Source organism: Bubalus kerabau, chromosome 10, assembly GCF_029407905.1.
Source record: "Bubalus kerabau isolate K-KA32 ecotype Philippines breed swamp buffalo chromosome 10, PCC_UOA_SB_1v2, whole genome shotgun sequence".
In the NCBI taxonomy this organism is placed as follows: Eukaryota; Metazoa; Chordata; class Mammalia; order Artiodactyla; family Bovidae; genus Bubalus; species Bubalus kerabau.
This window is the reverse complement of record NC_073633.1, coordinates 68862325-69006503: the sequence shown is the minus strand read 5'-3', so window position 1 is coordinate 69006503 and position 144179 is coordinate 68862325. Positions and strand designations below refer to the sequence as shown.

The 144179-nt window shown below is 38.7% G+C and overlaps 1 pseudogene; it reads left to right on the top strand.

Annotated features, from left to right (window-relative positions):
- Window positions 1-63615: 63615 nt before the first annotated feature.
- LOC129620609 (gem-associated protein 2-like) lies at window positions 63616-64484 on the top strand (annotated as a pseudogene).
- Window positions 64485-144179: the final 79695 nt, after the last annotated feature.

The following is a 144179-nucleotide window of genomic DNA, read 5'->3' as shown; positions in this document are numbered from 1 at the left end:
CAATGGCAGTGACTGAGATCCAAGTGGAATGTGAATCGGCTGACCTCTGAATTGGAACTGGGTTCTTGTTAGGTGAAAATTAGCTAATACATCTGCCAAGCTACCCACAATCCAGATTTCTTAGTAGCTTTTACAACAGCAGCCTCAGGGCTGAAGGGGCTCTGCTGAGCAGGTGGATCTGAGGAAGTTCTTAGATTCTCGCCTTCCGGTAGCTGTGCCCTTGCTGAATTGAATGGCATGCCCGTCAGTCCGTGGATAATAACATGAGATGTGCTTATTATAGCAGTTTATTATTTTTTTAAAAGCCACATTTTAGCAAACTAAAATTATAATTAAAAGAAAAAAGGAAGAAAGCCTCTGCATAAATGGGACCGAAATTTCAAGGGACCAATCCTTAGAGGACAAAGACATCAGAATTCAAATTTGATGAGTAATTTTCCTAGGCCACACGGCACCAAATATATCATCTGACACAGATTTTCCTTTGATTTCCACTTAGGTTTAATGGTTGAATAATCATGGCTCATAAGTTTATCTTTAATAACAGTCACAGCAGACAGTTTATTAGCAGATTCCGCAGGCTGCAGGGTTGTCATTTGCTGTTATAGTGATTGTCTGTTTTAAATATCACAGCTGTTGGTGTTTTTATTTATTTATTCATGATTTGATTCCTGCCTCTCCCACATCTCTGATGCTCAAAGGCAGGCTATTTTCCCTTTCTCTTTGAATTGTGAAAGGCCGCTGTGACAGCCCCTAGCCTGGGCCGTGGAGTGCCACACAGGGTCCTATGGTGTTGAACAAAAAGCCACGTCTTCCTGAATCTGGCAGAGCTCTTTATGAGAGCCCAGCCTTCTTGTGGGGGGATTTCTCTGTCAGTGAGTGGCGGGCATGAATGGAATCCTATCAGGGGCTCTGGGCCAGTGAAGACCCTTCTTCATGTGTTTCTTGGCCAGGAGAGTGGGACCACTGGGGGAAATGCAAATATCCAGGCCTTCACTTTCCTATGCAAAATGAGATACCACTGTGAATAAACATAGGAAGTACTGTATGCTGCAGAAGAGAAAGTGTGGTCATAATACATAGCATCTTTCATTGAGTTGTGAGGGGACAGGCTTGTATTGAACAGATGATGTTACTTCATTTGTCTTCAGAAAAGCCCTGTGAGGCAGAGAGTGTATAGAGTGGTACAATTTTGTAAAGAGAAAGACCAGGACCTCGCATTCTCAGCATGACCTGGAATTAGGTATGAAATTAGAGGGGCTGCTGCTGCTATGCAGCTGATTTGGGGAATCTGAACATGCCCCAAATATCGATATCTTTCTTCTCTTCCCTGAGGAAATATACCATGCTCCCTACCCCCACCCCCTGTAAATAAAACAATGTCCCCACCTGATGGACGGGAGGTGGGCAAAGTCTGATATTCTTCAACTTAACATGTATCCACTGGACAGAGGGCAGATGAGATGTACATAACTAATTTCAGTTAATTTCCTGTGAGCAAGCTTGGATCCCTGGGAGGCCAGTGAAAGCAGAGAGAAGACTTAAGAAAGGAAGAATGAGAAAGGAAAATAGGATTGATCTTTGGAGAAGTATGTTCTGCCCTCCACATACTCTAGAAGATATCTACCAGTTTCTTGCCAAGTTCAGCAAAAAGGAGACTCAGATCTCTGTGCCCCTTGCTTTGGGAAAGGGGAAGGTGCAGTCTGCAAAGAGATAACCATCCTCCTCTTCACTGCCAGCAGCAGATATTTTTTTCCCTTTTTGGCTTCCTTGCCTTTCAGTAAGTGCTTTTGTAAAGTGACAGTAAAAGCAAACGTGCAATAATATTTCAGAAGTTAATGGTGGCTGCTGAGGTTATGGAGTACTTTAATTTTACTGTTGCTCTGCTAATATCTTTATCAAAATAATGAGCACCAGAAAGTGATATCGATTGGTAAGCAGAGTAAGAACTAGGACTCGGTATCATGAGCCTTCTTGCCTGCTGGCTCCAGAAGCACTCCCCAATGTCAGGTCGAAATCAGAGAGTGGTGTTCCTTTGAATAGGTGAGATGCCCCTCATGACACCTGGGAAAAAGCAGTTTCAATATCAGCATCTTCAGATCGGATCAGTCGCTCAGTTGTGTCCGACTCTTTGCGACCCCATGAATCGCAGCATGCCAGGCCTCCCTGTCCATCACCAACTCCTGGAGTTCACTCAGACTCATGCCCATCGAGTCAGCAATGCCATCCAGCCATCTCATCCTCTGTCGTCCCTTTCTCCTCTTGCCCCCAATCCCTCCCAGCATCAGAGTCTTTTCCAATGAGTCAACTCTTCGCATGAGGTGGCCAAAGTACTGGAGTTTCAGCTTTAGCATCATTCCTTCCAAAGAAATCCCAGGGCTGATCTCCTTCGGAACGGACTGGTTGGATCTCCTTGCAGTCCAAGGACTCTCAAGAGTCTTCTCCAACACCACAGTTCAAAAGCATCAATTCTTCGGTGCTCAGCCTTCTTCATAGTCCAACTCTCACATCCATACATGACCACAGGAAAAACCATAGCCTTGACTAGACGAACCTTTGTTGGCAAAGTAATGTCTCTGCTTTTGAATATGCTATCTAGGTTGGTCATAACTTTCCTTCCAAGGAGTAAGCGTCTTTTAATTTCATGGCTGCAGTCACCATCTGTAGTGATTTTGGAGCCCAGAAAAATAAAGTCTGACACTGTTTCCACTGTTTCCCCATCTATTTCCCATGAAGTGATGGGACCGGATGCCATGATCTTCATTTTCTGAATGTTGAGCTTTAAGCCAACTTTTTTACTCTCCACTTTCACTTTCATCAAGAGGCATCTTAGTTCCTCAAATTTGGACAGCTGAGTGGTTCTCAAACTCTGTCTCTAAATAAAAACCCGGGAGTCTGCAAGCCGGTTGCCAATGTTCTAAGGCTGAAGTCCCAAAATTAGTCATTCTTGACAAAATAGAAATGTAATAGACATAATGTTAATGTAGCAGATATGGTCTTTGTTTTATTTTGAGTTTCTTTGCCCATGAATGTTTTTAAAGCCTTTGGCAGTTGGTGATGTTTACTAAGGAATGTTGGCCAATCTTTATTTAAACTATTTGTTGACTCTATGATAAAATCCTGTTGATTTTACTTTACCATACCCAGCATTCAACTAATCCTCATCATGGACATACTTACTCCTTTTGTCTGAGCCACCAAAGTTATGTATGACTCACCTCCTAAAAGATCTTTTTGCTCCTGCCTTAGTTACTACATAATCTATTCCCCACACAGCAGCCAAAGTGAACCTTTGAAAATGTAGGTCTGATGATATGACACTTGCTCAAAACTCAGCAATTGTTCCCATTTTATTGCAGAGGAAAACACAGGTCTTTATACTGTCCTACAAGGCCTTTCATGGCCTGACTTTCCCTCCCTCCTTCTTTTCCCTCACCTTGCTCCAGGTACTTTGGCCTCCTGGCTCCTCTTTGAACATGCCAGGTAAATATGTGCCATAGAGTCAGTGCCCTATTTTTCTACCTCAAATGCTTTGCCCCTAGATATCTGCTTGCCTGAAACCACTATTTCCTTCTAACTTTTGTTCAAATCTCACCTTCTCAATGCAACCACCCTGCTTAATATTCCCACTTGTTTCCCTTTCCAATTCCAATTCCTCTTAACCTGCTCTACTTTTCTTCCTCTATGCCTACTGCTGCTGCTAAGTCGCTTCAGTCGTGTCCAACTCTGTGCGACCCCATAGACAGCAGCCCACCAGGCTCCCCCGTCCCTGGGAATCTCCAGGCAAGAGCACTGGAGTGGGGTGCCATTGCCTTCTCCATCTACGCCTACTACCTTTAAGCATTTTAACCCATTAGAATATCATTACCATGAGAACAGAATACTTGGACTTTTTCTGTATTTCACATCTTCTGGTAAATGCTCCAGAAATATTTGTTGAATTAAAACTGTCTATTATGTGCTGAACTCTGTAATATTCTGATATTACAAGCATTAACAAGTTATAGGTACTTATTTATAGTTCAGAGGAGAAAATATAAAACTTACAAGCAGATACAAGAAATAGAAATGCAAAGTAACATGAATAATAATGGAAGAAATCATCAAGAAACATTGAGCTGAGTTTAATAGTTTTGTGTGTGTGTGTGTGTGTGTTGTATGTACTTACAGTTGTGATCTCATTCTACATTACATTGTATGTTTCCTGCCATTAAAACGGGCCCTCCAATGTGATGTAACACATCGGTATTCACTGTGATCACCAGGGAGCACTAGGACTTGCAGATGCTCCACACCGGAAGCAATTTAAGCAGGGCTATTTGATTGTGTGATAATTTTTAAAGGGTGTTCACATATATTTGTTTTATTTAATCTCTCAGAACCTTCAAAATTCAGGTCTCTTGTGTTATCTTCTTGAATGTATTCTCCTTGTTTTGACTTTCAAAACTTTAAGCAAAGAAATTTAAGGTAATTTTGTAAACTAAAATGCCCACAGGTCCAATGAGATTTGTATATGTTGCTGCAAATGTGATGGCTGAAATTGTTCATTTTTTTCCTCTTTTTTTCAATTTCAGTCCACCATTATGGGTCTTTCTCTCATAATAAGACTAAAGTCTGCAATAACTGCTGGGAGTGGGAAAAGAAAACTTAACAGAAACTTTTTCTTACCATAAAATCAGCTGGGCCCTGGACTTCAGATCCTCTTCTCTTTCAGCTCCATGGACCCTTATCATGTAGTGATTGTGTAAAAGGCATAGTTTAAGTAGTTGTAGGAAATACAAGGATGAATTAAACAGTATCACTGTTTCAAGTGATTGTACTCAAGGAGGGGTGTCAATGGTGTCAGCAGCAGTGAAAAACACTGTTCATGCATATGCCTGTATGCATACAATTTTAAAATTAACGTTTCATTTTAGGGTAGATTTAGACGTACATGGAAGAAAGTAGGGAAAATCACTAGACCATTCAGGTATGACCTAAATCAAATCCCTTACAATTATACAGTGGAAGTGACAAATAGATTCAAGGGATTGGACAGGAGGCAGTGATCAAGACTATCCCCAATAAAAAGAAATGCAAAAAGGCAAAATGGTTGTCTGAGGAGGCTTTACAAATAGCTGTGAAAAGAAGAGAAGCAAAAGGCAAAGGAGAAAAGGAAAGATATGCCCATTTGAATGCAGAGTTCCAAAGAATAGCAAGGAGAAATAAGAAAGCCTTCCTCAGTGATCAGTGCAATAAATAGAGGAAAACAATAGGATGGGAAAGACTAGATATCTCTTCAAGAAAATTATAGATACCAAGGGAATATTTCATTCAAAGATGGATACAATAAAGGACAGAAATGGTATGGACCTAACATAAGCAGAAAATATTAAGAAGAGGTGGCAACAATACACAGAAGAACTGTACAAAAAAGATCATCATGACCCAGATAATCACGATGGTGTGACCACTCACCTAGAGCCAGACATCCTGGAATGTGAAGTCAAGTGGGCCTTAGAAAGCATCACTACGAACAAAGCTAGTGGAGGTGATGGAATTCCAGTGGAGCTCTTTCAAATCCTGAAAGATGATACTGTGAAAGTGCTGCACTCAATATGCCAGCAAATTTGGAAACTCAGCAGTGGCCACAGAACTGGAAAAGGTCATTTTTCATTCCAGTCCCAAAGAAAGGCAATGGCAAAGAATGCTCAAGCTACTGCACAATTGCATTCATATCACAGGCTATCAAAGTAATGCTCAAAATTCTCCAAGCCAGGCTTCAACAGTATGTGAACCATGAAGTGTCAGATGTTCAAGCTGGTTTTAGAAAAGGCAGAGGAACCAGAGATCAAACTGCCAACATCCCTTAGATCATCGAAAAAGCAAGAGAGTTCCAGAAAAACATCTATTTCTGTTTTATTAACTATGTCAAAGCCTTTGACAACAAAGGTCCATCTAGTCAAGGCTATGGTTTTTCCAATGGTCATGTATGGATGTATGAGAGTTGGACTGTGAAGAAAGCTGAGCAGCGAAGAATTGATGCTTTTGAACTGTGGTGTTGGAGAAGACTCTTGAGAATCCCTTGGACTGCAAGGAGATCCAACCAGTCCATCCTAAAGGAGACTAGTCCTAGGTGTTCATTGGAAGGACTGATGTTGAAGCTGAAACTCCAATACTTTGGCCACCTCATGAGAAGAGCTGACTCATTGGAAAAGACCCTGATGCTGGGAGGGATAGGGGGCAGGAGTAGAAGGGGACGACAGAGGATGAGATGGCTGGATGGCATCACCAACTCAATGCACATGAGTTTGGGTGAACTTCGGGTGTTGGTGATGGACAGGGAGGCCTGGCATGCTGCAAATCATGGGGTCACAAAGAGTCAGACACGACTCAGTGACTGAACTGAACTGAAAGCCTTTGACTGTGTGGATCACAACAAACTGTGGAAAATTCTGAAAGAGATGGGAATACCAGACCACCTGACGTGCCTCCTGAAAAATCTGTATACTGGTCAAGAAGCAACAGTTAGAACTGGACATGGAACAATAGACTGGTTCTAAATCAGGAAAGGAGTACATTGAGGCTCTATATTGTCACCCTGTTTATTTAACTTATATGCAGAGTACATCATGAGAAATGCTGGACTGGATGAAGTACAAGCTCAAATCAAGATTGCTGGAAGAAATATCAATAACCTCAGATATGCAGATGGAACCATACTTATGGCAGAAAGTGAAGAAAACTAAAAAGCCTCTTGATGAAAGTGAAAGAGGAGAGTGAAAAAGTTGGCTTAAAACTCAACATTCAGAAAACTAAGATCATGGCATCTGGTCCCATCACTTCATGGCAAATAGATGGACAAACAATGGAAACAATAACAGATTTTATTTTCTTGGGTTCCAAAATCACTGCAGATGATGACTGAAGCTATGATATTAAATGACGACATAGGATGAGATGTTTGGATGGTATCATGGACTCAATGGACATGGGTTTGAGTAATCTCAGGGTGTTGGTGATGGACAGGGAAGCCTGGCATGCTGCAGTCCATGGGGTCACATAGAGTCGGACATGACTGAGCAACTGAACTGACTGAAGTGAGACTTACATAAAAGTTATGAAAGATAGTATAGAGACTTCTGATATACTCCACACCTAGTTTTCCTATTCGGAGAAGGCAATGGCACCCTACTCTAGTACTCTTGCCTGGAAAATCCCATGGACGGAGGAGCCTGGTAGACTGCAGTCCATGGGGTCGCTAGGAGTCACACACGACTGTGTAACTTTCAAGTAGACAACCTGAGCAACTTCACTTTCACTTTTCACTTTCATGCATTGGAGATATTATTAAAACTTTCCTTATTATGGTACATGTTATAACTACTGAACCAATATTGATACATTAATCTCATTATTTACTAAATTCTATACTGTATTCAAATTTCCTTTTCTCTTTTAAACTTCATTTGCTTTCCCTGTTTCAGGATCCCAGTCTTGATACCACACTGCATTTAGCCATCATGTGTCCTTAGGACCTCTTGGTTCCGACAGTTTCTCGGACTTATTTTCAATGACTTTAAGTTTTGAGGATTACTAGTCAGGCATTTTGAAGAATGTCCCTCACCTGGGATTCATATGATTTCTTCCTCATGATTAGACCGAGGTTATGGGTTTGGGGGAAGAAGATCAAAGAGGTGAGGTGCCACTTTCATTACATTATATAAGGAGTACATGCTACCTACATGACTTATCCCTGTTGATGTTTATCTTGATCACCTGAATGAAACATGTTTTTTCAGGTGTCTTCACTGTAATCCCTGTGGTTTTCATGTACCCTTTACCTTGACCAAATTAGGAGTCTGTAGAAGCTTCCTTGGACTTTCTGTTTTATTTTTAGCCTCTCTAAATCCTGAAGCAGCTCACTTTCCTCACGTTTCCAAGATTTCATATGTATCCTTTTGTCTTTGCGCAGGTCAGATATTTTTCTGATGTCATACATGGAGATATAGCAATTTTAAGAGTGGAGGGTGCTTTTATTTTATGTATTGCTTTTAACTAGTGACTCAGGTTAGCTGTGAAATCAAATACTTCAGTTTGAAAGAAATCAGGCTAAGGAATCCAAAAGAAGACTAATGATTAATTTTACAGATTCACAAAATTCTAAAAACTAGCTTAATTTCAAATTAAAAGTGTACATGCATTGTTTAAAAAGGAAAACAGAATTTTAGAAAACAAACATCTGTAACTATGAAGAGATAATTACTGTTATCAACTGCTTACCTCCAGTTATTTTTCTACATTTATAAATGTGCATATATTTATCCATGTATCTACATATCTTCATTTTATTTTGATTTCGGGAAGGATAATCTTATAGGTATAGATGTATTTTATTTTTTACACTGAATTTTCCCATTACATTTTGTTTTAAAGGATCTCAAAATTCAAGATTTTTGGTCATGTTGTTTTCATTAAAACATACTGATTTTTAAAACAAACAAAATTGCCACAGAAAAAAGCCCAATGATCCACAAATCACCCTCCTTTCATTCTGCAGGTTTTACAATGCATTGTTATTAACCAAACTTTTACTATTAAACAGGTCAGTTGAGAGAAACAGTTCTGAGACCTTCTTCCACCTGTCTGCTTAAGACTAGGATGGCGGGTACTGGGGATAATATTCGTTTACCTTACTAAGTTTTAGGAGCAAACTTAGTGACCTGACCAGCTCCAGCAGCCTTCTTGTCCACGAATTTGAAGACACCCACAGCAGTGGTCCATCTCACATCACAAATAGCCAAATATGGATAGCCAGAGAAGCTATTAACACCTAAGCTTGCAAGAAGCACATCAACCAGATTTCAAAAATTTGAGGCCATCTTTTAGCCTCTTACCAGAGTGGTGATCAATCTTCTCTTTCTTCTCAGAAAACTTGCAAGCAATATGAGGTACCTGACAATTCAGCAACAGGTGCATAGCCAGCACTGATATGACCCGGGTGGTTTAGGGTAATCACCGGAGTGTTGAAGCCAGCTTCTTCCAATAGTGGGTCATTTTTGCTATCGCCAGCCACAGTGCTATGATGAATATCTTTGACAGTCACATTCTTTACACTGAAATCTACATTATCCCCATGAAGAGCTACATTCAAAGCTCATGATGCAATTCAACAGACTTTACCTTCAGGTGTAATGCTGTTTGGAGCAAAGGTAATGAGTATGCCAGGTTTGAGAACAGCAGTCTCCACTCAACACACAGGGACAGTCCCAGTACCACCAGTTTTGTAGACATTAATGAGAAGAATTGGTGGGCAGGACACAATCCAGAGATTTCAGCACTGACATTACTATATTTATGGGTAATGAACCAAGGCATATCTGTACTTAACTCCAGCATGTTGTCTCCATTCCAACCAGAAACTAGCACAAATGCTACTGTGCCTGGGTTGTAGCCAGTTTTCTTACTGTAGGTGCTGACTTTGTTAATGATTTCCTCATTATCTCTCTGGCTCAAATAGTAGCTTAGTGGAATCCATTTTATTAACACCAACAATTAGTTGTTTCATGACCAGCATATAAGGAACAGAGGGCTTCCCTGGTGGCTCAGTCGGTGAAGAATCTGCCTGCAATGCAGGACACCAGAGTTCGATTTCTGGGTTGGGAAAAATCCCCTGGAGAAGGGATTAGCAACCCACTCCAGTATTCCTGCCTGGAGGATTCCATGGACAGAGGACCCTGGTGGGCTACAGTTCATGGGGTTGCAAAGAGCTGGACACGACTGAGCGACTAACACACACACACACACACACACACACACACACGTAAGCTAGAAGGGCACATTCACAGATCTGCCCATTCTAGTGTATACCAGCTTCCGATTCAACAATACCAGCAACAGAAATCAATAAGGAGAATCAGTATCAGATATGCCTATAATCATGTTTTTGTTAAATTCCCTGTGTCATAGGCCATGGATGATGGTCATGTAATAATTACCAGTCTTATATTTTCACATGGAATTGTCAACAGTGATACCAAGCTCACCGTTGGTGTTCGGTTTACCCAAGACCCAGGAGTATGTAAAGGAGATCTCTCCCATCTCAGTAGCCTCCTTCTCAAACTTTTCAATGGTTCTTTTGTTAATTCTACCACATTTGTAGATCAAATGGCCAGTCGTGCTGGACTTGCCTGCATCTATGTGTCCAATAATGATGATGTTAGTATGAGTCCTTTCTTTCTCGATCTTGGCTTTAGTGGTGGTTTCCATGGCACCTGTGTTCTAGAAACAAACATATTGTAAAAAAGCTTTACTAGAATAAAATATGGAGAATTTCCGTCAGTTAAGTTACAAAAATGGCCAACTCCTATATAAGCATTTAATCATACACTTGGTGTTTGGAATTTTAGTTAGGGAATTTATAATTATTTCCTCTGTCATCAGCTCTGTGATGAATATATTTGATGTATCTTTTGAATAATCTTTGATGGCATTTTAAAATTATTTCCTTATAGTATCTCTGTCAAGCTCACTAGAAATAGCATTCTTGGAGTTGGGCTGAATTGTACATTCAAAGATTATCATCTCCGTATTTTGATCTAGAAATAAAAGCAGTGCTGTAAGATAAGGGAAAAACATTTATCTGGGAGTCAGGAATTGCAATTCAAGAGACACAGATTTGGGTAGAAACTCAAATGTACCACAAGAAGAGTTAAAAACCAAAAAGTTTTTTTTTTTTTTTAAGGGAGGAAGTTTACATAAATTGTTTCCCAAGAATTATGATTGATGGTGGCAAACTGGAATCATTCTTATTTATATGTGATTGGTTTCTAAGGCTGTTACTCAGAGTTCAGTGTATAAGCATTCTTTCAAGATATTGTGGCCCAAAGTTCATGTTCTATCTGGGTGGAGATATGCATAGTCTCTAATTCCCCAATGGCCTCCTGCCTGCATTTTAGTGCTCTGTTGGGCATTACAGATTCCATTTCATCACATTTTTTTTTTTTAAATCAAGGTAACTAAGCTGGTGCCTCTGAAGGAATAGAATCTACATAATGCTCTTCCACCTCTGAGATTCCATGATACTATGATTATTGGTTATTTTAAAAGTTTTCTTAATGGATTATATTTTATACATATATGTGTACATATGGAATAAGATATATATAGATATAGATATAGATATATATAAAGTGTGTGTGTGCTTAGTCACTCAGTCATGTACAACTCTTTGCTACACCATGGACTGTCTATCCATGGGGATTCTCCAGGCAAGAATACCAGGGGATCTTCCCAACCCAGGGTTCAAACCTGGGTCTCCCACATTGCAGGCAGATTCTTTACCAGCTGAACCACCAGGGAAGCCCTATACAATTTAATGTGGATGTTATATCTTAGAACACAATCCTACAGAAATTAAAATATGAATTTCCCCAGAAACTGAATAAATTATTGAGCTTGATATTTCAAGTTTTGCATTCCATATAATTCACTCAGGAATAAGTAAAAAAAAAAAAAAAAAAAACAAAAACAGAACATTGTTTTGGGGAAAGAAAGTAGAAGTTGAATATTGGCAGGTATGATACTTCCAGTCAGATTTTATAAACATAGCTAAAGACAGCCTAAATTGCAAGGTAATGAGTCAATAACACATGCTCACCATTTCAAATCAAATTCTCAAATGCAAGCATTGGAAATACGAAGTGATTTCTCCCAGTATAGTTCATGTGGTTCTATTCTTATTTGCTATTGTGGTGAGATTCATGTTAATCCTGTTATTGATCTAAGAAATAGAGAGTTTGGATAGGGTCCAGAGGAAATGAGGGTTTAAAAAAAAAAAGAAAACAATTAGTGTGTTGACTAGGAAACATTGAACTCTTTGGGGTTATTGAGTTTGGAGCAGGCTAAGGAGAGACTTAATATCAGTTTCTGACTATATAGGCGAGACTATGGTATGATTAACTGTGTGGAACTGATTTCAGTTTCCACCAAGGAAAAGGCACATTTACATGAGTATAGATTTGTTTTGGTCATTGAGAAAATATAATAGACTATGAGACAGCTACAGTCTGTCATTAACTCTAGGATGCCCTGTAGTCAGGAGAAAAAAAGGCTCGTAGCTTACCAGGAGAGACCCCATGAAATGAATGGAACTGCAGTACCAGGCAGCATGCAGACAGGAAGAAATATCTGCTTCCCAGTCAGATAAGTTTTAGGTGGTACCACAAATAAGGATGAGGAAACCATCTGTCCATGAAAAACAAACCTCCAAACACCAAGCCCCTCTCCATCCTTTTCAGTCTTTTGTAATTGGTTTGGGGGATATTGAAAATGGGCCATTGTCTTCTCTGTTATTCCTGTGCTTATTGTACATTAGCAGGGATTGACTGGCCTCAATTCCCTTTGTTTATGTAGATAGCATCTGTGAACTGCAGCATGATCTTTTAGCTCATCTAATATACATGTAAATATGTCTGTCTGTGAGTCACGCTGATTTAGATGAAAGTTCTACTTTCCTCCAGTATAACAAGTTACTTTTTTGGAGTATATTAAGCACTTTGTGGGGGGGGGGGTCTTTTTTGGTCATTGAGTCAATAATTCACTATTTGGAAAATTAATGCCTTAAATTATATTATAAAATAAATTCAAACTTAAAATGGATTAATTTCTGAAACCTAGACAGTGTATTAAAAAGCAGAGACATGACTGTGCTGTCAAAGGTCCATATAGTCAAAGCTGTGTTTTTTTCCAGTAGTCAGGTATGGATGTGAGAGTTGGGCTATAAAGAAGCCTGAGTGCCTGAATCTTCCTGACTCAGGTTGAACCCACATCTCTTATGTCTCATATCTTTGGCAAGAATTGATGGTTTTGAACTGTGGTGGTGGAGGAGACTCTTAAGAGTTCCTTGGATTGCAAGGAGATCAAATCAGTCAATCCTAAGGGAAATCAACCCTTAACATTCATTGGAAGGAATGATTCTGAAGCTGATGCTCCAATGCTTTGGCTACATGATGCAAAGAGCCAACTCATTAGATAAAACCCTGATGCTGGGAAAGATTGAAGGCAGGAGGAGAAGGGGATGACAGAGGATGAGATGGTTGGATGGCATCACTAACTCAATGGACATGAGTTTGAGCAAGCTCCAGAAGATGGTGAAGAAAAGGGAAGCCTGGCGTGCTGCAGTCCATGGGACTGCAAAGTGTCGGACATGACTGAGTGACTGAACAATAACAAATTTCTGAATACTGGTCATCATCATCATCATGAATTTTTCTTGGTTATATTTGTTCTATTCTCCAGCTAACTGATTTCCTTCAGTTGTCTTCATAGGTTCCACCCAATCTCGTGGTTGTTGCCTGTGTGTCTGCTAGGTCGCTTCTGCTGTGTTCGACTCTTTGCGACCCTATGGACCATAGCCCGCCAGGCTCCTCTGTCCATGGAGTTCTCCAGGCAAGAATACTGGAGTGGGTTGCTGTGCCATCCTCCAGGGGATCTTCCCAATCCAGGGACAGAACCCACATCTCTTATGTCTCCAGCATTGGCAGCCACTGTTTTATCATTAGCGCCACCTGGGTGGTTGTCGGTCATCAGTAAGCTTAGGTCTTGCTCCTGCCTTTATTGCCCTTTGTTCTGCTAATGTTGTGGACTATGCCTGAAAATTCCAGTCTTGGTGAGGTGTAACATTAAAAAAGAAGCACAGTCAAGCAACCAAAAGTAATTTAATACATCTCCAAAATAACTTTTTCCTACTTCCTTGTAAATCGTGAAAGAACATTTCATCTCCAATGCAGCATGTCTTGGCACCTCATTCCTTCCCTCCCTTTATGTTTCTCACAGTGCTTAGCCTCCCCAAAGCCTCTCTATCTCTCACATTCTTAATAGTCTTCTCAATATTCTTTCACCTCTGATTAAAATCAGAAAAGAAGGAAATGCCAATTAGGCAATGGAGGTAAGACTGAAGTAGAGGCTGTGAATGTTTATTCAAATATTAATAATGTTGTTTCTGTCATGCAGTTATAGCCTTTCGCTACTCTTCCCTAAGGGCAGGCTTCCCTGGTGGCTCGGTGGTAAAGAATCCGCCAGCAAGGCAGGAAACACAGGTTCAATCCCTGGGCCTGGAAGATCCCATGGAGAAGGAAATGGCAACCCACTCCAGTATTCTTGCCCAGGAGATGCCATGGACAGAGGAGCCTGGCGGGCTATAGTCCATGAAGCTGCAGAGTTAGACACGACTTAGTGACAAGACAAGAATTGGGCACAATGAAACAAATCAGGATAAAGAATGAGGAAAGGATCAGATGAAACTGGGGGAGAACTGAGAGTTGGTCCTTGCAAATGCTGAACTCCTCAGCACATCTCTGTACCCTCGGCAGCTGGGTCTCCTAACTCTCCCAAGCAGACTTTAGGGACAATCCTAGGCTTGGGTAGGAGCAACAAACACCTGTTGAAGCTGCTTATCAGTTCAGCATGAACTTAATTTTATTGCTGGTTATTTAAGCCCTAAGAGTGCCAGACTGTGACGGCACATGAGCGGCCAAGAGGAGCTACCCCATGTCCGAGGTCAGGGGTGGCGGCCGAGAGGAGCAACCCCACATCCAGGGAGCAGCGGCTGCATGGGCGCAGGAGGGCCAAGAAGAGCTACTCCACGTTCAAGGTCAGGAGGAGCGACTCATCCACGGTAAGGACTAGCGGATGAGCTTTGCTGGAGCAGCCGTGAAGAGATAACCCATGTCCGAGGTAAGAGAAACCCAAGTAACATGGTAGGTGTTGCAAGAGGGCATCAGAAGGCAGACACACTGAAACCATAATCACAGAAAACTAGCCAATTTGATCGCACTAGGACCACAGCCTTGTCTAACTCAATGAAACTAAGCCATGCCGTGTAGGGCAACCCAGACGGACAGGTAATGGTGGAGAGGTCTGACACAATGTGGTCCACTGGAGAAGGGAATGGCAAACCACTTCAGTACTCTTGCCTTGAGAACCCCATGAACAGTATGAAAAGGCAAAATTATAGGATACTGAAAGAGGAACTCCCTAGGTCGGTAAGTGCCCAATATGCTACTGGAGACCAGTGGAGAAATAACTCCGGAAAGAATGAAGGGATGGAGCCAAAGCAAACACAATACCCAGCTGTGGATGTGACTGGTGATAGAAGCAAGGTCCGATGCTGTAAAGAGCAATATTGCATAGGAACCTGGAATATTAGGTCCATGAATCAAGGCAAATTGGAAGTGGTCGAACAGGAGATAGAAAGAGTGAGTGTCGACATTCTTTGAATCAGTGAACTAAAATGGACTGGAATGGGTGAATTTAACTCAGATGACCATTTTATCTACTACTGTGGGCAAGAATACTTTAGAAGAAATGGAGTAGCCATCACGGTCAACAAAAGAGTCCGAAATGCAGAACTTGGAGGCAATCTCAAAAATGACAGAATGATCTCTGTTTGTGTCAAAGGCAAACCATTCAATATCACAGTAATCCAAGCCTATGCCCAAACCAGTAATGCTGAAGAAGCTGAAGTTGAACGGTTCTATGAAGACCTACAAGACCTTTTAGAACTAACACCCAAGAAAGATGTCCTTTTCATTATAGGGGACTGGAATGCAAAAATAGGAAGTCAAGAAACACCTGGGGTACAGGCAAATTTGGCCTTGGAGTACAGAATGAAGCAGGGCAAAGACTAATAGAGTTTTTCCAATAGAACATACTGGTCATAGCAAACACCCTCTTCCAACAACACAAGAGAAGACTCTACACATGGACATTACCAGATGGTCAACACCAAAATCATATTGATTATATTCTTTGCAGCCAAAGATGGAGAAGCTCTATATAGTCAGCAAAACAAGACTGGGAGCTGACTGTGGCTCAGATCATGAACTCCTTATTGCCAAATTCAGATGGAAATTGAAGAAAGTAGGGAAAAGGCAATGGCACCCCACTCCAGTACTCTTGCCTGGAAAATCCCATGGACGGAAGAGTCTGGTAGGCTGCAGTCCATGGTGTCACTAGGAGTCGGACACAACTGAGTGACTTCACTTTCACTTTTCGCTTTCATGCATTGGAGAAGGAAGTGGCAACCCACTCCAGTGTTCTTGCCTGGAGAGTCCCAGGGATGGGGGAGCCTGGTGTACTGCCGTCTCTGTGGTTGCACAGAGTTGGACACGACTGAAGCGACTTAGCAGCAGCAGCAGCAGCAGGGAAAACCACTAGATCATTCAGGTATGACCTAAATCAAATGATTATACAGTGGAAGTGAGAAATAGGTTTAAGGGTCTAGATCTGATACACAGAGTGCCTGATGAACTATGGACGGAGGTTCGTGACATTGTACAGGAGACAGGGATCAAGACCACCCCCAAAAAGAAATGCAAAAAAGCAAAATGGCCATCTGAGGAGACCTTACAAATATCTGTGAAAAGAGAAGTGAAAAGCAAAGGAGAAAAGGAAAGATATAAGCATCTGAATGCAGAGTTCCAAAGAATAGCTAGGAGAGATAAGAAATCGCTTCCTCAGTGATCAATGCAAAGAAACAGAGGAAAACAACAGAATGGGAAAGACTAGAGCTCTCTTCAAGAAAATTAGAGATACTAAGGGAATATTTCATGCAAAGATGAGCTTGATAAAGGACAGAAATGGTATGGACCTAACAGAAGCAGAAGATATTAAGAAGAGGTGACAAGAATACACAGAAGAACTGTACAAAAAAGATCTGCATGTCCCAGATAATCACGATGGTGTGATCACTAACCTAGAGCCAGACATCCTGGAATGTGAAGTCAAGTGGGCCTTAGGAAGCATCACTACGAGCAAAGCTAGTAGAGGTGATAGAATTCCAGTTGAGCTATTTCAAATCCTGAAAGATGATGCTGTGAAAGTGCTGGCACTCAATATGCCAGCAAATTTGGAAAACTCAGCAGTGGCCACAGGACTAGAAAAGGTCAGTTTTCATTCCAGTTCCAAAGAAAGGCAATGCCAAAAAATGCTCAAACTACTGCACAATTGCACTCATCTCACAAGCTAGTAATGTAATGCTCAAAATTCTCCACACCAGGCGTCAGCAATACGTGAACTGTGAACTTCCTGATGTTCAAGCTGATTTAGAAAAGGCAGAGGAACCAGAGATTAAACTGCCAACATCCACTGGATCATCGAAAAAGCAAGAGAGTTCCAGAAAAACATCTGTTTCTGCTTTATTGACTATGCCAAAACCTTTGACTGTGTGGATCACAATAAACTGTGGAAAATTCTGAAAGAGATGGGAATTCTAGACCACCTGACCTGCCTCTTGAGAAACCTATATGCAGGTCTGGAAGCAACAGTTAGAACTGGACATGGAACAACAGACTGGTTCCAAATAGGAAAAGGAGTATGTCAAAGCTGTATATTGTCACTCTGCTTATTTAACTTCTATGCATAGTACATCATGAGAAATGCTAGGCTGGAGGAAGTACAAGCTGGAATCAAGATTGCCGGGAGAAATATGAATAACCTCAGATATGCAGATGACACTGCCCTTATGGCAGAAAGTGAAGAGGAACTAAAAAGCCTCTTGATGAAAGTGAAAGAGGAGAATGAAAACATTGGCTTAAAGCTCAACACTCAGAAAACTAAGATCATGGCATCTGGTCCCCTCACTTCATGGGAAATAGATGAGGAAACGGTGTCAGACTTTATTTTTTGGGGCTCCGAAATCACTGCTGATGGTGATTGCAGCCATGAAAGGAAAAGACACTTATTCCTTGGAAGGAAAATTATGACCAACCTAGACAGCATATTCAAAAGCAGAGACAAAAGGTCTGTCAATTCAAGGCTATGGTTCTTCCTGTGGTCATGTATGGATGTGAGAGTTGGACTGAAGAAAGCTGAGCACCGAAGAATGAAGAAAAGAATGAAGAATGAAGAAAAGAACAAAAGAATGAAGCTTTTGAACTGTGGTGTTGGAGAAGACTCTTGAGAGTCCCTTGGACTGCAAGGAGATTAAACCAGTCCATCCTAAAGGAGATCAGTCCTTGGGTGTTCATTGGAAGGACTGACGCTCAAGCTGAAACTCCAGTTCTTTGGCCACCTCATGTGAAGAGTTGACTCATTGGAAAAGACCCTGATGCTGGGAGGGATTCGGGGCAGGAGGAGAAGAGGACGACAGAGGATGAGATGGCTGGATGGCATCACTGACTCGATGGACATGAGTTTGGGTAAACTCCGGGAGTCAGTGATGGGCGTGCTGCGATTCATGGGGTCGCAAAGAGTTAGACACAACTGAGCGACTGAACTGCACTGAACTGAACTGATTTAAGCCCCATTTCTCTGGTAACCCTGTATTTGTCTGATACCATAATATCAACCCTGAATGAAGGTTTAAGTACCGAGTATTTAAGAGTCTCAGGACATTTTAGGTTAACATTGTAGTTGTGTTGGGGAGGGAGGCTAGAGGGGGTTTCAGGATGGGGGGGACACATGTACACCAATGGCTGATTCATGTCAATGTATGGCAAAAACCACTGCAATATTATAAAGTAATTAGCCTCTGATTAAAATAAATAAATTAATTAAAAAAACATAGTAGCAGTGTAACAATCATTCAATAATGCATAAGGCTCTCAAAACACAAGAGTATTGATATTAGAAATACTCATAAATTTTTACAGTTTGGCCTTGGCATTCATAGTTCACTATCTCATTTATCATATGTACTTATTGATATTTTGTTATGAAGTTTTTTAAATGGAGGACATTAGCATATTGGATTCACTTCATTAAACTAAGTATGGAATTTTGGGGGGAATTTGGCTTCTAGATCTAGGACAATGTGCCTTAGAGAAAACTGCTTCTATAGATTTCTCTCATGTACTTTAGATTGTCCATGTAGGTAGGAAAATGACACACTGTACAGTAAATTAGGACAGTGATATTCATGGGTTAAAGCATAACTTAATTATTCAGTTACTTGAGGCTACATAATCACCCAGCCATATCTTTTGATAATGTTCCTTTAAACTTACTGGGAGTAACCAAATTTAGAATGATGTGCTGTCATGCCACTTCTAAGAAACACTGTGTGTTGTCCTTGGTGATTGGCTAGCAGTGCCTGAGAGAATATTGTTCGTGTAAATTTCATTAATTATTTTACTTCAAAATGATGAAAGTGTTTTTTAAAAATTCAGATGAGATCTAAAACAAAACCAGACATAATTTGGGATTCAGAGCCACAAAGGATTTGTTTTAGGAGCAAAACTGTTTCCATGGAGTTACAAAGTATATCTGAGATTTAAAATTTAGTTAAAATTATCAAGTATTTGTTAAGTTACTGTGTTTAAAATATATTAAACAGTACCATAGAGAGTCAGACATTGGTGATCAGACAAAGTTGGGTTTAAGACAGCCAAACGTTGAAAATGGAAGTGTTAGTTATTCCACAGCTGCCACTCCAAGTCTCACTGCATAATTAAACTCGAGTTGTTATGTGTTCCCTAGAGGATCCAATGCAGCAGTGTATATGTCACCTCTAGATTTGTCTCCCACAGCGCCACGAGTCACGGGGCCTCGGATGATTACTTATTTACTTATATTATTATGCTGGACATCCGGCCACAGCATTTGTGTTTTATTAAAGACAACTGTTATTTCCTCAGTTTGGGGTTTTCCAAGTAAGTAAATATAATTACTTTTCTCTCTTCCCATGAGCTATCTGCAGCATAGATAAAGTATCACTAGTGATATCTGCATAGTAACTTCACAGGTCAAAGGATGGAAACAGTTATAGCCATGGTTAATTGAGACTGGTGTTAGATATCACACTTCCTCTCACTTATAATTTTTAAAAATACAAAAAAATTTCATGTTAAAACAACAAATTATAACTATGAACCAATCTGCAGTGTCTTGATTATAGAGTGATAGTGCTTTAAGTACAAGGCTAGAAAAATAAAGACACCTAAGTACAACCTAAGTATACTTTTTTATTAATTGTCAACATTCCCAAACACTGATTAAAATAACTCTAGTTTGACCTCTGAGGTTGAGAAAGATAATTAACCTTCAAAACTTTATAAGGGTAAAAAGCCATTTTGTGGAGACATAGCTCTGATACTTCAGAGCTTCAGCATGGATTTTTTTTTTTAACTCTTTTAATCATTTCACTATGCAAATTGGCACTCAGTCCTCTTTTCTTGTTCTCAGATCTCTCAGCTTGCATCCTCTATTTGTGACAAAGTGTAAATTGAGAGGAAACTTTAAGAAGGTCTGTTTTCCAAACAGAATATCTTCAGTTCCATGTCAGTCATCCTTTCCCAGGTCTCCATTCTTAAGAACTAATATTGTGAATGAGACAGTTAAGTTTCCAAATTCAGATCTTTATTATTAGTGTTATATTTCATTTTCTACTTCTAGCCAAAGATTACAGAAAGGTGCATTTCTCTTCTTCATAGTACATTTTTTTATCAAAAAGTGAAATGTGTTTTCCAGTCATCTTTCAGGCCCTACTTTAGATTCTACCTATTTCTTAAAGATTTCCCTGATAATTCTAGCATGATATTCCCTTTTCTGAAGTTTTATAATTTTTATTATTTTCATTATGTATTTTGGGATCCTAACTACTAACAGTACTGTTTTCTTTATGAATCTTTGAATGTGCGTATGGAAATTGAATGACTTATGTTGAAAACATGATGTGGTTTTATTCCCAGGGTGATAAATGCATTATAAAGTCTCATTATACCTTATGTTTTAGAGATAATTTCCAATGATATATACTGAGACTTTTCTATTCTTTTAAATTTTATTCTTTTGGGGTTCAGCTGAACATACAGTTTGTAAGTTGGGGCCCAATAAACATCTGATTGGGCATTTATGCCTATTGCCATTCATATTTCCTCAACTGTATTAAAATTAAGAAATGATTTGTAACAGCATTTTCACTTCTGTTGTCAAATTAATTTTATGTCATGTTGGTTGATAGCCAAGCTGCCAAGATGTAATAGTTCATTCTTGATTTACTAAAATTAATATAAGTTATTACATTTATCCCAGACATGATACTGCTTGAACCTCAGGACCATTAGGCTCTGTTTATGCCCTCTTGCCTTTTGAGTAATTTTGGTTGAGTATTTCAGTTCTGCATGCATTTTTAACTTCAAATGCTATTATAATTATAATTTTGTATAGTAAATTTTCCTTAAACATGACCCACTGATATTTTTCTTTCTCTTTTTCCTTGTCAAGGTTTCAATTGGAATGAATCTCCATTTGCCTGAAGAACATTCTCTTTAGATTTTATTTTAGTATAGATGTAGCAAAAATCTTCTCTTAGACTTTCATCTGAAAATGGCTTTATTTTAACTTCATTTTTGAAAGAAATATCTATGGTGTGTAGAATTTAAAGTTGGCAGTTATTTTCTTTCAGTGATTAGAAATGTTCCTCTATTGTCTCTGGCTCGTGTCAGTTGAGAATTCAGCTGCCAGCCTTATCGTTACTACTTTAAAGGCAATATATATTTTTTAAAATTCCTGTTGCTTTTTAGATTTCCTTTTTGTCCTTGATATTCCGCAGTGTTACAATGATGTGTCTAGATGTGGTTTTCTTTGTGCTTTTCCTCCGTTGAATTGAGTTTTTCCTCATTGGAATTCTTTGGGTTGATGTCTTTTATCAGTTTTAGAAAATATTCAGTAACTGACTCTTCAAATACTGTTCCTGCTTCATTCTCTTGCTTCTCTCCTTCTGGAACTCCAGCTATGCATGCCTTTGAGAGGTTCCTGTTTGTCCCATGTAGGCCCATGTCTTTATTTTACTTGTGCAGTGTTTTCCACTTTACTAATCTTTCTGCCTCCAATCTCTGATAAACCCATCTAATATGGTTCTCACTTTCATATATATATTAAAATTTTTTAAGTTCCAGAATATCCATTTGATTATTTTGTAGGTACCAATTTGATCCTGAAAGTCTCAACCTTTTTATTTATTTTGTGCATCTTATCTCTTGTTTTGAATAAATGAATTATAGCTATTTTAGAGTCCTTGTTTGTTAACATCAGTATCTAGATCATATGCAAGTCTGTATATATTGTTGTTTCCCTTGTTTTTCTTTGTCTCTTATTTCTAATTTTTAAAAATTATACACAGGGCATTGTGTACTAGAGAGTCTTAGGGAATCCCAGTGGTATTATATTACCAGTGAGAGGTGAGTTTCCTTTTTCCATGTTAACCAGATAGGATGTGGAGCAGATCATCTGAATTCAACCAGAAGATGAGCTGAGTGAATGCAAGGTTGTAGATTTAGAAAGATTCCGTCTAATTCTTGTTCATTGTCATCATTAGGTATGCCTCTCATGGGTTATGTATTATCGGGGCTTTCACATATTTCTTCTCAGTCTTGAAGACTGCCAAGAATGTAGATCTGCTCTTCAGAGGTTCCCCGCTAAGCTTTTTCTCTTCCTGCCCAATGAGCCTTCAGATACAACCAATGTTTTTATAGATGGACTTTAAAATGCGTTTTTCAGGAAAGTAAAGCACAAAGCAATTGCAGCAGATTTCACTCTCCCTTTTAGAAAATTTGGCTCAGTTAACCAGAGCCCCACTCAGCATCAGAACCCAGCAAATATCTTTATGGGCAAACTAGATGCCTTCTGAGATTCTAGCTTGCTCTTCAACTCACAGAAACATTCAGAATAATGTTTGTTGTCCTTCAGTTGATAAGTGGTGTCCAATTTTTGCGAACCCATGGACTGCAGCATGCCAGGCTTCCCTGTCCTTCACTATCGCCCAGAGTTTGCTCAAACTCATGTCCATTGAGTCAGTGATGCCAACCAACCATCTCATTCTCTGTTTTCCCCTTCTCCTCCTGCCCTCAATCATGCCCAGTATCACAGGCTTTTCCCATGAGTCAGTTCTTCACATCAGGTGGCCAAAGTATTGAAGCTTCAGCTTCAGCATCAGTCCTTCCAATGAATATTCAGGGTTCATTTCCTGTAGGATTAACTGATTTGGTCTCTTTGCTGGGCAAAGAACTCTCAAGAGTCCTCCAGCACCAGTTTGAAAGCATCAATTCTTTGGCAGTCAGCCTTATTTATGGTCCAACTCTCACATCCATACATGACTAATGGAAAAGCTATGGCTTTGACTATATGGCCCTTTGTCAGCAAAATGATGTCTCTAGCTTTTAATACACTGTCTGGGTTTGTCATAGCTTTTCTTCCAAAGGAGGAATCTTTTAATTTCATGGCTGCAGTTACCATCTGCAGTGATTTTGGAGCCCAAGAAAATAAAAACTGCCACTGTTTCCATTTTTTTCCCCATCTATTTTCCATGAAGTGATGGGACCAGTTGCATGACCTTAGTTTTTTGAATATTGAGTTTTAAGCCAACTTTGTCACTTTCATTTTTCACTTTCATCAAGAGGCTCTTTAGTTCCTCTTCACTTTCTTCCATTAGAGTGGTATCATCTGCATATCTGAGGTTTTGAAATTTCTCCCAGCAATCTTGATTGCAGCTTGGGATTCATCCAGCTTGGCATTTCACATGATGTACTCTGCACAGAAGTTAAATAAGCAGGGTGACAATATACAGCCTTGACATAACTCCTTTTCCAATTTTGAATCAGTCAAAAACCATGGAACATGTTGTTCCATATCCAGTTCTAATTGTTGCTTCCTGACCTGCATACCGTTTTCTAGGGGGCAGGTAAAGTGATCTGGTATTCCCATCTCTTAAGGAATTTTCTGCAGTTTGTTGTGATTCACACAGTCAAAGGTTTTAGCATAATCAATAAAGCAGATGTATATATATTTTTTAATTCTCTTGCTTTCTCTATGATCTAATGGATGTTGGCAATTTGATCTCTGGTTCCTCTGCCTTTTCTAAATCCAGCTTGTACATCTGGAAGTTCTCAGTTCATATACTGTTGAAGCCTAACTTGAAGGATTTTGAGCATTACCTTCCTAGCATATGAAATGAGCGCAATTGTACAGTACTTTGAACATTCTTTGGCATTGCCTTTCTTTGGTATTGGAATGAAAACTGACCTTTTCCAGTCCTCTGGTCACTACTGAGTATTCCAAATTTCCTGGCATATTGAGCACAGCACTTTAACAGCATCATCATTTATGATTTGAAATAGCTCAACTGGAATTCCATCACCTTCACTAGCTTTGTTCATAGTGAGGGTTCCTAAGGCCCATCTGACTTCATACACCAGGATGTCTGACTTTAGGTGAGTGATCACACCATCATGGTTATCCAGGTCATTAAGACCTTTTTTTGTATAGTTCTTCTGTATATTCTCACGACCTCCTCCTAATCTTGTCTACTTCTGTTAGGTCCGCTTCTATTAGGTCTGGAGGGCTACAGTCCATGGGTTGACTAACACTGTTAGTCCAACTAACATGTCCAACTCTTTGTGACCCCATGGATTGTAACCCACCGGTCTCCTCTGTCCATGGGATTCTCCAGGCAAGAATACTGAAATGGGTAGCTATTCCCTTCTCCAAGGGATCTTCCTGACCCAGAAATTGAAGCCAGGTCTCCTGCATTGCAGGCAGATTCTTTACCCTCTATCCATCAGGGATGGGAACTATTTAAATTGACCTCCAAGGCCACCTGATATATTATATATGCTCAATTCATATTTGTTAATTATTAAAAATGTATAATTCAAATACCAACTATTTTATTTAGAGATATAGTTAAGTACTCACATTTTGGAACTACTCTCCCTGTGTTAAGATTCTAGCCATATCCAGAAGACTCAATGACATAAATCAAAGCAAGATCCTCTATGACCCACCTCCTAGAGTAACGGAAATACAGACTAAAGCAAACGAATGGGACCTGATTAAACTTAAAAGCTTTTGCAAAGCAAAGGAAACTATAAGCAAGGTGAAAAGACAACCCTCAGAATGGGAGAAAATAATAGCAAATGAAACAACTGACAAAGGATTAATTTCCAAAATATACAAGCAGCTCATACAACTCAATACCAGAAAAACAAACAACCCAATCAAAGCATGGGAAAAAGACCTAAACAGGTATTTCTCCAAAGAAGACATACAGATGGCTAACAAACACATGAAAAGATACTCAGCATTGCTCATTATTAGAGAAATGCAAATCAAAACTACAATGAGATATCACCTCACACCAGTCAGAATGGCCATCATCAAAAAGTCTACAAACAAATGCTGGAGAGGGTGTGGAGAAAAGGGAATACTCTTGCACTGTTGGTGGGAATGTAAACTGATACAGCCACTATGGAACATGCTGTGGAGATTCCTTAAAAAACTAGGAATAAAACCATCATATGACCCAGCAATCCCACTCCTAGGCATATACCCTGAGGAAACCAAAAATGAAAGAGACACATGTATCCCATTGTTCATTGCAGCAGTATTTACAATAGCTAGAACATGGGAGCAACTTAGATGTCCATCGACAGATGAATGGATAAAGAAGTAATGGTATATATACACAATGCAATATTACTCAGCCATAAAAAGGAACACATTTGAGTCAGTTCTAATGAGGTGGATGAACCTAGAACCTATTATACAGAGTGAGGTGAGTCAGAAAGAGAAACATAAATACAGTATTCTAACATGTATATATGGAACCTATAAAAATGGTACTGAATAATTTATTTACAGGGCAACAAAAGAGAAATAGACATAGAGAATAGACTTATGGACATGGGGAGAGGGGAGGAGAAAGTGAGATGTATGTAAAGAGTAACATGGAAACTTACATTACCATATGTAAAATAGATAGCCCACAGGAATTTACTCTATGGCTCAGGAAACTCAAACAGGGGCTCTGTATCAACCTAGGGGGTGGGATGGGGAGAGAGATGGGAGGGAGCTTCAGAAGGGGGGGGACATATGTATACCCATGGCTGATTCATGTTGAGGTTTGATGGAAAAACAACAAAATTCTGTAAAGCAATTATCCTTTAATAAAAAATAAATTAATTTAAAAAATACCCCCTTGAAATGGGCAATGAGACAAGTCTACCTTCTATCACTCAAGATTGTACTGGAGGTTTGAGACAGTCCATAAGAGGCTAGAAAAGGAGGAAGGGGTCACATTAATCTCAGATAACAGGGCTACATATGCAGAAAATCCAAGAGTCTATGAGCTATTAAAACCAATAACTGAATTAAAACAAGGTTGCACAATAAATGTAAAGATCAATTTGCATTTTTATATAGCAGTCACAACTAACAGCAAATAAAATTTAAAACGACAAAATCTGTAATTGCATAAAAACATCAAATATCTAACAATAAATATAATGAAAGATGGGAAAGACCATCACATCAAAAAAGAAAAAAAAAAAATACAAATCAGGGCTTTCTTGGTGGCCCAGGGGTTGGGAATCCACCTGCCAATACTGGGGATGCAGGTTAGATCCTTGATCCAGGAAGATTCCACATGCCATGGGGCAGCAAAGCCCAGGGGCCACAACTAATGAGCCCATGCTCTGCAACAAGAAAAGTCACCTCAATGAGAAACCCATGCACTTCAACAAAGAGTAGCCTCTGCTTGCCACAACTGGAGAAACCCTGTGTGCAGCAACAAAGATAAACAAAGATAAATAAGTATAGCCACAAATGAATAATAAAATATAAATAAAATTACAAATATTTTTCAAAGAAATTTAAAATGATCAGATTTATAGAAGTCAATACCATGTTCATGAATTGGAAGACTCAATTTATAAAATGTATCAATCAGAAAAGCAGAATCACTAAAACAAGATGAATAAATACATATTGTATATACACACATGTGTATCTATGTTTACGTGTATATTCATGAGATTTATCATATAAATTTGACCATACATGATGTGTAAGCTGATTAAAGAGTCTCTGTTAAAAAAAAAAAAAGATTCTAGCCATATCATTACTAGCTGTGTGTATTTGGGTATCTATGACTTATCTATAAAATAATGAAAATAATAACCACATTAGTTGGTTGCTGTGAAGATTAAATAACAACTAACCAGTGACTTGAACCTGATAAATCCTCCATAGTTTGAGGAAAACATCTTCAATACCATCATCGTTATTGTTGTTGCTGTTTTAAATATTTTTTATTCTGAGCTTTATTTTCTGCTCCAATCCATGCATTCTGCTGCTTTCAAAGTTTCTTAACCCTATACATGTACTGCTCTAATGACTTTAATATAGCCTAATATTGTAACTCTTTGGATATAGTCATTGTTGAATAGTTTTAGATTTTTAATTTGCTCAACTAGGAAATGTGCTGTTTTAATCCTCCTCCTCCTCCTTATTATCATAATCATTTCCATCATTCTCATCATTCATCATTTGCAGTGGTTAATATATAGCAAACACTATGTGTTGAATGAAGGAATGCAAAAAGGAATGAGGAGTGAAATAGCATTTCCCATATATGCTAAGACAGCAAAAGAATTAAACATACTATACAGTATATTCAACATCTAAGCTTATGTGTGTTTTAGTTTTGTTCAGATCTATATTAGTACATTAATTATCTAGAACCAGTGAGAGAGAAAACAAGGTTGACAATGCTTAGATGATATAATGCAGATGAAAGCAAATGTCTTCATGGCATATAACAGGAAGATCAGTGTTGCTTTACTTCAGATAAAGGGTTATAAGAGAATTGAATTGTTACAAGGGGCGCACAGTAGTTTAAGCCTGGCAAACTCAACTCATCTGTGTCATAGTAGTAAAAGCATATATAGGTTATGAGTGGAGGTTCATTTTTACCAAACAGTATCATCTATCACATTAAATTTTGTTAACTTAAATTTTATGTGTTCATTTTTCATATTTATTTTACAAACTATTTTGGTTTTTAAATTATATAAGAATTAATCAGCTTAAGAATATATTTTTAAGTACATAGATTTCACATGTATTAATACTGAAATAGAATAATAATAAAATAATCTCAGACTTGGACTTTATGAAATGTTTTCCTTTGAAAGGAGATGATGCCTTACTCAGACTTGTGTAAGCACCATATGACTGAAGTACTTATTCAGTAGAACTCCATCTGAGCACAGCTTGTTAGCCTTTAGATTTGAATTATATGTGCCCTGAGAAACATCACAGAAACATACCAAAGCCCAATATATCAGAGTTAATCTGTGATGCAGGCATCAGTCCAGCTGGTACATTCTACTGCTGTGAGTACTTCACTCTATTTTCAGTGGTAATTTATTTGGCATTCAGATGGAAATCTTGTGTGGGAGTAACAAAATAGATGCAAGTCCTGAGCTGCCCAGTTCTTCTCCTAAGAGTCACCATGTGAAGATGCACAGTTTTGCACTGAGATGGTTGGTAATTGCCTGTTCCTCTCCCCTTTTCTACATATATATGAGCTATCTTGAATAAATGATAAATAACTTCTTTTTTCCCCTACTCCAACAACTAAGTCTCATAAATAGAATTAGCTACTTCTCTTAATACATTCAATTATCTGCTGATTCAAGCATCTTCAGGTCAAATGCATTAGAAAACAGCTAATTATGCCATTTCCCATGGGTAAGAAAATCTTTAAATTTAATTAAAAGACCTTAACTCAACTCCTTCACATTAGGGTCTACTTCCCAATAGATTTTCTACAGGGTGACTTAAAGAACAAAGTTCAGTATTCAAATTAGCAGCAACTATTACTTATTATTTCTTCCTCTTTAAAACAAAATTATTTTTAGTTGAGGATACTTTGATTGTTAATTGTATTCTCTCAGCTATGCCTCTGCATTCACTCTTAAAAGCATAGATTAATTGAGAAAGCGTGCTTGCTTATTTTAAAGTTGTTTACTTTCTATATCTTGTGCCAATAATGCACCTTACACCCAGACTACCATTTCTCAATCTCAGTATTCTCTTTGACACAGTAATCAGCATATAAGCAGTGGTAGTAGAAAAAAGTCTTAAGAGAAAAAAATGTTAAGCACCACATCTGAGTCCTGTAGGGTTCAAATATACAGGATGTTTTGACTTTTATGAGAGAAAGCCACAAAAATATTTTTCTACTTCTTCTGTAAAAATAGGAAAATTGGAATAGAGAGAGCTACCTTAGTTTAATATCTTGCAGAAAAGCATAAAAATCAAGGGAAATGGTGTATTTTTTTCTTTAGTTTCACGAGTTTTACTTTTTTTTTTCCTTAGAACAAACTTGTTTTTCATTAAAAGTTGACCATACATAGAAAGAGAAATCCAGAGGCTGTAAGAAAGAAAGCAATCTGGAGCAAAGTAATTATATATTACCTGTCGGTTTCTCCCTCTCATCCAATCTCTGTCCCTCCTTTCTCATTCCCATCCCTGCTGCTGCCCCTTTCTTTTCTTCTCTTCCCTCCCTCTCCCTACTCCCCTTTCCATTCCCCTTTCTCCTTTTTCTTCTTGTTTGACCAAACACTCCTAGAAGACATTAATATGTGAGCAAAATACTGATCCTTCAACGTTGTAATGGGCCAAGCTCACTTCTACTCCCTTGCCTTTCTTATTTGAATCAGAGTCACTGGAGAGTAACTAATGATGCTAATTGTCCTACTAATGCAAGGAGTGGGCACTGGGGAGCCACTGGAAATTTTTGAACAGAGAAATGACATCAAGAAAGTGATCTTTTAGGAAGATTTATCTGTCAGCAATGGGCAGGAAGAATTAGAATTGGAGGGTGGTACATATGTGAGTAACGTTTATGATTCTCAGGTAGAAGATGTTAGGGTTTTAAGTAGCCCAGCATAGTGAAAATGGAAAGCACTCATATTGGAAGACAGGAAGAAATAACTCATGATAGATTGGATATAGAAAAGAAAAAAATAGAGGTGAGTCAAAGATTGTCTCCTGCTTTCAAGCCTGAATGACTAAGGAAAATGGAGATGTTATAAATGGGAGCGGATTAGCAGAGTGGATTGGGTGAAGAGAGTAAATTCAGTTTTAGGCAATTAGCCATTCAATGTTGTGTGGCTAATTCCAGATGGAAATGACCAAATCAATTGGGGAAATTTGGAGAAAGTTGGAGAAACTGAGAAAAACCCTACCTCAGTTGCTTTGACAACTCCCTGAACCTTTTATTTTCTCAACAGTCAGAAGCCTTGGCCTTAGATTAATGGAAAGTATAGGAAAAGAAAAAGAGAGGAACCTAAAAGTTTAGGCTATGATAAAGCTTCTTTCCTAATATGACAGACTCTGAGAAATAGCTAAGCCTCCGGGGGAAATCTGGGGCCCCTGGTAACTCCCTTGATCAGAATTGTTGAATCGAGAGATATCCCTCACACTTAAAAACTCTGGGCTATGCTTTGTAATATTAGTCTCTGTAGATAATAAAAATTCAAAGTAGAAGAATTGAAACTCCATGTCCTAAGAGTGCAGTCTTTTGAAAAGTAATACATATGATCCTAAAGTGAAAAGTGAAAGCCCCTTAGCTGTGTCCAGCTCTTTGCGATCCCATGGACTATTCAGTCCCTGGAATTATCCAGGCCAGAATACTGGAGTGGGTAGCCTTTTCTTCTTCAGGGGATTTCCCCAACCCAGGGATCGAACCCAGGTCTTCAGCGTTGCAGGTGGATTTTTTGCCAGCTGAGCCACCAGGGAAGCCCAAGAATACCGAAGTGGGTAGCCTATCCCTTCTCTAGCAGATCTTCCTGACCCAGGAATAGAACCAGGGTCTCCTGCATTGCAGGTGGATTCTTAACCAACTGAGCTATCAGGGAAGCCCTATATGTGTTATAAATCCCTTGATGTTACTTTGGTCACAAAGGAACCCAGCATGAATGTTGCTGCCTAGGGCAATCAGAACCTAGGGCCAGGTATCTTCAGCCAAGAGTAGAGGGGGAGTTGAAAACAAATCAGCGATTCAAGACTATTCAAAGCCAGACCAGAAAGCCCATAACATTTCAAGGAGACACCAAGGCCTGAGTTCAGATTTAGCTTAGCCACTGCTTTATTCTGTATAAAGAGGTGCACGGGTAGGAGCAGAAAACTGAGTTATGATACTCACTGTCTGAACATGCCCCATGCTTTTATGCCTCCATGTGGCTGGTCCCTCAATCCGGAATTCTCATCTCCTTGAGGAATAACAATGCTAGCACATTTTCAATAGGGCATCCTGAGAAAATCCTTCCTGAAAAAAGGAGAAATACTTGTTAGAGAAAGCCTCAATAATGTTGATATTTATAATTCCTAATATTTGAGGCAGAGTACTATTCTTTACAACTGTATGAGGTCAGTGCTTTATCCTTATTTCACTAATGAAAAATAACTTGCCAAAAGTATCACACAGTTGTAACTGCCAATGTCAGTATTTCAATCTAAATCTCTAATTTAAACTCCTTGTTCTTAACTATTATGTTGTTGGGAAACCACTTATGTTCTCAAATCTGTTGGTGAATATTTGAAATAAGAAATGCTTACACTAATCACAACTATGTTGACTAGTTTGGGTATCTACCCTTCCTGACTGCTAGAAAAACTCTACAGGATTTACAGGCTAAGGCGGGGAGCAAAATAGTAATAGTTTTATTATCTCACACATTTTTTCATTAAATCAAAAAATTAATCAAATAATTTCTTCAAGAATTCTAAATGTTCCACCCTAAATTAGGCTACAGTTAAATTAGTTTATCATCAAAGATGTTTTATAATTGGCTCCACCTTATAAACTAAAACTTATTCAATTCATTTCTAAGTCAGACATTATGGAGAGGTAGGAGTGTACCAGTCATTAAAATGGGGAAAAGAAGTAAAGATGGAATAAACACATTTCTCCAGGATCCTATAGACTTGTATGCATTTAAAGGCAATGTTCTAGGTGCTATATTGAAGGTATATTTTAGTATGATCCACGCAGACATAAAATGATAAACTACCTGAAAAGGTAGGATAAGGTAAAAGAGAATGTGAAATTTGAGCTGGGTATTGAAATGCAAACAAAAATTTATCAGGCAGAGAGGAGACAGAAGGGCTTCTCAAGCAGCAGCAGAGCAAAGTATGAGAATGTAAAATAATATCATATGTTCAAATAATGGCAAAGAGCTCAGTGAAGGACCAAGCGATTATATGCATGAAAGAAAACAGCAGAAGAAAAGGCTTGGAATGCAGCATGGGACCAGATTGTGAAAGCTCTTGGTGCCACGCTAAGGATTAAACAATAATTATGGGTTTTAATTGTTTAGAAACTAACACTGATTTTCTTTTTCACATTCAGTCTCAGGTATATGCATAAAAAATACCTAGAAAGTTATAATTTGCTTATGCCCCTTGTCTGTAGAATCTGTTGTCCACACTACAGTAAGGGCCAGGGAGAAATTCTTTGCTCTTCGTCTCCTAATATGATTAATTTTGCACATATTTAAACCTGAGATGAGTACTTATGCTTTTATCTCCCAGGTTTTCTGAGAACAAAAAAAAATTTAAATCATGAGTTTTAGGAAGGGACATGGACATCCGTGGCCAATTCATGATAATATATGGCAAAAACCATCACAATATTGTAAAGTAATTATCCTTCGATTAAAAAAAAAAGCTTATCCTTGAAGGGAGTAAAAGGTGAATTGAGGAGAGGGAAATTTTCTCTTTTTTCCTTATATATAAAATGTTATATATAATGTTCTAATATAGCCATAATTTTCTCTACATTGCACTCCAATATACCATGCCAGTACATTTCTAGCCTGATCCTTTTCTCATGTTTTTTCTATGTTCTTAGGGATAGCGTGCTTCTCCTTCTTCGCTTCCAAATCCAAGGCTATCTTTCTTTCAGGCAGAAGCAAGTCCTGGCTCCTCAGTAAGGTATATTCACCCAGATTCTTCAGAAGCAAGCACTGTGATAAGGATTCTTGAGCAAGTGAATTATGAAGAAGTATACTTGAGAAAAACTGGCAAGAGAGTGGGGGAAGAAGGACAGGGAAGAGGATAAGTCAGACACAGGTTCAAGGCCTAGCTCAGTTCTACAGGGAGCTCTGGAGTGTACATTTTACCTCAAGTGTGTGCTGCCCCCATACAAGGGAGCTGAAGTTTGATTCAACCACACCAAAAAATCATTGGTTGTTGGATTTTCCCAGGAAGGAGGTGTGGGCGGTGCAAACTACTAGGCACTTCAGATTTTCTGCACCAGCAGGCAAAGCTGCTCCAGCGTCCCAAGGCCAATCCTTGAAGGCAGTTGCAGGTGGAAACCATTAAACGCAAAGCACACAGAAGCTGGGGTCTGGATGCAGAGAACAATGGGGATTCTAGGGGCACTGGATGGAGCAATGCCATGTTCTGTCAGACTGGTTTGTTTTTAAAATTCTTGTGAGTTATTTTGTCTGCCACTTGGACAGTGAACCTATGCTTCTTTTAAGTGTTCCTTGGTGCTTAGGTGACTTCTTGGCACACAGAAGGAAAACATTTTTTTTCCCCCAAGTAATCTTGGATCTCTAGGAAGAATTTCAAGCCAATTTACCCTCTTGAGATTCTTTTATATGTGAGGAACCTATCAAAGTCCAGGGAAGATCTTTATTGTATGAATATCTGCTTAGGTGCACCTCAGAGCCCAATTTACTCCTAATATGAATTCTATGCTATTTCTAAGAGTCTACAGCAACTCCTGTAGTTCAAGAGTATGAGGTAATGCATCTGTCAATCCAAGTGAAAAACCATAGGAATGGAGACTAATTTAATCTGCTGATGGTAAAGCATCAAGGGGTCCTTGGTGACTCCAAAATGCAGTTTGCCAGCATGGAACCTGTTCAAATGCAATAAGTCTCCCAAGTTAATGCACTGGAAACTGGCTCAATGAGACTACTTTAAAATAAAGAGTATAGTAGAAAATTGACTGTCAGCCATGTGAACGGACAGTAGGCCTTTTCTTTTTTTCATTTCTCTATTTTTCATAGGTGGATAGCAATCTAAGAAATTTACATGTAGAAGGAGGCCTGGGAAATTGCTTAACTCAGGCACCTTTCAGCCTGGGATGTTAGGAACAAAGTGATGCCCACTGAATTTTTAGAATCCAAATTCAAAATGAATATATTGTAGTTACAGATGTATCTCCTCCTTTGTATCATTTCACTGTTTCTGAGGGAAAAGGAAAAAAGCCTGGAGAAAGTGTGTTTCTAATGTATATGATTTCCCCCTTTTATCTGCTGCCAAGAATAAAACAGTAACAACTTCTTTTTGGTGAAGTGAAGTGAAGCTGCTCAGTCGTGTCTGACTCTTTGGGACCCCATGGACTGTAGCCTACCAGGCTCCTTGGTCCATGGGATTTTCCAGGCAAGAATACTGGAGCAGGTTGCTATTTCCTTCTCCAGCGGATCTTCCCGACCCCAGGGATAGAACCCGGGTCTCCCGCATTGTAGGCAGATGCTTTACCATTTGAGCTACCAGGGAAGCCCCTAAAGAGCTAATCAAGGGTCAGCTGGGTACCTGCCAGCTGGCTAGTTCGAAAGAGTAGATCAAGAGAAACCTTACAGCCCGATTCCACTCATAGCTCTAACTTTGTCTTCTTAGCTTGACCTTTTTCAGTCTAGAGATATGAAAGACTGGCTTGGTAAAGCTTGTCCAAACTCTTATGGTTGGAATACTGAAGAACGGCTGCTGGAGCCATTAGATATTTTGGATTAAATTTGCTTCATCAGTCGTTACACTTAAAAGACAAGGAAATCTTGCATGTAAATATCAACTCTCAATAGCTTATAAATAATTTCTTTACATCCTTCTTCTGTTATTATTATGAATTCCCTTATTTTTAAAAATTGTTTTACCTTTATGAAAATATCAGCTATAAGGCTGAAGGATTAAGGATTTTAGATTCCAGCTAAGTATACTACAGAACACTGTACAATTCAGAGTGGATCACTGTTCTTTTCTTGATGGGGGTTATAATATGAATTATTAGTAAAAATTCCAAAGGCTGGCATCAGGGAATTCTGGGGAGCTGAGAGCATAGTGAAGGGAACTATGACAGACATCTTAGCATCAGATAGGAAAAACAAAACAAAAACCAACAAACCAAACAAACAGATAACAAGTTTTCTTAGTATAAATCTAACATGAAACAATTATCTAAGATAAAATGTCAGTAATCCCTGTCATTTGTGCAAGGGAGTACTATTATATAGAAATATTAGAAAAAGTGTTTATGGTACTACTTATAATTAAGATCATATACATATCTTTATGCTATTCTAGTTGTAATATATTAGTTATTTTAATTATTTGGATCTCATTGCTTTTAAGGCAAATCTATTTCTACAATCACATCATCTCATCATTTATTCACACAACAAGCATTTTTTGAGCACTTCCTGCTTTCAAGGTCCAAAGTTATGCACTCTGGATTCAGTGGTCACTTCCTTTCAAGTTGTTTACAGCCTACTCGGCTGTGATAGTCAGGGCTCTCAGTTTGCAAGCTATAGGAGATTTGAAGGAAAATAATTTCATTGAAGTAGTTCAAAGAGCCACCCAGAAAGAGATTCAAGTCAATACAAGCCAGAAACAATGCCCAAAATGACACCACAGTAGAAGCAGCACGGGCATCCGTGCTGCAGGCACAAACACTAGAGCCTGCAGCTTGTCCTGGAGACACGTCTGGGGCCCGCCCTGCAGGCTGTCCCTTTCCCCTCTGCCCCTGCTGCCTGACCTGACACTGCTGTAATTACTGTCAGCATCACCCGAAGAGTTCCCCCCAGTCTCCACCTCTTTCTCTGCATTATTGGTCTTTTCGATCTGTTAAATGGTGAGCCTGGTTTGTGTGTCCAGGCTTAAGTAAAAGACAAGTCAGGAAAATGAGTATCTGACATGTTCAGCTTTTGTAGTAGGATTTTCCAAATTTAAGAATGGTATAGGCTATACAGTAGGTGGAGACAAATATTGTTTGACCCCATTTAAATGAGGTGCCTAGAATAGTCAAATTCATGGAGTTAGAAAGTACACTGGTAGATGCCAGAGGCTGCAGGGAGGGACCAGGAGGGGGAATGGGAGTGTAGTGTTTAACGGGGACAGAGTTTCAGTTTAGGAAAGTGAAAAATTTGGGAAATGGATAATTGTGAGAGTTACACAACAACGTGAATGTAATTAGTGCCACTGAACTGTACAGTTAAATATGGTTAAAATAGTATGTTTTACATTATGTGACTTTTGCCATAATGAAAACAAACAAAAGAGAATGGTAATGGCATACAGGACAACCACAGTGACAGACGTCCATTGCGGTCCCTGATTTTAGTTACCCCAAATCAACGTGAACTCTTCTTTCCTTGTTTACACAGCCTGGTCTAGGGTGTTTATAAAGAGATGAGCTTACAGGATTTACTGATAAGAGAATGAAGTCAGCATGACATAGAAGTTGCTCTGGTTCGTTTATGATTTTTCTCCGAGTACATGTTTCGTGTCATCCACGGATCACTAGTGACTGCTCACACCGCTGTCACAACGAGCTGTGGAGGGGCACAGTGCTGCACGTGGCGCCCGTTCATGCTCTCCCTCGTGCTTATTTCAGGCATGCGCTCGGTTCAACAAGTGCTCATTGTGTAATTCTGCTCAATCTTTGTGCATTGGCCCTTGTTTCCATAAATCAGCAGCCTCAGCCCTTTTTACAATACAATCCACTTAAAAATAAAATCCAAGATATTCTGTTGTATTTATTACGAATTATAACATCTTTAAAAATACTAAGCTACAATAATTGTTGTACCTGTTACTGCCCTGGTTACAAAATTGTATAGGCTTTGAGTGTGTTTCCCAATCTAGTTTTTTTTTTTTTTTTTCCTGATAAGCCCTATAATTATTTGTAAAAGATTTTTTAGGACATGAAGTTTCTAGGAACATGTAGATCTGTTATAGTATAAACACTTACACTTTAAAAAGTGCTTTCATTAACATGGTACAAAAATCTCATACAGTCATCACATTCTTAGTTTCTTCCCAGGAAGAGTAAAATTCACAATTTTGGGTGCCAACAAAAAGCCAAGATCTCTGTATGCTGTCCCATTCTCCCTTAGTTCTGTTACAAATCTAGCTGTAATGCATGGACAAGACTGGAAAGTTCATCATTTACCAGCACATCTATAGAAGATAGTGGGGGAGATGAAAAGGAAAGAAGAAAGCAAATTTGAATTTATAATTACATACAGCACAAAAAAAGAAATCAGGTTAACAGCCATAGTTGTCATCTCTGAAGCTGGTTTAGAGGCAATCATTTATTGTGATTTCCCTTTTTTTATAAAAAATTTTGTGTGGCATTTGCTATTAGCCACCACCTCTCTTGGTTAGGGTTTTCTGACCAGGCTGTTATCACTGAAGGATCTGAGTGCTTTGTGGTACTCCTGTACAGATCTGCACTAAATGCTGCCACTGGAAAGAGGATTGTGCAGAATTGTATAGGTCCTGTCCATTCTTCCCCCTTCTCCGTTTTGCAGCAGCACACCTACTGATAAAAGCCCCATGTGCTGATGGAAACATTCCTTCATTAGCGATGTACAAATTTAAGCCAAAGATATAGGGCAAGAAAACCAAAATCTTTCAAATGGATCATTAGATCATTAGGGTTAAAACAGAAAGCTCTCCCACTTTTAACCTTTGGTTCCAAGACCAATATATCCTGGTGATGGAAGAAATAACATTGTATACTGAGTTATAGTTGAGAGAATTTGCTGCTGCCTGAGTCTTTAATAGGCCACGCCATCATTTTATATGTCCAACTGGAATGCCGTCCTAAGTCCATTGCCTTTTCTTCTTTTCTATAAGCTGAGTATTCCTTTGTTAGGAGTATGTTTATTGTGCACTATAGTGTTTAATAAAGTATTCTATGATTCTTCAGCTTGTGATGCTGATATGAGCATTGTAAGCAGGGAAAGCAAAACCAACCAAAACCAAACCAAGCAATATCCAACTGACAGTCTTTCCATGGTGGCAAAGATCCAGCATTTGGACTTTTCAGTTGGATGACTGACTCCTTTGAGAGATTATCCCAAATTGGGATGAGGAAGAGTTGGTCACCCAACATTGGTTTCTGCTGCTAACATATTGCTCACTCCTCAGTGGAAGTAAATAGGTCAACTTTGGGAAGGTGTGGTCCATAATGTTGAGCTCCTGCCTGACATATCCTTCATCCTTTATCCTTCATGCCTTCGTCTTTTCAGCCTATTGAGCAGAAGTTGGACTGTGAAGAGAGACTGGCCAACATTCACAAAGACAGTCATCCTGATTGTTGAAAGCCTTCCCCACCAAGGAGGTTTTTTGATGAACATTTGCATTAAAAACAAAGTTCTTCCATTTTGAGTCCATCCAAAAAGATCCATCCATGTTTTATCAAATTTCCTTGATGCCAGTCTTCCAGTTGTGTTATTCTAGGATGAAGAGTCTTTACTTAGATCATATTTCCTTCAAAGAAAAGTGAACAATCAGATATACAATTTATAGTTGTCTTACCAGGAAGGATATTTTAATCTCTGAAGGAAACACTAGTTGCCTCATCCATCACAAGACAGGCTGTACCTGTTGACTCCTTGAGGGTTTGCATCAGTTGCCAAATTCACCTTTGCTGAGAGCATAACTTTCTCAGGGGCAGCACATACCCAATTATTAATTGATACAGACATAAAAAGGCCTGGCCATTTTGGCACAACGTAAAACAATGCTACAGAATTCCCCGTGAGGCTGACCAAGTTTCATTGGTCCTCCATCACCATTTGGCTTCTTCCTCTACTCAGTCCTGCTTTTCCTCCTTTTCCTCTCTCTCCTTCTTAGTTTTTGATAACTAGTAAATGTTCTACATTTCAAACTCCATCTAGTTATCTATTTCTGGAGAACCTAAGCTGTGAGGCTATCTGTAAATGAGGCTCAAATATTTCTTTTTCAGTCAACTAGTCTAGGTACTGACTTATAGGTAGGGGTTGAAAGAAGTTTGGCTATGTTGCAAGATTAGCTGCACTGGAGTGAAGGTTTCATGTTCATGTGAAATAGTTGTGCTTTCAGGACTTGCTTAAGCCAGAACTTTTATGTACCACTTCCATCTGATGATAGAGTGATCAGTTCAGTTCAGTCACTCAGTTGTGTCTGACTCTTTACAACCCCATGAATCTCAGCCCACAAGGCCTCCCTGTCCATCACCAACTCTCGGAGTTTACCCAAACTCATGTCCATCGAGTTGGTGTTGTCATCCAGCCATCTCATCCTCTGTCATCCCCTTCTCCTCCTGCCCCCAATCCCTCCCAGCATCAGAGTCTTTTCCAATGAGTCAACTCTTAGCATGAGGTGGCCAAAGTGTTGGAGTTTCAGCTTCAGCATCAGTCCTTCAAATGAACACCCAGGACTGATGTCCCTTAGGATGGACTGGTTGGATCTCCTTGCAGTCCAAGGGACTCTCAAGAGTCTTCTCCAACACCACAGTTCAGCAGTGTCAATTCTTCAGTGCTCAGCTTTCTTCACAGTCCCACTCTCACATCCATACATGACCACTGGAAAAACCATAGGCTTGACTAGACATTCAGGTATGAGCTAAATCAAATCCCTTATGATTATACAGTGGAAGTGAGAGATAGATTTAAGGGACTAGATCTGATAGAGTGATTAAGGGCGTGTCTAAAAATGGACTTCCCTGGTATCTCAGCTGGATCTGCCTGCAATGCAAGAGAGCCGGGTTCAATCCCTGGGTTGGGAAAATCCCCTGGAGAAGGGAATGACAACCCACTCCAGTATTCTTGCCTGGAGAATTCCATGGACAGACAATGGGATTACAAAGAGTTGGACATAACTGAGCTACTAACGCTTTCATGTATTAGATAAAACTTAGTTTATAATGAATTGCTCAGATCATATGGTCATCATTTAATCCATGGGTCAAGTATTTAGTTACTTAAAAAAAAAAAAGCTGACTATACTGTCTAGTAACTTTCCCAAATATTTGTGGCTTCATTCTCCAAAACCTGCAGAACTCCCCTAATATTCTTTGTTGAAAGAGACTTGATTTAGGCATATCCAAATCTTCCAAAGACACTGTAGGTACAGCTGATCTACTGCATGACATACAAATGAACTCTCACTTCCACCAAGTCTTATAAGATGAAGCATTTCCTAAACTTTGAAATAGAACTTAGATGCAGGTGACAAATGAACACCACTAGCCTTGGGTCGGGAAGATCTCCTGGAGTAGGAAATGGCAACCCACTCCAGTATTCTTGCCTGGAAAATTCCATGGACAGAGGAGCCTGGCAGGCTACAATCCATGGGGTTGCAAAGAGTTGGATATGACTGAGCAATTGAGCACACACACACAAACATACCAACACATACACACAGACCTTTTTACTATTATATTTCAAAGAAGTATGATAAGCTTTGTAATAGAGCAAAACATATCAGGTTAAGGATGTCCATGGCAGTGATAGTGGCTCATCTAAACTAGCGTGGGATAGAGGGTGATTCAAATAAGTATCCTTGAAAGCAGTGACATCTGGGATGGGATTTTAGGAATAAGTCTGAATAAAAGGTCAAAAAAGATGAAAAGGCATTTTCAGGCACAGGGGAAGTATTTGTCAAAACAGTAAAGTGAGAGAGTTCAAGATATATTCACAGTACTACAAGTTCTAAAATCAAACTTGCATGGGTGCGTGCTCAGTCGCTTCAGTCATGACTGACTCTTTGCAACCCTATGGACTGTAGCCCACCAGGCTCCTCTGTCCATGGGATTCTCCAGGCAAAAACACTGGAGTGAGTTGCCATTTCCTCCTCCAGGGGATCTTCCCAACCCAGGGATAGAACCAGTGTCTCTTACTTCTCCTGCAGGTGGATTCTTTACCACTAGCACCACCTGAGAAGCCCCCAAACCAACCTTGTATCTCATCTAATTTGCAGGAACTCTAGTCTATCTGAGGAAAATGCAAACTGTGAAGATAGAGGTTGTTTAGTATTATTCAGAGAGGCTCCAGCAAAGTGGTCAAGGGTTATAAATAAATACTTTGATCTTTTTCTATCTTACTGCATGGAGAGAGATTTGTGGCAATCTTGCACACATTTAACAAAGGAAAAAAAAAATTGGAAGATCTCCTCCCAGCTTGACCCCTTTTCAACCCTTGGGGATTTGCCCTGGAATGAGGTTATACATGCACATACACCTTACAATATGTCATAGTGATTAGTAATATAGGCTCTGGGTTCAGTACTTCATAAATTATTGGCAATGAAACTCTGAGATAGTTACTTAACCTTTCTAAGTTTCAGTTTCCTAAGTGGAGAAAATATGTGTCTAACTAATGAAGTTACTGTGAAGATTAAGTGAGATGAGGCCAATAAAGTGCTCAGCAAAGTGCAGTGGTATAAAAAATGTTCCAGAATTAGCTATTATTTCATTATTATTACTTGAAATATTTGTATAACACCCTCCAAATATCAGTTAACTTAGATAAGTATAATAGAATGGTGGGCTCATTTCTGTTCTTGCTACAGTTCCCTTTGCCATGATTATGACCTTCTCACTTCCTTCCTGTAATTCAGGATGGCTACAGACCAAGTTTTAAGTTCATATTCATGATTATGAAGATAACAGAAAATCCATTCTCTAGAACTATCAAATCATTACATTTGTGTATGTATTTCACACTGCCAAATCCTGAATGAAGTTTATTGTTCATGGCTGAGAACAGCAATTTGCAAATTTATGAATTTGAATCTCACCTAGATTTACTGACAAAAATGGTTATTGAAAATGCAAGTAATTAATTTATAATAATGTCAAGGACACCAGCTACATTTGTGATATCTGGACTAAACAGATCAACATTTGTCTCATTTAATCCACATCCTCTGTTTCTTACTGAAGATCAGGAAAAATGCTATGTCAAAAAAGAGGACCAGAATCTCTCATACACTGTGCGTGTGTATGTGTGTGTGTTAGTCACTCAGTTGTGTCCAACTCTTTATGACCCCATGGACTATAGCTTACCAGGCTCCTCTGTCCATGGAATTCTCCAGGCAAGAATACTGGGGTGAGTTGCCATTCCCTTCTCCAGGGAATTTTCCCAACCCAGGGATCAAACCTGGGTCTCCCACATTGCAGGCAGATTCTTTACTGTCTGAGCCACCAGGGAAGCCCATACATGGTACCATATAATATATTCCCTAAAGAGGGTTGAAAAGTACTAGTTGTTGGAGATGACAAATGGTTCTTCTGTGAAAATGGATTCTATAGTCAATATAAGAAATACAAGTTTTATTCCTGCTTTATTGAGATTTAATTATCATATAATTTGTATAAGTTTCAGGTGTACAATACAACACTTTAATACATGTATCAAATTCACCTGTATCAATATTCACATGTATATTGTGAAATGATTACCACAATAAGGTTAGTTAACTATGGAATGAGGTTCGTGACATTGTACAGGAGACAGGGATCAAGACCATCCACATGGAAAAGAAATGCAGAAAAGCAAAATGGCTGTCTGGGGAGGCCTTCCAAATAGCTGTGAAAAGAAGAGAAGTGAAAAGCAAAGGAGAAAAGGAAAAATATAAGCATCTGAATGCAGTGTTCCAAAGAATAGCAAGAAGAGATAAGAAAGCCTTCCTCAGTGATCAATGCAAAGAAATAGAGGAAAACAACAGAATGGGAAAGACTAGAGATCTCTTCAAGAAAATTAGAGATACCAAGGGAATATTTCATGTAACGATGGGCTTGATAAAGGACAGAAATGGTATGGACCTAACAGAAGCAGAAGATATTAAGAGGTGGCAAGAATACATGGAAGAACTGTACAAAAAGATCTTCACAACCCAGATAATCACGATGATGTGATCACTGACCTAGAGCCAGACATCCTGGAATGTGAAGTCAAGTGGGCCTTAGGAAGCATCACTACGAACAAAGCTAGTGGAGGTGATGGAATTCCAGTTGAGCTATTTCAAACCTGTGAAAGTGCTGGCACTCAATATGCCAGCAAATTTGGAAAACTCAGCAGTGGCCACAGGACTGGAAAAGGTCAGTTTTCATTCCAATCCCAAAGAAAGGCAATGCCAAAAATTGCTCAAACTAACACACAATTGCACTCATCTCACATGCTAATAAAGTAATGCTCAAAATTCTCCAAGCCAGGCTTCAGCAATATGTGAACTGTGAACTTCCTGATGTTCAAGCTGGTTTTAGAAAAGGCAGAAGAACCAGAGATCAAATTGCCAACATCCGCTGGATCATGGAAAAAGCAAGAGAGTTCCAGAAAAACATCTATTTCTGCTTTATTGACTATGCCAAAGCCTTTGACTGTGTGGATCACAATAAACTGTGGAAAATTCTGAAGAGATGGGAATACCAGACCACCTGATCTGCCTCTTGAGAAATCTGTATGCAGGTCAGGAAGCAACAGTTAGAACTGGACATGGAACAACAGACTGGTTCCAAATAGGGAAAGGAGTATGTCAAGGCTGTATATTGTCACCCTGCTTATTTAACTTCTATGCAGAGTACATCATGAGAAACGCTGGACTGGAAGAAACACAAGCTGGAATCAAGATTGCCTGGAGAAATATCAATAACCTCAGATATGCAGATGACACCACCCTTATGGCAGAAAGTGAAGAGGAACTCAAAAGCCTCTTGATGAAAGTGAAAGAGGAGAGTGAAAAAGTTGGCTTAAAGCTAAACGTTCAGAAAATGAAGATCATGGCATCTGGTCCCATCACTTCATGGCAGATAGATGGGGAAACAGTGGAAACGGTGTCAGACTTTATTTTTGGGGGCTCCAAAATCACTGCAGATGGTGATTGCAGCCATGAAATTAAAAGACGCTTACTCCTTGGAAGGAAAGTTATGACCAACCTAGATAGCATATTCAAAAGCAGAGACATTACTTTGCCAACAAAGGTCCATCTAGTAAAGGCTATGGTTTTTGCAGTGGTCATGTATGGATGTGAGAGTTGGACTATGAAGAAGGCTGAGCACTGAAGAATTGATGCTTTTGAACTGTGGTGTTGGAGAAGACTCTTGAGAGTCCCTTGGACTGCAAGGAGATCCAACCAGTCCATTCTGAAGGAGATCAGCCCTGGGATTTCTTTGGAGGGCATGATACTGAAACTGAAACTCCAGTACTTTGGCCACCTCATGTGAAGAGTTGACTCATTGGAAAAGACTCTGATGCTGGGAAGGATTGGGGGCAGGAGGAGAAGGGGACGATAGAGGATGAGATGGCTGGATGGCATCACTGACTCGATGGACGTGAGTCTGGGTGAACTCCGGGAGTTGGTGATGGACAGGGAGGCCTGGCGTGCTGCGATTCATGGGGTCGCAAAGAGTCGGACACGACTGAGAGACTGAACTGAACTGAACATATCTAGCACCTGACATAATTACCTTTGTGTTTATATGTTTGTTGAGAACATTTAAGATCAATTCTCTTATCAACTTTCAACTACATAAAACAATGTTGTTAACTCTAGTTAAAATGCTTTAAATCACGTTCCTTCCCAGAATCCATTCATATTATAACTGGAATTTTGAACCCTTTGACTGAAACTTCCCCATTTTCCCCAGCTCCCAGCTCCTGGCTACTATCATTCTACCCTCTGTTTTTGTGAGTTAAAGTTTTTTAGATTCCACATATAAGTGAGATCATACACTCTTTGTCTTTCTCTTGTTTCACTTAGCACTCCATCCATGTTTTGCAAATGGCAGTGCTCATTCTTTTTTTGGCTGAATAATATTTTGTGTATCTTATCTTCTTTACCCATTCATCTTTCAGTGGACACTTAGGTTGTTTTAGTGGTGCAATTAACATGTTGGGGATGGGGCAGGGCACAGATATCTCTTCATGACAGTGATTTCATTTTGTTTAGATGTTTACCCAGAAGCAGGACTGCTAAGTCAAATGGCAGTTTTATTTTGAATATTTTGAGAAATCTCCACAGTCTTCCATAGTGGCTGTACCAGCTTACAGTCCCACCAGCACTGCACAAGGGCTCCTTTTGCTCCACAGCCTCAACAACACTTCTCTCTTCTTTTTGATAATAGCCATTTTAATAGGTATGAGATATTATTTCATTGTGGTTTTGATTTGAATTTCTTTGATAATTACTAAGGACATGGAAGATGCCATCAAGATATGAGATTTGGGAAAACAGGATGTCAGCATGACTTTTGTGAATGGTAGTATCACACAGGTACCATACTTTGGTGCTCTGACCTACTTGCAGGAGCAGACTGATGTCCAACTGGGTTACCCAGATGAGCAGGCAAAAGGGAAATTAAAATGCAATGTATCAGCAAATATAAGAGAGTGAGTGATGCTCAGAGCAAGAGTCTGGAGAACACACCAAGCACAGCCTTGCAGGGAGATCCTGGCATTCAAATGAAAGAGCTCACAAGTTCTAGGAAGATGAGTGATTCCCTCTAAATTTACTCATTTTTTCCCCCCAATCAAACAAATTCTAGGAAAGAAAACATTCAGTTCTTAGAATTCCTTATATATTCTAAGCCACTCCCAGACGTTTTAGGTACAAGCCAATAGAAGAGAATTACTAGAAGGATGTTGAATTTTTCATCCCAAATAAGGCTTGGCTTGAACCCATAAAGATTTCTTTTCTTTTTTTTTCATCTTGAAGGATCATAGCCCCAGTTTTTTTTTTTTTTCCCTGCCCTATAATACCTCTGTGACAGGCTTGGGATTACACTGTATCCTCCTGGCCTAAATGAGTTCATTGTTTACCTTTCCCAACACCTAGATTACTCATAGTGTTTTAAGGCTAAAGAGAATCTACGCTTAGAGTGAAATAGTTTTAAGCACTGTACACATTTTCATCCCAAACAGGGATTACAAGACAGCCCTATTCAGGGACCAGTTTAGAGCTTCTCTCTATTGAAAACAGGCTGATCTAGCAATGCAAGAGAAAACAAAAATCCTTTCCACAATATTTGCTCAGGGGGTCTTGAATTTAAAACCTAAGGAAGAGAGAAAGGAGGGGCAAGGTGAATAAAGATATAATTTGTATAATTGTAGTTCTATTGATGGGAACACCAATACCGCCAGATTTAATTATTCCTTTCATCTTGCCTTATTTCACTGTTGAAGATCAATACACTTGTTCTTTTCTGAAGCAACAACGATTTCTATGTCTAAACATAAATTTAATCATGTGCAGCCATCTCAGTGTTTATAGACTCTGTCAAAGACATAGCCCATTATAATTATTTTCTCAATCACTCGTCACGAGAGAAACACTTTAGGCAACACTAAAACTTAACTTAATCACTAAAACAATATCAGTTCAACAAATGGATCTTATTAGATAGCCATTTTATAAAAGGAGTAAAGCTCACTTCCCAATACTTGAATTTTCTGCTCAATTTCAAATTGTGTTTACATACAGAAATTGAACTATTGCCATATTTTATATGAGCCATAAATGGAATGGTAGCATGAATATAGTTGTTAAAACTGATTCTTAATGCAGCATATGCAAATTTCTAAGATCATTAACCATTGTGGGTAGTTTAATTACTCCCACTCTAGAAAGGAACTGTTTGTTAATGCTAAAAATGAGTAGTAAGTGTAGATCATACAAATGATTAAATAGAAATTGAACTATTAGAAGACAAAACATGTGTCAGAAAAATGGCAGCTTGGATGACTTCCAAAAATTCTTTCAGATCTAAGAGGTTTCAGATTAAATATTACACAATTACAAAAACAAATGTAGAGTTGTGAAAGATGCCAATGGTGTTTTAACTGAGCTGATGATCCAGTGATACCAGAGACATACCTATGGTGCTTATGTCTTACAACATGATTATATAACCTAATATTATTATATAACATAAATATGAAGAAACTCAGGTAAGTATATATCAATTAAAAAATAAAAGCATGATAGATATTAAATCTTTTAAAAATCAAGTACAGTAATACCACATCACTATGGGAAATTAGAAATACATGTGTATATATAATGAACATGTTTATGAGCATGTTTATGTACATATGTATGTGTGTATGTCTGTTTTGTTTACATAGATGTAAGACTGTATTCCCTGGTGGCTTCCTGAGTGGCTCCAGCTTCCCTGGTGGCTCAGTTGGTAAAGAATCCACCTACAATCCAGGAGACCCCGGGATGGGAAGATCCCTTGTAGAAGGAAATGGCAACCCACTCTAGTATTTGTGCCTGGGAAATCCCATGGACAGAGGAGCCTGGTGGGCTACAGTCTGTGTGGCCGCAAAAGTCAGACACAACCTAGCAACTGAACCACAACCACCAAGTCTGTATTACATGTGTGTGTGTTTTCAAGTATGCTCTTGGTCTCTGTAAATAAAATTGATAAATATATTTCTTTGGAGGAAAAGGCAACTAGCTTAAAGTTGTTTTAAGTACAAAAGTGGGATCTGTTATAACATCAAACATTTTGTTTTAAAAATAGGAATTTAATAATATATAGACATTCACGAGAAAATCAACTAAAATTCTCTTAATTTTTTTCAGAGTAGGAGCAATTTCTGATTAAAATGATTTTAGAAGAAACTCTAAAGAGTGTATTTTTATCATTTTGTTAAATTGTTTTTTATTATGACCTATTTAAAACTCACAAAATGTCTACAGAATAAATAAAAGAAATGCCCTGTAGCGACTATCAGATTTAGCTAAATCTACCATTTGTCCATAATAACTTTAAAAATAGTGTATATTTTTAGTAGAAGGTCCTGTATGTTCTTTTAGAAACTCATTTCTGTCCTTGTCTCCCCACAAGTAATCAGTGTTCTGAAGTTCCATTTCCTCTCTGTTCATGATTTTGCACTTTTAGTAATTAATCATGTTAAGCATATAATGCATTATATGCATGTTTGTATACCAAAAATAGAAATGTTATGCTTACAATGGAAATAACAATCCTATTGTAAATGTCACTCCATATTTATCTTTCTTTGCTTAAATTATGTCTTTGAGATTTACTTACATTGACACATATTTATATTGATAGTTCTAATCAATTCATTAATTGCTATATAGGATTCACTGTAAAAGTGTAACACTTTCTCCTTGTCCATTCTCAAGTTGATAGACATTTATTTCCATATCTGTTGTTCTTTTAGTCCATCAAGCAAGGATTATTCTTGTACATGTCCCCTTGAGTACATATGCAAGAAATATGGTATAGTACCTGACTAGTGAAAGAATTATTCAATTGCTGAAAAGGGCATCTTTTACTCATTAGATCACCAAATTGCTTCCAATTTGTCTGTACAATTTAAATAGTGATATATTGAAATTTTATATTATTTTACCTTTTTACCCAAATTTGTTATTATCAGGGTTTTAAAATTTTGTCAATATGAAAGATGTGAAATGGTTAACTCAGCCTTTTGTTTCAATTTGCCCTTTGCTGATTGCTAATAAGCCCATCATGGACATGGAACAACAGACTGGTTCCAAATAGGAAAAGGAGTATGTCAGTGCTGCATATTGTCACGCTGCTTATTTAACTTATATGCAGAGTACATCATGAGAAACACTGGGCTGGATGAAGCGCAAGCTGGAATTAAGATTGCTGGGAGAAATATCAATAACCTCAGATATGCAGATGACACCACCCTTATGGCAGAAACAAAGAACTAAAGAGTCTCTTGATGAAAGTGAAAGAGGAGAGTGAAAAAGTTGGCTTAAAGCTCAACATTCAGAAAACGAACATCATGTCATACAGTCCTATCTCTTCATGGCAAACAGATGGGGAAACAGCAGAAACAGTGGCTGAATTTATTTTGGGGGGGCTCCAAAATCACTGCTGATGGTGACTGAAGCTGTGAAATAAAAAGAGTCTTACTCCTTGAAAGGAAAGTTATGACCAACCTACACAGCATATTAAAAAGCAGAGACATTACTTTGTCAACAAAGGTCAGTCTAGTCAAGGCTATGGTTTTTCCAGTAGTCATGTATGGATGTGAGAGTTGGACTAGAAAGAAAGCTGAACACTGGAGAATTGATGCTTTTGAACAGTGGTGTTGGAGAAGACTCTTGAGAGTCCCCTGGACTACAAGGAGATCTGACCAGTCCATCCTAAAGGAGATCAGTCCTGGGTGTTCATTGGAAGGACTGATGTTGAAGCTGAAACTCCAATACTTTGACCACCTGATGCTAAGAGCTGACTCATTTGAAAAGACCCTGATGCTGGGAAAGATTGAAGGCAGGAGGAGAAGGGGACGACAGAGCATGAGATGGTTGGATGGCATCACCAATGGACATGAGTTTGGATAAACTCCGGGAGTTGGTGATGAACAAGGAGGCCTGGCATGCTGCGGCCCATGGGGTCACAACAAGTCGGACACTACTAAGCGACTAAACTGAACTGAACTGAATAAGCCCATCATTACATGAGTTCCAAATATTTTTTCTTTGGGTTTATATTTTAGTGATGGTGTCTTTCCAAACTTTTTTCCATTAATTTTTGCTTTTCTATTTATATTTTCTTGTTACTATTTTCTTTGTGTTTACCCTTTAATCCTTTTCCCTACAGTTTTGGGCTTCCCTGGTGGCTCAGACAATAAAGAATCTGTCTGCAATGCAGGAGACCTGGGTTCGATCCCTGGGTCAAGAAAATCTCCTGGAAAAGGGGATGGCAACTCACTCCAGTATTCTTGCCTGGAGAATCCCATGGACCAAGGAGCTTGGTGGGCTATAGTCCATGGAAAAAGAGTTGGACATGGTTGCACAACCAGCACTTTCACTTTCACCCACAGTTTCAAAGTGAATTCTTAAGTCATTTTCTCCAGTCTTCCTTTATATTTTTCTTTATGCACTTAAAGCTTTGCTTTGGTTCTCAAGACTTCCTCTGGAGACAGTCATCCAATGTAGTAATTTAAATGGTGAGAATTTTAAGAATAACAGGCTGAAGTATGTAACAATTTTTTAAAAGGGATCCTTTTGGGTTCCTTGCTATCACATAATATAAGTGACTACCTCAGCTGTCTAGATGGTTGGGGCTAGGTTTGCATGCATAGTACAGATTTAATTGTGTTTAAGCTGGCATGCCCAGTAATCATGAACAAGTGCTTTTTCCGATTAAGAAGCTTCAGCTCTGCTCCCTTTAGGTCATCTTATAAATAAAAAAGTTAGAATTCTGTTTAATAAGATCAGTGAGCCCTAGTCAGCGGAACAACTTCTAGAAACATGACTGAGTGACAAGGGAGTTACCGTTAGGTATATCACCTTAATCCAGTGTCTTCTAATTATGCCTCTCAGTACACATTATTGTCCTTGGAGAGCAATCAAATATTTTAACTGGAAACTTCCTTTTTGTGTGTGTGAAAGACCAACATGGTTTAAAATGTATATAAGTATATGTAACATTGCCCTCTTAAAACAAATGATTTGCCAGCAGGGAGTTGTAAACTGATTCTACGAAAGGGAAACCAGGTACCTTCATTGGTCAAACAGTTTTTACTCTAAAAATACTATTGAAGTCTGAGGTGTACTAATAAAACCATTTACTTTATGTATTTATGACTTACTGATTTTTCTGGCAAGTTTTTAGAAAATGTATGGTTACAGGGGGAATTCGGAAAGGAGGGCTAAATTGTGAGATTGGGATAAAATATACCCATTACTATATGTATTAATAAAATGAATAAGTAATAAGAACCTACTGTATAGCACAGGGAACTCTAGTCAATACTCTGTAATGACCTATATGGGAAGATAGTCCAAAAAAGAGTGGATATATGTATATATATATTATATATATATAATTGATTCATTTTGCTGTGTATCTGAAATTAACACAGCACTGTAAATCATATATACTCCAAAAAAAATCATTAAAAACATAAGACCCAAAATCTCTAACAAAGAGACCATTAGGAACCTTCCCCACAGATGATGCAGACACTATAGCTATATGTTACAGCTTCTTATAGACCACTCTCTTTGTGGATTCATCATTCAATTTAGATTGACTTTCATTATTATGATTTCCCAGGTTTCAAAATCATTCTGATCACTGTGTTTCAAAAATATGAGAAGAAATTGCCTTTATTGTGAGTATAAAATAATTTTCTAAGATCTACAAACATGGATAACATAGAGAATAAATCCATTCATAAACCCTTCCCAAGGCTATGGTTTTTCCAGTGGTCATGTATGGATGTGAGAGTTGGAGTGTGAAGAAAGCTGAGTGCCGAAGAATTGATGCTTTTGAACTCTGGTGTTGGAGAAGACTCTTGAGAGTCCCTTGGACTGCAAAGAGATCCAACCAGTCCATCCTAAAGGAGATCAGTCCTGGGTGTTCGTTGGAAGGACTGATGTTGAAGCTGAAACTCCAATTCTTGGCCACCTGATGCGAAGACGTGACTCATTTGAAAAGACCCTGATGCTGGGAGGGATTGAGGGCAGGAGGAGAAGGGGACGACAGAGCATGAGATGGTTGAATGGCATCACCGACTCAATGGACATGGGTTTGGGTGGACTCCGGGAGCTGGTGATGGGCATGGAGGCCTGGCGTGCTGCAGTTCATGGGGTCGCGAAGAGTCAGACACGACTGAGCGGCTGAATTGAACTGAACTATGACCCCACACATAGTTTCTAAGGAAGAGATTATGAATCTAGAACCACAATTCCTACTGAAAGAAGGAAACGTTTTGCCTTTTACTTTTTCTTTTTTTTTTTCTTTTTCTCTTTTTAAAGTGCTTAGATGGGAACACTTGGTAAATGTTAGTTGAAAACTCTTTCTAGGATCAACCATAAGAATGACTGGCCAAATCTCATTACTATATGTTCTAATAGTCATTTTTTTACTGCAAACATCATGATTTTATTTTTCCTAAAGGCTATAAATAGCAAACTTTATACATTTATGCCAATAATGAGTGTTGAATCTAGTGCTTCTGCTGCTGCGTCGCTTCAGTCGTGTCCGACTCTATGCGACCCCATAGACGGCAGCCCACCAGGCTCCCCCATCTCTGGGATTCTCCAGGCAAGAACACTGGAGTGGGTTGCCATTTCCTTTTCCAGTGCATGAAAGTGAAAAGGGAAAGTGAAGTCGCTCAGTCGTGTCTGACTCTTAGCGACCCCATGGACTGCAGCCTACCAGGCTCCTCCATCCATGAGACTTTCTGGGCAAGAATACTGGAGTGGGTTGCCATTGCCTTCTCCGTTGAATCTAGTGATGTAGTCATAATTGTTTTAAATTTGACTTTATGTGAGAAAAAAGCCCCAATTTTTAGCCTTTGCTAATTCTGTAGTGTAAATTCTCCTAGCAAAGTTAATTTCAAATTACCAATGTGATGTCATTAAACATGGAATTGGGGAGAGAGTCATAGCCATGCCCCATAATACATATTTCCAGTATATAAATGTGAGTAACCTCAAACATATGGGAAATATTAAATTAAGTAGGAATTAATGAGTTTTGAATATATATCACCTTCATTTTAATGTTTGTAGTTTATATAATTAATTTTAAATTAAAAACTCTCTTTAATGATCAGTCATCAAGGTTCTTGAAAATTTTGCTCTTGTAAGACTTTATCAGTGTCTTCAGCACATCACTGGTTGGATCCCTGTGCCTCTTTGGTTTTATGACTTGTCTTTATAAAAAGTTTCTAAGTGGAACATAAGAGTTGAGGTTGTAAGGGAAATTATTCCTTTACTTTTTAAAAAAATTTCCTATTTCTTTTGGGGAAAAGATACAAAGAAACACATAGGTATGTATATTTCTATCATTCCATTTATTTCCCATATTTTCTAGTCAACTTATATTTTCATTAGAAATTAGTTATAATTTCTCTAGTACTTAAAGAGAAACATTTTCCTGTGACTGGATTTGTATTTATACTAAATCTTTGTTTGGAGTAAGTAGATTTTATAAGAAATAAAAAGTTACAATTGCATTTCAATTGCATTATTAAAACTTATCTCATTTTTGTAACGTTACTAAATGGTTTCATTCATCCATTTTGAATTCCGAAAGGAAAGTGATATAGAGTAAAAAGTAAGGGCTTAGAAATCAAATTGTCTTGGATTCAAATCCAGACTCTACTATTCACTACTGACTGCCCTTGAGCAATTTAGTTAATTCTCCATCTCAATTCCTTATCCTTAAAATGGATATAATAATAATAGCCCCAGTTTTGAGATTGTGTAAATATGATGAATAAATATAAATATTTGATCTCTAAACAAGTTTTGAGAGTGCTGATAAGCCTCTCTCTCTTGCTCTTTCTCTGTCTGAATTCTGCACTTAATTTTGTACTTATTTATTTTCAAATTGAAAAAAGTATTGTGAGCACACAAAACAAAAATAAGTCTACCTCCTATCCAGATTCCCAGTCCCTCTTTGCAAAGGCATATCTTCCTACTAAATTCTTCCAATCTTTATTCTCTTTACAGAAATAATTAATGCACCTTCATATACATCTATATGTATATGAATATCCACTATCTTGTTTTTACCCAATACTATATCTTAGCAACAGTTCCATTACATGCACATACAACTGCTTCATCCTTTTGCCATGTTCCATAGGAAACGTGCCAATGTTTAGTTGATTGGTCCCTTGTTGATATAAATTTATGTTGTCAGTGGTATTTAAAATAACACTGTTACAGTGACCATCTTTGTACATACTTCATTGTACACATGCATAATAATACTACAATAGCAATTTTATAGAAAGGAAATTACCGAGTCATAAATTTTATTTAAACCATGCACTGTTGCTATGAGAATTTGATGGAATAATTCAGATAACATGCTTAATATAGGGTGCAGAATATCGCAATCAGTTAACATGAGTTGTTAGTATAGAAACCTATGCATCTCAATGCCTGCAGGCAAAGCAGTACTAGTAATATCAAGGAAATGCTCAGAGAGGCAGGTGCTGACTGTTGGGAGCGTGAGCACTCTGGTGGCAGGTGTATATGAGAATAGCAGAGAGATCTGAGAGGATGTGGGGAGAGCACTGAAGGTGCCTGCTCCAAAAGCATTCATTACATTATTCCATTAAAGAGTGACATGGATGTCATTGGACTTGGTCTTATTAGACCTAATAATTATATTTTAGGTTGTTCAGTCAAATGATTGTTTTTGTTCTGTGTGATATAAAACCACCAGTATGTCTTAATTTTTCCTGTTTCAGTTGAATACTTTGGCAAGTTTTAGATATTTTACAAGGCATTGAAGGCAAAAGAAGTTTAAAGTTTATAACTTAAGTTTATTCAGTAACATTTATCACTGAAATCAAAACATTCAACCACCCTTTATGATGAGAAAGCCAATAAACTGGAAACTGGTTTGTAATCTCCAGTATCAGGCGTCCATGCCTTTGGCATTAGAGCTGATGTACTGACTCTGCTTTGTGGTTCATACCAAAGCAGGGGCCTCACAAATCCCACTTTTTAATTGGATTTTTTTCCCTTTTTGTAACAAACAACTATCTATCTCTATATTAGGAAATATTCTTCTTCCCTGCTGAGTGCTTTAAGGTTAAGCATGCAAGAAAGGAGGCAGATTTATTCTGGCTTTTTATTTTCCATACTTGATAGCTTTCTTGGTATTTACTGAGGATCCAAAAAGTGAAAGCTTTTGAAAACTAAAATGCCTTGCTTCTTGTCTCTGAAGCTAATCATAAGAAAAGAAACATTAGAACTAATAGGATATGTATTTCTACTTAAATGAAGGACAAATGTATGCATTTTGTTCAGCCCTCTACCCACCCCCCCCAAAAAAAAATCTAGGTATTTAACCACCACACTATCCATAGGAAAATTCTGTAGTTACTCTGTGAGCCTAGCTTGAAACTATGCAACTTTATAGTTGCTTTACCTTAATGTGCATAAAGCATGTCTATGGGCCTATTTTCAGGGAAGTTATCTAAAGCTCAGAACCCAGATTCTATTTATGGTCCTGGCTGCTGAGCTACTCCTACTACTAGGGTGTTTAAAACATTCTGTGAACAGTTATTGTTTCTAATGAACTGGCTGCTTGTCAGTAAATGACAATGAAAATCAATACCAGAAGGCAGGAGGAGCTTGAGGGGGCTGCTGGGTGGTGGTTGGCAGGACTGGCCCCTGGAATGACTGCAGGGCTCATCTGTAGTGACTTCTGGGTGCCAGTGAAAGAGATTATCAACCATGTGGTTGTGATGCCCTGCAGAGGTGTCTGGGTGGGTGGGGGGTCTAAGCTGGTCATGCCCACTTGTGCTAACAGGTCAGATAGAGATTTCCAGAATGGTACCTGCCAAAGCTGTATCAGCAAGGCAGTCTGAAATAGCACAGATGGCTCCCACAAGTGTCGCAAACCCCAGGGACCATTCCAACTGGTTCCTGCTTCTTGCACAGATGCTTCAAGATTAGTACGTATTAGAGATCTCCTTCGCCCCATAGGACCATGAACCCATGGACCATGTCCACACACTTCCAATCCAGTGTTTTTACACTGTGTTTTGGGTTGAGTGAGTCTTCCCATGAGCCCTTTAATAGCAGGTTTTCCTTCCCTGTAATTCTATAATTTTCCTGGACATATTCCCCATTGGTTTTCAGAGGTGGGTGTTTCAGGAATTGGTTTCTCCTGAGCATATCTAAGGGTTGGGGTTACTTGATGTGAAGCTCAAATCCCTCACTCCTCAGGGAAAATAACTATTTTTGTGATTCTTCCTGATTGTGGATGACTGCAGCTAGGATGTCGTGTTTTTCCTTGCTGTGATCATATCTCTCTTACTCCTACCCTCTCAGTGCTGTCCTTTTACCCTTTGTTGTAGAGACTGTTCATCCAGTTTTCAGGTTCCTTTAAGGGGAAATTATTCCATATGCAGTTGTAGATTTGTAGTGTCCTTGGGAGGGAGGGGACTTCAGGATCTTCCTATGCCACTGTCTTGAACCTTCCTCTCTTGTCTTCTAACGTGTGCTGTGTCCTAAGTCGCTCAGTCATGTCCGACTCTTTGTGACCCTATGGACTATTGTCTGCCAGGTTCTTCTGTCCATGGGGATTCTCCAGGCCAGCATACTGGAGTGAGTTGCCATGCCCTTCTCCAGGGGATCTTCCCAACCTAGGGATCGAACCCAAGTCTCCCACAATGCAGGTGGATTCTTTATCATCTGAGCCACCAGGGAAGCCCACACTCATCATAGTTATACTTTTGTATTCCCATGGCATCTAAGATGTCTCATTCTTTCAGCTCATAATCCTTTTGTAAACCAAGGCTAAAGACACTACTCGATCTGCTCTCTGCTCTCCTGAATATCAGGGGGACTCCGTTTATGGACTTGTACACCTAAAGAGGGCCTCTCCCAGGAATCACCTGCACCTCTACGTCTCCTGGGGCTTCAAACAGACACCAACTCCTGGACAGCTTCAGAGACAGCTTTCCCTGCCTAGACGGTATTCATGTTCATATGTCCAGATTAAGTTGCCAGCCACTCTGAGACTTGGGAATAAAAGGAGATTGTTCTTACTCTGAACAAAAGGGACTTCATGCCTGACTTGTTCCCTAGGGAGAACAAACATGGCCATGTTTGCCCTTACCAAAGCACATTTGCAAACTGAAAAGGACAGGGCATGTTCATGCCTTTCCTGTTTAGAGTAATGGGGATCCCAGCTGTGGCAGTTACTGGGTTCACAAAGAAAGAGGCAAAATTTTGGCAACTCTTAGGGAGACCTAGCAACAAAACTCATTTCCTCCTCTCCCTTTCCTATCCATTTGATATGCAGGTTGCTTCAAAGCAGCATGAAATCCCTGGGAATTTCTTGTGCCCTTTCAACAAATCAGCTCTATAGAAGGGAGATGACTCAATCTCCTTTGCCCCCAAAAGTCAGAGCCAACTCTAGCTACCAGCAGTCTTGGCTTCACAAAACACCTTCTCCCCCCAGTTCCCTCCCCTCTCTGACTCCAGTCAGTCTCCTTGCTGCTTCAAATGTCATCAAAAAGAGCATGTGTACTCTAATTATCACTGCTCTTCTGGAAATACCTTTTTTGATGCTCTGTATGTGCAAAAATACCCATTAACAAATGGACACCTCTACTTATCAAGTATTGACAGAAGGGGCCAGTGCAAATGAAAGAACTCTTCTTCCTTTACACTGAGTTAACTTTTTTTGCAAATAGGGCAGATCTGCTCTGGCCACTTATGAACTGGTTCTGCTGACTCTTAGCAATTTAAGTGTGTTAATTAAATTGGGAATTGCTTGCCTTCTGTGGTTCAGTAGAAAGGGTTTATAAGTTGAATGTATATATATATTGTAAATAAAATGTGTCTGCTGATTCTTTGCATTAATCTGTGGACCAGTCCTGAGTTGGCCTGAAGCAAGAGTGCAGATGGAAAATTGAGAACCAGACACATTTCATTGCCTGATGAATGGCAGAAGCCATCCAGCCACGTTGCCTCATTTTTCTCAGATGCAGGAGGGGTCGCACTTCTGCTCAGAGAAAATAAATCACAGGGTCAGAGATCAGAGGTCATGAGTATATAAAGCTTTATGACCTGTAGCTGACAGTTATTTCTCTTGGATGGAGAAGCAGGAGAGAGAAAACTAAGCTTATTCTCTTTTTCATGTCCTATCTCTCTGAATTTAATTTCCTTGTTGTTATGTTCAATCCCAAAATATTGCTTTCTCAGCATTTCTATATTTATTCTTTCCTATGTCATTCCTTTTTACTACTGTTTGCTCCAGCATCCTATTTACCTTTTCTTGGTCATGCTATTTACTGTTTTATTTGTTTTAGCCAGCTCTTCAACCTTTTCCAGGAACTTACTGTTAGTGACAACTTGCTAATTGACAACTTCTGGCCTCCTTGAAGAAATGCTGAATTAAATTACAGAGATAAACTCTTTGTGCTCTTGTAATTTTTTTCTACTATTAATTTAAATTTCTTAATTCAATATTTTTTTATTTCTACATTTTATTTTGGCTTGGTATAGACAGAATGAGAACAATACACTGTGTTTTCCATATTTATTTCCAGTTCTTTCTTTCTAAACATGATCCTTCAGATATCTTTTCAGTTGGGTACAGGCCCTGTGTTGTTCCAAAGCTTACATTGGCCTGCTAGTGGATGGGGCTAGGGCACAGCTGCTCCCTGGGTAGGATTTGAATCACTATGGGCAGGCTGGTTTTGCTGGCTGCAGGATCATGGTTTTCTTGCATCTGGTGTCTCTCCCTGGTGAGTGAGGCTCTTCAGGAGGCTAGGGCTGGCTTCCTGGATGGTAGATCTGGTGCCTGCATACTGATGGGTAGAGCTGGGTTGTGGTCCTTTGGTGGGCAGGGCCATATCTAGGGTTGTGTCTAGAGGTGGTTGTGGGCTCAGAAAGTCTTTAGGCACTCTGGCTGCTGATGGAGCGGGGCGGTGGTGGTGGTGGTGGGGGTGTTGTGTCCCTGTCCAGTTAGTTGTTTGATCTGAGGTATCCAGCACTGGCACCTATAGGTGTTGGGTGGGGTCAGGTCTTGGCATTAATGAGCTAGAGGGTGAATCCCAAGACAGCAGCCATCAGCAGCAGTGTTCATGTGGTAGAATGTTCCCAAATATGGCTGCCACCAGTGTCGAGATCCCGTGTGAGCTATAGCCATGCCTTGTCTCTTCATAACACTCTAAAAGAGCAGCAGGTAGCTCTTACTCAGGCTTCTAACAAATTACTCCTTTTGCTCTGGATCCTGGTACACATGAGTTTTGCATGTACCCTATTAAGGGTCAAGTCTCTAATTTCCCCAATCTTTTGGGTTTTCTGAAATTAAGGCCTGCTGGTCTTCAAAGCTAGATGCTCTGAGGGGTCATCTTCCTGGTACAGGACCCCCAGCCTGAGAGCCTGATGCGGAGCTCAGAACTCTTACTTCTATGGAGGAACCTCTGCAATATTATTCTCCAGTTTGTGGGTCACCTACCCAGGGGAATGAGACATGACTATCTTGCATATCTGCCCCTCTTACCTGTCTTGTTGTTGCCCCTTCTTTGTGTCTGTAGTTGTATAAGATCTTTTTTGTTAGGTTCTGGTCTTCTTCACCCATGGCTGTTCTGAAGATAGTTGTGATTTTGGTGTGCTCATGATACGAGGTGAGCTCAGCGTTTTTCTACTTCACCATCTTGGTCAGTCTGCAGGCACAGAGGTAACACACCTCAGCATAATAAAGGCCACAAATGAAAAACCCATTGCAAAGAAATTGAAGATGATACAAACAGGTGGAGAGATATATTTTGTCCCTGGATTGAAAGAATCAATATTATTAAAATTACCATATTACCCAAGGCAATCTATAGAATCAATGAAATCCCTGTCAAACTATCAATGCATTTTCCACAGATCAGATCAGTTGCTCAGTCGTGTCCGACTCTTTGCGACCCCATGAATCGCAGCACGCCAGGCCTCCCTGTCCATCACCAACTCCCAGAGTTCACCCTGACTCACGTCCATCGAGTCAGTGATGCCATCCAGCCATCTCATCCTCTATCATCCCTTTTTCCTCCTGCCTCAGTCCCTTCAGCATCAGAGTCTTTTCCAATGAGTCAACTCTTCGCATGAGGTGGCCAAAGTACTGGAGTTTCAGCTTTAGCATCAGTCCTTCCAAAGCAATCCCAGGGCTGATCTCCTTCAGAATGGACTGGTTGGATCTCCTTGCAGTCCAAGGAACTCTCAAGAGTCTTCTCCAACACCACAGTTCAAAAGCATCAATTCTTCGGCGCTCAGCCTTCTTCACAGTTCAACTCTCACATCCATACATGACCACAGGAAAAACCATAGCCTTGACTAGACGGACCTTTGTTGGCAAAGTAATGTCTCTGCTTTTGAATATGCTATCTAGGTTGGTCATAACTTTCCTTCCAAGGAGTAAGTGTCTTTTAATTTCATGGTTGCAATCACCATCTGCAGTGATTTTGGAGCCCCAAAAAATAAAGTCTGACACTGTTTCCACTGTTTCCCCATCTATTTCCCATGAAGTGACGGGACCCCTGCAGTCCCACTGCTGGGTATACAACAAACAAACAAACACTAATTTGAAAGATACATGTACCTTAATGTTCAAAGCAACATTGTTTATAATTGCAAAGATATGAAAGCAACCTAAGTGTCCATTAACAGATAAGCAGATAAAGAAGAGATGGTGTGTATATTAATGTATATAGTGAAATACTAGACAGCCATAAAAATGGATTTTTTCCATTTGTAGCAATGTGGGTGAATTTGGAGGGCATTATGCTAGATGAAATCAGTCTGATAGAGAAAGACAAGTACTATATGATATAATTTACATGTGGAAACTAAGAAAAAAAGAAGAAATTAGTGAATATAACAAAATGAAACAAACTTACAGATATAGAGAATAGGCTAATAATTACCAGTAGGGAGGTGGGGAGTGGTGATATAAGTGTGAGGAAATGGGATGTACGAACTGTTTGGTATAATATAGGTTGCAAGGACATACTGTACAACATGAGGAATATAACTAATATTTTGTAATAATTGTAAATGGAGTGTAACCTTTAAAATTACACAATATTTTTTTAAAAAAATACAAAATATCAATTCAAGTTTCTTTGCCTCCAGGCTAATATAAGACTTCCAAACTAATCTAAGCCTCTTATCTTCAGAACACCTGCAATGTTGCCATCTACATCATACAACCACTACAGAATACAATCCTGAATAGCATTATATTTTCTACCACTTCATCTACTTACTTTGTCTCCCAACAGACTACTAACTCCTTCAGTGCAAGGATTACAATTTAGACTTTTTGTAATCCTTCAAATACTTGGCCTGTTAACATATTATTTACACAATGAATACTTATTGACTGAGGAAAATAGATTTGTAGGTAACTTTTAAAAATATATGTTTACAAAGTAACATGATTCTGAAACTTTCTGGTTGTCCTCCCCCAATTTTTTTCTTTGATATAAAATCTGGGCTATCCTGGTTCTATAATTCTTTAGGTATATAGGTATATGTGTATAAATGTAATTAATGATAAGTAGAAATAACTGTCTCACTGTAAGCTTCATATTGAAAAAGTTTGTATACTTGCAAGCTTTTCTCTTATTCATTCCTAAGAGGGTATGATAAAGAGTTGTTTACTGCCCTTTAAATAATAGACTGTCACAAATGTGACTTCTGGTTTTCTCCTTTCTCAGCTAAATAACCTTAGCCCCTCTAGACATTTAAATGCCATGAACAGATGCTCAATAATATTACTTGGTGGCTAGGCATAATTTATAGTGCTTATTTCTGGAAGTAGATGAAAATAGAAGCATTACGTATTTTTAAAGCTTTTCTTTCACATATGGTGTGCTTTACAGGGAGTGAGGATTTGGATGAATGGAGAGATGAATGCAGCTAATATTCTCATCTCAGACTCATCTAAAAATGGGGGGAAACACAGGAAACATCAGAATAGAAGCTATAATGCACAAGATGCTATTTTACTATTAACTCAGACCTTTCTTTTGCCAGATGGTGTTGGAAGAAAGCTTTTGTTTTCTTGTTGATGGGCATCTCCTTTGAATTTTGCTAACCAGATATGTTTCCTCTCTTCTCAGCATTCACAGACACTGTAGCTTTCTTTTATGTACCTCTTACATGCAGTAGCCGGTTTGCATTTCCAGGCATTGTATACCCTTCCAATTGGTTTCTGGGAGAGGAATTTATGCCTCTTGATGTATTGATTTTAATCTTCAAAAATTTGGATAACCATGCATACTACCAGAATACCCTGTTATAGCACTCGCCACATTAAAATGTCATTTGCCTAATTTCCTGTCTCTCTGAAATCCATGCTATGCACTTTCAGTTATCAAGAACTCTTTCTGATTTATCTTTCTATTCTAGTCTGGCATATGGTAGATTCTCACTAAACATTTCTTGAGTACATGAACAAATGAAGACCAGAAATTCAAATCTACTTTGATATTTAAAGGAAGTCTTTATACTTCCTGGAATCACATGGGACAGAAGGAACATTTACTATAAATAGATGCCTATGCTGTGTCTGGAGCATAGCACATGTTACCTCATTTAATCTGTTCAAGCAATTCATGAGATATTCCCTTATTTGCTGCCATTTGTTGGATATTTGTCTATTTGATATATATAATGTTCTGTCTTTTAACACTTTATCATTTAATATTTTTAATGATATTTTGAAGAAGTTATTACTATTCCCATTTTTAAAAGAAGGAAGTTGAGACTCAAAGAGAATATGAAATATTTGAATCCAAATCTACCTAACTCTAAAACCCAAATATTTCCTACTTGACCATCATGTCTTGGAAGACAAAATGTTTGGGACAAATAGGTTATTTATTTTATTTTTCCACTTTATTTTCTCTCTAATATTGGTATCTACCACCCCTACTGGTGTATCTTATGTTAACTCCCTTCTAGACAAAAGATCTTACTATTAACTAAAAAATATAGAGAAACCTCACTGGCCATCTTATAGGTTGCTAGTCCAATGTTAAGTCAGTAAATATATTCCTTTGACTAACAATCCTTGGTTCAATCAGTTGTAACCGGATTCTTAAAGTCACATTCCAAAAAACTTGGCTACTTTTGCATAGCAATCTGCCTTGGCAGCTTTTCCCTGAAGGGACCTGTAGGTCTGGCAATTGCTCAGGATTTCATGAGTAGTCCAGTCACAAATAGAAGATGCTCCCAAAGGTAATTATGAGACTTTCATCAGTACAGTAATTTTAAGCACAGCTTTACTAAAGTAGCATCAAATTCTAATTGGATCCACTAGGCTTAATTTAAGGAGCCATAGAGGACTAATTCTAATGTACTGTTACATCCAGTATATCAGCACAATATTATATGTAAACAAGCATGTGTGTATAATATATAAAGTCAGGGGAGGGATGGGGATGTGGGAGTAGGGCACTGGACTGAAAACCATAAAAGACAAGTCTTTATATTGCCCCTTAAGAAAGATGTAAGAATAGAGAAAGAAAGGTAACTAAATAAGCAAAAGAGAGAGAGATTGCCATGCTAGTAAAACTAGATCCTAAGATAAAATAAAACTTAGAGGTCTGCAAATACAAGTCCTTAATCAAGAGGAATGTCATTTCCATTGACATTCATGAGTGTCAACTATCCTCAAAAGCTACAGAAAGGGCATAAGTTAAAACTATTAATGTGGGAAGGGTATGGATAGGATATACCAGATGCAGAATATCAGACTTAAAATTACCTTGTGAATGAGGATGATGGGTGTGTGTTTGTGGCATGTAGCATGTCATAGATAGAATATGAATCAGACTTCTTATCCTGAGACTTAGACTCTAGGCCAGTCTATAATTTTATGCATCACTGAGCTGTACACATGATTTCTCATCTGTGAAATGAAGGAGTAGAATTAAAAGATTCCTACATTGTTTTCCAGTGATAAATCACATGATCTGGAAGAAAATATTTACTTCTGACAATGAGTGAACTGTAGAAAAAATTGATTAGGGTTGAACCCATTAAAGATGTAAATAGTTTTGGGGGATGTTGATCACCACCTCCTCAAGGAACGAAACTGACCATTTTCAATACACCACTGGAGCTTTAACTTTGATACAATCAACAGGTTTACTCACACATAAGTTAGCCACTAGGGCCTTCTTCTTGCTCAGGTCTTGGCCAAAAGTATCTATTTGTGAGCCTGTGCAGTGACCAACCTAGACTTGGCACATGTGCTGAGCAGGACTGGCCAAGTTGGCCAAGTTGAAAACCATGGCATAGGTACCAGTGGAGTCCACAGTGGAAGAGCTGATATCCAGGCTATTGTCAGCGGAGCCCTGCAATTTGACAGAAAATTTAGGTCCCTCTGTGCCCCCAAGGATACCTCAAGAATCCCTGAGGTCAGTCTAGATTGAAGCAGCTCTATACCGAGATGTGGTAACTCACAATGACCCAAAGAATTTGAAAAGGAAGCAAAGTGTGGCCGTTTCCCTTTCAGAATAAAAACCTTCTCCTGAAGGATCATTCCCTAAACTTCAGAGGCAACAGCAACAAGTGGCAGTTTTCAATTGTTCAAGACTGTATGGACAGACTGTCACTGGAAATCTCAGCAGCTGATTAGTAACAGAATCAAGCCTTTAAAATATGTAAAATAAGTATTCATTTCCTGTTTCCTGGGATAAATATACACTCTTCCAAAATCTGAAGATGAAGAGAGTTGTAAAAAATTTTGTCTGGGTGAAATGTTAGGTGCAGAAGGGGCTGTTGGATCAGCTAAAAATGAAAGTCTTAGGATAGATTATACACAGATTGGTTTTCTTCCGTTGCTTCATACTGTTAGAAGAATGAAGAAGTAGCAGTAACTAGTTACTTGTTAACTAATAACTAGTGCGTAACTGGTTTGGAGAAACAGACTTTTTTACAGAATTGGGATGATGGCTTTATTTATTCTTTATTGGCTTGTCTTGAAGAACCTTGCTTACCTGAGAGTCATTCACTGACTTGGCAGCGTGCAAGAAGGTGCTATGAACTGAGGCTGTTAGTGGACAACAAGGATGATGAGAGTTCCTGCTTTGAATGTATTAATCTGCTTGGTTAGCAGGTGTTTTCATCAACGTGGTATAGATGGTAAGCCATCTTGATGCAGCTGATCTTGGAGATAGAAGATACTTGTGATGATGGCAGGCTGAGTCTGAGGAAGTTTGGGCTGGCCAAAAAGTTCGTTTGGATTTTTCTGTACCATCTTAGAGACAAACCGAAAGGAACATTTTGGCCAACCCAATACAATGGATAAGGTCAGCTTTCATTCCAATCCCAAAGAAAGGCAATGCCAAAGAATGTTCAAAGCACCACACAATTGCACTCATCTCATACACTAGCAAAGTAATGCTCAAAATTCTCCAAGCCAGGCTTCAACAGTACATGAATGATGAACTTCCAGATGTTCAAGCTGGATTTAGAAAAGGCAGAGGAACCGGAGAACAAATTGCCAACATCTGTTGGATCATCGAAAAAGCACGAGAGTTCCAGAGAAATATCTACTTCTGCTTTATTGACTATGCCAAAGCCTTTGACCATGTGGATCACAACAAACTGGAAAATTCTTAAAGAGATGGGAATACCAGACCACCTTACCTCCCCCTGAGAAATCTGTATACAGGTCAAGAAGCAACAGTTAGAACTGGACATGGAACAACAGACTGGTTCCAAATTGGGAAAGGAGATGTCAAGGATATATATTGTCACCCTGCTTATTTAACTTATATGCAGAGTACATCATGCAAAATGGTGGGCTGGATGAAGCACAAGCTGGAATCAAGATTGCTGGGAAAAATACCAATAACCTCAGATATGTAGACAACATCACCCTTATGGCAGAAAGCAAAGAAAAAGTAAAGAGCCTCTTGATGAAAGTGAAAGCTGCTGCTGCTAAGTCGCTTCAGTCATGTCCAACTCTGTGCGACCCAATGGACGGCAGCCCACCAGGCTCCCCTGTCCCTGGGATTCTCCAGGCAAGAACACTGGAGTGGGTTGCCATTTCCTTCTCCAATGCAGGAAAGTGAAAAGTGAAAGTGAAGTCGCTCAGTCGTGTCCTACTCTAGCGACCCCATGGACTGCAGCCCACCAGGCTCCTCCATCCATGGGATTTTCTAGGCAAAAGTACTGGAGTGGGGTGCCATTGCCCTCTCTGGAAAGTGAAAGAGGAGAGTGAAAAAGTTGGCTTAAAACTCAACATTCAGAAGACTAAGATCATGGCATCTGGTCCCATCACTTCATGGCAAATAGATGGGGAAACGGAAACAGTGATAGGTTTTATTTTGGGGGGCACCAAAATCACTGAAATGGTGACTGCAGCCATGAAATTAAAAGCTGCTTGCTCCTTGGAAGAAAAGCTATGACCAAACTAGACAGCATATTAAAAAGCAGAGACATTACTTTGCCAACAAAGGCCCATCTAGTCAAAGCCATGTTTTTTTCATTGTCATGTATGGATGTGAGAGTTGGACTATAAAGAAAGGTGAGTGCCAAAGAATTGATGCTTTGAACTGTGGTGTTGGAGAAGACTCTTGAGAATCCCTTGGACAGCAAGGAGATCCACCCAGTCCATTCTAAAGGAAATCAGTCCTGAATATTCATTGGAAGGACTGATGTTGAAGCTGAAACTCCAATACTTTGACCACCTGATGCGAAGAGCTGACTCATTTGAAAAGACCCTGATGCTGGGAAAGATGGAAAGTGGGAGGAGAACGGGATGACGTGGGATGCGATGGCTGGATGTCATCACTGACTCGACGGTCATGAATTTGAACAAGCTCCATGAGTTGGTGATGGACAGGGAAGTCTGCTGTGCTGCAGTCCATGGGGTCACAAAGAGTCAGACAAGACTGAGTAACTGAGTTGAAAGGAATACAATGCCAATTCAAGTGGAAATTTCAGCGTAACTTCAACACCATGTAAAGGGTCTTCATCTTAACCTGTGTAACTCAAGTTGATATTCAGAAGATGGATTTATTTGAATATCTGAAGTGTCTGGAAAAGCCCACACAGTTTTTCATGAACGGTTTAAACCGTTTTCTGAAATCACATGCTTTTAAAATGAATTGTGTGCTGTATGCATAGTAGCTCAGTTGTGTCCAACTCTTTGTGACCCCATGGACTGTAAGTCCACCAGGCTCTTCTGTCCATGGGGATACTCCAGGCAAGAATACTGAAATGGGTTGCCTGCCCTTCTCCAGGGATCTTTCCAACCCAGGGATGGAACCCAGGTCTCCCACACTGCAGGCCGATTCTTTACTGTCTAAGACTATTGATGAAGCATTCTGCACAGAATCTGTATGATGAATTTTACAGAGGTCCTGGTTGCTATCATAGTGTTTATTTATATGTATACATATAAAATTGCATTGAAAATGTGATAACAAATAGCTTTTAGGGATGCGGATCTTACATTTTCTATTACATTCTCCCCTACTAAAAATTATGTCATTATTGTGTCTCCTCATAGACCTGTTCCACACCATCTCTCAGCCCTACATTTTTCTTTATAAGATCAACTTGCTTGTTCTGTGTCCCTTCCACTGACTCATTGTTGGGTCAGAGAGGTGCTAACATTCACAAAGAGGATATCTATGCTATTATTTACCTTGTACAGGTTGTGCGTTGCACCAGAGCACCCGACACAAGAAGCCAGTGGGGTCTGCAAACTGTGCCTTTGTGTGGGTGCCCCCAACTGAAGGTAGGCATGTCTTCTTCCTATTCATTCTTAAGTGTAGTATGGACTTGTGGTCTTCTGGGAAGTGGAATTTACTCCATGATGTGAAAAGATCTGATCTATACCAACATTGTGAATATCTATTCCTCAATGCCAAACATCACAAAACTAATTACAAGGGATTCTTTTGTGGGAGATAAAAAAGAAATGATACAAACCACTTCCACTTAAGGGGCAAAACATTCTAGGCAGCTCAGATGAAACTTCCACATCAGCCTATTTTGTGGGAATAACTGCACTATCATGGAAGAGGGAGAAGGCAATGGCACCCACTCCAGTGCTCTTGCTTGGGGAATCCCAAGGATGAGGAGCCTGGTGGGCTGCAGTCCATGGGGTCGCAGGGAGTCGGACACGACTGAGCGACTTTACTTTCACTTTTCACTTTCCTGCATTTGAGAAGGAAATGGCAACCCACTCGTGTTCTTGCCTGGAGAATCCCAGGGACGGGGGAGCCTGGTGGGCTGCTGTCTGTGGGGTTGCATAGAGTCGGACACGACTGAAGTGACTTAGCAGCAGCAGCATCATGGAAGAACACATTTTTTTAAACAAATTTATTGGTCAAAATATCCTGAGGGCTAACTTGCACTGAGTCCCTGCTGAATGATCTCAAAGGAATAAAACAAATTACATACACTACATTAGGCCTTAGCATGCATGGTGCACTCAAAAGCATTTCAAACACCCTCTGTCAGTGCCCTGCATGGAGCAGAAAGGAAAATCTCACTGAAACACTTGTTGATATTCTCTCTCTCTCGTGAAGAATTTGATAGATTTTCTGCATATTTATTTGTGGTTTGGAATGAAAGTGTGCTATGTACGGCTGCTCTAGAATTTCATGGAAAAGGTAAATTGTCCAAGCTCCCTTCCAAATACAATCAGACTTAAAGTGGTTCCCATAGCTCTCCCTTCAACCATAAGATGTTCCCATTACTGCCAATTAATGCTGAGACCCTGGCAGTCTGTGTGCATGATTCATTAATGAGAAGCCTCATTTACAGCTGAGAAAGCAATGCAATGGAGAAGCTGTAATAAATTCTCACCACCTCTACACAGACCCATGCCCTGCAAACTGCTGACCTCTCACACAGATAAACTTCCCTCTCTTTGGCCTTTGGTGGTTTGTTCTCAGGGAACAGTGGGCAATGGCAACAATGGCAGTGAAATCCTACCTAATATTCCAGCTTCTGTGCTTACTGGAGACCAAATGTGAGACTTCCCTTCTCAATTGAAAATTCTAATTCAATTAAGGGTGGAACAGAGAAGCTGAGACCTCTATTTCTCTGATGTACTTTGCTTTTCTACAAGGTACCCTTTTTATAGACACCCTCTAAACCTGTAGAATATATTGCTAGTCTCATTACTAACATGACTCCAGTAATCAAACTGGTTCAACTAAATTAAACCCAGGGCAAAGATGCTGGGTTTTATTGTCTATATATACATATTTTTAATTATGCCTGACTATTTCTTTGCTATGATTCCATATATCACAGTTATTTTAAAAATTATAAGTTATCAATTTTTTTTCCTGCCCAGATGCTATCCTATTCTCCAATGTAAACAGAGGTACAAATGATAAGTGATTGGACACCGAGTGCCAGAGAGTCTCCCAAATCTGCCATAGTCAGTAAAGCAGGGAGAAGGTGCCCCTGAATCCAGAAGCCAAGTTGCAGTTATATTCTTCAAAATAAGAAAGGGTCTTTTTCTGCCTCTGAGAGAAAAGCACTCAAGGCCCTTCAATCTCTATCCATGATCTTGGCAGGCATCTTTCTCCCCACTCCCATCCTTGTTCCTGGAAGTGAACATGAGACACTCATCAGTAGAGTTGTTTTAAGCCCTGCTTTGCTTGAAGCAGCATCCAATTCTAAACAAAAAATCTTTTGGCTTTAATATTAATTTTCCTTTGTCTCAAGAGGGAGCTGGGCTGAAATACAATTTTGTACTTTCTACAAACAATAGTGCAAGTAACACTGAAGGGGAAGCGTTTATGCTACTTAGGAGAATCAATTGCTTTTCAAGCACCATTAAGCCTTTTAGAAATGGTACATTTGATCAATATCCCAGCTGAGCTATTAACAAGTATGTGACCTCAGACAAGTCCCCAAACCTCTATAGGCCTCAGTTTGCTCATCTGTAAAATGAGAGCTCTAGATTGGATTTTCTCTATGGATGCTTGTAGCTCTAAGAGGCTATGATTCTATACATTAGTTGCAAATGACTCTTACCTGGGTGATAAAAATCAGTGGCCTGAAACACTCTTGGAATCAAGGCTGCTTCCAGTTTTTTTTCTCCTGAATGAAGTTGGAAATAGCAATCATTACTTGGGGCCTTGGGGGCTACTTGCTTGTACTCAGGCTTTCTGAAAAGTTGAGATGCATTAATTGGCTATCTTCTGGGTCTAAATATATTTCTAAATTGATTGGGGATTTTATATTTTCCCTATGAGATCCAGTGATAGCTAGGTACTCAAAAGAAGTTAGAGTTAAACAACGAGACATAGTTCTGCTCCCTGGAGGGCTCTAACTAGAACAAACCTCAGCCCTTCTCAAGCCTCTGGTAATTTTCTAGATAATGCAGGGACCAAAAACTTACTCAGGAAAGTTATACATTTTTGATATGTTTAAATAAATTGAGGCAGAATTTTACATATCTTATGGAGTCAATATGATGGCAAGTGAACTGTACTAGTTCAACTAAGATGTATTAATAATCATTCATACCCAATGTGGTGAAAGTTATCCATGAGGCTATATAGCCTTTTTACATTAGTGACTTGTCATTTTTAGAAACTGTATATATTAATACCTGAAGGATTCAGTGGCTATAGTGCTGTTTATTTTTTACAAAGCTATGTAGTCAGATTAATTACAGATTAATAATACCAGTTTGTTCTCTTCAGAGAAGCCCATGGACTTATGGACAGAAGTTGTGAAAGTCACTCAGTCGTGTCTGACTCTTTGTGACCCCATGGACTATCCAGTCCATAGAATTCTCAGGTCAGAATACTGGAGTCGGTAGCTGTTCTCTTCTTCAGGGGATCTTCCCAACCCAGGGATCAAACCCAGGTCTCCCGCATTGCAGGTGGGTTCTTTACCAGCTGAGCCACAAGGGAAACCCTGGACAGAAGTTTCACAAGGTTCACTGAGTCCTTACAAACCTCTATTGCAAAGGATGATAGGACTTTGTCTTCGTTTCCTCAATGACTTCATTTCCTCCTCGATTCCTCAGTGGAATAAGTTGTATAACTTCATTTCTTGTGCAAACTATTCAGATAACCCTTCACATAGAATTATAGCTTCTATTAAAAATGTGCATTCTTTCCCAAAGCTTTGTTTTAACATGAAACAATATGAGCACATTGGGAAAGAATTATTATCCTTGTCAACATCCTTAGGGGGCTTGATTAATATAAGAACAACTTCTTCCTGACTAATGATGGTACAGGTTGCAAGAGCCTTCCCTAAACAACTGTGCAATTCAAGTCCTTTGTATCTATTGTGCTTTTGACAAACTGGTCAATAGTGCCTGCTGAAGAAGAGTATTCCTCTCAGTTTCAATCACAAAGCAACCTCTGAGGAAATTCTCAAGTCTGATAAGTAGGATAGACTTAAAACGTCATACTCATCTGTGACACTCTTGCCTCAGTAGAGATGTTGAATACAAAAGAGGAGCCTGTACAAGGAAATCTGCAATATGAATGACAGCCGAAGATTACATACTGTACTAGAAAGGAAGACAACCACATGAACAGTAAAAATTTTAAATCCTCCTTCTACATGATAATACAAGTAATAACAAAAAGCTGTCATAAAAGTTGTCATGTGTGAATACTTACCTAAGGCTTAAAATCTACTAAGTGTTTTACATATAATAATGAGTTTAATCTTCATATGAACCTTAGAAGGTTGTTAGTAGGACTATAACATGTAGATAGTTTTTTCTGGTATTAATTTTACTTAATATTGTTTTGTTTGCATATTTCTACATCTTTTTTTTTTTCAAATTTGATTTTCAAAAGCTGTTGATATTCACCCCTTCCTGGATCACAGCCTTGTAGTAGTGAAGGAACTTGCATAACTCAATGAAACTATGAGCCATGCTATGCAGGGCCACCCAAGACAGCTAGGTCACAGTGGAGAGTTTTGACAAAATGTGGTCCAAGAAGCAACAGTTAGAACTGGACATAAAACAACTGACTGGTTCCAAATTGGGAAAGGAGTCCAACAAGTTTGTACACTGTCACCCTGCTTATTTAACTTATATGCACAGTACATCATGTGTCATGCTGGGGTTGGATGATTAACAGGCTGGAATCAAGATTGCCACAAGACACATCAGCAGCCTCAGTTATGCAGATGATACCACTCTAATGGTAGAAAGTGAAGAGAAACTAAAGAGCCTCTTGATAAGAGTCAAAGAGGAGAGGGAAAAAGCTGGCTTAAAACTCAACATTTAAAAACTAAGATCATGGCATCTTGTCCCATCGCTTCTCAGAAAATAGATAGGAAGAAAGTGGAAACACTGACAGATTTTATTTTCCTGGGCTCCAAAATCACTGTAGATGGTGACAGCAGCAATGAAATTAAAAGGCACTTGCTCCTCGGAAGAAAAGCTATGACAACCCGAGACAAAGTATTAAAAAGCAAAGACACCACTTTGCTGGCAAAGGTCCATCTAGTCAAAGCTATGGTTTTTCCAGTAGTCATGTATGGATGTGAGAGTTGAACCATAAAGAAGGCTGAGCACTGAAGAATTGATGCTTTCAAATTGTGGTGTTAGAGAAGACTCTTGAGAGTCCCTTGGACTGCAAGGAGATCAAACCAGTCAATCCTAAAGGAAATCAACCCTGAATATTCATTGGAAGGACTGATGGTGAAGCTGAAGCCCCAATACTTTGACTACCTGATGCAATACTCAGACGACTGATCCTGAGTCTGGGAAGGATTGAAGATCAAAGGAGAAGAGAGTGGCAGAGGATGAGATGGTTAGATAGCATCACTAACTCAATGGACATGAATCTGAGCCAAGTCTGGGAGATAGTGAAGGACAGAGGAGTTGAGTGGGCTACAGTCCATAGAGTTGCAAGAGAGTCAGACATGACTTAGCAACTGAACAACATTGGCATTCCATTACTTGGGTAATGTATGACTATATTTATTCATTTTGGTATTGCAAATGTGGTTTGGAAATTTCGCCTATGAAAAGAAAGAGCAGAGAAAATTAAAAAAATATAGTGGGGGACAGGGAAGCAAAAAGTATAAATTGTACTCTGTAGTTTTTCAATAGTTTCAATTGTTTAAGTGCCTTTTTGGAGAGATCTTTAGTTATGTTTGTCATTGTGCCTAAATGGCTAGTGATAGATCTGGAACTTATTATGAGCTCTGCTGTTTGTCCCCCCCATCTCCCATTCATTCATATATTGAAGTCCTAGCCCTCAGTATTTTACATGTCACTGTATTTGGGGACACAGACTATAAAGAGTTAATGCCACAGTCCTTGGGGTTGCAAAGAGTTGGACATGACTGAGTGACATTCACTCACTCAAGGTTAAATGAGGACACTGGGATGGGCCCTAACCTACATATCTATATTTGGAAATAGGACCTTCAAAGATGTGATTAAGGTAAAGTACCTGAGGGTGGATCATAATCTAATCTGGTTGATGCCCTTATAAGAGGACATTTGAACATGGAGACAGATCACAGAGGTACAGGCACCTGTACAACGGGACAACCATGTGAAGAGGCAGCAAGCGAGCAACCATCTCAAACCAGAAAGAGTGATCTCAGAAGAAATCAACCTTGCTGGCACTTTGATCTGAGATTTCTAGCCACTAATACTGTGAGAAAATAAGTCTCAATAACTTTAAACCATCTAGTCTGTGCTATTATGCTATGGCAGCCCAAGCAGATTAATACAGTGCCATAGAGCACAAATAGAGGTGTTAGCTGTCTTTAATTAAACTGTTTCCCCTTTAATTGGCTCAAACCAATTTGCACGGAGGGAAAAACAGATCTTAATAAACCCTTAGGACATATGTTTTGAAAGTGGTCAAAGAAACAGACTCAAGCCCTATTTTCATAAGTAATTTAACCCTAGTTATTTAGTAACAAGACTGAAAGCCTATGGCAAGTGTCTAGCAGAAGAAGGGTGACTTTCACAGACCTCCCTGTGCAGCATTCAGTGTTCTTCAGTCCAAGGAACTACTAGACATTGTGGCGTCCCCTGGCCATGGATACCTTTAAAATAGACCCATGCACAGCAAGGCTTAGATCAGCAACAACACAGAGAATAAACTCTCAATAGCCCTGCCTTTCTATGGAAGAGCTGGGTCTTGAAACAAGCTTTCCGATCCCGTTGTTTATTTTTCACTGCACTGGTTTAAATATTCTGGCATTTGAGTATGTATTAAGCACTAATAATATGACTAGTTAGTGCATTGCTTGAGGTAGTATGAGAAGGATATGAAATAATATTGGCACTTAGTTGAACTTATCCTTTTTTTGAAGGAATCCAAAGTCCCAATTAACTGAAATGGGTGACCTTGCCACATTATTATGCTGGATAGTCCTTATGCAATTTGGAAAATAAGGGCAATTTTAAAATGGTATATTTTAGATATTTGATACAACCCTTTATGAAAGTTCTTTGATTAAAACATCACACAAGATAAAAGCATATACTATCATTTTTAAACACAGAAGAGATAGTCAAACACATGTACACACACACACATACTCTCTCTCACACATAAACACTCCCTCAGACACCAACACTGGTTGCCCATTGAAAAATTTAATCACTTTCAACACTGAGAAATATTTTCTTATATAGTTGATCTTAATCTCCAATGCAACAGTTGATCTATTTCTTCCTTTTAGGCCCTCAGTACAAAGAGGGAACAGCTGGCCCCAATTCTTTTTTACAAGTTTTTCACATACTAGGGGACTTAATGTGGTAAAATAGGTCATGCCTATCGATTACAAAAGCAGACTTGAATTTTCTATAACTTTGATTTGTTTAACTACCTGCACCTGGGAAATAGAGGGTGGGGAATAACTGGTATTTGGCAGGATTTCATACATTGCCACAATCTTTTCTTTCGACAAAAATTTGTCCTTGTCAGATTTGTCCTAATTATTTTGTAAAATGTCTGGGGAAAAATAGACAAAATAATTGGTACAATTTCTTATGTTTGTGATTGAATAAAACTCATGAAAAAGAGACAACCAAGTCCCTCAGATTCTTCCTGTGTTGTTTATGTTTTGTTAAAATGCATTATACACTTCTTATTAAACACTGTTGGCTCTTGTGATTCTTGAATTGTCAGCCTTTAGAGTGACAATAAAAGCTTTAGGGGTTTGATTTCTATGGGATAGTTAGTTAGAACAACTTTCCCATTGATAACAGTTATCAAACTTAAAATTAAAAAAATAAAATAACCAACTATTATTTGAAGGCACTGAAGACTGTCTAAAAACAGGCAGAAACTGGAGCAGAAGATACTTTTGAAAGATGAGCTGAAGAGGTGAAACTAGGTATTTTTGTGGGTTTGACTAAAAATATCAATTATAGCAGAAAGACACAACTTTATATGCTTGAGGTGCAACATACTATTAATATACATATGATATTGTCAGAGTCAGGACATTTGGGAGAAAAACTTGAAAGGGAAGGGACTGCAGAGAGGATGAGCCCCAAATTAAATCTGTAAAATTTACCCAGTATCTTGGCTGACCACTAATTGCAGAGGAAACAGAGGAGCCAGAAAACAAAACAAAACAGAACCAAAAGAAGGGTGGAAGCTGAAATTACTGAGTTAAGATTTCAGCAACTAGCAACATAGAGAAGACAGTTTGACTAGTTAAGTGCTTGCTAGAAGTTTTAAAAAGTCGCTCTGTTGGACATGTCTATTACCTAATTAGGGTGACACAATCACAGGTGTTTGCCTATGTCCAAACTCACTGAGCTACACACAATGAATATGTATATTTATTTGTGTATCAATTATACCTTTTAAATCTATTTAAAAAAACACTCCAAAGATAAACATAATAGAGTTCAGAGTCTTTACAATGTATCATTCATAATGTCTAGCATCCAAATAAAAATGAGTAGATATGTAAAAACAATAGAAAATGTGACCCTGACTCATGAAAAATCAATGGAAACAAACCCCAGGGTGAGCCAGATGTTGCAATGAGCAGACAAAGACTTTTTAAAAAATACAAACATGTTTAGGTTCTTAAAGATAAATATGTGCACAGTGGTGGAACAGATGGAGAACATCAGCACAGAAATAGAAACTAGTAAAAAGAAAAAAAAGCAAAATGAGAATTATAGACTTGAAAAGTATAATAATGGAAATGAAATATCTATTAGAGGAGCTTTAAAACAGGTTTGAGGTGGTATAAGAGTTAGTGAAATTGAAGAAAGATTAACAGAAATTATCCGATTAAAGAACAAAGAGAGGTGAGATAGAAGACACTTGAACAAAGCCTCAGCAGTCTGTGGGACAATAGCAGAAACTCTAACATACATGTAATATGGGGTTTCCCAGGTCGTGCTAATGGTAAAGAATCCTCTTATCAATTCAAGAGATGCAAGAGACGTGGGTTTGATCCCTGGGTCGGAAAGATCCCTTGAAGTAGGAAATGGCAACTTGCTCCAGTATTCTTGCCTGGAAAATTCCATGGACAGAGGAACTGATATTTTCAAAGTACTAAAGGAAAAGTTAAAAAGAAAAATCTAAGAGGGAATGGGGAATGGAGAGGGATGGACCGGTAATTGGGGGTTGGTAGAGCACTCCAGTATTCTTGCCTGGAGAATCCCAGGGACGGGGGAGCCTCGTGGGCTGCCATCTATGGGATCGCGCAGAGTCGGACACGACTGAAGTGACTCAGCAGCAGTAGCAGCAGCAGATGCAAACTATTACATTTAGAATAGATAAACAAGGAGGTTCTAATATATATCACAGTCAACTATATTCAGTATCCTGTGATAAACAGTAATAAACACCATAAAAAATTAAAAAAGAATGTATATATGTGTATAACTGAGTCACTTGGCTGTACAGCAGAGATTGGCACAATATGTAAATCAACTACACTTTAATTTAAAAAATATGCTCAAAAATCAATAAAGATATTTTATAAAAGATATTTTATAAAAAGAAAATAAAATAAGTTTTTGCTTAAAGACCCATACTACTAGAAAGGCCACATGAAAGTACTGAGGCTGAAGGAAAAGATACCAGGTAGTAGAGGATCTATGAGAAAGAGTAAATATCTCTTTAAAGTATAAATATGTGGATAAACATACTACATATATGTATATTTATATATGTAAAATCTAAAGCTATCTATATAGTCCTATCTATTAATGTATACCTATCTTTCCTTGAGAGAATTAGAATGGCTTAAATCCCTTATGATTATACAGTGGAAGTGAGAAATAGATTTAAGGGCCTAGATCTGATAGATAGAGTGCCTGATGAACTATGGAATGAGGTTCATGATATTGTACAGGAGACAGGGATCAAGACCATCCCCATGGAAAAGAAATGCAAAAGAGCAAAATGGCTGTCTGGGGAGGCCTTCCAAATAGCTGTGAAAAGAAGAGAAGTGAAAAGCAAAGGAGAAAAGGAAAGATATAAACATCTGAATGCAGAGTTGCAAAGAATAGCAAGAAGAGATAAGAAAGCCTTCTTCAGTGATCAATGCAAAGAAATAGAGGAAAACAACAGAATGGGAAAGACTAGAGATCTCTTCAAGAAAATCAGAGATAGCAAAGGAACATTTCATGCAAAGATGGGCTCAATAAAGGACAGAAATGGTATGGACCTAACAGAAGCAGAAGATATTAAGAGATGGCAAGAATACACAGAAGAACTGTACAAAAAAGATCTTCACGACCCAAATAATCACGATGGTGTGATCACTGACCTAGAGCCAGACATCCTGGAATGTGAAGTCAAGTGGGCCTTAGGAAGCATCACTATGAACAAAGCTAGTGGAGGTGATGGAATTCCAGTTGAGCTATTTCAAATCCTGAAAGATGATGCTGTGAAATATGCCAGCAAATTTGGAAAACTCAGCAGTGGCCACAAGACTGGAAAAGGTCAGTTTTCATTCCAATCCCAAAGAAAGGCAATGCCAAAGAATGCTCAGACTACCGCACAATTGCACTCATCTCACACGCTAGTAAAGTAATGCTCAAAATTCTCCAAGCCAGGCTTCAGCAATATGTGAACCATGAACTTCCTGATTTCAAGCTGGTTTTAGAAAAGGCAGAGGAACCCACCGGAGATCAAATTGCCAACATCCGCTGGATCATGGAAAAAGCAAGAGAGTTCCAGAAAGACATCTATTTCTGCTTTACTGACTATGCCAAAGCCTTTGACTGTGTGGATCACAATAAACTGTGGAAAATTCTGAAAGAGATGGGAATACCAGACCACCTGATCTGCCTCTTGAGAAATCTGTATGCAGGTCAGGAAGCAACAGTTAGAACTGGACATGGAACAACAGACTGGTTCCAAATAGGAAAAGGAGTACATTAAGGCTGTATATTGTCACCCTGCTTATTTAACTTATATGCAGAGTACATCATGAGAAACACTGGACTGGAAGAAACACAAGCTGGAATCAAGATTGCCAGGAGAAATATCAATAACCTGAGATATGCAGATGACACCACCCTTATGGCAGAAAGTGAAGAGGAACTCAAAAGCCTCTTGATGAAAGTGAAAGTGGAGAGTGAAAAAGTTGACTTAAAGCTCAACATGAATGTTTTGTGAAGAAAACGAAGATCATGGCATCTGGTCCCATCACTTCATGGCATATAGATGGGGAAACAGTGGAAACAGTGTCAGACTTTATTTTTCTGGGCTCCAAAATCACTGCAGATGGTGATTGCAGCCATGAAATTAAAAGATGCTTACTCCTTGGAAGGAAAGTTATGACCAACCTAGATAGCATATTCAAAAGCAGAGACATTACTTTGGCAACAAAGGTCTGTCTAGTCAAGGCTTTGGTTCTTCCAGTGGTCATGTATGGATGTGAGAGTTGGATTGTGAAGAAAGCTGAGCACCGAAGAATTGATGCTTTTGAACTGTGGTGTTGGAGAAGACTCTTGAGAGTCCCTTGGACTGCAAGGAGATCCAACCAGTCCATTCTGAAGGAGATCAGCCCTGGGATTCTTTGGAAGGAATGATGCTAAAGCTGAAACTCCAGTACTTTGGCCACCTCATGCGAAGAGTTGACTCATTGGAAAAGACTCTGATGCTGGGAGGGATTGGGGGCAAGAGGAGAAAGGGATGACAGAGGATGAGATGGCTGGATGGCATCACCGACTCAATGGACATGGGTTTGGGTAGACTCCGGCAATTGGTGATGGATAGGGAGGCCTGGCGTGCTGAGGTTTATGGGGTCACCAAGAATCAGACACGACTGAGTGACTGAACTGAACTGGAGGCTGACCTGCCTGTGACCACTGGTGAGTACCCAGTGCATTGGATGTATTGGGTCATATGGCCCAAGTGGCAGAGAGTTTGGGCAGCAGGTTGAACTTTTCTCAGAACCTTCTCTTGATCTCTGCATGCATGCTCAATCACTTCAGTCTTGTCCAACATTCTGTGACTCTGTCAGGCCCCTCTGTCCATGGGCTTCTCCAGGCAAGAATACTGGAATGGGTTGTCATTTCCTTCTCCAGGGCATCTTTCCAACCCAGGGATAGAACCTGGGTCTGCTACATTGCAGGCAGAAGTTTTACTGCTGAGCCACTGGGAAGCCCCTCTCTTGATCTGGGTCCCACTAGAAACCAGAAGCTTTCCAGGTCACTCAGTAAATGGGTTGGAGTAATATTAAAATGAGAAATATGTTGCTTCCAAAATCCTAAGGGGCCCACTAGGCACTGTATTTCTTTTCTTTTCTTTTCTTTTTTTTAGATATAGGAGGGACCAGAGCAACAGCTTATCCTTCACCATAGAAAGGGTATCTCAGTGTGCTGAAATTTCACTGAGGAGGAAAGCCCCTGAAACTTTGTTGATTTTACGTTCTACCATCTGACATGCATTTACCTTACAAATAAGTCTAGAATCACTGCTGCTTCTTGCTCACTAAGCCAAATTAGCATTTTATAATCCATTGCATTGTGGAAAGGAAAGGCAATCAAGATCCTTGTGAACTAAATTATGACACAGAGCTGATGAGTTCTTAGGTAAGACAGTGAATGTACATTGCTAGCCTTGCCAGCTAAAAGCAAACTGCTCCTGGTCGTTCTTATTAACAGGTATGGGGAGGAAGTGTTTGCCAGATCGTTAGACACACATCAGGTACTAGAGGATGTGTTAATTTGTTCAAGAAATAAAACCACATCTGGTGCAACAGCTGCAGTTGGAGTCATGATCTGATTAAGTTTATGATAATCTACAGTTATTCTCCAAGATGTGTCTGGATTCTGCACAGGCCAAATGTGGGAGGGCTTGAATGAGGATGTGGATATGGACTGCCACCCCTGTATTAATGGTGGCACTAATCTCTGCAATCCTCCTGTGTGGGTAGAGTATTGTCTTTGGTTTACTATTTTACTCAGTAGAGGCGGTTTTACCAGTTTGCATTTGGCTTTTCCCACCAGAATAGTGTTTACTCCACAGGTTTGAGAACCAGTATGGGGATTTTGCTATCTGATGAATAAGTCTGCAAATTATGCATTTTGGAAGTGGTAAATAGTTGCAGGATGGGTTCAGGGTCACACTGGATCCACTGTGATATGGACCTGACCTCCATAAACCTTACTCTGACTAGCGGATCACAGTGAAGTTTTGGGTCTCCTGGAATTAACATCAGAGCTAGTGTCTGTTTACATTAGAAAACTCAAGTAGTTCTTTTGGCACGTGTTGTACTTCCTCACAGGTCACAATTTGTATCGCACCTTTAGGGGCCTGCTGGGACTTAAGTCAAGTTAGGTCTAGAAGCAAAGGAAGGTAGCAAGAGAGAATCAGCACTGTTTTATGTGGCGTCTGCTTTGGGGGAGGTCATTTACTGTCTCCTCAGGCAATGTGAAGTTTATCCTTTAAGGTTTGGTAGAGAGTAGAGAAGGAAATGGCAATCCACTCCAGGACTATTGCCTGGAAAATCCCAAGGACAGAGGATCCTGGTAGGCTACAGTCCATGGGGTTGCAAAGAGTCGGACATGACTGAGCAACTTTACTCACTCACTCACTCAGCCTTCTTTATAGTCCAATCCTCACATCTATATGTGAATACTGGATAAACCATAGCCTTGACTATACAGACCAATGTGCCAGTGCAGGGCAAATGGGTTTCATCCCTAGTCTGGGAAGATCCCACATGCCAAGGAGCCACTAAGCCCAAGAGTCCCATGGCATCTGTCTGGAAATGTCCGCAGAAGACTGACCAGGCAGATGTTACACGATGACCATCTGGGGGAGCAGGTTAGGCTGCCTGGGAAAGTCAGGGTCCCTTCCCTGTAAGAGCAGGTTCCAGCAGGCAGGTGGACAGACGCAGATGTGCAGAAAGGCCACGGGGCAGTTTGACCTCCTATGCTCTTCCTGATTGAATGTGGTGCTTTGTGTGGGTGTCTGCTGAAGGCCGGAGAGGGCAATGGCAACCCACTCCAGTACTCTTGCTTGGAAAATCCCAGGGACAGCAGAGCCTGGTGGGCTGCTGTCTATGGGGTCGCACAGAGTCGGACACGACTGAAGCGACTTAGCAGCAGTAGCAGCAGCACAAGAGAGTAGAGAGGCTGTTTCCACTGGCAGAAAAGACTCAACAGAATTTAGGACTCAATGCTTCCACTTCATCAGGCTCTCCCAATATATCCTACTCCAACTTTCAGGATCCCATTCCATCCCAGTCGGAGTTCTCACTTTAATTGTAGATAACCTTGTACTGTAATAAAACGGGTTTCAGTATGAGATTTTGGGTTTGACTCTTCAGAACTTTTAGTCCTCAGCTTTAGGAGATAAGGGCCTCCTTTTCCTTTAGGGAATATAAGGAAGTTTTCAGGTCATCTGTGCAACTTTTGAGCTGGGAATTTGAACCCCTGATCCTTTCTTTTTAGGATTATTCAATATTGATAATTATACAACCAGATCACACTATGAACTATCAATGCTCTCTTTAATACTTTAAATAGAGTCATTAAGATCTTTAAATCTAATTAGACTAGAGAGCCAGTTCCAAAAACTCTAGAACCAATTTAGAAAATTCATCCTTAAAATTTTATTTTGATAGAACCATTCTCTGTATCAATATTTCCCAAATGAATTCTGTGAAACTTTTTGTGAAAAATAATACCCATCTTAAATTATCTTACATCATAGAGGAGGAGAAAATATATCCAAACTAATTTCATGAAGCCATTAAAATCCTGATAGAAAAACCTCACAAAGACATTACAAAGCAATTACAGAGCATTAACCCTTATAGTGTAAAATCTTTAACAAAGTATTAGCAAAGAAAATGCAATATTTCCTAAAAAATGATAATGCATCATGGTCAAGTAGTATTTATCCAAGTAATCCAAGATTGTTTTAACATTTAAAATCAATCAATGAAATTCATTATAGTGCCAAAATGTGCTGTGCTGTGCTTAGTCGTTCAGTTGTGTCTGACCCTTTGCAACCCCATGGTCTATAATCCACCAGGTTCCTCTGTCCATGGGGATCCTCCAGGTAAGAATACTGGAGTGGGTTGCCATGCCCTTCTCCAGGGGATCATCCTAACCCAGGGATCAAACCCAGGTATCCCACATTGCAGGTGGATTTTTTCCAACTGAGTCACAAGGGAAACCCTGAAATCCTATGATGTGTTGAATATAATTATTTTAATATATAATGCCAAAACATGAACAAATATAAAACCAACTCATGATATCAAAAAAGAAAATCTCCTAGGATGCTTGGAATAAAAGAGAATTTCTTCATTCTGAGAAATGCCATCTATGAAAAATCTGTAACTTACCCTGTACCTAATCTTCTCCTTAAGCTTAGGATTTATGCATGACTGTCTGCTCTTACCATTTCTATTCAACCTTTTCTTGGAGGACCTGGCCATTGGAATAAATGAAGAAAAAGGGGGGAAAGGCATATGGATTGGAATGGAAGAAGTTAAACCCTCCCAATCAGAGACAGATTGATAACTTTCTGTTAAAACAAAAACAAAAAGAGAAGAACATACAAAACTTTTCAAGCTAATAAGTGAGGTTCACAAGACATGAGGTCACCAGAATAATATACAAAAAACAGCTATATTTCTATACACTAGAAGCAAACAATTGGAAAAGAAAAATAATAAATTCCTTTTACAATTGCATAAAATTATTTATAAAGTGCATAACAATATATTTTTAAAAGTCACACAAAACCTCTATTTTTAAAGCCACAGAACACTGCTGAAAGAAAAGGAGAGATATATTTATATCTTGAGAGACTCAATATTTTAAAGATGTCCATTTCTCCAATATTAATCTATAATTGCAGCAGACATTTTTATATAAATTGATAAACTTGTACAAAAATGTATAGGAATATACAAAGAATCTAGAATTTTCAAAACAATCTTGGGGGAAAAAAAGAAAAAAGGCTAGAAGGCTTGTACTCATAACTTCAAGACTTACTGTAAGTTATTTTGATCAAGACAGCATGGCATTGTCATAAAGATAGACAAATAGATCAATGAAATAAAACAAAGCACCCAAATGAACCCATATTATATAGAATATTGACTTTTAATAAAGATGCCAACTCAATTCAATAAGAAAAGGACAGTCTTCTCAATAAATGGTGCTGAGACAACTGAATACTCATAAGAAACAAATAAACAAAAATTCATCCCCCCCTTTCTCACACTATACACAAAAATTAATTTGTGTAATTAAAAATAAAATAAGAATGGCAGGTATTGGTAATTGTAGCTAATTAATCCAAAAGATTTCACTATACTATTTTAGCACTTCTTATAAGTCTTAAATTTCCTATAATTAAAAATAATATGATATGCATTACAAATAAGGAACATAATAATGATTGAAAAATGTGTTATCTAGTAATCTTGTAAGACTAAAATCATTATATTTTATCTAAAAAATGTTACTGCCTATGTATATGTTTTAACTTTAAAAATCAATTGGAATAAATCATAATAAGAAAACAATGCAATTAAACAGTGACAAATAAAAGGATGCTTGACAACATTAGGCACTTGTCAAATTGAAATCACAATGAGGTGTCACTACACATCCATTAAAAAAACTAAAATGAAAATGATTAACAGTATCAAGTGTTGCAAAGGATTTAGAACTTTGGGAATGCAAAGTTAAATGTATTTTTTCAAACTACTTAGCAATATCACTTCTTCAGTTCAGTTCAGTCACTCAGTCGTGTCCCACTCTCTGCGACCTCATGAACCTCAGCACGCCAGGCCTCCCTGTATATCACCAGCTGCCAGAGTCTACCCAAACCCATGTCTATTGAGTCGGTGATGCCATCCAACCATCTCATCCTCTATCGTCCCCTTCACCACCTGCCCTCAATCTTTCCCAGCATCAGGGTCTTTTCAAATGAGTCAGCTCTTCACATTAGGTGGCCAAAGTATTGGAGTTTCAGCTTCAACATCAGTGCTTCCAATGAACACCCAGGACTGATCTCCTTTAGGATGGACTGGTTGGATCTCCTTGCAGTCTAAGGGACTCTCAAGAGTCTTCTCCAACACCACAGTTCAAAAGCATCAATTCTTTGGCACTCAGCTTTCTTTATAGTTCAACTCTCACATCCGTACATGACCACTGCAAAAACCATAGCCTTGACTAGACAGACCTTTGTTGCCAAAGTAATGTCTCTGCTTTTGAATATGCTATCTAGGTTGGTCATAACTTTCCTTCCAAGGAGTAAGTGTCTTTTAATTTTATGGCTGCAGTCACCATCTGCAGTGATTTTGGAGCCCCCCAAAATAAAGTCAGCCACTGTTTCCACTGTTTCCCCATCTATCTGCCATGAAGTGATGGGACCAGATGCCATGATCTTCGTTTTCTGAATGTTGAGCTTTAAGCCAACTTTTTCCCTCTCCGCTTTCACTTTCATCAAGAGGCTTTTGAGTTCCTCTTCACTTTCTGCCATAAGGGTGGTATCATCTGCATATCTGAGGTTATTGATATTTCTCCTGGCAATCTTGATTCCAGCTTGTATTTCTTCCAGCCCAGTGTTTCTCATGATGTATTCTGCATAGAAGTTAAATAAGCAGGGTGACAATATACAGCCTTGACATACTCCTTTTCCTATTTGGAACCAGCCTGTTGTTCCATGTCCAGTTCTAACTGTTGCTTCCTGACCTGCATACAGGTTTCTCAAGAGGCAGGTCAGGTGGTCTGGTATTCCCATCTCTTGAAGAATTTTCCACAGTTTATTGTGATCCACACAGTCAAAAGCAGAAATAGATGTTTTTCTGGAACTCTCTTGCTTTTTCGATGATCCAGCGGATGTTGGCAATTTGATCTCTGGTTCCTCTGCTTTTTCTAAAACCAGCTTGAACATCTGGAAGTTCATGGTTCACGTATTGCTGAAGTCTGGCGTGGAGAAAATGAGCATTACTTTACTAGTGTGTGAGATGAGTGCAATTGTGCGGTAGCTTGAGCATTCATTGGCATTGCCGTCTCTGTGGGACTGGGATGAAAACTGAACTTTTCCAGTCTTGTGGCCACTGCTGAGTTTTCCAAATTTGCTGACATATTGAGTGCAGCACTTTCACAGCATCATCTTTTAGGATTTGAAATAGCTCAACTGGAATTCTGTCACCTCCACTAGCTTTGTTTGTAGTGATGCTTCCTAAGGCCCACTTGACTTCACATTTCAGTATGTCTGGCTCTAGGTGAGTGTGAGTGATCACACCATCGTGAATATCTGGGTCGTGAAGATCTTTTTTGTACAGTTCTTCTGTGTATTCTTGCCACCTCTTCTTAATATCTTCTGCTTCTGTTAGGTCCATAGCATTTCTGTCCTTTATTGATATATTAATATTAACAAATATATGCCCTCACAAAGACATGTAAGGGAACGTTTATAGTTTTTATTCATAATAATAAAAAACTGCAAACAATCCAAATATTTATCAACACAAGAATGGACAGTCTTGGAAAATATATAAAATGAAAGATAATTAAGCAATAAAAAGGAAGAAACTACTGATATTTACATTATTCCTAAATCTCAATATCATCTTGTTAATTAAGGAAACATGGAAACAAAACTAATACACATTCTATTGTTTAGTCACTACTGCTGCTGCTGCTGCTGCTAAGTCGCTTCAGTCGTGTCCGACTCTGTGCGACCCATAGACTCTGTGCGACCCATAGACGGCAGCCACCAGGGTCCCCCGTCCCTGGGATTCTCCAGGTAAGAACACTGGAGTGGGTTGCTATTTCCTTCTCCAATGCATGAAAGTGAAAAGTGAAAGTGAAGTCACTCAGTCATATCCAACTCTTCACAACCCCATGGACTGCAGCCTACCAGGCTCCTCCATCCATGGGATTCTCCAGGCAAGAGTACTGGAGTGGGGTGCCATTGCCTTCTCCAGTTTAGTCACTAAGTCATGTCCAATTCCTTTGCAACCCCATGGACTGTAGCCTGCCAGGCTCCTCTGTCTGTGGGATTTCCCAAGCAAGGATACTAGAGTGGGTTGCCATTTCCTTCTCCAGGAGATCTTCCAGGCCCAGGGATCAAATGTGCATCCCCTGCATTGCTGGTGGATTTTTTACCACTGAGCCACCAGAGAAGCCCACACATTCTATTCTTCCATTCATATGAAATTATAGGGAAAAAATAGATATATATAGTGATGGAAAGCAGATCAATGATTGTCAAAATTCAGTGGGTGGGAGGAGACAATTGATTTCAAGGGCACATATGAGAACTTGTTGGGATGAAGGAGATATTTTGTAGCCTAGTCACAATACCATAGATAAACTTTTGATAAAACTCATGAAATCAAACACTTTAACAGGACAGATTTTACAAATTAAAAAAAAAATGTATTGAGAATGTGTTTTTACATGCTCAGAATCTGTATTCTGTGGGATATATAATTTTCTTCCTAGTACTGTTTCTTATAAAATGGCAAATATGATTACAAAAACTGCAGTAGTACAAAATCCATTAAACATGAAGACACAGAATGGAAAATAGACATACTTTGGCACAGGCACTAAAAAGCTCAAGAAACACTAAAATCTGCTTAGACTCAGTTCTATGACTCAGTTATAGTAAAACGTCTTCCCACTGAAATTGTTAATGGGCTACGAGGCTTTAAATACACAGTTCCCAATCAACTTTAAATAGAGGCCAACTTCTTATATGGTATTCTGCTTGTTAACTGTACCTTACATGGTTACAAAGCGGTTCTGTAAGAAGTTGTTTCAAAGAGTTATTTCACAATCTTCTGTCCTCCTTTTGAGTCAGAAAAGGAAAAAGAGTCTACAGCCATGCCACCCTGAATGTGCCCAATCTTGTCTGATCTCAGAAGCTAAGTAAGGTTGGTTCTGGTTAGTACTTGGATGGGAGAAAAGGAGAAAGAGCTCAGTTGTTGATATTTGAATGGATGAAAATGATATACAGAAAATAACTTGTGTATATTAAGAGATAAATAGAGCTAAAAAGGCAGTCATTTGACTTTTGGTAGTATCAACCTATTATTAATGTGTTTTTTTTTTTTGGAAAATTGTTTTAAGGATGAAAAATTCAAAATGTATCTTAATAGTATCCCCAGTAATTCAAAGGGAATTAAACTGTGTATAATCTTCCTGGTATCTTCTTTAAATCCCTAGCTGCCATTTTTGGTACCAGAGGTCCTAGAATACAAGGAGGGCAGTGGACACCCTTGGTTTTCAGTATAGCCTCACTTATGGAAAGCTGTAATCCAGGCTCTGACAGTTTCCTAACAATGCTTCCAGCCAATTACGATGGTTTGGCAGCAGCTCATGGAAGAAATGACAGAGAGATCTAGGTTGCTCCTGCTGTAAATCTCAGTGCCAAAAGTCACTGTTCTTGGGCTCTTTCTCAAATCTGTGTCCTAGCAACAAGCATTTCTAGAAACAAAAATATGTGGGGGAAAGGGCAGGAGGAGCTACTTGAAAGGAGGGAAAGAGACAGTGATTTTGTGTTTTCTATATGGTACTTGGGTGGGTACATCAATCATATTTGTTAAGTTGGACTCTAAACCATATTTCAGAATTTTGGTGGCAAATCTTTCACTCTCCATTCTTGAATCCCAGTGTTCCCTCATTGCACCATTCTGCTCCAACTGAGGCAGTTGAGAATGAATTGGCAAGGTAAAGGATAAATGAAAGGCAAAAAGACCTCTTGGCTGCTGCAACAAACCAGGATAAACCAAGAAAGTAGTGATGATGGAGATGTAAAAAAAGTTGAAGATAGCAAAAAAAAAAAAAAAAGTCTTGGCAAACTAATCAGATGTAGGAGTTAATCAGAAAATTCTTGCTTGAGCAACTGGGTAGAAAGCAACAGCATCCATGAAGCCAGAAAAACAGAAAAAAAAAAAAAAATGCTGGCTGGGTTGGGGATAGTTGGAGGAACATAGCCATATAAGAAATGCATGTGCAATTCAATAGGGATTTTAAACTGTAGTGCAAATCTTGTGGTGCCATTATTTTCTGTTTGTTTGGTATTCTGTCACTCTCTCTCTGGCCTTACTTCTATCTATACACTTTTATGCCCATTTCCTTGCTTCTTTAATCCTCTAACAGACTTACGCTTCACTTCTTTTGGTTCCTTGAGTGCTCCTTTCCCTATCTCACTGCTGTGACTAGACTTGTGCTTTTCTTTCTGGAGTGCTTTTCTCGTTCCCTCTAGTTCTCTTTCTTTGGATCACTGCCGCTTGCCCTTCAGCTTTCCAGTTAGCCATCACTTCTCCAGAAGCCTTCCTTGCACCATCCCCAATCTTCCCAAGCCCATTTTAGGTAACTCTTTAATGTACTTCCATTTCCTCTATCATAGTGTTTATCACTAGTGTTGAAATTGGACCCTTACTTGTCTGTCTTTACCTCTACATTATAAGCTCAGCTAAATGAAAGAACTGTTTGCCTTGTCAGTAATTAAGCCCAAAGAATCAAAGTAAAACATAAATAAATATTAGTAGAATTGAGTATTTCTAAAATTATCTAGTAAACATAAAATAAAAACAAATGGGGTTCTTCCCTGGTGCTTCCACTGCAGGGGACACGGGTTTGACCCTTGTTTGAGGAACTAAGATCCTGCATGCTGCTGTACAGCCACAAAAAGTTAAAAAAAAGACCCAAATTCTCAACTGTGGATTATTACATATGGTCACTTATATCAATTGATATCAATTATAATTTTTAAGAATAAATAAGTACATATAATATGTATGACATGAATAATATAGAGAGGGAGAAAGAGGTAACGAACTAAGAACTAGGGTTCTATATGAAATTTTGCATTTAAAATGCAGCTTATGGCTTTGTACATGACATTTAAATGCTTGAGGTTTAAATTTTATCATCTGTACAAGTGAAAGGTAGGATGAAGAAAGTTTGATGTTTACTCAGATTTAAGATTATGTGAATCTACGAAAAGAAACAGCAAAGAGGCACCTAAGCCTTATCAATTGCAAATGATGTAAACAGAGATTTTCAAAAATACAATAAGAATTGGAGTGACATCCAATAATATGGGAGTAGAAATACATTTCAAATTTCTGTCAAAAACAGTATTAGAAGTACCATAAGTTGTTCTTTTAAAAATTTATACCTGGATTCTTCGTTTGACTTTGTATATTGTAAATATTTTTTAAAGATTAGCTGTAGATTTGTTCATTAAGATGGTTAAGGCTCACTATAACACATGATAAATCAAGTTAATTAATATTGGTAAGTACCAATATTAATTAGTTAATATTGGTAAGTACCTAGTAACATGTAATATTAATGAGGAGCATGATGGAGGGAGACTGTAGACGTGAACAAAGCACTTGGATACATGCAAGGATAAATTACTGATATATTATTGCATTATTCCCAAATAAAGGTAAGATACAAAAACAGCACCAGGAGAAGTGGAGATCCTTTCAAATATTCTGGAATCAAATAAGTACTGGTTAGGTAAAACCCTCAGAGATCATTTGATCCAGCCTCATTAGGGTCTTTGATCTTGAAATACCCCCAGTAAGTGCTGTCCCACTTATTCCTGAATGTCTCTGAGGAGACAGTCTCACAGGAAGCAGCTCATTCCATCTTTGAGCATCTCTATCTATTGCAGAATGTTTTCTTTTATCATGCTCCCTGAAGTTTCCATTCATTGGTCTTGGTTCTGTCAGTGGGATCAAGCAAAGCACATCAAATATCTCTTTCACATGACAGCTTCAAATTGCTATTGCAAATCTGGAATGAATTCCCAATTTTGTATTTCTATACAACATAAAAATATAACGTGACAATCAAGACCTTTTTGAACTAGATATGAATAGAAGTTTAATTTCCTTTTTATTCACCAAATTATAGAAATTACAGTTTAGCTTAAATTCTGATTCATGTTGTTTTTAAACTAAAGCTATCCCTTTTTAAAAGTATTGTACCACCCCTTGCCTCTTTTCTTTAGTTTGACATCAGTCATCACAGTCTAATTGCTCTTGTTCTTGCTTCTTGGTACATGAGAGGTGGGGAGTCAGTTTGCATGACATCTGACATTAAAGGCTTGCTGAGTTCCCTCTTTTATAGAAACAGCTTACGGATTAGACTGTAATATGCTGCCAGCTAAGGGACACTGGGGAGTAGAGTGGTGGTGAGGATGGTGTGAACTGAAGCCACTCCTGCTCTTAGACAAAAGTATGTTGTAAAACAGGGTTAAGAAAATAACAATAAAACAATAAATTCTTTGGAATAAGACCAGAGGTAATTTTGCAACTTGGCCTAGAAAGTTACTATCTATATAACCTTCATTAAATGAGTTAATTTCACTCAGCCCTAAGGTCTTCATCTATAAAATGGGAATAATATTGAGTTTGCAGGCCTGTTGTGATAATTAAATGAGGCACTTTAGCACACTTTATCTAGTAAAGTGACTGGCTATTGCTTCTTCTATTTCAAACCTAGTGCAGTTAGAAAGTTTATCCCTTATCTCTTGATAGCTTCTCCAGGCCCTCATATCCTCCCACACAATATTGTTGTTCAGGCCACCCCTCAGCCCCATTCTCAGGTGAGTAGCATTATCTGCTCTGAGCTCTTATCTCCTCCAATTTGATGATTCCAAAATTAGAGCACCTGAGCAGTGGTGAAAGCATCAGAACTGAACTGAGCTTCCTTATTCTCATGCCCAAGATGCCCACAACACAGAGTGATGAGGAACTGAATGTTTCCATGACCCAGTTTGGTGTCTCCCTGAGTAATTGAGGCTGCTTTGCCTCTGAAGGTCCTCTTGGTGGTCTCCTTTGGATGACACTGGGTGAGAGAGTCCTGCTACTATTGCCTACTGAATCAAGAAGGAGCAACTATGTACAGAACACTGATGCCATGCCAAGAACTGTGCCGGGTCTGTGCCTCCGACACACACATTCAATTATTCATCAAAATCTATTGCAAATCACCTGTGTGCCAAGTTGTATGTAATAGTCGAAGAGAGGAAGTACAGTAAAATGTGTAAAACATAGAGAAATTATGCAGATAAAGGAACCTCTGCTCTCTGGGGTTGTAAGATCGTGGAAGACATGACATAGGAACTGACATTTGAAAGAGAACAGGCTTTCAGATGGAAGAATAGGTCAGGGATGGGAAATACACACCTGAAAATACAGGAGGCCTGACCAAACACAGCTTGTTGTGGAAATGTCAATATGTTGATATTATAGAAACTTGACATTCAAAAGACGATTGTGGAAATACCTTAATGTAGAAAGAGGCTGTTGTGCAAAAGAAGACCAAAGACGTAGAATTTAACCTAAAGTTGTGCTGCTTACTGTGAAATAAAGGAGGGAAATCTCACCAGCTCATGGCTGGGCTGCAATCACTTTTCAATTCCTTTGCACATCAAAATCACAGACTTTCTGGTCAAAAGGTACAAACTTCCAGTTATAAACTAAATAAGTCCTAGGTACATAATGTACAACATGATGACTATAATTAACACTGTTGTATAGTATGTAAGAAAGATGTTAGGAGAGTAAATCCTAAGAGTTTTCATCACAAGGAGAAATAAAATCTTTTAGTACTTTTTGCTTTTTCTTTTTGTGTTATCAGTATGAAATGATGGATATTAACAAAATTACTGTGGTAATCATTTCACAATATATGTAAGACAAAACATTATGTTACATACCTTAAACGTAGCAATGATATATGTCAATTATATCTCAATAAGACTGAAAAAAATCACAGTTTCTTTTACATAAGAACACAACATAAGATCCTTTGAGAACTGAATTTTGTCAGCAGTGGAGAGGAAATTTTGTGATACATAGGCGATGCAAGTATAACATGATCTGGAGGCAGGGAGTATTCTTGGGAAAAGTTGGGAAGAGAAATCTTAATGAAAGCCCATCTCAGACTGTTATTTGTGAAGGGTAATAAGGATTTAGTCTTGAAAGGGGCATAGGACTTGTCTGATAAACATTAAAGTATTCTCATTTTGCTGAGACCATATACTCTTCTAACTAACAGGAAGTTATGTAAGATAAAGCTCTGTTTAACATGGAGAGTTGACCTTCTTCATCAGGAACCTAGACTTATGTGTTCTATACACTTTGCAGGGTTAATGAATAAGCATATAGAGTCATCATCAGATTTACATTTCATAAATATTAACTTGATCACAATGCAAAATATAAATTTATGAGGGATGAGGCTCGAGTCAGATAAATTAGCTAGGCAGTTATTGCACTATTCCTGGGGAGAGATAATGAGGGATTAAACTAAGAAGAGCCACTGGGAACAGAAAAGAGATGATGAGGTTATCTAGTAGAAACCTACAGAAAATAGCAAACATAATGGAGAAAATTTAGACATAATACATTCTATTAAATTTGGAATAAGTCATGTACCTGATATTACTGTCACTTTTCAATATGGCACAGAGATTTTGGTCATTTCAGTAATTTTAGAAAAAGAAATAAGGTGTAATAGATTGAAAGCATAGACAGTATGTATTTATAGATGATGTAATCATACAAGCATAGTGCACACACACACACAAATCCACAAAATATTAAAACTAAAAATAGAGTCCATCCGTTTGCTAGATACAGGATGACATTAAAAATCATCACAAGATCAATGAACTGCTCAACAACAATTATGTCAAACACTACATTTCCACTCAGAGATTTTACCCCAACCCTCCCCAAATTTCTCCCTTTTTCCCATTTACATCAAAGTGTGCCAAACCTTACTGCCTTCTTCAGGGGGAACCTAGGGAACTATATGTTTTCTTGTGGTTGCCCTACATCTTAGTTACACTTAAGTAAAATGTCCTTTATTAAACTTTCCTGCTAGGACCCTGACAAAGATCATCCCTTCTCAAGATGATTGGTATTAGTCACCACAGAAATTTCATGCTTCTTTTCTATCACTGACCCAACAAATATTTGTTGACATGTGACCCAGTTTTGGCCAATTAAATGGGACAGGAAACCTGCAAATTAGCTTCCGGGGAAAAGTTTATCCACTTATTAAAAAGTATCACAGCAAAAGATGGTTTTCTTTTTCCTCTGAACATTGCCCTAACTGAATGTAGAACTTAAAATTTCTGAATCATATTTCTATCACTATTTGGATGAAACTATCCCAAAGAATTTGTTTGGGACTGAGAGAATGAAGTGAGGGGAGAAGAAAACAAATGCCAGACTCTACAGAACTTCAATACTGAGAGGTGGTGTGAAAGAGGAGTCCTGGAAGTGATTGAGAAATATCAGTCAAAGAGATAGAGCATGAGCCAAAAGAAAGGACAGTAGGGACAGCAAGTAAGAATGAGTGTCAAGAAAAAGGGCATGGTCGATATCATCATATTGTTGAAGGGGTTGGTTGGGTAAAGTCTGAGAAGAGATGATACAATCTGAAGCAAAAGTAGTTGCAGTGGAATGATGATGTTGAAACCTCATCATTAAGGCTCGAGAAGTTAAAAGAGGTTAGAACATGGATTGAGAACATGAGAAACTGAATACATTTTCTGAGAGTTTTCCAGGGAAGCAGAGCATTAAAAGGAGGGAAGGAACATTGTTAGTTCTTTTTTTTTTTTTTTTCCTTTTTATATAGAAGATAATCCAGAATGAAATAAATTTAGGGGCAGAGAGTGAGAAGAAAAAAAATTGGAAAAGAAGACAGATTGACCACCATAGAACTTTCATCAGTTTGAACAATTACAACTACTTTTAACTGTAGATGGATTTTTACTCAAGTCTATCTCACGTATGTGAACATTATACCTATCGTCTGAAGGTGTGGGATCTACTCCTGCACATCCTCCTCCATCCACTCCACCACCTTCTTGCATTCTTGCTCTCCCTGCACTTCCTTTTAGGGCTTTTACACTCCAACTTTACCTGATAACTGTCAGGAATGTTTACGGCTTTGGCTGCAACTTGAGCTTTTAGGTATGTGACCCTCCAATGAAAATAAGGACAGTGGAAAAAAGCAGGAAAGCTGACCAGAACCAGAGCACCTGGACAAATACTCTTACTTCTAATGACATTTCTGGTCACAGGGTCATTTCACTAATGCCTGAAATCTAGATGTTGAGGCAAGGCAAGGGGCCTGGGGCTTGGAGAGAAGCAGATTAGAAAAAGGATTTTGGGGGGAAGAATGCTTAGAGGAAGGTCTAGAAAATATACTGTTAAAAGAAAAAAACCATAGCTACTTTTCGTTTCCTTCTTTCCTTCCTTCCTTCTTTCTTTCCTCCCTCCTACCTTCCCTGCCTCCCTTTTAAAATTACTAATGCCTTTATGGGCTTCTTTGGTGGCTCAGACAGTAAAGAATCTACCTGTAATGCAGGAGACGTGGGTTCCATCCCTGGGTTGGGAAGATCCCTTGGAGAAGTGAATGGCAACCCACTCCAGTACTCAGTCATGTCCTGGAGAATTCCAAGGACAGAGGAGACTGGCAGGTTACAGTCCATGTAGTCGCAAAGAGTCAGACATGACTGAGTGACTTTTACTTTCACTAATGTCTTTATAATAGTTACAGATATTCAGAGAAGAATCTAAGCTTTCCCAGTTTATTTTGCACTTCTTGGGATTCGTCTCCTCCTCCACATTCTGCCCTCCTGTAGTTCCTTCCTGTTTAATATTAATGTGATTCCCGTCTTGTTCCTCCTCCACTCAGTCTACTTCCTTTTTCAGCTTCAGTGATGAGTCTCTGGCACTGAGGTTAATGTTCCCTTTATTTTAATCATTTCTGCTTTCTCACTTTGACCTTTCCTTCATTTCTAATTGACACCCCCATACTGCTGTGAGAAAATTAAGTCACCTCCATCCATTTCAGGGGACCAAAGTATGCATTGCTCAGTCACAAATTCTCCATCTCATTTCCTTCCATAACAGAGGTCCACTGAGATTAGTTGAAAAGAGCAAGAAATGGGTGACCTATTTGTCTGTGGTAGTTAAAAATTTAGCATACAGCAACAGCACATTTGCCTCATTTCCTAAGGGTATGAGGTATGTCATAGAAATGATTTTTAAAGATAACAGGAATTTACTGCTTTTCAAGCTCCAATATTTAAAAGAAATAACTGTGTGTTGGAATCTTTATCAAGACTGCTTATTCTGTAATGCAGTTGCTAAATACCAGCCTCAATGCATGAAGTCACTACAAAAGGGAGACAGTGTGGTGAACACACTGGCTAGCTGAGGTATTTTCTTAGCTCTGACAACCTCTTCAGGTGAAGCTGTGCAGCTCTGCATACTTATTTAACTTCTCTGATACTAAGTGGTTTCAGCTAAGGAAAAGTAGTCTCTGCTCCCATAAAGTTATCAGTGCTAAAGAGAGATCTTATTGTTCTTTAATATTCATAGTTTCATAATATGATCATTATGAGTGTGGGGACTTTGTTTTAATAATTTTGCCTAGCATCCTAGAAACAGGTTGTAATGTTTGTGTGTCTCCAATTCTCCTTCTAGATTTGTCCTTTATTTGAGTGTTAGAGTACACACAGGTGGTGCTATATGTCCAGATTGCAGGGAGTTAAGAGTCCCTTATCACTTACCAATATCTTTTTCAGCAGGTGGATGTTTTATTTTCCTATTAGTCTATCCCAACATTTTAGTACATCTAGAGATTTATACAGGGTGCAAGTGGGGGGGGTGTCTATAAGGATTAGAAATGGAGGCCCGCTTTTCACCTCTGCTGCATTCACAGACTTGTAGAGTCAGTACCTATGTGCCCTGGAGAACCAGGTAGGATGACAGCACCTGAAGAACACTGCTGTCTTTCACTTTAGTTTCATTTCCTGGTGTCATGGCAGATGAGTGCATGTTCCCTTTGCTGTTGACAGGTGTCATTTACCATGTTCAACTGTGTTTTCCTTATAATTTACTTCTTCTGTTCTTCTTGAAGTACATGTCACTCATGGTTTCTCATAGCTCCCATTGGTCTAAAAGTATATAAAATCTGAGCCTGAGTCTTGAGTTGCTGACCTGTCTGCAGTATTGCAGCTGCAGTTCAAGAAGACTATGACAGAACTGGGGACAAAACTTGGGAATAACCTTGAACAAGTCCATTAACCTATTTTGCCCTCAGCTTCTTTATCGGTACAATGCACACGTTAACCTATATCATCCCTTCATCTGTGACATTCAAGACTCTAGTTCTTGATGTTTCCACTAATGGTTAGCTTCTGCATTTCTCTGTGAGTTATTTAGAGAATTTCCTTATATATATATATATATATATATATATATATATATATATATACACACATACACACACACACACACTTAATTTTATATATATATATATGGTCGCACAGAGTCAGACACAACTGAAGTGACTTAGCAGCAGCACACTTAATTATTGGCCTGGGTCATTAATTACCATTTCATGTATATATCTAGATGTTGGATTTTAAAATATGGATGGATTATTATAAACCTGTGTAATTCAGTATCAGATGGTGTTGCATTACGAAAAAGTCAGTTTCCAAATTTAGAAGTAACTCAAATATTTTCTTTAAATCTTCAAGACTGTGATTCTCCAAACAAATAGTTCATGAAAAAATTGGTTTTTTTTGGCTGCACTGGGTCTTCATTGCTGAGCAATGGCTTTCTCTTTGCAGTGGCTTCCCTTGCTGTGGAGCATGGGCTCTAGGGTGCACGAGCTTTAGTAGCTGTGGTGGGTGGGCTCAGTAGTTACGAAGCACAGGCTTAGTTGCTTTGAGGCATGTGGGATCTTCCTGGACTAGAGATTGAACCCATATCCCCTGCATTGGCAGGTGGATTCTAAACCACTGGACCACCAGGGAAGTCGCATGGAATATTTCTTAACATCCCTTGTCCTCTCTTCAGCTTATCTTCAGAAAAATCTTTGGAGACTCTCCCTCACAAAAATGAAGAAACCCTTACAATTCCTCACGCCTTTCGTTCTCCTATCATTCCCTTTTATCATTTCCTGTTTCACACAGGTTCCTTTCTTACCCTTGCACTTGTGCTCTTTCCCCATCCAATTCCTGAGTAAAGGGTAAAAGGCAGAGAAGCCAACAGTGAATGTTCACTTTAGTGCCACATTCATCTCTGACTGATGATTTCTTTGCAAATAACTGTGAAAAACCAGGAGGTCATGGTGAGAAATGTGACAAAAGTGTAGCTCAGTTACTCACTTGTGGTCTGAGGGAGACACAGGGAAACAAAAGAATTAACTTCCCAGCAGCAACCCCTTGTCTTCTCCAAAGGCAGGGGGTCGTACATCTTTGAAACAACAAGCTGGGTACACTGCCCATTACTTCTCCTTCCAAATACTAGAAGACTACAGAACCTTCATGGACTAATTCTAAAATAATGGGATATTTTTAAGTGTCTAATTTAGGCAATAATTGCCCTAAAGAGTCTATTCTAAGACAAGTTATTTATGAGGTAGATAACTCTACACAGGTAATTCAATTTTTCCCTTCATTTATTTAAATTCTGTTTCTTTAAAGGATCTTGAGTTGCTCAGGTTCTTATCAAGTTTATCCCTATCCAGCCTGGGTGTTCACTAATGGGTGTATATTATTGAATTATCGGTTTAATCTTTTAAATAGAAGGCACCATGTATCATCTAGAAACCATTTGGCAATGAACACTAAATAATGAAAGCTATTTCTACATGTAAAATGTCTCCAGGGATGCTGCTAATTGCATTGTTTAGGGGGCTTATGACATCAGAGCTGGCTGGCATCTCTGTGATTAATCTGGCCATCTCTTATTGTTTCACATCATGATCACAAGATGGCTGTTGTAGTGTTAGTTTAATGTCTGCATTCAATCAAAAAGAAGGGAAAGGGAGAAAGGGTTTTAAGTCATGAATTGTGTCCATTTTGTTAAGAAGCACAGGCAAAATTTTTCTCTAAACACCACCCTATGTCTAGCTCAGCAGCCATATCACTGGATAGAACCGGATCCCATGGACATCCCTTCAAAAGACTGAGAAGAAGATTGAATCATGAGCCACAGCCTGGAGCTCTGAATATTACTTCTTTGAACTGACTGGGTTGATTTTGTCAAAGATAATGTGGGAATGGCTCTAGAGGGGCCACCACCTCTCCCCCCACCCCCCAGTGAATCTGCTGCATCTCTTAAGGAAGCAGAAAATTGTCTTCAAATGAAATTTTCTTAAAAAGATAAGAGCTATTAAGTTTTTGTAGAGATTTCTTAGTAAGTGTTGATCAAATAGTCTCTTCAATGTATGGGAACAGGAAGGAAAACAATGAAGAGAATAAGAAATCAAGAGTATCTGTGGAGAAGGTAACAGAACTGAGACTTTTCTGGTGGGTCCAGAGTTCAAATTTATAACTCTCCGTAGAATTTATCAGCCATGCTACATTGGATTTTTACTGGTGGAATTATTCATCCATTCTACTTTGCTGCTTTATTCTCCCTTAAGTTCCTTGGCATCAAAATCACTGAGAGGATTACAGAGTGACTGCTGATATATCCCTTTCCTTCAGTTTTGTAAATTGTTAGTTGCTCAGTTGTGTCTGATTCTTTGCAACCCCATGGATTATATATAGCCTGTAGCATGCCAGACTCCTCAGTCCATGGACTTCTCCAGGCAAGAGTACTGGAATGAATAGCCATTCCCTTCTCCAGGGGATCTTCCCAACCCAGGGATTGAACCCGGGTTTCCTGCATTGCAGGCAGATTCTTTACCATCTGAGCCACTGTTGGTATATCCCTTTCCTTCAATTTTCTAAAGATAAGTGAAAAACTGAAAATAATTCTCTGAGAATGCAGAGGTCACAGTGGTGAATATTTTGATGAGGAACAAAATATTATGGTCACCATTTGGATGTAGGGAAATTTTTCTCTGTTGAGGGAAGTAAATTTTCTAGACTTATGAAAAATTAGAAGGAGAGGTATATTCAGAACACTTGGACACTGAATCTGCTTTTGCACCTCAGCTATCATGTGGTCTCACTGTCTTTGAGTTCGTTTGGAGAACTGCAAGAGCCCGATGTTCTAAAACATTCCTTTAAATTGTAGTGAATATTTTTAGCATGGTTTCTTCTAGATGGAGATGTAAGTCTCAAAAATAGAAGACATTGGTGTAGCAAGAATAGAGTTTGTCCCCTTTGGTAATACCCTACTTTGTGTGCGCAATGTCACTGCAGCCACGTGTCTGCACCGGGGACTCGGAAAAAAGAAAAACTCTGCTAAATATGTCTTTTTTGTTCCAGTCCTGTGTGTCATCTCATTTACATTAAAATATTTAACCTGTGAAGAATTAAATGGTGAAGTGAGTCTAGTTGTAGGGTAACCTGTCTGTGTGTGTAGTTCTTTCCTATTTCTTAGTGTCCAAAAATGCAGGTTCTACAAGATTAATGACATGGAAGACTGAAGTCCTATTTTCACTTCCCAGGGCTAGGTTCCCAAGTCACAGTATTACAAGGTTGTTTTGGAGAAAGACTAATAGGGAATGAGTTGTATCACTGGAAGAATGCCAGAAAGCATCCTCATTGACTAAAATGATCTATTATGCCAGCCACAGTGGGTACATGAAATGAGTCCCAAGGAAAGACAAAAAGTGAGAAAACTTAGGAGGTAACTGTTATAGCACTAATGGCATATTGACTCATAATCACCCACCAAAATCCTAATAAGAATTGATATGCTTGTTTTCCTTGTTGGAATCTGTTTGGAAAACATTGAATCAAGTACTTGTCCACAAAAATATAGTGCTGAACCCCAAAAGGCAGGTTTCTGTAAACAAACTGCAGACATCATTTCTGGGATCTGAGGGTGCAGTATGGATGGGTGACATATGAAGAGAAGGGTTATTGAATCCCGGCAAAGAAACTCTTGTCTATTCAACATAGTTTCCTACAGCTAAGCAAAGGGGCAGCCTGTCTCTATATAAATGGCTTTAGCACCAACAGAACTGTGAATTTGGAGCAGAAATAAATAGGAAGAATCTAAAAAAATATGGGCTTTAACCAAGGGTTGCCAAAAGCCTTTGGGAATAACATAAGATCAAGAGCCTAACCAAGCAGAAAGCAACAATTTTTATTATAAAGCAAAGAGCAACAGCAAATTGAAAGGCATGAGCTATTTCAACCAGTTATAGATACAGCAGGAAAGAAAGCCACACGGAAGGATGCCATGTGGAAAATGTTCTGCGAGCTTCTTAAGGAAACATAAAGCAGAGAGCATGGTGCAGAACTAACATCCCACAGGCTAATTCTTACTGTCAGGTTATGATGCCTTGATTTGCTGTGATTGTCAAAGACATGAGAGTTATTGGAGCTCATCCCCAGCCCCTGCGCTTCAAATACAGCTATCCAGACAGCTGTATTTTCTGTCAGTGTAACTTCACTAACAGAAAATACAGTTGAGATGATGGCTGCTACGCTCCAAGTCTACCGCTAACAGCAAGCTCTGTCACCCAGTCACTGGGGGTCTGACACTTTGCCACTAAATATGGTGGCTTCAGATGTCCTTTGGCTCCTCCTTCTTCTGAAACAGAATATGCTTAAGCACAAGCAAGCATAGGGTATCTGGGAAAAGACAGGAACACTAAATAAAACCTCCATTGCTGCTGCTACTGCTAAGTCGCTTCAGTCGTGTCCGACTCTGTGCGACCCCATAGACGGCAGCCCACAAGGCCCCACCGTCCCTGGGCTTCTCCAGGCAAGAACACTGGAGTGGGTTGCCATTTCCTCCTCCAATGCATGAAAGTGAAAAGTGAAAGTGAAGTCGCCCAGTCGTGTCCGATTCTTAGCGGCCTCATGGACTGCAGCCTACCAGGCTCCTCCGTCCATGGGATTTTCCAGGCAAGAGTACTGGAGTGGGGTGCCATTGCCTTCGTTACTGCATAATTTTGCATGTGGCCCGTGTTACAGTCATGGAGAAGAGCAGAACAAGTTATTTGGGTACAGGGAAACACTTTACCTCAGTATCAAGAGCAAGACAAAAAAATCTAGACATCCAGCTACTGAGTAGTTGTGCTTTCCTAAAAAATGGTATAAGTTACACATTGAATATTTGTGTCCCCTTGAAATTCATATGTTGAAAGCCAATGTCCATCCCCTGTCCAGGGATGATAGGAGGTTGGGCCTTTGTGAGGTGATTAAAATTAGATGAGGTTATGAAGGTGGAGCCTTCATGAATGGGATTAGCATCTTTACATGAGATAGCAGAGAGCTTGCTTTCTCTCTCTCAGCTCTTCATATCATGAGGATACAAGGAGAAGTTGGCAGTCTGTAGGCAAGAAGAGGGTTCTCACTAGAACCTGACCATGTTGGTACCCTGATCTAGGACTTCCAATCTCTGGAACTGCAAGAAACACATTTCTGTTGTTTATAAATACCTGTGTGCTTTTATCTTGGGCCTTTACAAAACACTGAAAAAAACTGTTGGCAGAGGTGAGAGAGGTTTGCAAGATGGTGAAGAAGAAGAATATGGAACTCAACTCCCCCCATGAGTACTTGAAGAATACATTTCAGTTTAGTTCAGTTCAGTCGCTCAGTTGTGTCCAACTCTTTGCGACCCCATGAATCGCAGCATGCCAGGCCTCCCTGTCCATCACCAACTCCCGGAGTTCACCCAGACTCACGTCCATTGAGTCAGTGATGCCATCCAGCCATCTCATCCTCTGTCGTCCCCTTCTCCTCCTGCCCCCTATCCCTCCCAGCATCAGAGTCTTTTCCAATGAGTCAACTCTTCACATGAGGTGGCCAAAGTACTGGAGTTTCAGCTTTAGCATCATTCCTTCCAAAGAAATTTCAGGGCAGATCTCCTTCAGAATGGACTGGTTGGATCTCCTTGCAGTCCAAGGGACTCTCAAGAGTCTTCTCCAACACCACACTTCAAAAGCATCAATTCTTCGGCACTCAGCCTTCTTCACAGTCCAACTCTCACATCCATACATAACCACAGGAAAAACCATAGCCTTGACTAGATGGACCTTTGTTGGCAAAGTAATGTCTCTGATTTTGAATATGCTATCTAGGTTGAACATAACTTTCCTTCCAAGGAGTAAGTGTCTTTTAATTTACACGTGCAGCAATTCTCACCTGAAAACAAACTTGAGACTGGCAGAAAGACTCTTATACAACAAAGCTATAAGATAGAACAATACAAAATCATGTAGGAAGAGGTAAAAGAGATGAGATTGGGTCCAGTGCCCTACAAGGTGACACAAAAGTGGAGGGGAATATTACAGCTTGGAGATCCTGCCTGGGTGGTACGTGGCATGAATCACATATTGGGCACCCAAGCCCTGCGGTCCAACACTGGGGGAATGAGCCCACTTAGCTGGTTGAAAACCAATGGGACTGAAAGCAGAGGTGTAAGAAACCTAGACTCTGTTGTGAAGAGCATACGCATGATTGCTTACTACTGAAACAACATAGAGGAAGTAGGTTGAAGGTGCCAAGGTCTCGCGCCCATTTCTCAGACTGCATTGGTGCATGCCCCAACTTGAGAAGAGTGCTACTCCTTACCCTCTTGCTCTGCAATACAACTGCACAGCAGGCTGAGGGGGTGTTCCAGCCAAGGAGAGTATATAGCTGTGAAGGAGGAAGTTGGTGATTGAATGTGTCAAGGACAGCCATTGTTAGCACCTAAGGAAGCAGTGAATCAGGGGGGATCCATTACTTTAACTGGTATGACTTTACCACACTAGGGTGAAAGCTGATGATATTAAGGAGAGTGCCCAATTGTGGAGGCTGGAGCCAGATTAGACTTAGCACAATATCCAAATGGGGCAAAAGTGGCCATTATTGGTGTTTGTGGAGGTGACAGATGGTTAAAGATCTGGAACTCCGACTGATGTGATAAGACTGCACAGCATGAATCCTAGCCCATACCCAGTGCCCACTGCAGCCCATCTTGTTCCAGCACTGCTTCCCTATAGGATAAAGATATCATAGCTGGTAGTGGGGAGAGTGCACATCTAGAGGGAACAGAACCAGTTTGGAATCAAGCCTCAGGGATTCTGCTCTAGCACCTTGGGACCCACCTTTGACCACAATAAGATAACAACAGCCACTGAGGATAGGATAAACCTTGGCTCACACCTGATTCTGGCTCTTGACCCTCAATCTCCAGCCCTAACTCACACCAATGAAGAGCCAGTACACTCTGGGGGAAGACATGACCCATGCTCACTTCAGATCCAACTTTCCTACCAAAGACACCAAGTACATGTTGACTGCACAGGGATGCATCCACACAAGACACACCATTAAGACTGGGAGAGGCAACTGTTTTACCTAATTTCACAGAGTCAGAGAAAGTTCATAAGCAAAATTAGAAGACAAATGAATTATTTCAAATGAATAAAACTAGAGAAAACACCTGAAAAAAAGAAAGAAAAAAATAATTTTCCAGATAAAGAGTTCAAAGCATTGAATGCTAAAAAGGATAAGAATGCTAAGCTAAATGAAATAGAGAAAAGAATAGATGAACACAGAAATAGATGAACAAAAAACTAAAAAGAATAGATGAACAAGAAACTAGAAAGAAGGAAACTAGAAAATATAAAAAAGAACACGTCAGAACAAAGACTATAAGTGAAATAAAAAAACACACTAGATGGAACTAGCACCAAAGTAAGTGATACAGAAAAAATGTATAAGTGATCTGGGATGAAAATCACTCAATCAGAATATCAAAAAGGAAAAAAAAATTAAATTATAATAGTTTAAGAGACCTATCTGACAACATCAAACCTATCAACATTAACATTATAGGGGACTCAAAAGGAGAAGAGAGAGAAGAGAGCTGAAAATTTATTTGATGAAATTATGGTTGAAAATTTCTCAAACCTGAAGAAGAAAATATATCCAGGTACAGGAAGCACAGAAGATCCCAAACAAAATGATACAAACAGATTAGCACAAAGACCTATCATAATTAAAATGGCAAAACTTAAAGAGAATTATAAAGGCCTCAAGAGACAAAGAATCACATGCAAGAGGACACCCATAAGGCCACTAGCTGACTTTTCTGCAAAAACTTTGCTGCCTAGAAGGAAATGACATGATAAAATTATACTGCTGAAAGGGAAAAATCAGCAACCTAGGCTACTCACCCAGCAAGATTATCATTTAGAATTGAAAGAGAGACAAAGAACTTCTCAGAGGAGAAAAACAAAAAGAGTTGATCAACACTAAAACTATCCTGAAAGAAAATGTTGAGAAGTCTTCTCTAAGTTGAAAAGACAACAACAAGAAGGATCTATAAGAAAAGGTGAATAAACAGGGAAGGTTGTAGATTAACCACTGAAATAAGGTGATACAAGAGTAAAAGAAAAGCATTATAACATCAGCTATAACTAAAATAAGCAGTGAAGTGATAAACATGAAGATGCAAACTATGACATGAAAAACATAAAACGTGGGGAGGGGAGTAAGAATTGTAGATCTCTTAGAATGTGTTTGAATTTAAATGAGTACCAGTTTAAAACAAGGAGATACAGGTCAACCTATATGAATCCCATGGTAACCACAAATCAAAAACATACATTAGATACACAAAAACTAGAGAAAACAATAGAATATCACTAAAGGAAATCATCAAACTGCAAGGGAAAAAGCTAAAAGAAGAAGAAAAGAACAGAAAACTACAAAAACAACCAGAAAACAAGTAACAAAATGGCAAAAACTATATAACTACCAAGTATTACTTCAAATGTCAATGGAATAATTATTCCAATCAAAAGTCATGGGGTGACTGAATAGATTAAAAACAAAAACAAAAAACAAGGCCCATCTGCATGCTGTAAGATACAAGAGACTCATGTCAGAGCTAAAAGACACAAAAAAATTGAAAGTGAAGGGATAGAAAATGATTGAAAGTGAAAGTGGAAGTGGCTCAGTCGTGTCCAACTCTTTGCGATGTCATGGACTGTAGTCCATGGAATTCTCAAAGCCAGAATAATGGAGAGAGTAGCCTTTCCCTTCTCAGGAGACCTTCCCAACCCAGGGATCGAACCCAGGTCTCCCACATTGCAAGCATATTCTTTACCAGCTGAGCCACAAGGAAAGCCCCAAAATACTGGAGTGGGTAGCCTATTCCTTCTCCAGTGGATCTTCCTGACCCAGGAATCAAACCTGGGTCTCCTGCATTGCAGGCAGAGCTATGAGGGAAGTCCTAGAAAATGATTATTTCATGTAAATAGAAATGACTAGAAAGCTAGGCTAGCAAAGCTCCTATCAGACAAAGTATATTTTAAAATGAAGTATATAAAAAAAGACCAAAAAAAAGTGCATTGTATAATGGTAATGGGATCAATATAAGGAGACACAACACTTGTTAATATATATACACCTAATATAGGAGCACATAAATATATAAAGCAAATATTAATAGACAGAAAAGGAGAACTTGACAATAATTCAATTATAGTAGGAGACTTTAACACTTTCCTTACATCAATGAATAGATCATCCAGATAGAAAACATGTAAGGAAATAGTAGTCTTAAATGACAAATTAGACCAATTGGACTCAATAGACATCTAAAGGATGTTCTATCCAAAAGCAATAGAATGCATATTCTTTTCAAGGGCACATGAAATTTTTCTCTAGAACAGATCACATTCTAGGTCCCAAAATAAGTCTCAAATTTAAGGGGATGGAAACTATACCAAGCATTTTTTTCTGACTATAGCTATATGAAACTAGAAATCCAATTACAGAAAGAAATGGGAAAAACTCAAAAAACAAACATGTGAAGAATAAACAATACACTGCTAAAACCCCAATGGGTCATTGAAGAAATCGAATAGGAAATCAGAAAATATCTTAAGAAAAATGAAAATAAAAATGCAACTTTCCAAAATGTATGGGATATAATAACAGCTGTTCTAAGAGTGAAGCTTATAGCAATACAGATCTATCTCAATAAACCAGATGAATGTCAAATAAAAAACCTACCACCTAAAAGAATTAGATACAGAAGAACAAAATCCAAAATCAGCAAAAGGAAGAATATAATAAAAATCAGAGACAAAATAAATAAAAGAGAGAACAAGAAAAAACAAAGATAAGCTCAATGCAACTTCTCATTTTTTGAAAAGATGAGAAGAACTGATAAATCTTTAGTGAGGTGCATTAAAATAAAGAGGACTCAAAGAAAATAAAAAATGAAAGAGAAGACATAACAACCAATATAACAGAAATAGAAAAGAGAGATTACTATAAACAGTTATATGCCAATAAATTAGACAACCTAGAAGAAATGAATAAATTTCTAGAAACATACCATCTTCTAAGCCTGAAACAGAAATAGGCAGTCTGAACAGACCAATTACAGTAGTGAAATTGAATTTGTGATAAAAAAAAAGTCTCCCAGGAAACAAAAGTCCAGTTTCACAGGGGACATATACCAAACATATAAATAAGAGCTAACACCTATCCTTCTCAAATTATTTCATAAAATTGAAGAGGGAACACTTCCAAATTCATTCTGTTCAATACAAGGTCAGTATTGCCCTGATACCAAAATTAGACAAAGACAGTGCAATAAAGGAAAAGTACAAGCCAGTATCTCTAATAAACACAGATGCAAAAATCTTCAACAAAATATTAGCAAATCAAATTCAACAATATATAAAAAGGGTCATACACCAGGCTCAAGGGAGATTTATGCCTGGGATGCAAAGACGTTTCAATACATGCAAAGAAATCAAAGTGATATGCCATGCCAGCAAAAAAGTATAAAAATTCCATGATTGTTTCAATAGATGCAAAAGAAACATCTGACAAAATTCAACATCCATTCATGATAAAAATTCTCATCAAATTGGGTATAGAGGGAACACATCTCAGCATAAAGAAGGCCATGTATAAAAAATCTATAGCTAACATTTGGAGTAGGGAGTGGCAACCCACTCCAGTATTCCTGCCTAGAAAATTCCATGGACAGAGGAGTCAGGTGGGCTACAGTCCATGGGGTTGCAAAGAGTTGGACATGACTGAACAACTGAGCGTGCATGCACAGCTAATATCATACTCCATGGAGAAAAGCTGAAAGTCTCTCCTCTAAAATCAGGAACAAGATAAGGATGTTCACTCTTGCCACTTTTGTTTAACATAGTATTGCCAGTCCTAGCCACAGAAATCAGAAAAGAAATAAGAAAAAACAGGCATCCAAATTGAAAGGGAAGACGTAAACCTCACTGTTTGAAAATGACATGATACTATTTATAGAAAACCCTAAAATGTCTCCATCAAAGAACTATTAGAACTAATAAATAAACCCAGTGTAGTTGCAGGATACAAAATTAATATACAGAAATCCATGCACTGATAATGAATCATCAGAAAGCGAAAACAAACAAACAAAAAATCCTGTTTAAAATTGCATCGAAAAGAATAAAATACCTAGGAATAGATTAATCAAGAAGGTAAAGGACCTATACTCTGAAAACTATAAATATTGATGAAAGTTTTGAAGTTGATACAAATTAATGGAAAGATAAACCATGTTCTTAGTTTGGAAATATTAATATCATTAAAATGTACATACTACCCAAAACAATCTACCTTTTATGCAATCTACATTTTATGCAATCTCTATAAAAATATCCATGATGTTTTCACAGAACCAGAAAACCTGAAAAAATAATGCTAAAATTTATATGGAGCCACACACAAAAAATAAACAAACAAATGAAAATACCCTCAGAATTGTCCAAGCAATCTTGAGGAAAAAAAAGAACAAAGCTGGAGGTATCATGCTCCCTGACTTCAGACTATACACCAAAGCTACAGTACCAAAATGATATAATACTTGAACAAAAAACACACATGTGAATCAGAACATGAGGTCAGAACAGAGTAAAGAACCCAGAAATAAATCCTATAAATAAATCTTTGGTACTTATGGTCAATTAACCTGTGACACAAGAGGCAAAAATAGATAATGGAGAAAAAAATCTCCTCAATAAGTGGCACGTGGAAAACTGGACAGCCACATATAAAAGAATGAGAGCAAAACATTTTCTTACAGCATATACAAAAATTAACTCCAAATGGATTAAAGGCCTAAATGCAGGACCACAAACCTGGAAGAAAACTTAGGCAGGACACTATCTGATATAAATCACAGCAATGTATTTTGGATCTCTCTCCTACAACAAAGGGAACAAAACACAAACAAATGGAACCCAGTCAAACTTACAAGTGTTTGCACAGCAAAGGAAACCATTTACAAAATGAAAAGACAACCTCCTGGATTGGAGAAGGTATTTACAAATAATATGACTGATAAGTGGTTAACATGCAAAACATAACTAGCTTATACAACTCAATATCAAAAAGTAAACAACTCAATTAAAAATTGGGCAGAAGACCTGAAGAGACAAAGATGTACAAATGATCAATAGACACATGAAGAAATACTTAACATCTCTATTCATCAGAGAAATGTACATCAAAACCAAAATGAGATATCACCTTACATCTGTCACAATGTCTATCATCAAAAAGTCTGCAAATAACAAATGTTGGAGAGGATGTGGAGAAAAGAGAACCCTGGTGCATTGTTAGTAGAAATTTAAATTGGTACAGCCACTATGGCAAACAGTTTGAAGGTTTCTCAAAACCTAAAAATAGAACTGCCATATGATTCAGCAATTTAAGCCCAGGTTTTGTGGAGCCTGAAGCTTATACAGTTTGATGAGCCCTCTTTAGGATCAGATCAGATCAGTCGCTCAGTCGTGTCCGACTCTTTGCGACCCCATGAACCACAGCACGCCAGGCCTCCCTGTCCATCATCTACTCCCGGAGTTCACCCAGACTCACGTCCATCGAGTCAGTGATGCCATCCGGCCATCTCATCCTCTGTCGTCCCCTTCTCCTCCTGCCCCCAATCCCTCCCAGCATCAGAGTCTTTTCCAATGAGTCAACTCTTCGCATGAGGTGGCCAAAGTACTGGAGTTTCAGCTTCAGCATCATTCCTTCCAAAAAAATCCCAGGGCTGATCTCCTTCAGAATGGAAATGTAATACAAAAAATCTTATATTTGCACAACATGAACACATTGAGAAAGCTCCTCCCAGTTTTCAGGAAGAGGCTTGTGTGCAGGAAGAGCCAGGAAGCTTAAATTTCAATAGTGTCACGGTGTAGGCAACCTCAACTTCTCTCAGCTAATGTAGATCTTATGAAGTCAAAGGGCAAAGAGAACACGGCATGGGCATAACATCTGTTTCAGGGCCAGAGAAAACTTGAGAATTCTCCAGAGTGCTGGAGAGAGGGGTTGAAGGGAAAGGCATAGGAAGCACCTGGGGAAGGCGACACCCAGACTCTAGCAGTGGCCCAGTCATCTAGCCAGCGATTTGATAAACAATTACTGATTGAAGAAATGAGCACAGATGATTTCCTTGACAGGTCTCACTGGTAGATTTCATTGACCTAAGGAATCAATTAATTCATTCTGAGTTGGCAAATTATACAGATTTTAAATTGAATTATTTTTCAAAACCCCATATTTCTCTATTTTAAACATGAGGCTAGGACTTTGTGATCATTCTCTATACCCAGGCTGCCAGACTGTTTGTCTTTGTCATTCCAGAACAATAGAGTTCATGACAGAGATATGCAGATCCATATCCACGTATGGTATCATGTATCATCATGGTACACAGAAGGACATGAAGAGTTATGAAGTCCATCTGTTCTAGGAAAAATGCGCTCCCAGAAAAAGAGGATTATGTCCAAGTTTTAAGATGCTGTGGTGTCCAATTTACTCATAATATGTTTTCAAGGCAAAAATCCAGGGATGAGTAAGTATAAAAAAGAGGAGGAATAAAAGTAACACTTGCAATACAACAAGCTCCAGATCATTTTAATCAAAATTATTTCCAGTCATTGTCACTCCTCCCGAGCAGCCAATTCTGCCACAAGGCACCAGGCCAATGTAGTCAGGTTCCTGACAGTTTTCTTCATCAATCCAGCAAATATATAGCGGGCCATTTGTACCATCTGTCTCCCAGGTGTCAGTCATTGGAAAGCAGATAGGAACCTGGGAAAGTGTGTTGGAATGCCATTTGGAAAAAAACTGAAACCTGCTGTGGGAAAGAGACTGTGAGCGTATTGAACAAGAGGAAGAAAGAGATTTCACAAAATAAGCACAAAGACAGCAAAGGAATATGGTAAAGCTCTGACAAATCAAAAGAAATTCTTCTGTGTCCTCTCAACCAATTTGATATGATTAATGATTCTTTTTGGCAATCAATCATAAAAATATAATATTTCCCAGGCATTTTGTAGTGGTTGATATTACATTCTTCATGCATGTAAATACATCCTTGTAATAATATTTGTGCATCCCTTTTTTAAAGTGGGAACACAGGGGAAGAAATCCTGTTACAAGCCCCTCTAATCCTGACCTTATCTCTAGTTGTACTAAGAAAATCTTCATTGTAGTTACTCTTCTGAAATAATTATAGTCTTTATTTAGAGACTGATTAAAGTCACATAACCGTAACCTTTACACAGTTGGTATTAGAAGTGCCAGAAGCTTTGATCTCCAATAATGGGGCAATTTCATCTGCCACAAAGTTGTACTGTCTTTTCAGTTAGGAATTCTTACTACAGACCATGAGGAGTTTTCAAGCAAGGTAAACCTGTGATGGAATGGCATCCAGTTACATTGAGGGTCATGGTTTTGTCTGTCTTTGTATTCAGGTATCCACGTAACTGATTCCATCACAGGAGTCAGTGATAACAGACAAAAGTGTGGTAAAATTCTCTTTTAGTATCATGTTATTATTATAGTGCTGCTTCTATTTTCAATGGGACTCCTCTCCTTCCTCTCCCTACCTGTCTCTCTGCTCCCACACAAATTGCTTACCTGTTGATTTATTCCAGGGAAACCTTACTCAGAGTTTGGGAGAGTTCATAAAGACCTAGGCTATGTTTCTCAAACTTGAGTAATGTGTGAAAGAAAGTGAAAGTTGCTCAGTCATGTCCAACTCTTTGCGACCCCATGGACTACAGTCCATGGGATTCTCCAGGCCAGAATACTGGAGTGGGTAGCCTTTCCCTTCTCCAGGGGATCTTCCCAACCCAGGGATCAAACCCAGGTCTCCCACATTACAGGCAGATTCTTTACCAGCTGAGCCACAAGGGAAGAGTAATGTGTGGCCTCCTCTAAATAATTTTTTGAAAACTTCTTGGATTTTGAGTATTAACTTCAATGATTTTTATAATAATGTTACTTAGGTATTTAAGAAATATCAGCAATCTCAGATATGCAGATAATGTCACTCTAATGGCAGAAAGTGAAGAGGAACTAAAGAACCTCTTGATGAGGGAGAAAGAGGAAAAGTGAAAAAGCTGGCTTAAAATTCTACATTCAGAAAACTAAGATCATGGCATCTGGTCCCATCACTTTATGGCAAATAGATGGGGAAAATGTAGAAACAATGGCAGATTTTATATTCTTGGGCTCCAAAATCACTGGATGCTGACTGCAGTCATGAAATTAAAAGACACTTGATCCCTGGAATGAAACCTATGACAAAGCTATATAGCATATTAAAAAGCAGAGACATCACTTTGTTGACAAAGGTCCATATAGTCAAAGCTATGGTTTTTCCAATAGTCATGTATGGATATGAGTTGGACCATAAAGAAGACTGAGTGCTGAAGAATTGATGTTTTTGAATTGTGGTGCTGGAGAACTCTTGAGGGTTCCCTGGACTACAAGGAGATTAAACCAGTCAATTCTAAAGTAAATCAACCCTGAATATTCATTGAGAGTATTGATGCTGAATGTGAAGATCCAAAACTTTGGAGCAAAGAACTAACTCATTGGAAAAGACCCTGATGCTGGGAAAGATTGAGGGCAAGAGGAGAAGGGAGCAACAGAGAATGAGATGATTGGATAGCATCACTGACTCAATAGACATGAGTTTGAACAAATTCCAAGAGATAGAGAAGGACAGCAAGGCCTGGCATGCTGTAGTCCGTGCGGTCAGAAAGAGTTGGACATGACTTAGTGACTGAACAACAACATCAAAGTGTTTATGAATCAAAAGCTAGGTATAAGCTCCATCTGCTTATAGCTGTTATCCAAGAATACAACCAAGACAAATTTACATATTAAATACAAGGGATACTACCAAACCAATATAAGTGAGATTAACAACATTAATTTAATGTGACCAATAAACCTGTTTTGCTAAAATCAAATTGACTCTCATATTGTTAATACTGTCCTCAAAGCTATGGCTCAAGTCCTTTTGAGTTGGCATTCTTATCACTATTATAAACCTTGAGTTGACTATACAGTTATACCTTGGAGTACGTAGGACAATTTTTGACATGTGTACATGGCAGTCAGCCAGGTTCGCTAGCACGTTAGAAGGATTCCAAGGGATTATACTATATTTAAAGACCTTACTTTTTAATTTTGGGGAAAAAAATCCTGGAGTTAAAAGAAAAAAAATTCAGTTCAATGAAACAACTCCATTGGTGATCACTTTGAATAGGTTTCTCTACCATAGATTATTATACTATTAGAGAAAAAATTGTTGGTGAGAATTTATCTCCCTTAGTTCATTTTTTTAAGCTAAAATAGAGTTCTACATGTCATAATTTTTGAAACAAAATGTTACAAGTACCAAAGCTAAGACTTGTTATAAACATCTGCATTTTTTGCAACTCTATAGTATATCTTGCTCACTGCATTACTTATTCTAGCTTCTTTTTCTTCAAACCTTCAGCAATATCGTCTATGTCTCTCTGATATTTTTCTGATAGAAGAACACATTTTAGTTTATTTCCAGATTGTTCTTATGTATTATTTTAACAATTTTTTACTATATCAGGAAGAACAGAAAAAAATGGTACGTAGCTTTTTGTTTGTTTTCTGCTATTAAAGAGAAATGAAATTGTTACGTCACTAGGTTGTGACCAACCCTTTTGAGATCCCATGGACTATTGCCTTCCAGGTTTCTCTATCCATGGAATTTTTAAGGAGCATTCCTTAATGGAATTATTGGAATTATTAAGGAGAAAATGAATAGGAATGAAAATTTTAAGGAGTTATTAAGGAGAAAACTTGTATCAACTTATAAATGTTTATAAATTAAGTTAAAAAAATTAACATTGATGTAAGTATAGACTCACAGGGATTTTCAAAAATAGTCAAGAGGTTTCATGTATCCTTCACTCAGCTTCATTCAAATGTTCCAACATCTTATATAACTCTAATATAACACCAAATATGAAAACCAGGTCACTCACATTGGTACAATCCACAGGCCTTATTTATTATTAAATTTTAATAAAACTTTGTAAGTACTGGCTTGAGCATAAAATGGCCTAAATATTACTGAAAAAATAAGATATGTATCATGATCTAGTTGCTTAGTTTGTTAATATTTTGGGTCCTTATCATGATGCCTCCATAGATCTATTACCTAATCAACTGAGGGAAAAATCTGTGCTTGGGGCTCTTATTTATAATCATGGATATGAATCATGTTTCAAATACTTTTACTGATGATTTTTGTTTCTAGGCTGACACCGTGTGTAATTTGATTAGGTTGCTTTTTGAAGTTTGCTATGTGGATGACAGTTTTCCTAGAATTAGAAAATGTGTCAGTTCTTTCCTTTTATTGTTTTATATTAATGAACATGGTAGTTCATGCAGTAATGTATTACCTTGAACGCAGTTTCTTTTTTGTTCACTTTCATTTTGAGGATTTAATTAAAACTAGATATTTATGCAGGAAATCTACTTGACTGGGCACATGTAAGCTATGTAAATTGCTCAATATAAAAGGATAATTGAGAGTCCTATTTCTCTGTCTTTTCCTTTTATGTTAAGGAACTCTTCACTCGTGATTACCTCGTGTATTTCATGTGACACCTGACCCATGACCTTCTTGTAAATAGATTAAAAAAAAACAGGACTTGAGGTTTAACTACTCAGTAGATCATCTTACATCCCTGTTGGGTGTTATGAACTCCACTTAAAACCACTGACCCACAAGATACAAAGCCTTCAATTTTTCTTTCTTCTTTTCTAGTGTCATTACCTTGTGTTTATAAGCTCATAATACCAGGCTACTGTTAACTGATCAGAAACATCTTGTTACCCCTTTTGTAAATACTTGCCAATTCATCTGGAGTTCTCTTCCTTCCTTTACTGATCTGGAAGACTTCTATTCTTTCTTTGAAAGTCCAGATCAGATGACCTTCTTCCAAAGAGCTTTCCCTTTTTCTTTCTCTGTAATACATGTTTGTTCCATGTGAATCCACCGACGGACTTATCTCCCCAGGCTGTACTTTGTTTCCTTATATCTCTACTCAGTGGAGAATAGAAGCTATGTCTTATTCTTCTCCCTCAGTGTTTAGTATCTTGGGTCCAATTGACTTTAGACTTATCTTTTCCTAAAACACAGTGACTCCCTTGCTTTAATAGAATTCTGAATCCTTGAGCCACAAAGAACCCACCAGGAAAAGTAAAATGAACGACAGTGTTGGAATAGAGTATGTGGCATTACAATTTTAACCTTGAGGATTTTCAAAACTGATACAACTGGAGAAAAGAATTAACTAATGAAAGAAATAACACACTTCTCTATGATAGTTTCAGTTATATTACCATTATGAAAGAATTCCAAAAATAATAAGTATCATTTTCCCATAACATTCAGGATTATTGTCTCTACTGTGCATTAAATGGCCTATTATTTTCTTGCTCATATGGGTACAATGAATATCTTCAAGGCATTTCGTGACCCTGTCTCCACAACCCCCCAGAGACCATAAGCTGTACTGTAGCCTTCATGACTGCAGAGTATATTATCTGGGGGAGGGAAAAGAAGATGTCTCATATTAGACTTTAAAAACTAGTCTATATGCTGCTATAACCTTTGGAAAATGAACCACAGGGTATATATTTTTCATTTCTTTTCCCTTAGGAGGATGCCAAACTCTTGCGCAGGCCAAGGGGAGAGAAGGTGCTTTGGGCTATTTTTTCTTTTCCTCTGGGATTTGTTTCATAAAGAACTATTACTGCTGCTTATGCTGCTGCTGCTGCTGCTGCTAAGTCGCTTCAGTCGTGTTCGACTCTGTGTGACCCCATAGATGGCAGCCCACCAGGCTCCCCTGTCCCTGGGATTCTCCAGGCAAGAACTACTACTGGCCTCCAGCTAAAATTCCCCCATGACATAATATGTGAGTGTGTTTAATATCCATTCATTGTAACTGTTCTCAAATGCCAAATCGTCTGTCAAGTTTTCTGCTTAATTGTTATATTTTCACTCCTTCTGATTCATAAAATGTTTGTCTCTGGTGCTTACAGTAAATATATCTCAGATATCCCAGGGACCAAAAGAGTATAGTCAGAGGCAGTAGGGAGTTATGGCAAGAGGGAAAGGCATAACCTAGCTCACTGGATACTTGGGAGTTCGGTAGATGAAGCCTTAATTTGTTTGTCCTCAGATAATCCATCCCAGACTTGGAGAGAAAAACAAAAAACAGGGAAGACAGGATTTTTTTCTTCTTAGAGCTGGTTGTTGAAATTTTTCCAGCTTACCATTGGGAATAGACTTAATATGACAAAAGATATATCTAGCATCCAAGCAGTCTATAAGAAAGATTGTCTCTCATGCTATTGTACCTACTATATGTACTATGATTTAGTACCAGCAAAAAGGTTGTGCCTTTTTCACCTTTAGTTCCAGCATCCACCAGGGTCCTGGCAGGGGAAAATAGCTCACTCAGAAAGGGTATTCTGAGGGACTTTCGTGGTGGCCCAGTGGCTAAGACTCCATGCTCACAATGCAGAGGCGCCTGGGTTCAATCCGTGCTCAGGGAACCAGATCCCACATGCCAGAACTAAGAGTTCTCATACCACAACTAAAGATCACTTCCATGTGCCCGCAAGGATTGAAGATCCTGCATACCACAACTGATACTTGGCACAGCCAAATACATAAATATTTAAAATTTTTCTTAAAAGGATATTTTGATCATGGTTTAGGGCAAGATGAAGAGAAACTAAAAAGAGTTGGAAGTCCTTACCTATGTTTTAGCCTGAAGAAGGAAGGAAAGCAGACACATTATCAAAAGTTGGAGACAAAGCAGCTCTGTAAAGGGAGACACTTAACAGGACCTGTGACCTCTGAAGTAGGGAGGCAATCAGCCCATGGGGACCACTGAGGGGGAGCCAGGAAAATACTCTGATGTCACTTTTCTCCCTTTGTGAATCTGCTCATTCTTCCCATTATCCAAACGCAATTGTTAAGTCGGGGGCAATGCAGCCCATTGATGTAGTTCCTACAGGTCAGACTCATAGGATATAAAGCAGGGTAGAGTGACTTTGGGGGCATAAATGGAGGATTTTCAACACAGAACCCATAGACGTTGGTTTTATGTGTCTTTTTCTGATGTGTGTGTGTGTGTGTGTGTGTGTGCGTGCACATGCATGCAGGTGTAAAAGATGCTAGGCCTTAGAGTATTGCTTTTGCAGATTCATTCCAAAGAGGTAGCTAGCAGTGAGCTGTGGATGGCCCCAGCAACGCTCTGGCCAAACACTGGTACTAGGGCTGCTCTGGGTCCAAGATGTCAAGTCACCATTTTCGCTGATTCTTGTGATTTGGCAGGAAAGTGGCCGAGTAAAGTGAACATTATATACAAATGTCTTCTTCTTCAAGGAACCTTCCATTGTAAGTGGTTGATGGAAGAACCAGTACATTTTCCAAGTGGGCTCTTCTGTGACTGTTGTCCATTTCATGGAGGCCTCTGACAGGTGGTATCCATGAACCAGTTTGTACAGACTCACAAGGGCCAACTGCAGCACTTCCCAATTCCAGTTCAGGCACATCTTATTTGTAGCCTGAAATGGGCCATGATGTGGCATGTATACCATGGAAATTAGAAAAACAAACAAACAAACTCTATAAATCATTTTATTTGCTTTTCCCAGAGAGTTTGTTTTTATTTTTTTTTTTACTTTTTTTAAAAATTTATTTTATTAGTTAACTTTACAATATTGTATTGGTTTTGCATTAAGCAGAACACCACTGCCTGTGCATATGGAAATTCTCTGAATAAATTTCTGAGAAGAGTTCTAAGAAACAGAGCTTTCTGCTAGGTCTCTGCTAGGTATTCTTCTCTTGAAATAGCATTTCCTGTTTACTTAAAATTTCCCAAATTTTGAATTCTCCTTTCTCTAACCATAGAAATGCTAGTCCATCAAGGTGTCAGGGAATTTATAGCTTTCATATGTTAGCTTGTAAGAAGTTCTGAGTCAGTCTACATATGCCCTTTTTTGTATATCACTTTGGCTTAGTTATATCTGAATGATTGTTTATCTATTTTATTGCATATGTATCAACCCAGCTGAGTTACTTCATGTCAATCAGGATGGGGACTTTTGTTTGTCTGTTTGTTATTGCTATATCCTCCTGTGAATGTGTCAGCTAATTCCATAAGATCAAAATGAGGGACTGTGATATACAGGACACAACTGGATTCTGAGGGGTGTTGAGAGAGAACTGGGGGTGGCAGGGTTTAGGAAGACATTTGTATTTAGAACTTTCTTTCTTCATGCATGTGTGCTAAGCCGCTTCAATTGTCTTTGACTCTTTGTGATCTGATGGACTGTAGCCCACCAGGCTCCTCTGTCCATGGGATTCTCCAGGCAAGAAGGCTAGTGGGTTGCTATGCCCTCCTCTAGGGGAATCCTCCCAACCTAGGGATTGAACCTGCGTCTCTTACATCTCCTGCATTGTCAGGCGGGTTCTTTACCACTAGTGCCACCTGGGAAGCCCCAATCTAGTAAGTCCCAATAGAAGACCCAATCTAGGTTTACTCACCCTCTAGTGAAATAGTAATAACAGAAATTTAAAGTCTTTTACTTAACATTTTTCAATTACCTCAATGTATTGGACCAACTATCTCCAATCAGAGTCCTAATATATTGCTATGATAATGTTTTAAATATAGATTTTAATGGGAAGAGAAAATGAGAAGAATGCTTTTCATTGCTGGTGGAACATTTTTGCACATCTAGTCCCAAACCAAATTGCTGTACTCTGTTGACTTCCATGTTTCCCTAGGTGACGTCAGTCTTCCAAGGAGTAGTGCCACTTCTTTTGGCCTCACAAAATTATTCTAATTTCTCATTTTCCTTTGAGAAATTTATTTATTGGTTTTCCTTTGGTTTTATTTATTTTCCTTTGATTTTATTTATTTATTTTTTTGAATGGAACAAAAGACATTTGGCTACTGGCTTACTTCCTTTTCTTATTGCACCATAACCTCATGCCTGTCCTCTTCTCTGCTGCCCTTAAATAGAACATTTATTCCTCAGGCCCCACTAATGAAGCAAGGTTTTCTAGTCCACGGTTATTTCTAGAATTACAAGTAATCATGTGAATGTACTAGATTTATTAAAGCATTTGGAAATATCACTAGGGCTGTAAATGTCTCTAGTATTTCCAGAGTGCGGAAAGGCAACCAGCAAATCTGGCAGAGAACAGTCTATCACAATTCAAACATTACCACTTCACATCTGTTATGCTTAAAAATGTTAAACTAATGCATTCATTCCAGAAACAGCAGAACAGAAAGCTAGCTATCCAGCTAGGAGATCTATTTTAATATCAATGTTTAAAATGATTTCAATATTCACCATTTCATACTCAATAAATCTCCAGTGAGTTTTTGCTTTCAGGAGATCTATCAATTACAAAGCAAATGAACATCTAAAAGGACCTGTAAAATGCAATATGCATTGGCAGGCAGGGAGCCCAAAGCTCACCAGAGAAGGCAATTAGCAAATTTTCTCCAAATTCATGCAAATGAATAAATTGTGCCACCATCTTTAAGATCCATATTTATTATTACTCCAGAGTCAGTCAGAATCTAATTTTAGATGAGATTCTTCTAGCCCTCAGAAAAAAGTATTTTACAAAGTGATAATCATGAATAGAAAATTCATATGAAAAATCAGTGTATAAAACAAATGAACATAAACTTACTAAGGAAATTATGGAAAATAAATGAGTTTTTTGTCTTTCAAATTGGGGAAGTATTTTAAAAACTAATATTGATGAGTGTTATAGGAAAATAATAATGTATTGCGGTAAAAAGCATGATCTTTGAAGACACACTACCTGGGTTTGAGTCCTGATTTCATTTCTAATGAGTAACTTTGGACGTTGAATTATGTCTGTGCCATAGCTTTTTAGTCTTTAAAATGGGGTTAATTATAATATACTTTAATAATTACTGATATTTAAAAATATAGCATCTGTAAAATAGAACAGGTCTGCCATATGCCAAGGGCTTAGTAATTGTCAGCAATTATTATTACAGCTATTCTGAATAACAATGTCTTGTGGTGAAATGCACAGTGAATTGGGTATTGAACTACATTATAATGAATAAATTAGCATAAACTTTCTGGCAGAAAGTTTACCTATATGCATACAGATTTTAAAAGTATCAGTTTTATTTGATGCAGTAAAAATATTTCTAAGCATTTATCCTCAGGAAAGTATTATAGAGACAATTATTTCTTTCCAAGGATGTTTGTTTTAGCATTATTTATAGATAATCATTAGAAAAAATGTCTAAAAATGGCAATATAAAAATCACTCTATGGAATATTATATAATAAATAAGATTTCTGAATATTATTTAATGCCTTAGGAAATGCATAAAATGTGAAAAAGCAGAATATTAAATTCATGTGGTTGGACTCTTAACACTTGCTTTAAAATGTAAATTGTATAAATTGTATATATGCACAAAACCATATATATTAAAAATCACATATATATGAAAATCTGGAAAGAAATTCATCAATGTCTTTCACATGGCATTATTGGAGGTGATTTTGGTTGATTTTTTTAAATATATTTGTGTTTTCTAAGATTTTTATTATGAGCATTAATTAATTTCAAAATTAGAACAAAAATCAGATGAAAGTCTTAAGTGCTTTATATAATTAACAGATGTTCAAGCTAGAGCAGTCCTTGTAGCCTCTTACTCATCTTTCTTTTCCTGACAATTGCATGCTCAATTAGATGCATTTACACCTTCATGCACAATTGAAAACCTTTTGTCATAAATGTAACAATAATTACCTGGTTAGCAACCCTGACACCAATTTAGTGGCCAAACATAAATGTAATTCATCTTCACTTCAAGATACATAATAATTAACACTTATAATTTATTGAGAATATACTCTATGCCAAACTGTTAATTATTTTGCATACAGTAATGAATTTAATCTTTACATTCATCCTGTGAATTAGGTAGAATAGTATCTGTCTTATAGAAGAGAGATTTGACGCCTCTAGATTAACTTGTCCACAGGTATCCAAATTCCAATACTGGAATTTGATGCCAAATTAGTCTGACTCAGAGGCTAAGCTTTAACCCCTGTGTATGCGGCCTCTCAGTGCTTCCAGTGGTAAAGAATCTGCCTGTAAAGCAGGAGACACAGGTTTGATCCCTAGGTTGGGAAGATCCCCTGAAGAAGGAAATGGCAACCCTCCCCAGTATTCCTGCCTGGAGAATCCCATGGACAGAGGAGCCTTGTGGGCTACAGTTCATGGGGTCACAAAGAGTTGGACATGACTTAGCAACTAAACAACATGCTGCCTCTTACCCAATGTCTCATGCATACCTGGCTTCTTTTCTTTGCTCTCATTTTTGGAAAGAAGAAGAAGAAGAAGAAGAAAAAAAAACTCCAAAGTATAAGATTTATTGATGTCTGAAAAGTTAGTATAAAATAACTTGGAATTTAACAACTGTGGTTAATACATAAACTAGACAGACATACTAAACTGGAGGTTAGTTGTACACATTTTGCTAAAGACCATACATTTACAAAAAATAAAATAAAAAAAGAAGAATTAAATATAGGAAATGTATGGCAAACCTTAGTATTCATTTTTACAGGAAAGAAAAGTTAAAAAAATCCTCTCTTTCATATGAGGATTCATTTCCTAACAATGGAAATGTTTCTTGTTTTTTTTTGTTTTTTTTTTGTCATTATGGTTATAATTTACTACAATTGGCCATCCAGAAGGAGTAAAAGTTAGATACCATTTCCTCGTTTGTATACTGAAAGGGTATTTTATAATCTCAAATGGGCCTTTTAATTGTATCAGTCTATGATTCTAGTAGTACTCGAACACCGTAGCTATACAGTAAATATTTACAAAGTGAATATATGTCCTTATTTCCTAATCCTATGTGTTCTTAAAGGCTGACCTGAAGCCTCATCTCCATGAAGTCTCCTTTGATTACTCAAACTCTGAACTCAAAAATACTACAGTAATTACATGTTGTCTTTAAACATTTCTTAATAATTTCACTCACAAAAGTCATTTTAAAATAAGTTGTAAGTCAATTTGACAGAAATAGGTCTTCAGTCTGCAATTGTATCTATTCCTTGGGTTCTGTCTATGGATGTGAGAGTTGGGCTATAACGAAAGCTGAGCACTGAAGAATTGATGCTTTTGAACTGTGGTGTTGGAGAAGACTCTTGAGAGTCTCTTGGACTGCAAGAAGATCCAACCAGTCTATCCTAAAGGAAATCTGTCCTGAATATTCATTGGAAGGACTGACACTGAAGCTGAAATTCCAATACTTTGGTCACCTGATGTGAAGAACTGACTCATTTGAAAAGATCCTGATGCTGGAAAGAGTGAAGGTGGGAGGTGGAGGGGAGGACAGAGAATGAGATGGTTGGATGGCATCACCTACTTAATCACGAGTTTGAGTAAGCTCTGGGAGTTGGTGATGGACAGGGAGGCCTAGCGCGCTGCAGTCCATGCAGTTGCAAAGAGTCGGACACGACTGAGTGACTGAACTGAACTGAACTGGGTTCTGTCACAGCATTGGTCTCACAGTTGATGCTTAGCAAATTCTTACTGAATGTAGAGTAAATCTGAATCTGCAACTAGATCAGAATTTCTTATGTCAGAGCATTTCTTTTATCAAAACGAGGTTCCTTAGATTGCAGTCTGAGTCTTCTCTACACCTGCTATGGTTTGATCATCATCAGCACCACAGCCATCATTATCTTCATAATTAAGAACATGTATTTGGTCCTTCTGGAATGCGTGGCAGCAGCCCATGATCTACCTTCAAGTCAGATGGGAAAGAGCTGGCTATTAGTCTGTATATAATAACCCTTTATATGTTTAAGGACTATTTCCAGAGTCTAAGATCATTAACTTAGAAGAACCTTGAACATTGGACAGGTCTTCCCAGGTGACACAGTGGTAAAGAATTTGCCTGCTAATGCAGGAGATGTGGATTTGACCCCTGGGTCAGGAAGAGCCCCTGGAGTAGGAAATGATAACCTGCTCCAGTGTTCTTGCCTGAAAAATTCCATGGACAAGATGAGCCTGGTGGACTACAGTCCATGGGGTCACAAAGAGTCAGACAGGACTTAGCATGCAGGTACAAATGCATGAATGTTGGGCAAGGTCAACTGATGCAAAAAATAGAATGAGAAGAATGACTGAGAACGTATTACAGGGAGAGGAGGCATTGTGTGTCACCAATTTGCTACACATCTCTCCAGCATGTGCAATGCAGCAAGCAAGTGCGGGAGAAGATGAGCTGTCAGTCTCTTGGTGCACATCTTTTGTCATGGGTCCTTTTCTGTCTGCAGAGGCAGGGGCACCCCTGTTTGTATGCAGAGCTTGTCACTGGAACAGTAGTATCTCAGCACACTGGGTGTGTTTTGTTCTTGTCAGTTAATGTGGTTGAGAATGGTTGTACTCTAGGACTGCAATTTTGCCAGTGCTTTTGGCAGTTGAAATTATAACCAAATTCTTAGATATATATTTAAAGAAAATGGATGATTTTCCTCATTTTCCAAAAAGGTAGGGGATAGATTTAGAGCACTATTTGGCAGCCATTGTTTACATTTAAAAATGCCTAAAATTGATGGTATAACCTTGGCATAGGACCAAGTTTTCACAAAATTAGATAAAGGATTAGAGACTACTTTGAAAACTAGGCATGTGATTTCCACAATGAGCTGTATACTTCTAGGAGTAATCATTCTGTGTCATCAGTCACATAGCTATTCACAAGCAATAGTTTTTTCTGGAAGATGATATCAAAAAGTAAAGCCAGCTTGAATAAAAATCCATAGTTGGTTGCCTCCTTCTCTAAATAAAATGGAAACCACATAACTTCAGCTTTGAAGATTGCCTCTTTTGTCTAGCTTCTTTGGCCAAAATCTGAACTACATATTTCTTAGCTATATTTCATGTTCAGTTCTTTCCACGTCTCATTTTCATTTGATTCAGGAGCATATATCTCTATCTATGAAGTCTTCCTTGTTTCTGCTTTTTAGCCCAGGGAATTCAATTAAATTCACCTGGAGGATGGAACACTGCAGCCCATAAAAGCAGTAATAAATACTAAAAATAATAAGAATGTAAAAATATTCTGATTTGGTGGCAGAGGGATTTAGTTCTACTTGGAGGTCTTATTTAGTTAATTCTTTCTTGGTAGTCATTCCTCTTCTTTTTCTAATTCTCTTTGCTCAGTGGCTGAGAAAACATTCTTTGGCCAGAATGCTGAAGCTGAAGCAGACAGACAGATTTCTCCACCTCCTCTGCTTTGCTTAGTCATTGCTCTTTCAGTTAGAATTGGTGTCAGTAGACAAAGACGTCACTGATTCAATGGACATGAACTTAGGCAAACTCTGGGAGATGGTGAGGGACAGGAAATCCTGGTGTGCTGCAGTCCACGGGGTTGTGAAGAGTTAGACATGACTCGGTGACTGAACAGCAACAGCAGTAGGCAATGTTCCTGAGCAACAGATTTCCTGGGACAAGTCCAGTTTCAAAGAGTTTCTATTGTCTTTTTAAAAAATTAATTTTATTTATATAAATATATATATTTTGTTGTTGTTGTTGTTGTGCTGGGTCTTTGTTGCTGTACAAGGCTTTCCCTAGTTGCGGCGAGTGTGGGCTACTCGTACTTGCGGTACACAGGCTTCTCATTTTGGTGGTTTCTCTTGTTGTGGGACTGGGGCTCTAGGGCATGCAGGTTTCAGTAGGGGTAGTATGTGGGCTCAGCAGTTGCAGCTCCCAGGCTTTAGAGTGCTGGCTTCGTAGTTGTGGAACATGGGCTTAGTTACTCCGAGGCACAGGAAATCTTCCCAGATCAGTGATTGAACCTGTGCTCCCTGCATTGGCAGGCAGACTCCCATCCATTGTGGTACCAATGAAGTCCTCTATTGTCTTTTATAAACAAATACATGCAATTTACAACATGTAATCTGATTCAGGGGTTGGAAAAATAAAGTCCCTCTTCATGTTGAATATTTGTCAACTGATTAATCAATATGTATATTTGTATTAATATGTATTTATGTAACACTTCCCAGGTAGCCTAGTGATAAAGAACCCACCTGCCAATGCAGGAGACATACGAGATGGGGGTTCAATCTCTGGGTCAGGAAGATTCCCTGGAGGAGGGCATGGCAACCCACTATAGTACTTTTGCCTGGAGAATCCCATGGTCAGAGGAGCCTGGTAGGCTACAGTCCCTAGTGTCACTAAGAGTCGGACATGACTGAAGTGACTTAGCACACACACATGTATGCACATATGTATGTATACATATATATATATATATAAACTTCCAAATCTTCGAGCTGGTTTTAGAAAAGGCAGAGGAACAAGAGATCAAATTGCCAACATCCACTGGATCATTGAAAAAGCAAGAGAATTACAGAAAAACATCCACTTCTGCTTTATTGATTACGCCAAAGCTTTTGACTGTGTGGATCACAATAAACTGTGGAAAATTCTGAAAGAGATGGGAATACCAGACCACCTGACCTGCCTCTTGAGAAATCTGTATGCAGGTCAGGAAGCAACAGTTAGAACTGGACATGGAACAACAGACTGGTTCCAAATAGGAAAAGGAGTATGTCAAGGCTGTATATTGTCACCCTGCTTATTTAACTTCTATGCAGAGTACATCATGAGAAACGCTGGGCTGGAAGAAGCACAAGCTGGAATCAAGATTTCTGGGAGAAATATCAATAACCTCAGATATGCAGATGACACCATCCTTATGGTAGAAAGCGAAGAAGAAAAAAAAGCCTCTTGATGAAGGTGAAAGAGGAGAGTCAAAAAGTTGGCTTAGAACTCAACATTCAGAAAACTAAGATCATGGCATCTGGTCCCATCACTTTATGGCAAATAGATGGGGAAACAGTGGAAACAGTGTCAGACTTTATTTTTGGGGACTCCAAAATCATTGCAGATGGTGACTGCAGCCATGAAATTAAAAGAAACTTACTCCTTGGAAAGAAAATTATGACCAACATAGAAAGCATATTAAAAAAGCAGAGACATTACTTCGCCAACAAATGTCCATCTAGTCAAGGCTATGGTTTTTCCAGTAGTCATGTATGGGTGTGAGAGTTGGACTATAAAAAAAGCTGAGCGCCAAAGAATTGATGCTTTTGAACTGTGGTGATGGAGAAGACTCTTGAGAGTCCCTTGGACTGCAAGGAGATCCAACCAGTCCACCCTAAAGGAGATCAATCCTGAGAGTTCACTGGAAGGACTGATGTTGAAGCTGAAACTCCAATACTTTGGCTACCTGATGTGAAGAATGGACTCATTTGAAAAGACCCTGATGCTGGGAAAGATTGAAGGCGGGAGGAGAAGGGGACAACAGAGGAAGAGGTGGTTGGATGACATCACCGACTCAATGGACCTGAGTTTGGGTAAACTCCAGGAATTGATGATGGACAGGGAGCCCTAGCATGCTGTGGTCCATGGGGTCACAAAGAGTCAGACTGAGTGACTGAACTGAACTGAATACAAATGTATATGCTGGTATTTTAAAAAACATGTTTAGGCTCCTACAGGCCTCCAATCACAATATTCTTGTCAACTGATGAATATATAGTCTTGTTTTATGTACATTTCTCTTTCAAGATACCTTATTGAATATATATTACTATTAACACTGAACTCAAGACCCACAGCACTATAACTCATGCTTGAATGAAGCTTATTTAAAACACATTTTCTCCTCACAGCCTTCTTGCACTTAGAACTAGACGTCTCTTGGGCACTAGACTTGGAGGTTATTTTAAACAGTGAAATCAACAAAAAGCATTAAAAAAATTTTTTTAAAGGCAGCACTTAACCCACTCCAGTACTCTTGCCTGGAAAATCCCATGGATGGAGAAGCCTGGTAGGCTGCAGTCCATGGGATCGCTAAGAGTCGGACACGACTGGGCAACTTCACTTTCACTTTTCACTTTCATGCATTGGAGGAGGAAATGGCAACCCACTCCAGTGTTCTTGCCTGGAGAATCCCAGGGACGGTGGGGCCTGGTGGGCTGCCGTCTATGGGGTCGCACAGAGTCAGACACGACTGAAGCAACTTAGCAGCAGCAGCAGCAGCAACAGACTTAGGACTTTCCTGATAGCTCAGTTGGTAAAGAATCTGCCTACAATGCAAGAGACTCTGGTTTGATTCCGGGTTGGGAAAATCTGCTGGAGAAGGGATAGGCTACTGACTCCAATATCCTAGCCTAGAGAATTCCATGGACTCTATAGTCCATGGGGTTGCAAAGACTCGGACATGACTGAGGGACTTTCACTTTCAGTTTTTGTTTTTTTTTTAAGGGACCATGAAAAAGACACTAGTTTACAGTGTAAGTGCTGAAACGAGAAGGAAGAGTATCCTATTCTTTGACTTCAACTGGGAATGTGTGTGGGGTGACTCAAATGTTTCTTCATTCTGCACATGTCTGAAAATAGCCACAAAACTCCTTGAATATTGACTTTATGATTACAAATAAGTTTTAGCATAGGCAAATTTATAATATAGAATCCACAAACATGAGAATCATTTGTATAAGTGTATACTTGTTATTCGGAGAAGGCGATGGCACCCCACTCCAGTACTCTTGTCTGGAAAATCCCATGGATGGAGGAGCCTGATGGGCTGCAGTCCATGGGGTCGCAAAGAGTCAGACACAACTGAGCGACTTCACTTTCACTTTTCACTTTCATGCATTGGAGAAGGAAATGGAAACGCACTCCAGTGTTCTTGCTTGGAGAATCCCAGGGACGGCAGAGCCTGGTGGGCTGATCTTTGGGGTCGCACAGAGTCGGACACAACTGACGCGACTTAGCGGCAGCAGCATACTTGTTATTTGTATGTATACATATGCTTGTCTCATCTAAGTTAATTTCACAGGAGGAATCTGCAAAAACACTTTAACAAATCTACAAATTAAAAGCTTAAATTGGCAATATTAGTAATTTCCCAGGCAGTCCTAAGATAAGAAGTTATTCACCTTCAGTGGGGTTGGGAAGATCCTCTGGAGAAGGGAATAGCTACCCACCCCAGTATTCTATGCCTGGAGAATCCTGTAGACAGAGGAGCCTGGCTGGCTACAGTCCATGGGTTCGCAAAGAGTCAGATGAAACTGAGCGACTTTCACACACACACCATTGCTGAGTAAAGACACTGATCTTCAGAAGCAGGACTCTGAGAACGTCAACTCTTTACAAGATGAAGTTGCAGTCTTTCCATAGGATTTCTTGTCCATTCAATAATATTGTATTATAGCCTTGATACTCCCACAAAAGAGAGATTTGATATTCTGCATATGCCTCATCTGTCTCTCTTCTGTGTCTTTCCACGCCCCCACATTTAATACACTCCTCTCCACCATATTACAAATTGGAGAAACACCACTGTTATATACATAGGATTGCTTATTACTTGTGAACTTTTATTTTAAAAAATGAAAATACATTCAAGATAAAAGCCAGTCAAGTATGACTACCACCAACAATCATGTTGTGTTTACTTCTATAGCACTTTGTTCTAACCCAAAAATTGATTTTGAGGAGAGCTTTTCAGAACCTAATAGGTAGGCCAGTAGAGCAACTTCTATATTTGTGTGCGTCTCATCCCTTCCAATTGGCTGTTATTTTGAGGGCAACTGTGGCATTTTACTAACTTTTGTAGTCTTCATGTGTATCACTGTATCTGATACTGTATAGATAGATATTGATAAGATATAATTTATTTTAACTAGAATAAGATACTATCATTGATTGTAAGAAACTTGCATTTCAGTAACATGAAAAAAGGAAAATATGCTGAAGTATTAAGAGTTATAATGGAGAAGAATTATTGGTGAATTTTGCTTTCTTCTTTCTTTTTATGTATCTTCTTTCTTGCAATAAACACAGTATTATATTTCAATAAGAACAAAATCAAAAGGAACAACTTGGAAAACCAGAAACAACTTTCTAGCCTTTCAAACTGATCAAGCTAAACTCCAAACCATTTTCCTATAGATGGCAGAAAAATTTCTGAATTGAGAAACAGAAAGCAGAAACATTTATTTTTGCACAATTGGCAGTAATATCCCCTCTATCATAAGACATGAGCACGTGGAGCAAAAGCATGATACCAGATGCAGTGCTTGCAAAATCTTTGCTGTATAAGGAACTAGACGGAGGAAAAAAACTTTCAAGAATATGAGGAAAAAAAGGGGAGAGACAAGCTAGTGCCTACCACAATCACACTACGTCTACCATTTTGTTGATTGCTAAATGGATTGGATAGCAGGATATGAATCGGTGTGAGAGAAGAAAGGGTCAAGTGTGTCTCTTTAGCTTTGGCTTGGAAAATTGGATGACTGGGGCTGAACTAGGTGCCCCTGAAATGTTTGTTCAAGAATGTTATACATTCAGTCCTGATACATTGAGGTTACCTTGTCTGCAAATAGAAAGTAAGTAAGCAACTATATATAAACAATAGTAATAATAGCAACAATGACAGTAAGTTAACACTTACGTAGCTCTTATTTCTGCTGGTCATTATTCTAGGAGCTACATATTCATTTAATACTTCCAACAAATCTAAGAGATTTGTTTATTATTAGTTTCTTTTTACAGATGAGGCACAATAAAAGTATACATGTGTTTATATATTCATATGGTGTTAAGCGGCAAGATTGCGGGGAATTGAGAGAGCAGAGGATCAGAGAACTGAGTAAGATTGCTAAAGAGCTTTGATGGTTCCTTTGAGGCTACTGAACTCCAATTTATATTAATAACAATAGGTCTTTTATAATAATAACAATAATGTTGCTTGGCCACTTGAGTGAAAACAGAGAAAAAGCAGAGAATAGGCAGCATAAGGCATGGGGTTTTGCTCATGAGGTGTGATGAAAAGAGAAGAGTACAGTATAGGAGTTTAAGAATATTATTAAAATATAGTATGATAAGAAAATGGAAAAAAAGATGGAGCTGATAATGGGCAGAAGTTAAAGAGTCAGTGGATTTCGTTTTAGCTGATCTGGAGCTGCAAAAGATTCTTAAAGATCTAGAAATAGGATCTCTTTATGTGGTGTTAGCTTATGATCTGCCTTAGTTTAATCTCATAAAAATACTGTCCATGTGCTTGAACTCCAGAAAATCATCCTTGCTCTCAATCACTAATCCTAACCCAGTTTCTCTTTAGATTCCAAGGATCTCAATGATGTCTAATCCCCAGAGATTTGTGCTTTGTTAGCCCAATAAATCTAAATCCAATAAATCTATTGGCAATTAGGATATGTTCTCATATTTATTAGCCTTTCACTTTAATTAAAGGTTTATTTCTCTCTGTGTGTTTTTAGAAAAGTAGAAGTCAAAACTATAAATCTAACCCTTAAATAACAAACCTTTTCTCTAGGCTCATATGTTGGCAAAATTATTGCCGAGGTAGCTTAAATAATTAATGATTACCATTAACAAATAGCTCTGGGCAGCACAATCTCAGAGAACACCTATGTGTTCAGCATCAATGGCCCATCTCTAGTGAGATATCTATAAAAATGTTTGGATTTAGGTGGGGAAAGAGATAAACTGGAACCCTCAAGCAGAATGACACTGAAAATAAATATGTCTCACAATTTTGTGATTGTCATTCTTTGAGTTTTCTTAGAGTCACCAAATCAATGTGAGAAAGAATATCCCTAGCTTGCACAACTGCACAGTCAAAATTGTTTGCATATTTTTGAAACTGTAAATGATTCTGACCTTTGCTAAAGCATAATGAGCAGAAAGGAAAACTGTCCCTTTAAAACCTGCCTCTTGACGTTAATAAATTAGAGACTTCTCACAGTTCCATGCCAGACTTCATTTGTTGTAATGTTGAATTGAAGTTTCCAGGTGAAATGAACAGCTGCCAAGCTAGCCTTTCAAGAGCTGCCTTTGGGAACATAATACTTTATTATCCGTGTTGTGCCATTCTATGCTGCTGCTGCTGCTGCTAAGTCGTTTCAGTCGTGTCCGACTCTGTGCGACCCATTCTATGCTGAGTAGTAGTTAAAATAATGAGAGGTCTGACTAAGTGATCTATTTCAAGGTCTATTTTCTCCTTAGCTAGTAGAGTACCTTCAGGCTCTTCCATCCATCTGTTCTTCCTTAGGGCACAAGAAGCCAGCCAGTTGGCTGGAACTAAAGTCTTTCACCTTCTTCTTCTTCTTGTAATATATTTGTAAATTGAACTCAGTCTCTAATAGGTTTATCTAAAACCAAGCTTTTGACTTTTCTGGAAACATGTCTTCTTTCACCAATTAAACATATTTTCCATTTATTTTTGAGTTTAAAATTTGTCAGTTTCCTCTAGCCAGTAATCAAGGGCAGTTACGTTTTGGGAGTTTAGTTTTGCTTTGTTTTTAACCCCTCCAATTCCAGATCTGATTGATTACGGAACAAACTTGACCATTATTCATAAGTCCAGTTCTACTGTTGTCTGGCAGAACACAATTACCTCTTAAAAGCTTTAGGGGAAAATGTGATAATCTTCAAAATTTGGCTTGTATGTCAAATCAAATGGCTTTTGTTAAGCAACACTTTGAGCTGGGTACAAATGAATTGAAAACGTATTTTAAATAATAGGAAAAAATGCCTTTGGGAAATCATATATTGGGTCTTTCCAAAAGCAAAAGAATTGCAAATGTGTTGTGTTGTTTGGCAAAATTAAGGACATATGTAAGATTTAGGGAAAGAAATGGGAGGAATCTAGTTTTTTGGGAAGAAGAATATCATAGTGACATAGGATAACTATTAACTCTTATCTCTGAGACTAGTGACAGAGGTTATGGAAACTCACCTCTTTACATATAGAATAACTCTAAATTAATTAGTTTGAAGTGAAATTGTTGTTGTTTTTTTTTTAATAAGTTTCCTATAGTATAATGCAAGGCTGTAGGGAATGGAATAATATTAGCACTCTAGACAGTATGACAGGCACTGAAAGGGGCTAATTTGTGTCAGGGCCTCATTCAGTACTCCCAGACACTATTTAATGCATTCTATATTCATCCATGTAGCTAGCAATGGGTATTTACCCTTGCCCTTGCATAGCTTTTAGACCATAAACTGGAAGAGCCCTGATGTCCTGTATTGTGATTATAATTTGACCTCAGAGTATAGGTCAGTTTTTCAAATAGGTCTTTTTCCAACTGTCTTCATTAAAATTATGTCTCTGTCTCCACTAGTTGCTTTCTCATAGAACCTGTTTATTTTCATTTCTAATCTTTTTTACAATTGGTAATTTAACATTTATTTATACCTGTCTGATGTCTACCATCATGTTAAACTCTTCAGTGTGACAGTATTGTATACCTCCTGTGCCTAGACTAATATCCTCACAGCCTCACCTCTGATTTCAGCCACTCAGCTCATGATGAGTAAATCCAGAGGTCTTTCATTTCACTCCTTGAGCTTCTCCTCAACTGCAGTCTTTATGGGACCCACTTATCAAATGTGTGTGTGCAATCTGGAATACAGGAAGCTAATACCCTTATGGACTTTCATCCCACAGGGTCCAGAGCTGATGGAGAAATGCTTTGGTCTATTCTCAGGCTGGCTATGTTGAACTATTGGACTTGCTCATGTACAGAGTGCCAAACTTGCAACAGGCTCTACCAAATTCTATATAATTGTGAATGTAATCCATCTTCCTGGGCTTCTCTGGTGGCTCAGACAGTAAAGAATCCACCTGTAATGCAGGGGACCTGGGTTTGATCTCTGGGTTGGAAAGATCCCCTGGGGGAGGGCATAGAAACTTACTCCAGTAATTCTTGCATGGAGAATCCCCATGGACAGTGGAGCCTGGTAGGCTACAGTCTACGGGATCACAAAAAATCAGACACGAATGAGTGACTAGGCACAGGACAGTCCATTTTCCCAGTTTTTTGACAGAGGTATTCATATGCACACTGGAAAGGTCTGATTTTTCTTCTTAAATGCAATTAATATAGGTCCCTGTTTTTGTAGAAATACTGCTGAATTTTGAGCCCTTGGAGTGTGTCAAAATGGTTTACCTTGCACTGCATCTTGGGTTCTTTGGCCTTTTCTCAACTGACCAGCTGATCTCACCCTCATTATTGCCTTTTAGTGGATCTGTTTCTAAATTCATGCTCAGAATTCTACTTTTCTGACAGTATCTGAGCTAGTTCTTGCTGCTCATTCCCAAGTGGAGTCATGGACCCAGGAATATCCCCCTTGGTTTATCCACCACCTCTTCCCACTGGGTTCTGACAAAAACATCCGTCTTCCACACTCCTCTGTTTCATAATCATCTTTTGAAGAATCTTTACTTTTTTCTCAAAATTTTATAGCAAGCTAGCTTCAAGGTTTACACATACCTCCCTAATAAGTTGTCTTTAGCCAACAGGGAATTCAAACCAGCTGACTGGATATTAGTATTTCTATCCCAGGATTGAAATTGTTTAGAGATTTTCAAAACTGATCCTACCCTTCGAATTATGGAAGCAGAGGAGTAACCAATGTGCCTGGCTTCAGAACCTAAGGGTCACCTGCTGCAGACAGGCAGCTCAGAGTTCTAAGAAAAAACGAATGTCACTCTGGTAGTCCCAAGAGCAGAGTTCAGCTCAGGAGACCTAATGGCAAGCCATTTGAATTTGAAGTTCAAATCCAAAGCCTCCATGTCAAGCTTAGTAGGAAAAACTATTCACCGAGTCAGTTACGTTATAATAAGCCTTGAAGATTACAAGTCATTTTTTTTCAAGAAGTTGAATACTTTTTATCTGTCAGGCATGAAATGATTAGTGTACTGTCTAATCCCTATTTGAAATATAGGAGGGTGGAGAATTCCATTTAAAATGTAATGAAGTGGATATCATCCCTGTTTTATTGATGAAGAATTGAGGCTCTAAAGGGTTAAATACCTTGCTCAAAGTCAGAATGTTAAAATGCGGTAGAGGGGGGATCCTATCCCAGGATTATTTAATTTCAAAAGCCTTACAGTTACTACAGTGGCATGCAGCATCTGTAGCCAAAATAAGCAAAAAATGAAAAAGATTTTGTTCAAATGACTTCCTTACTTGAAAGGTAATATTTTTACTTATGAGGAATATCACATATTTTCCTGGCTGTCAAGTTTATGTCATATGGGAAAGGAAAAAATGTTTCCCCCATTGGAACAGCATACATTTCTCTATACATCATACACTTAAAAAGTTTAGCACAGACATCTAAAAGTGGAAGTTGGGAATGAAGTATAATTTACTATAGTTTTTATTTCTTTAGTTGTGATTCTTCTCTATTATCTTGGTGGTGAAGTTTTACATTCAGTTCCTAAACCCCAAAATGGTCATGTGGGATCTTGGTGAGCTGAGTAGAGGTGGTCCCTGAAATGTGTCTAAGTCCCATTGGCTGGCTTCCTCATATAAAAGAAGCAGTTTTCACCACTAATGAAAAAGCATGGAATGTAGATGGCAACTACAGTGCATTTGTATTTTTATTTCCCATTCTCCCTTTACAATTTTATTTAAAGGGTTATATTTCTCCCCTGCCCCTCACTGAAAACTTGGGCAGGCTCGTTACTTTTCTGTTCCCACTCAGACTGAAAGCAAACAAGCAAAGTAGTCATTTTTGTCATAAAAATTCATAATTCAGAAATTCAATAAAATGAATACCCATTCCCACATAAGAGTTAAAATGCTAAACTTGCTTCCTGGTAAATCTCTGACTCAACTTACTTCAGGCAGGGAGTGGGTGGTTGGGAAAATGGGTGGAGGTGACTATCTCAGTTATGAGATAAGTTTGGGGGATGGAATGTTTAACTATAGTTAATGATATTTCATTGTATACTTGAAATAGATTATATTATACTTTACAATAGATTTAAAAAAAATTCTCACCAGAAGCAAAAATGTTATAACTATGTGAAGTGATGGATTCTAACTAAATTTAGTGTGGTAAACATTTTACAAAAGAAAAAACACAAAAACATTTTACAATATACACATACATCAAATCATGTTGTACACCTTAAGCTAATACAATGGTATGTGTCAGTTTTATGTTAAAAACCTGAGGGGAAAAACTCAATATGGTTCAGTTTAAAAAAAAAAAATCATTGCAATATGAGTGTGGTATGTGTTGTGGAAATATATAAGATCTCCTACTTAATCTGTGTGCATGCTCAGTTGTATCCAACTCTTTGTGACCCCATGAACTGTAGCCTTCCAGGCTAGTCTGTCCATGGGATTTTCCAAGCAAGGATACTGGATGGGTTGCCATTTCCCTCTCCACCAGATCTTTCTGACTCAGGGATTGAACTCAAGACTCATGCATCTCCTGCATTTGCCGGCGGATTCTTTACCACTGAGCCACCTGAGAAGCTCCCACTTTAACCTACTTCAGGCAGAAAGCCTGCATGGGGAAGGGTGTGAGTTACTTCTATTCTCTATTTTCTTCATGTTCTCATTCTCCATTTTCCTGCTAGGGTGAGGGTTGAGGCAGGTAAGTCTGTAAGTCCATAGGCCAGTTATTACTTGTTTTACTTGTTACCACTGTGGGCCTGGCAGGTAGCTAAAGTTAGTGATGCTGAGTGGCCATGGACAATGATGAAAGTTAGATTTCTCTTGTGGATACTTTTGTTGGCTCTTCAAAGGCCACCTGCTTGGCACCTTTTTCCTGCATTTTTCATGGTTTGCCAAATGTATCTATTTCCCAGATGGTCTCTTGTAACCTCTAGCTCAGCCCGTGGGCATCCAGCCTTTCTCTTGAGCTCCCTATGCCTCTCCAGAAGACCATATGGGTCAGAACCAAGAGGTGTCTATCTACCACACAGCCCAGACTTGGTCAGAGGAGAACACTCCTGTAACACTTGGGGTTTCAGAATGATCTTAGTGCTTTAGCACTAAACTGACTTTACCACCAAGGATCTTAGTCTGCCTGACCATTGCCTTCAACATTCCCAGGCACCTAATTAGACTCTTGCTGTAGTCCACTTTACCTTCCTCAGGCAGGAGTCAGGAGGCACTGTTCTCTATATTTGGACTACAGGGAATATATCTCAAAATACTCTGAGTCATCTCCTTATCAAGGATGCTATCCAAAACTTACAAATAAGGCAAAAAAGATTACCATGTGCCCTTTCAAATTCATATAAGAGAACATAGGCAAAACACTCTCTGACATACATCACAGCAGGATCCTCTATGACCCACCTCCAGAATATTGGAAATAAAAGCAAAAATAAACAAATGGGACCTAATTAACCTTAAAAGCTTCTGCACATCAAAGGAAACTATTAGCAAGGTGAAAAGACAGCCTTCAGAATGGGAGAAGATAATAGCAAATGAAGCAACTGACAAACAACTAATCTCAAAAATATACAAGCAACTCCTACAGCTCAACTCCAGAAAAATAAATGACCCAATCAAAAAATGGGCCAAAGAACTAAATAGACATTTCTCCAAAGAAGACATACAGATGGCTAACAAACACATGAAAAGATGCTCAACATCACTCATTATCAGAGAAATGCAAATCAAAACCACTATGAGGTACCACTTCACACCAGTCAGAATGGCTGCGATCCAAAAGTCTACAAGTAATAAATGCTGGAGAGGGTGTGGAGAAAAGGGAACCCTCTTCCACTGTTGGTGGGAATGCAAACTAGTACAGCCACTATGGAGAACAGTGTGGAGATTCCTTAAAAAACTGGAAACAGAACTGCCTTATGATCCAGCAATCCCACTGCTGGGCATACACACTGAGGAAACCAGAAGGGAAAGAGACACGTGTACCCCAATGTTCATCGCAGCACTGTTTATAATAGCCAGGACATGGAAGCAACCTAGATGTCCATCAGCAGATGAATGGATAAGAAAGCTGTGGTACATATACACAATGGAGTATTACTCAGCCATTAAAAAGAATACATTTGAATCAGTTCTAATGAGGTGGATGAAACTGGAACCTATTATACAGAGTGAAGTAAGCCAGAAAGAAAAACACCAATACAGTATACTAACGCATATATATGGAATTTAGAAAGATGGTAACAATAACCCTGTGTACGAGACAGCAAAAGAGACACTGATGTATAGAACAGTCTTATGGACTCTGTGAGAGAGGGAGAGGGTGGGAAGATTTGGGAGAATGGCATTGAAACATGTAAAATATCATGTATGAAACGAGTTGCCAGTCCAGGTTCGATGCACGATACTGGATGCTTGGGGCTGGTGCACTGGGACGACCCAGAGGGATGGAATGGGGAGGGAGGAGGGAGGAGGGTTCAGGATGGGGAACATATGTATACCTGTGGTGGATTCATTTTGATATTTGGCAAAACGAATACAATTATGTAAAGTTTAAAAATAAAATAAAAAAAATTCATATAAGAGCATTGTCTCACTAGTCTGTCCAAAGGTCATCTGTCATTCCAGAATAAGCTAACATTTTTTACCATTTATTAATAATTAGGTCTCAGATTCTGAAAAGTTAGATGTTACCTTACAGAATATTGATAAGCTATAAATTAGTTTTGATAAGCAGAGATACAAATGATATTTTGAAAATGGAAGACTGGTGATTTCTATGTTTTTGTTTTTTTGTCCTATGGGCCAATAGACAGTTTTCTAACTTTGAAATCATATCTAGTATTTAATTGGTTAAAAAAGCATAGATTCACTGTTTATCTGTGGGAGAGCTAATGTTTTGAAAATTATATTTTGCTGTCCTGGAAGCTCATGTTCGAAGTTTGAAGGTGGTGCCTAACTTCTTATCCCTTGAAAAGAAGGTGGTGAGAGTTCAGCCAAGTAACAACTCTTTCTAAAGAATTCTGTTCACCAGTCTGTCTCACATTATCTTCCCCTCACACTCTGGCCCCTTATTATATTCATGAAGTAAATGTAAAGACTCAGGATTCTGGGAACAAGTTTTGGATCATTTCTTTTGAAAATCAGAATATGAAAGGTTAGTTTCACATTTATACTTGATTCCCTAATAACTATCAGAGTGATACCTCAGTCAATCTGAGACACAAAACATCATCCTCTAACATCTTGTTTTACTACTATTGAGATAAAAGAACAGATTGACTAAAAGGACAAAGACAAGTGTGACTACCTCTGACTTTTAATTCATTTGTAGGAAACTGAATTTTCATATATCCAATACCTTTTGAACAATTCCTTTTTGTTCCCATGTGGAGTCAGCTGGCAGTGTTCTTTGAACATCACATTTTCATAATATATATGTCTAGAAATATCTAAAAGAGGTCATTTTGAATTGACCTAACTTCCATTACCCATGAAGCTGAGAATTGTTTGCTATTTATATTCAGCAGGTACAAGATAGGTGCTGAAGAAGGGAATAGATTAGAGAAAGTTACCTCATCTCAAATGCTGTCTTCTTATATATGTACCATCAACATTTTGTTTAAAGTGAATAAAACCTATATCAAAAATACTTTCTGAAATCATTTATAAATGATCATCTAGGGAATCACTCAGAGAAGGCAATGGCACCCCACTCCAGTACTCTTGCCTGGAAAATCCCAAGGACGGAGGAGCCTGGTAGGCTGCAGTCCATGGGGTCGCAAAGAGTCGGACATGACTGAGCAACTTCACTTTCACTTTTCACTTTCATGCATTGGAGAAGGAAATGGCAACCCACTCCAGTGTTCTTGCCTGGAGAATCCCAGGGACGGGGGAGCCTGGGGGGCTGCCGTCTGTGGGGTCACACAGAGTTGGACACGACTGAAGCGACAGCAGCAGCAGTGGCAGGGAATCACTTATCTGATTGAGGTTATGTGAATTCCTGTACAATTCACAACCCCTCACCCAATTACGGAGATGGGTTCTAGTAACATAAAAATTCTATGACGTGTCTGTGTATGACTTGAAAACTTGAAGACAAAATAAATGTGAGACATTTCATTTAACATAGGTTCTGAACAGAGTGGAAGTATTTGCAATTACTGACTAAAAAGGACTGACAAGAACTTCCAGGTTGGGATTTTCCTCTCTCATTGTATCTCGCTTTCAGATGATTAAAACTTTGGAAGGTGATGAGGTCAGCATAGACAATCCCAAACTGGCGGAGATCTTTACTAATCTTTTGAGAGCATAAGATGATATCAACTCAACCATTAGTAGGAGAATTTTACAAAGTTTCAAACTTTTTAAAAAGTATAAGTATTTGTTAATTACAAACACTAGGATCCCAAGTTGATTGATTATCATTAGAGTGCTATGTTTTCTGGAAAAATGCTAAATATAAAATGTTCCCCCACTCTAGTATTTTATGTTCAGGCCCTGCAATCTTTGAAACACTTAAAATGCAGGTTGTAAAATGCAACTCTGAAAGAGAATTCATTGTGCCAGAATTGACAGAGGGCAGCAGAAAACTTACAAGCTGTCCTCTAGTCGATTCAAAAAGTAATTAATTGCAGCTGCTGTTTTGCAGCAAGCTGGGGAAATGTCACCAAATACAGAAAACTCCAAAAAGAATGACAAGGCCTTCCTGTAATTTTCCCAGCCTAAACAGAAATGAGATGAATGCATTGTGACTACTGTAGGTAATGAGACTTTGTAAGATTATTATAAATAGGGTGCATAATTAGTATTCTTCAGTTCAGTAAGCATTTTGTGTTGTTTCTGTGAATTTGGAGTAGGCCCCAACCGCTTGACAAAACATTCACTCTCCCTAAACCAGGCAAACACGTTGGCTTCAGACACTGCTTTCAAATACACTGACTGTCAATTACTTGTGAAGATGGATTTAGAAAAGACTCAGAGCATTAACTACAAGAAGAATTAACAGTGAGTGAGTGGCTGCCACGTGTCAGCAACATGCTATTCATTCTACAAACTACACATTACAGGTATAAGCTCATTTAATCCACATTAGGCAACTACTGCTATTTTCCTTCATAGATGAGAAACTGAGGTCTGAGAGGTAAACTCGACTAGTATTTATAGATAACGGATGATATTTCAACCCAGGAGGTCTAATTAAAAGTTCTTGATCCTTTAAGTTACAACATCGTGCTTTCCACAGACACTTTCAATGTATGGAAATTTATATTGTTCATTTCTTCCTTTGAGCTGTTCTTTGGAGTAATGTTTGCTATGCATTTTAGTGAAAAATGTTCCAAAGAGGAAATGCATTTACTATGGAGAGGCTGGTGATGGCAGCCATGGAAAAGGGGGAAAAAGGGTGTTGAAATTGCTAATTGATGAGAGTCGGGCACCATCCATCACTCTGTACTTGTATTTGCAAAGGTGAACTCATAAATATCCAAAACTTTTCATATATTCTTGGTAAGAATTAAAAATAAGAGGACTAAAAAGAATATGACTATCTGATTGTAAAATGAAAAGAAGCTATCATCAGCTTTGAAGAATGTCAGCGAAGAGGAAGAAATACATAACTCTTTGTACCTAGAGATAAAATGGTACTTTAGCTTACAAGTATATTGGAACCAAAGATGTCTTGAAAACTGTGGTGTGAACTAGGATCAATGTAATTGAGGAACTGTGGGGAATGGTATACAGGGAAAGAGAATAGGCCACATTTCTGAGGAACACATTTATCTGGATTAGTTTGGGTATAGTCTAAACTGATAAAACAAAAGACCCAAGACACAATGGCTTAAACATTAAAGACGCTTACTTTTCTTTTTCATAATAAAAAGACTGTTTAGGGTAGCCCTACCATCCTCATGGTACACTTTCATCTCTGAATTCCTGGCATCTGCATCTGCCATTACATCTATGTGCCAGATAATGGCAAAGAGAGGGACAAGGAGAGAGAAAAATTCAGTAGTATGCATATCCCTGCAGCTTAGAATTTAGTCATCTGGCCACCAGGGGGCATGGGAAATGGAATCCTGTTGACTGGCTGTGTGCTCTGCTGACTGGAAGAAGAGTTTGAGTATCTGTAGATGACTATCAAGATTTGCCCTACCCAGCCAAGGAAGCAAGGAATCTATGTGACTGAGCCCCAGGAAATATCATGGTCCAATTGTTGAGTTAGGGATTTCTCTCTGTCTCTTCAAATTCCTTCCCCTATTTCTCAATACCTCTCCTCTTTGCCCAAACTATCTCTGGAGGACTGTGAAGTAGAGGGAAGAAACATATAGTTGTTAAGTATGCAAATATGCTTTGGTATTCAAATCTCATTATTCATCATTCTACTTTTCTGGGCTTGATGACATTAAAAAACAAAAACAAAAAACAATTGTTATGGGAAGTAAACAGCCAACATTATTTATCGCCAGCCAAGCATATTACACAAACGCGTGCAGGGATTTTCTGGATTTATTTTGTATTTTCTTTTCCTTCATGAAACATCAGCCTGCAAGCCAAAGTATACTGTCCTAATCCTTCCCATTTGGGAGATCTGTGGCATTGACGCTAAATCTTTTTATCCTACAATTTACACAAACAAGATTGGAAAGTATGCTTCACACTCATCCCTTCTCTCTCAGTCTGAGCTGGAACTAAAGAGCCTTGTGGACTTTGCCCCACATGTGCCTACCTCATGAAACCAGAGGCAGAAGACAGAATGCTGCATTTGGGTAAAAGAACTGGAAGCAAAACCTCACTGTTGGTTGGGGGCTTTTTATATTATACTCAATTCTTAGCTCTGACCAATCACTTCAGTTTTTCCTCCTTTGGGGGAAGTACTGGAAGTACTAGTGGGCAGAAAGAGAAAGAAGTAATGAAGACAGATTTTCTTCCACTTTGTATTGAAACTATAAAAAAGAATGCAGAAATAACATACTAGCTACTACGGAAGAAAGTACAACAAAATCAAGCCATGTTCAGTTCAGTTCAGTCACTCAGTAGTGTCCAACTCTTTGTAACACATGGACCGCAGTACTCCAGGCCTCCCTGTCCATCACCAACTCCTGGAGTTTACCCAAACTCACACCCATTGAGTCAGAGTGATGCCATCCAACCATCTCATCCTCTGTCGTCCCCCTCTCCTCCTGCCTTCAATCTTTCCCAGCATCACGGAATTTTCAAATGAGTCAGAGTATTGGAGTTTCAGCTTCAACATCAGTCCTTCCAGTGAACACCAAGGACTGATCTCCTTTAGGATGGACTGGTTTGATCTCCTTGAAGTCCAAGGGACTCTCAAGAGTCTTCTCCAACACCACAGTTCAAAAGCATCAATTCTTTAGCGCTCAGCTTTCTTTATAGTCCAACTCTCTCATCCATACATGACTCCTGGAAAAACTATAGCCTTGACTAGACAGACCTTTGTTGGCAAAGTAATGTCTCTGCTTTTTAATATGCTATCTTTGTTGGTCATAACTTTCCTTCTAAGGAGTAAGCATCTTTTAATTTCATGGCTGCAATCACCATCTGCAGTGATTTTCGAGCCCCCAAAAAATAAAGTTTGACACTGTTTCCACTGTTTCCCCATCTATTTGCCATGAAGTGATGGGACCAGATGCCATGATCTTAGTTTTCTGAATGTTGAGCTTTAAGCCAACTTTTTCACTCTCCTCTTTTGCTTTCATCAAGAGGCTCTTTAGTTCTTCTTCACTTTCTGCCATAAGGGTGGTGTCATCTGCATATCTGAGGTTATTGAGATTTCTCCCAGAAATCTGGATTCCAGCTTGTGCTTCTTCCAACCCAGTGTTCCTCATGATGTACTCTGCATAGAAGTTAAATAAGCAAGGTGACAATATACAGCCTTGACATACTCCTTTCCCGATTTGGAACCAGTCTGTTGTTCCATGTCCAGTTCTAACTGTTGCTTCCTGACCTGCATACAGATTTCTCAAGAGGCAGGTCAGGGGGCCTGGTATTCCCATCTCTTTCAAAATATTCCACAGCTTGTTGTGATCCCACCCAGTCAAAGGCTTTGGCATAGTCAATAAAGCAAAAATAGATGTTTTTCTGGAACTCTCTTGCTTTTTTTATGATCCAGTGGATGTTGGCAATTTGATCTCTGGTTCCTCTGTCTTTTCTAAAACCAGCTTGAACATCTGGAAGTTCACAGTTCACGTATTGCTGAAGCCTGGCTTGGAGAATTTTGAGCATTACTTGTATCCACTGGTTAATTTGTCCCCTTCCACCAAACTGGTAATTCTAACAGCAATGTTTAAAACAAAAAGATTTCAGGATGACATAAAATAGACATGAACAGCTATGGTTCTCTATATAGTAGCAATCTAAAGGAAACAAGACACAAAGATGCAATACATATCCATACCTTCTCTTCTTGGACATAGGAGGAAGCAAGTTAGACAAAACCTGGATAATAAGAACATGTGGTCTAGATGTGTTGCTTTTTAAGTGGAATGAAACACCCCCTTCTGCCAGTTACCTTAGTGGTCATACTCCTAAATTCAAGACAGGCTGTTGCTCCAGCCAAGCATATAGGGCTTGAACTGCTCGTGTGTTCCTCCTCCTAAACCTTGTTTCTGGGGACACACAAGAGCCTGACTTTCCCTTATTTACATCTCAGTACTTAGCTGCTGCTGCTGGAACTGAAGAAACTCTAAACTGGGCCTCTTAATTAGGAAGGAGTTTCTGGTTATTGATCATCCCTGAATGTAAAACCTAAATTTAGTGCTTGTGGAATTGTAAGCCTTGGCTTCCCCATTAGTAAAAAGGAAATAATGAGAAATATTGAAATCACTGGGTTATTATGAAGATAAACCAATGTTATGAGTGCCAGAATTTAACACAAGGCCTAACAAGATGTAAAAGTTTAATACATTATTAAAATTGCAATTGTTTTATGGATTTGATTTATCATACATTATATTAGATTCTGCAGATCAAACAGCAATTAGCATATGTTTTTGTTTCAAAAAAGTATACAACTTAAGATAGATAAATATAAAAAAATGGGGAAAATAGAGTAAAAGTTATTCTGTAATAGACATATCTGGGGGTTTCGCTGGTGGCTCAGTGGTAAAGAACCCACCCGCCAATGCACAAGATGCGGGTTTGATTCCTGACTGGGGAAGAACCCTGGAGAAGGAAATGGCAACCCACTCCAGCATCCTTGCCTGGGAAATTCCATGGACAGAGGAGCCTGGGAGGGTATAGTCCATGAATTACAAAAGAGTCATATATGACTTAGTGACTAAGCAACAATAATAACAATAGACATATTTATAGAATGTGTTACTTGTCAGGAGAGGTTTTATACAGGAGGACACACATTCTGCCTAGTTTAATTCAACACAAAAAATAAAAATTTAGAAACTGTGTTTTATTCTCTAAATATTCATGATAAAGAGAGTCCCACCTTCAGTTTCACCCATCTCAGGAAACTGGATATTACCTATTTATGTCATCTGCCCATTTCTACCCACCACCATCCCCTTCACAAAAGCAAACTATAGCTCCTCCTTCACATAGGTATATTCAAAACTTATTTCCATCCCTACTTTGCTTTTGAAGTGTGAATGACATTTCCATGTGTAGTATTTATAAACACCTAGAAATTATGTATATATAATGTTCAATATAGTCTATGATACACTGAAAGGGACTTAGGCAGCTAATAGGATCTGTGAATCATACACACACACACACACACACACACACACACACAAATTCTGCCTGGAAAGACTTTTCTTGGTTAGAAATGCCTGTGCCCCAACAAATGCCCTTCCTGCCTTTCAGTTAAAAAAATGGAGGGGCCACCTAGGAATTGTGAAAACAGAGAGAGTAAAAGCTAAGTTAGAGAAATTAGAAAAAGAGAATCTTGACATTTTCTGTTCATCAGTTTAAAAGGATAATCATTGAAGAGAATGCAGTTGACATGCTGAGGATCCTTCCTTTTTTATCAAATATCTGATGAAACCTCTTGACTAGAAATCTTAATTTGCTAGAGAGAGTAATAGGAGACAAAATTTGTGGATATGGGGCACGGAATGACAGGGCAATTGCATTGAATTAATACTTGCATACAATAAACAGAATTACTTTCATCACAGAAGCCAAAGTGGCTAAGTATAAGATCTGGTATATAAAAATTTGTCAAATGTGTGAAAGCAAAGACGAGAAATTTGAGAGCCTCGTGGCAGTTCCTAGGAAACAAAT